The 144179-nt window shown below is 42.1% G+C and overlaps 4 protein-coding genes across 6 annotated transcripts; 1 reads left to right on the top strand and 3 right to left on the bottom strand.

Annotated features, from left to right (window-relative positions):
* Positions 1-23533: 23533 nt before the first annotated feature.
* LOC120017655 (phosphatidylinositol 3,4,5-trisphosphate 3-phosphatase and dual-specificity protein phosphatase PTEN-like) lies at positions 23534-40914 on the bottom strand. 2 transcript variants are annotated; one of them, XM_038960566.1, is made up of 10 exons: positions 39942-40911; positions 30561-30645; positions 30313-30357; positions 30170-30213; positions 29840-30078; positions 28897-29038; positions 26166-26234; positions 25464-25633; positions 24772-25050; positions 23534-24445 (listed from the first exon to the last, which is right to left on the bottom strand). In XM_038960566.1, the coding sequence occupies exons 1-10, from the start codon at positions 40018-40020 to the stop codon at positions 24260-24262; spliced, it is 1338 nt and encodes a 445-aa protein (XP_038816494.1). In that variant the 5' UTR covers positions 40021-40911; the 3' UTR covers positions 23534-24259. The 2 variants fall into 2 exon arrangements, with proteins under 2 accessions (XP_038816494.1, XP_038816495.1); XM_038960567.1 differs by lacking the exon at positions 26166-26234 and having other exon boundaries at positions 39942-40914.
* A 13223-nt stretch (positions 40915-54137) lies between these two features.
* Positions 54138-71421, bottom strand: LOC120017654 (bifunctional 3'-phosphoadenosine 5'-phosphosulfate synthase 2-like). Its single transcript, XM_038960565.1, has 12 exons — positions 71228-71421; positions 61540-61654; positions 61158-61393; positions 60847-60985; positions 60319-60437; positions 59964-60077; positions 58796-58907; positions 58346-58551; positions 58001-58136; positions 55891-56159; positions 55432-55661; positions 54138-55241 (listed from the first exon to the last, which is right to left on the bottom strand). The coding sequence occupies exons 1-12, from the start codon at positions 71255-71257 to the stop codon at positions 55100-55102; spliced, it is 1848 nt and encodes a 615-aa protein (XP_038816493.1). The 5' UTR covers positions 71258-71421; the 3' UTR covers positions 54138-55099.
* Positions 71422-73916: 2495 nt separating this feature from the next.
* LOC120017653 (multiple inositol polyphosphate phosphatase 1-like) lies at positions 73917-86862 on the bottom strand. The gene is made up of 5 exons (XM_038960564.1): positions 85776-86862; positions 83621-83815; positions 80529-80626; positions 78007-78137; positions 73917-75293 (listed from the first exon to the last, which is right to left on the bottom strand). The coding sequence occupies exons 1-5, from the start codon at positions 86356-86358 to the stop codon at positions 74915-74917; spliced, it is 1386 nt and encodes a 461-aa protein (XP_038816492.1). The 5' UTR covers positions 86359-86862; the 3' UTR covers positions 73917-74914.
* Positions 86863-98498: 11636 nt separating this feature from the next.
* On the top strand, positions 98499-143377 carry LOC120017652 (phosphatidylcholine:ceramide cholinephosphotransferase 1-like). Of its 2 annotated transcripts, none has more exons than XM_038960562.1 (6): positions 98499-98725; positions 138143-139006; positions 139342-139459; positions 140681-140834; positions 141339-141505; positions 141616-143377. In XM_038960562.1, exons 2-6 carry the CDS (start codon positions 138393-138395, stop codon positions 141790-141792), a joined length of 1230 nt encoding a protein of 409 aa, XP_038816490.1. In that variant the 5' UTR covers positions 98499-98725; positions 138143-138392; the 3' UTR covers positions 141793-143377. The 2 variants fall into 2 exon arrangements, with proteins under 2 accessions (XP_038816490.1, XP_038816491.1); XM_038960563.1 differs by lacking the exon at positions 98499-98725 and adding an exon at positions 123775-124817.
* The last annotated feature ends 802 nt before the right edge of the window (positions 143378-144179 follow it).

The following is a 144179-nucleotide window of genomic DNA, read 5'->3' as shown; positions in this document are numbered from 1 at the left end:
CCCCCCCCCCCCCCCAAAGGTGCGGACTCCGGCCGCAAAACCTGAAACCAACTGGGGAGGGTAGGGGGGTGACTAGTGTTGGTGGCGGCTCCGGTGCGGGTCTTTGCCCCCGCCCAGACCACGGGTCCGGCAATGGAGCCGGGTAGAACGCCGTGCCCGGACTGGGCATCGGCAAAGAGGAGGGCCCCGAACATGGAGCTGGGTTGTACGCCGTGCCCGGACTGGGCACCAGCGCCGAAGAAGGCTCCGGCCATGGAGCTGAGTTGACCGCCGTGCCTGGACTGGGCACCGGCGCAGAGGAAGGCTCCTGCCATGGAGCGGGACTGGACGCCGTGCCTGGACTGGACATCGGCGCAGAGGAAGGCTTCTCCCATGGAGCGGGACTGGACGCCGTGCCTGGACTGGGCACCAGCGCAGAGGAAGGCTCCGGCCATGGAGCGGGACTGGACGCTGTGCCTGGACATCGGCGCAGAGGAAGGCTCCTGCCATGGAGCGGGACTGGACGCTGTGCCTGGACTGGGCAACGGCGCAGAGGAAGGCTCCTGCCATGGAGTGGGACTGGACGCCGTGCTCGGACTGGACATTGGCGCAGAGGAAGGCTCCTGCCTGGAGCTAGAGGTTCTGGACCATGGACCGTCGCAGGAGGTTCCGGACCGTGGACCGTCTCAGGAGGTTCCGGACCGTGGACCGTCGTTGGAGGTTCCGGACTGTGAAACGTGGCCGGAAGCTCTGGACTGGGACTCGTCGCCGGAAGCTCTGGACTGGGGACCGTCGCCGGAAGCTCTGGACTGGGGACCGTCGCCGGAGGCTCTGGACTGGGGATCGTCGCCTGAAGCTCTGGACTGGGGACGCGTACTGGAGGCCTGATGCGTGGGGCCGGCACAGGTGGCACCGGACTGGTGACACGCACTTCAGGGAGAGTGCGAGGAGGATCAGGACGTACTGGGCTGTGGAGGCGCACTGGAGACCTGGTGCGTAGAGCTGGCACAGATGGTGCCGGAACGATGACACACTCCGCACGGTGAGTGCGGGGAGCTAGCACAGGACGTACTGGGCTGTGGAGGTGTACATCAGGGCGAGTACGGGGAGCAGGCACAGGACGTACCGGACTGGCGACACGTACTTCAGGGCGAGTACGGGGAGCAGGCACAGGACGTACCGGACTGGGGACACGTACTTCAGGGCGAGTATGGGGAGGAGACACAGGACGTACCGGACTGGGGACACGTACTTCAGGGCGAGTACGGGGAGCAGGCACAGGACGTACCGGACTGGGGACACATGCTTCAGGGCGAGTGCGAGGAGGAGACACAGGACGTACCGGACTGGGGAGGTGCACTGGAGGCCAGATGCGTGAAACTGGTGCAGATGACACCGGACTGGTGTCACGCTCCTCAGCACGCCCGCTCTGCAGCACTCTCATCGCCACCACCTCTCTCCGGAATCTTTCGTTGAGTTCCTCCTTCGACTCCCTGACGGTTTCTGGCTCATTCCTCGGCTCCGCCGACCACCCCGTGTGCCCCCCCCAAAAAATTTGGGCTGTCTTTTGGGCTTACTCTGTGGCCGCGAACCCCTGCGTCGTCTGTCCTCCCTTCTCTCCTTGCGTCTCCCGCCTGGGAAGGCGATCCTGTTCTGCCAGGATCTCCTCCCAAGTCCAGGATCCCTTCCCATCCAAAATCTCCTCCCAAGTCCATGATACTTTCTTCACCTGGGCACGCTGCTCGGTCCTGTTGTGGTGGGATCTTCTGTCACGATCGTTTGTAGAATTAACGGACCAAGGCGCAGCGTACGTAGAGTTCCACATGTTTATTCAGATGAAACTCACAAAAACAATAAACAGCAAACGAAACGTGCAGCAAATGCAGTGCTCACAGGCAACTAAACAAAAACAAGATCCCACAAAAACCAGTGGGGAAATGACTGCCTAAATATGATCCCCAATCAGATACAACGATAAACAGCTGCCTCTGATTGGGAACCATACCAGGCCAACATAGAAAATATTAACCTAGATAGGAACACCCCGCCCTAGTCACACCCCAACCTAACCAAAAGAGAGAATAACAAGGCTCTCTATGGTCAGGGCGTGACAATACCATGCTCAAAGTTGCTTAGGTCACTCGTTTTGCACATTCTAACGTTCTAACCATTTGTTCAGAAAGAAGGCAGACACACTTCCACACGTGCATCTGGGCATATCTACAAGATTAGCCTATATACTGTAGGGAAACAATCTTAACGCAGGAAATTAAAAACATTGTCCCATGTCCCTCAACAGTGCACATCTGCCCGCTAGATAAGTCAGAGGAGGAAAATAGATTGAATTTTCCAGCTAACTTTACTGACTGTAGGATATCTGTGTTTTCTCAAGAATAATCCTTAAAAGCATGTAATATTTATTGTAGGCCTTACTGTGACTACATGTTTATTACATGAAATTAACTTCAGATGTCAGATCAGATGTTTTACTTCTCCCTCACTCATTCTCATTCACACTCTATCCCCCTGCTCTCTTTCTCTCTCTCTCTCTCTCTCTCTCTCTCTCTCTCTCTCTCTCTCTCTCTCTCTCTCTCTCTCTCTCTCTCTCTCGACTTCTCTTGCTCACTTCTATTCACACATTAACATACACATTCACCTTCACATTCACAGAGCAGTGCAGCTCCACACCACTATACTTGACTATCCAAGAACAAAAAAACAAGGTAAATTCCTGCTTGTAGGCTTAAGAAATGCAATCAAGACTGAGAAAACAGTTAATGAAAATAATAGGAATTGAATATCTCAAATCAAGGTGAAAGACAGAGATTATAATATATTTAAGCAATAAGGGAAAGGGGGCTAAGAGCTGTTCTCACGACGCAAGGCGGAGTGCCTAGACACAGCCCTTAGCTGTGGTATATTGGCCATATATCACAAACTCCCGAGGTGCCTTATTGATATTACAAACAGGTTACCAGCGTAATTAGAGCAGTAAAAATAAATGTTTTGTCATAGCTGTGGTATACTGTCTGATATACCACGAGTGATAGCCAATCAGCATTCAGGGCTCGAACCACTCAGTTTATAATGGAGAATAACACGGTAAAAAACACACATAATTGTGAGCATAAAGAAAGCCAGTGGCTGCAAAGAGTCCTCATTTATAATTCAGAGGCGTCGTCCCAGGCAGAGATATGAGAAAGGACACGTCTGTCTGCATTACGCAAGTGTTGCCTCAACGTTGCATCATCCTCCTGGCTGTTTGGTTTTCAGACGTTTAATAGGTTCCCTGTCAGTTGTGTTGTGGCTCAGGCTCAGATAAGAGGCATTATTTGCCATTGAGTTTCTCAGCCGCCCTGTCTGGTCACATACTGTGTGTCGACATCGCGTGATAATTTTGTGTTAAAAGATATGTTTGAAGATTAGTGTTGTAAGGTTGTTGTGTGTTAGAATGTCTTTAAGTGATATTCATGCACACACACACACGAACGCACACACACGATAGATAATATGATAATAAGTCCTCTATACACTGTCATATCAACCCAACCTCCATCCCCCATACACACACGTACAGTCGTCTCACTACACAAAGGAACTGTGCATGTGTGCCGTCTTTCACATATACACACACACACACAGCTGGCTGCTGGTCTGTCTGACCTAGTTTAGTTGTGTGGACTGCTCTAATGGAGAGAGCTGGCCCTGGTGGATTATAGGGATGCAGCTGATTTGCATTTCTTCCCTGTCGCTGGCAGATGGCACCAGAGGTCGGCAGGAGAACTGGAGAGCTCCTTCTACTACAGTCTACACATCCTACGCATACTTATACTGTATATGTATAGCTAATGTATGCAGGGTCTCTGTCCACATACTACATGCACTAAACCAACACACTTACACTTACACACACACACACACACACACACACACACACACACACACACACACACACACACACACACACACACACACACACACACACAGAGAAGGAGAGAAAAGAGTTTACACCCTGTGCTCTTGCGCTATTCATGCTCAATAGGAAGGAAGTGATGAATCACACTCATTTATTTGTGGTCGCGAGCTTTTAACTGCAGGTTTTAAGCATGCCTCTCTCCCTCTCGCTCTGCCAAAATCAGAGAGGAAGTGAAAAGATATGAAAACTCAGCACATTGTTATACTAACTGTAAGTCGCTCTTGATAAGAGCGTCTGCTAAATGACTAAAAGGTCATGTAAATGTATAAATGATGTACTGTTATAGTAGATAAATGCAAATGGTGGAACACCCTGCGCACACACATAGGCATGCATGCACTAACACATGAGCACACACACACATGCAAACACACTGTGTCTTTGTAGGTGCCATCCCCAACTGGGTGGGTTGGGTTCCTATGAATACATTCTAGTTCTACAGATACATTGTTGATAGCATTCTGTCTGGCTGCATCAGCAGCAACTGCCCCGCCCTCAACCGCAAGGCTCTACAGAGGATGGTACGGATGGCCCAGTACATCCCCGGGGGCGAGCTCCCAGCCATTGAGGACATCTATACCAGGCGGTGTCTGACATCTATACCCATCCACGCTCCCATCCACATCGACGGGGCTGCAGTGGAGCAGGTAGACAGTTTCAAGTTCCTCGGTGTCCAAATCACTAAAGACTTCAAATAGTCCAAACACACGCGCACAGTCATGAAGAAAGTGCGACAGCGCCTCTTCCCCTCAAGAAGTTGAAAAAGTTTGGCATGGGCCCTCAAATCCTCTAAAAGTTCTACAGCTGTACCGTTGAGAGCATTTTGACTGGCTACAATAGCACCGCCCTCGATCGCATTGAATGGTACTAGTATTGGCCTTGTATATAGTGTACATTCTCATGTGTATTATTTTATATGATTTAGCATAATTGCATTGTTGAGGAAGAGTAAGCATTTCACTATGCTGTTTACACCTGCTGTATCATGTGCACGTGAGAAATGAACTTTGAGATAGATACAGTATGTGAGAAATGAAGCTGATTGGGGAACTGCTATAAGAAGCCATGTAGCTTTATGGATTCAATCAAGGCTATTTCTATTCTGATTACTCTTATAACAGCTACAGTATCCTGCTCAGTTAGCCCCTACAGTACAATAGTAGAGGATGTTGCTAGTTAAGGTTTATTCTTTTTGGCACAGATGTGAATTGCAAATCAAAACAAAAATGGAACCAAATGAATAGGTATTGTATACAGAGAGACGTGCTTGTAATACAACACATAGGAATATGCTAATACAAAAATGTTCTTCACAATTTGTATAGCACTTCTTTTCATTCAACTTGCACACACACACACACGCACGCACGCACGCACGCACGCACGCACGCACGCACGCACTCACACACACACACACACACACACACACACACACACACACACACACACACACACACACACACACACACACACACACACACACACACACACACACACACACACAGATGAAACATCAGGGTGTGCTCTCTCTCTCACACTTGTTTCCCAAACCACCACTAACAGCATGCTGGTTTCTCAATGTGGTCAAAGCGGATACATTTTACTGTTAAAGTGTGTCAAAAACATAAACCTTCCAATTAACTCTTATACTCAGAGTTAGTGTCTATGCTCCTGTCTGTCAGGCTGATACAATCACTACCCCACCAGGAGCTGTGCGTGGGTGAAGTCCCTGAGGAAGCAAAGACAGGGGGGAAAAGCCATATTACAACCTATGTGTTGTGATAATTGCATTGTTTGCTCTATGACCTGTTAGTTCATATCCCTTGCCAGCGTGATACAGTGCATTCGGTAAACTACTCCTTCACTTTTTCCACATTTTGTAACGTTACAGCTTTATTCTAAAATTGATTAAATACATGTTTCAATCTACATACAATACCCCATAATGACAAAGCGAAAACTGTTTTATTTTTATTTTATACAAATGTGTAATAAAAAATAATACAAAAAATACCTTACTAACATAAGTATTCAGACCCTTTGATATGAGTCTCGAAAATGAGCTCCGGTGAGCTCCTGTTTCGATTGATCATTCTTGAGATGTTTCTACAACTTGATTGGAGTCCACTTGTGGTCATTTCAATTGACTGGACATGATTTGGAAAGGCACACACCTGTCTATATAAGGTACCACAGTTGATAGTGCATGTCAGACCAAAAACCAAGCCATGAAGTCTATAGAGGTCCGAGGCAGGATTGTGTCGAGGCACAAATCTAGGGAAGGTACCAATTAATGTCTGCAGCATTGAAGGTCCCCAAGAACACAGTGGCCTCCATCATTCTTCAAATGGAAGAAGTTTGGAACCACCAAGACTCTTCCTAGAGCTGGCCGCCCGGCCAAACTGAACAATCGGAGGAGAAGGGCCTTGGTCAGGGAGGTGACCAAGAACCCGATGGTCACTCTGATGGAGATCCAGAGTTCCTCTGTGGAGATGAGAGAACCTTCCAGAAGGACAACCATCTCTGCAGCACTCCACCAATCAGGCCTTTATGGTAGAGTGGCCAGACGGAAGCCACTCCTCAGTAAAAGGCGCGACAGACCGCTTGGAGTTTCCCAAAAGGCACCTAAAGAACATTCAGACCATGAGAAACAAGATTCTCTAGTCTGATGAGACCAAGATTGAAAACTTTGTCCTGAATGCCAAGCGTCACGTCTGGAGGAAACCTGGCACCATCACTACGGTGAAGAATTGGGGTGGCAGCATCATGCTGTGGGGATGTTTTCAGTGGCAGGGACTGGAAGACTAGTCAGGATCGAGGGAAAGATGAATGGAGCAAAGTACTGAGAGATCCTTGATGAAAACCTGCTCCAGAGCTCTCAGGACCTCAGACTGGGGCGAAGGTTCACCTTCCAACAGGACAATGACCCTAAGCACACAGCCAAGACAATGCAGCAGTGGCTCTGAATGTCCTTCAGTGGCCCAGCCAGAGCCCGGACTTTAACTCGATCGAACATCTCTAGAGAGACCTGAAAATAGCTGTGCATGAGGCTCCCCATCCAACCTGACAGAGCTTGAGAGGATCTGAAGAGAAGTATGGGAGAAACTCTCCAAATACAGGTATGCCAAACTTGCAGCGTCATACCCAAGAAGAGTCGAGGCTGTAATCGCTGTCAAAGGTGCTGAGTGAAGGGTCTGAATACTTACACTACCTTTCGAAAGTTTGGGGTCACTTAGAAATGTCCTTGTTTTTTTTAAGAAAATCAATTTTTTTGTCAATTAAAATAACATCAAATTGATCAGAAATACAGTGTAGACATTGTTAATGTTGTAAATGACTATTGTGTCTGGAAACAGCTGGTTTTTAATGGAATATCTACATAGGCGTACAGAGGCCCGTTATCAGCAACCATCACTCCTGTGTTCCAATGGCATGTTGTGTTAGCTAATCCAAGTTTATCATTTTCAAAGGCTAATCGATCATTAGACAACCCTTTTGCAGTTACGTTAGCACAGCTGAAAACTGTTGTTCTGATTAAAGAAGCAATAAAACTGGTCTTCTTTAGACTAGTTGAGTATCATGAGCATCAGCATTTATGGGTTTGATAACAGGCTCAGAATGGCCAGAAACAAAGACCTTTCTTCTGAAACTCGTCAGTCTATTCTTGTTCTGAGAAATGATGGCTATTCCATGCAAGAAATTGCCAAAAAACTGAAGTAAGTGTGTGTGTGTGTGTGTGTGTGTGTGTGTGTGTGTGTGTGTGTGTGTGTGTGTGTGTGTGTGTGTGTGTGTGTGTGTGTGTGTGTGTGTGTGTGTGTGTGTGTAAGTATAAAAAAAACATGTTGAGTCACCCAGAAACACCAATGCCATCCTCCTTTCTTTCATGACTGTCATACAGTACAAGCTTTTTGTTTTTGTTGTCCTAGTAGACTACCTGGCTAAAATGCTTTTGTGGGCAATGATGAGCCTGGCCAGCTAGTTAACATTAGCCTACTACATCTAGCCTCATATTAAATTTAGGTCAAGGGCACAATGTAAGAATTTATGGTTAGATCAGAATCACCGTTATAATCATTGGCCAGTACGGATAATTAAGTAAAACCACTGCCAAATCCCTATCTCCATCCATGGCTAAAGGGACGATTTTAGCTAGCTAGCCATTGGAGGACAAGGACACAGTGAGATAGAACAATTCAAAAATGTTCTGTAAATGACTTTTGACTTGTGATTGGTGTGAAGCCAAATCCAAACTGGCTTTGAGCTCACTCAGTTTAGCTCAACGCTGATTGGCTATTATTATTTTTTATCAAGGAAAGCCAAATGCTCTCTGGCTTCCCTTGCATTCAATGCTACAGGCGGCAACAATGTCATACTCTTTTTGACCAGACAGCATCAGATATATGGCCTACACATACTGAGACAGAGGGGCGCTGTTTCGCTCGCTCGGATGCTTTCTCCGGTGAGATACATTCAGCCTCTTGCGAATTGAAGGAAAATCATGAAACACAGAGAGAAGAAAGATACATTATTTTCTTTTTTTCTTGGTCAATTTTTCGGGGAAGCTTGGCTTCCCTTGGCATCCATGAATACACTGTACCCCACAGTGTCACCCACTATCTGGGTTTGAAACCCCAGATACTGTTAAAACCAAATATCACTTATACTCCAACTCATCTTTTGTCTTACTTCCTCTCTCCCACCTTCTTTCTCTCTCTGTCCCATGTCTCACTGGACAAGTTAATGGAAGCATAACTTGGAAACATGTAGCTAGTCTCTCTCTCTTTTTCTCTCTGCCATGTCTGTGGATATCTTCTTTCATAGAAATGACCCACTACTGTCTGACTCATCAGTGTCTGGTCTGAAGTGGATTGTAGTGAACCGTTGTCATACTCAGCCCTCTTCTATCTCTCTTTTTACTAGGCTTCTGTAAACTAATTGTGTCTGTCTAGGTGGTTGATAGTTGACTTGTGGAGAGTCTGATGCTCACAGGTGAACTGAGTTAACAGGCTCATCATGACTGCCCTAGGTCTAATCGAGTGAGCTGAGCTAACTCACTTTCAGCTCCTTACTCCAACCAACAGAGCTGGTCTTGTCTATCAGAGGTCAGTGAATGGATGTAGAATCAGCTGATTAGTTCCGTCTCAGGTCTGTAATCAATATCTGTAACTGGTTTGTCTGGATTGAGGTCATTCTATAGGGATGGTAGTTCTTCAGTCAGAGTAATTCAAGCCTATGTCTATCAGTCCATGTCATTCACACAGATGTCTGGGTCATCAAACTAACCATCATCCTCTGCTTCACTGGCATTTTGGTGCTTTATTGTTGAAATGTACCGTCACATCAAATACTCAGTGTGTTATTTACTTCAAAATGTTAGGAAAACTCATCCAGAAGCGGCGCTCCTAGTGGCCAGGGACTTTAATAAATGCAGGAAAACTTACATCCATTTTACCACTTTTCTACCAGCATGTCACATGTACAACTAGTGGGAAAAAACTCTAGACCACATTCTACACACAGAGACACATACAAAGCTCTCCTCGCCCTCCATTTGGCAAATCTGACCATAATTCTTCAAGCAAAAACTAAAGCAGGAATCCTACTACACCGGCTCGGACGCTCGTTGGATGTGGCAGGGCTTGAAAACTATTACGGACTATAAAGGGAAACCAGCCGCGAGCTGTCCAGTGACGCGAGCCTACCAGATGAGCTAAATGACTTTTATGCTCGCTTCGAGGCAAGCAACACTGAAGCATGCATGAGAGCACCAGCTGTTCCGGACAACTTGTGTGATCACATTCTCCGTTGCTGATGTGAGCAAGACCTTTGCATAGGTCAACATTCACAAAGCCGCGAGGCCAGATGGATTACCAGGACGTGTACTCAAAGCATGCGCACGCAGACAAGTGTCTTCACTGATATTTTCAACCTCTCCCTGACCGAGTCTGTAACACTTACATGTTTCAAACAGACCACCATATTCCCTGCGCCCAAGAAAGCGAAGGTAACCTGCCTAAATGATTACTGCCCTGTAAGCACTCATGTCGGTAGCCATGAAGTGCTTTGAAAGGCTGGTCATGGCTCACATTAACACCATATGCCGGAAACCCTAGAACCACTCCAATTCGCATACCACCCCAACAGATCCACAGATGACGCAATCTCAATCGCCCTCCACACTGCCATTTCCCACCTGGACAAAAGGAACACCTATGTGAGAAGGCTGTTCATTGACTACAGCTCAGCATTCAACAGCATATTACCCACAAAGCTCATCACTAAGCTAACGACCCTGGGACTAAACACCTCCCTCTGCAACTGGATCCTGGGCTTCCTTTCGGGCTGTCCTCAGGTGGTAAGGGTAGGCAACAACAAGTCTGCCACGCTGATCCTCAACACTGGGGCCCCTCAGGGGTGCGTGCTTAGTCACCTCCTGTTCTCCCTATTCACCCACGACTGCGTGGCCAAGCACGACTCCAACACCATTATTAAGTTTGCTGATGATACAAACAGTGGTAGGGCTGATCACCGACAACGATGAGACAGCCTATAGGGAGGAGGTCAGAGACCTGGCAGACCTGGCACCTGGCTCCCTCAATGTGAGCAAGACAAAGGTGCTGATCGTGGACTATAGAAAAGGAGGGCTGAACAGGCCCCATTAACATCGACAGGATTGAAGTGGAGTGGGTCGAGAGTTTCAAGTTCCTTGGTGTCCACTTCACCAACAAACTATCATGGTCCAAACACACCAAGACAGTTGTGAAGTGGGCACAATAACACCTTTTCCCCCTCAGGAGACTGAAAAGATTTGGCATGGGTCCCCATATCCTCAAAAAGTTCTACAGCTGCACAATCGAGAGAAGCCTGACCAGTTTCATCACCGCCTGGTGTAGCAACTGCTCGGCATCTGACCGTAAGGCGCTACAGAGGGAAGTGAGTACGGCCCAGTATATCACTGGGGCCAAGCTTCCTGACATCCAGGACCTACAGTTGAAGTCGGAAGTTTACATACACTTAGGTTGGAGTCATTAAAACTCGTTTTTCAACCACTCCACAAATTTCTTGTTAGCAAACTATAGTTTTGGCAAGTCGGGTAGGACATCTACTTTGTGCATGACACAAGTAATTTTTCCAACAATTGTTAACAGACAGATTATTTCACTTATAATTCACTGTATCATAATTCGAGTGGGTCAGAAGTTTACACACACTAAGTTGACTGTGCCTTTAAACAGCTTGGAAAATTCCAGAAAATGAAGTCATGGCTTTAGAAGCTTCTGATAGGCTAATTGACATCCTTTGAGTCAATTGGAGGTGTACCTGTGGGTGTATTTCAAGGCCTACCTTCAAACTCAGTGCCTCTTTGCTTGACATCATGGGAAAATAAAAAGAAATCAGCCAAGACCTCAGAAAAAAATTGTAGACCTCCACAAGTCTGGTTCATCCTTGGGAATAATTTCCAAATGCCTGAAGGTACCACGTTCATCTGTACAAACAATAGTACGCAAGTATAAACACCATGGGACCACGCAGCCGTCATACCGCTCAGGAAGGAGACACGTTAATGAATGTACTTTGGTGCGAAAAGTGCAAATCAATCCCAGAACAACAGCAAAGGACCTTGTGAAGATGCTGGAGGAAACAGGTACAAAAGCATCTATATCCACAGTAAACGAGTCCTATATCGACATAACCTGAAAGGCCGCTCAGCAAGGAAGAAGCCACTGCTCCAAAACCGCCATAAAAAGCCAGACTACGGTTTGCAACTGCACTTGGGGAGCAAGGAGGCCTATAAACCTGACTTGTTACACCAGCTCTGTCAGGAGGAATGGGCCAAAAATCACGAAACTTATTGTGGGAAGCTTGTGGAAGGCTACCTGAAACGTTTGACCCAAGTTAAACAGTTTAAAGGCAATGCTACCAAATACTAATTAAGTGTATGTAAACTTCTGACCCACTGGGAATGTGATGAAAGAAATTAAAGCTGAAATAAATCACTCTACTATTATTCTGACATTTCACATTAAAATAAAGTGGTGATTCTCTAAGACAGGGAATTTTTACTAGGATTAAATGTCAGGAATTGTGAAAAACTGAGTTTAAATGTATTTGGCTAAGGTGTATGTAAACTTCCGACTTCAACTGTATATACTAGGCGGTGTCAGAGGAAGGCCCAAAAAATTGTCAAAGACTCCAGTGACCCAAGTCATAGACTGTTCTCTCTGCTCCCGCACGGCATAGCCTGGTTATTGTTATGCCATTTTATTGTTGCTATTTGTTTTTTTAGTTTTTAAAAAACTTTTATTTAGTAAATATTTTCTTAACTCTTTCTTGAACTGCATTGTTGGTTGAGGGCTTATAAATAAGCATTTCACAGTAAGGTCTACACCTTTTGTATTCGGAGCATGTGACAAATACATTTGATTTGATTTGAATGCAACATGTCCTTAGTTGTCAATTAAATTAGTGAGATTACTGGAGCTGGAATGTATTTTAGCCTGATGCTTGTGTGTGTGTGTGTGTGCTTGCGCGTGCACGTGTGTTTTCTGGTTTGCTGGCAGTAGCGGGCTCATATGAGTGTATGTGTGTGTTGGGGTTAAAAGCCCCTGTTTCTCTGGGTCTTAGTGTGGGCCATCTAGATCTGCTGCACAGTAGCTTGAGAGGCAGGCAGCTTAATCTGTAGGCTGGCTTTATGCTGCTCTCAGATTAAAGACATGATGTTTTAAACCTTTCTCATGGACACGATATGCCTTCAACTCTCTCACTGTGTCTGCGCGTATGTGTGTTTGTGTGCTTGCCTGCTTGCATGCTCGTGTGTCAGTGGATTCACACAGCTGGGTTCAAGAAAAGGACACCTTCTTCGCTATTTAAGAAGCTGGTGGGTTTAAGCATTATCTGAGACAACCCACGCATGTCCTTTTCATCTAATAATTTGCCGTCAGTGGCATGGCATAGCCACGGCGTATCGTCTCCAGTGTTTGAGGGGAAACAGCTGCTAAACCTAATCCCCCTTTCCCCCTCAGGATTCTGTCAAATCACAGGCCCTTTAAAAAGCACTGGCTGTCGTGCTGGCTACAAATGAGAGGACACATGCATACTGTCGTGTGAGTGTTATTCATAGTGCAGTATATTCTATGTATTTAGGTAATACTGCCACTCACAAGCACAGACAAATTATATTTTTATTTTCAAAGAAACACTTTTCAAAGTAACATAAGGAACATTATACAGAAACAAACATGAATAGAACATTATTGCAAATAAACATGAATAAATGATAACAGAGAAGGAAATAGGAAGAGGGGGAGGAAAGAGGGAGGATTATACCAGCTCTGACTTCAGAGTAAGAGTCAGGTAGAATGGGACATGTTCCAGTAAAGACTGATAAATGTGGAGTCTTTATTCCGAGGCCAACACAACTGAGGAGAGAGACGCTTTTTACCACTACACTCCTCTGAGGCAAGCACAACATAATGGAAGTTCCTGTATGTGCGTGTGTTCTGTGAATATGGAGACTATTTGTGTGTGAACAATTTATACTGTAATTGTTTACTGTTTATGGACATGTGCATTGTACAGCACAGTATAATGTCAACAATTACAGTACAGCACAGCCCTCAACCGCAAGGCTCTCCAGAGGGTGGTGCGGTCTGCACAATGCATCACCAGGGGCAAACTACCTGCCCTCCAGGACACCTTCAGCACCCGATGTCACAGGAAAGACAAAAAGATCATCAAGAACATCAACCACCCGAGCCACTGCCTGTTCACCCCGCTACCATCCAGGAGACAAGGTCAGTACAGGTGCATCAAAGCTTGGATATAGAGACTAAAAAACAGCTTCTATCTCAAAGCCATCACTAACACAGAGAGGCTACTACCGACATACAGACTCAAATCATTAGCCACTTTAATAAATGGATCACTAGTCAGTTTTAAAAATGCCACTTTAATAATGTTTATATATCTTACATTACTCATCTCATATGTATATCTTGTATTTTATACCATCTATTGCATCTTGCCTATGCTGCTTGGCCATCGCTCATCCATATATTTGTATGTACATATTCTTATTCCATCCCTTTACATTTGTGTGTATTAGGTAGTTGTTGTGAAATTGTTAGATTACTTGTTGGATATTACTGCACTGTCGGAACTAGAAGCACAAGCATTTCACTACACACGCATTAACATCTGCTAACCATGTGTATGTGACCAATAAAATTTGATTTGATTTGTATGCAATGGACCCTAGACACAAGTGCACTCTTCCGAGAATACATTTTGGGGAATGGGTGGTCATGCGCTAGTGTTTGGTGAGTGTTGGGGAGGGGGTTAGTTGTGGTGACAGCGGTAACTATTTCCATGTGATTGTCACATGCATAGGACTATATTCAAACACACACACACACACACACACACACACACACACACACACACACACACACACACACACACACACACACACACACACACACACACACACACACACACACACACACACACACACAGTAACACAGACATTAACTAACTAAATTATCACAAAATGTTGAATAGATTAAACAGCGTCATAAAAAAAGCATTGGAACTATGGTTTAAACAATACATTAATGAAAGGAAAAGGCCCAACATCCTGAGAAGTTGTCAGACTTTCTTTAGGGTTAACAGGGAGGGTGGAGGGGCCTCTCGAGTGGCGCAGCGGTCTAAGACACTGCTTAACAGTACCCGAGTCATCACTACAGACCCGGTTTCAATCCCAGGCTGTGTCACAGCCGGCCGTGACTGGGAAACCCATGAGGCGGTGCACATTTGGCCCAGCGTCGTCCGGGTTAGGGGAGGGTTTGGCCGGCCCGGGAATTCCTTGTCCCATCGTGCTCTAGCGACTCCTTGTGGCGGGCCGGGAAGCTGCAAACTGACTAGCGTCGCCGGCCGGACGGTGTTTCCTCCGACACATTGGTGCAGCTGGCTTCCGGGTTAAGTGACAGTGTGTCGAGAAGCAGTGGCAGGGTCATGTTTCGGAGGGAGTTGCAGCGATGTACCAAAACTGTACCAATTGGGGAGAAAAAGGGGTAAAAGTTAAAACTTATTTTTTTTAAATAAACTCAAATAAGGGAGGGGGTGGGCTGGGAATGTGATACATCACCACAGATTTCTAAGGGAAGCAACCAATTTTAGGGTAAGTTCTAATGCCAATTTGTGACCGGGTGAGAACATCTCTCACCCGGCGGTATATTAGTTAATAGACTAATAAGAAAGAGAATATCAAACCTCTCTGCCAATAACAGCTAGTTTTCAGTTTTCCCCTCCCCACTCCTAGACAGTCCTATCAAAATCATTTTTGTGTTATTTTCTAAGAAGCTATTTTTGTTTGTTTTAATTTCAAATGGTAAAAAAAGAATCACAGTAAGGTCATTAATTGTTACCGAGAATTGGACCTTTAAGCTCCCATTCATTATCTATAGTTCCTCTTTGATATCTGGGAGTCAGATCTATTACAGAAAAGCTCAATCTGTAGTACATCATTTATCTCTCACCCAGTTTCGATTTTAGCATGTACAGTTGAAGTCTGAAGTTTAAGGTTGGAGTCATTAAAACTCGTTTTTCAACCACTCCACAAATGTCTTGTTAACAAACTATAGTTTTGGCAAGTCAGTTAGGACATCTACTTTGTGCATGACACAAATAATTTTTTCCAATAATTGTTTATAGACAGATTATTTCACTTATAATTCACTCTATCACAATTCCAGTGGGTCAGAAGTTTACATACACTAAGTTGACTTTGCCTTTAAAATGCTTGGAAAATTCCAGAAAATTATGTCATGGCTTTAGAAGCTTCTGATAGGCAAATTGACATCCTTTGAGTCAATTGGATGTGTACCTGTGGATGTATTTCAAGGCCTACCTTCAAACTCAGTGCCTCTTTGCTTGATATCATGGGAAAATCCAAAAAATCAGCCAAGATATCAGAAAAGAATTGTAGACCACCACAGGTCTGGTTCATCCTTGGGAGCAATTTCCAAATGCCTGAAGGTACCACGTTCATCTGTACAAACAATAGTGCGCAAGTATAAACACCATGGGGCCACGCAGCCGTCATACCGCTCAGGAAGGAGATGCATTCTATCTCCTAGAGATTAATGTACTTTGGTGCGAAAAGTGCAAATCAATCCCAGAACAACAGCAAAGGACCTTGTGAAGATGCTGGAGGAAACAGGTACAAAAGCATCTATATCCACAGTAAACGAGTCCTATATCGACCTAACCTGAAAGGCCGCTCAGCAAGGAAGAAGCCACTGCTCCAAAACCGCCATAAAAAAGCCAGACTACGGTTTGCAACTGCACATGAGGACAAAGATCGTACTTTTTGGAGAAATGTCCTCTGGTCTGATGAATCAAAAATAGAACTGTTTGGCCATAATGACCATCGTTATGTTTGGAGTATAAAGGGGGAGGCTTGCAAGCTGGAGAACACCATCCCAACTGTGAAGCACAGGGGTGGCAGCATCATGTTGTGGGGGTGCTTTGCTGCAGGAGGGACTGGTGCACTTCACAAAATAGATGGCATCATGAGGAGGTAAAATGTTTTCATATATATTTTTTTTTTAGGTCACTGTCTGTTCAATGGTTTTCTTTGGGATATTGGATTTCTAATCACCCTGTTTTCAGTTCCTACCGCTTCCACTGGATGTCACCAGTCTTTGGAAATAGGTTGAGGTTATTCCTTTGTGCAATGAAGAAGTAAGGCCATCTGGAAACAGTGTAATGTCATGTGTACTGTTTGAGAGTTGCGCAAGACTAGAAAAGTAGCGTTAGTTTGTTGATCTCCTGTATTGAAAACAGATAGACCCGTCTTCAATTTGATCGAATATTAACGTTTACAAATACCTTAAGTCGTATTACAAAAGAAGTTTGAAATGTTTTGGCAAAGTTTAGATGTAATTTTTGAGATATTTTGTAGTGACGTTGCGCAAATTGGAAGCAGTTTTTTTCTGGATCAAACGCGCCAAATAAATTGAGAATTTGGATATATATGGACGGAATTAATCGAACAAAAGGACCATTTGTGATGTTTATGGGACATATTGGAGTGCCAACAAAAGAATCTCGTCAAAGGTAAGGCATGATTTATATTTTATTTCTGCGTTTTGTGTCGTGCCTGCAGGGTTGAAATATGCTACACTCTCTTTGTTTACTGTTGTGCTATCATCAGATAATAGCATCTTATGCTTTCGCCGAAAATCCTTTTTGAAATCTGACATGTTGGCTGGATTCACAACGAGTGTAGCTTTAATTTGGTATCTTACATGTGTGATTTAATGAAAGTTTGATTTTATATCATTTTTTTGAATTTGGCGCTCTACATTTTCCCTGGCTATTGGCCAAGTGGGACGCTACCGTCCCACATATCCCAGAGAGCTAAATGGGTCTTCCAAATGGACAATGACCCCAAGCATACTTCCAAAGTTGTGGCAAAATGGCTTAAGGACAACAAAGTCAAGGTATTGGAGTGGCCATCACAAAGCCCTGACCTCAATCCTATAGACAATTTGTGGGCAGAACTGAAAAAGCGTGTGCGAGCAAGGAGGCCTGTAAACCTGACTCAGTTACACCAGCTCTGTCAGGAGGAATGGGCCAGAATTCACCCAACTTATTGTGGGAAGCTTGTGGAAGGCTACCTGAAACGTTTGACGCAAGTTAAAGAGTTTAAAGGCAATGCTACCAAATACTAATTAAGTGTATGTAAACTTCTGACCCACTGGGAATGTGATGAAAGAAATAAAAGCTGAAATAAATCACTCTACTATTATTCTGACATTTCACATTCTTAAAATAAAGTGGTGATCCTAACTGACCTAAGACAGGGAAATTTTTAATTTTTTGGCTAAGGTGTATGTAAACTTCCGACTTCAACTGTAAATCTTGGTGGAGCAAACAAACAAAAAATATGGGATGCATGCCAGCAAAGCCACTACACAACACAACACTAACCAATACATGAATTGCATTATAATGGTGACAAACGGTGCCCACAAACTATTAGGGTCAACATAAAGCTGTACCAACAGCAGAGTCCCAACTCCTTACCACTGCTACACCTGCCTATCAGCGGAGCCTTGTCTGGCCGCGAAACAGTTAATTCAGCCTCATTTAGTGCCTTTAAAAAAACATAGCTGATATGGCTGACTTGCTTAAACAAATGGGGTTTCTACTGACAATTGAGATGTAACTATGGCATAAGGGGACGACAAGCGAGTAATCCGTAATTTCGATTAAGAAATTAATGAGCGAGCTAGGACGGACGTAGACAGTATAACTATTTGTTCAGCACTTTTGAAATTGACAGTAACAGAATTCAGAGCATGGGCCATTCTTGCAGTGTTCTCCCTGTACACCAAGTCAGAACTGTAGGATAAATAAAGGGGGCATATAAGCAGACAATGAAAGCTCTTACAATATTCAATGATTACATTTCTCTAAAACAGGTTATTGGCTACATGTGCACCACCAGTCAGAACAGTAGGCGAAATTAAGAAGGAAATTATTTGGGGTAGGCACATGGCCTACTAACAGCTTACTACACAACATACACTTAGTATTACTTTCATAGCTACAGTATACATACAGTGGTTCTTTCTTTAAAAGTTGTGGCGTACTGCAGCACAGCTTGTGGGGTGCAGCAGAATTCTATGGCACGTCATTTAATTGTCAGCCATTGTTGCCAGAAAGACGCAATTTACCACAATCTGCATAAGCTCAAAACATTTAAAGGAAGAACCACTGTATCTCCCTGGCATATTACATCATTTATGCAGCAGCATACAATACATTTTTGGACTCACATTGTTGTGCTTTGCTCACTTGAACAGGAAGCTGGCGCTGCGGTCCTTCGTGGGCAAATTTTGTCATCAAACTTTGTCATCAAAGTCTGGCATTCTCTGGATTTAATGTGCTTTCAAGACAACTGGGAACTCTGAAAAAAACAATGTTGAATCATGATGACGTCAGTGATCTTCAGGTCGTAGCTCTAGAAAAAGGCCCGAGTTCCGGATTTACAATTCCGAGTTGGATGACTGTTCAAAACGTATTTTCCCAGTCGGAGTTACCAGTTTTCTTGTCTTCCGAGTTAACAGTTGTTTTGAGCATTGACAACATGGCCAATGTTGAATGTTTATCATTTTAAGCTTGGAAAAGAGACCCTTAATCCCAGACTTGGGACCACACAGCCACTCCACTGAATAGCAGATTGCTTTGCAATGCTTGCAGTTAGCCACTGATTCCTTCCCAACCACTCATTGTTGAATTAGCGATTTCCAACTTGTTGTGTAATGTTTATGTCCAATGGCCGATGAGCACCGATACGTTTTATTAATAATTTCTCTTCATTATTTATCTTCATATGACAATAATTAAAAAGGATTTGATTCATGATGAGGACTTGATTCATGATGATGACTGCTAGCTAAGATTTTGAAAGTCCAATCAAAGCTAAGGTAGATCTAATGTGATATGACGTCATTTTATCTGTGGCCAATGACCTTGAGCCTTCTTGGATGGGCACTTCTAATGTAACTCTATGGCAGCATCCAAGAGGCTTACATTTTCGAGCTCTACCCTTAGACTTGGCGGTGACGTAGTGTCCCCATGAGTGACAGAACACTGAGCCAATCACGGTGAAACTAGAGAACATTACCAACACCTACATTCCATAATTTCCGCTGGCTGCCCCACCACCACAGAAAGCACTGAGCTAGGCTGAAACACCTGCATTTTGAAGCTGCCTTACTCAATAACGCAAAAAAAGAGACCATGTTTGTATGCGGGTTTATCAACTCTTCAGAAAACTGATATGTGACACGTATTAATGCCAAAATAACATTCAAAACAGGCAAAAACAGCATTCACCTGCCCTGAATGACGGGTCGCCACTGCTCTCACCTTTTCTCTCGTCATTCATTCATTCATTCATTCATTCATTCATCATATGACAAGTCAGTGAAGTAGCTAAATGGCTAATTTTGCATAACAAAACAACTATTTATTTGAAGCTCTTAGCCTCTCTTTATGAAGAACACTCAAAGAGAGGAGAGTGATATTCCACAGATGTTTCTGCCATTTATTATTTTGAGGATCTCTTCGGCTGCAATAACCCTCATCAGCTACTACAATAAACTACTAAAGGGGAAAAAAGCATTGAGGTACTTTACATGTGTGTATGGACCATATGTGTGGGTGTGAGCAATAAACAATATGCTTGTGTGTCTGTGTGTGCATGGAGGGGTGTGAAATGTGTTAGACTAAATGTATGTGAATTACTGTGCTCGCAGAATGATTGAGCGTTTATGTGTGTTTCCAATATGATACTGTAAGTGTGTGTAGGTGTAGTGTACGTGTTTTTTCCACAGGCTGTCAGAGTCATGCCGCTAAGTCTTTGGTAACTTACAGAGCCTGTGTTTTTTTAAGCTTTTGTTTAATTTCGACTTCCTGTTTTATTCTTGGCCTAATCCAAGCGCAACACAGCTGTGCAGCCAGGCAGAGAGAGCTGGGGGAGGGTTGCCAGATCCTGCTGTGCTGAGCCAGGCAGAGAGCTGGGGGAGGGTTGCCAGGTCCTTCTGTGCTGAGCCATACTTTGCAACTGCTCCCAGCAGATGGGAGGGGAGAAAAGGGTTGTCAGATTGGGCTTATCTCAGATTTTTTTAGGCCAAATTGACCCCCATTTGATCATAGTGTTTAAATCTATATATTTGATGTAAGCTCTACCCCTCCCATTCTTTTAGAGATACAGTGCTGTGAATGTAAGATGGTGAAGCCAGAGAGATATAACGGTAAAGAAATACCATGAAAAACCCAGTATATTAGGGGAAGTCTTTCTCTTGGGGGATCGCTGTTCACTATACCATCAAGCTGCGTATGTATTTTATTTATCTATATATCACTGCGATGAAGGCATAATTAAAACCATGTGGGTTGCCAGCTTGAGCTGGATTCTTTCAGAGGCCAGTGTATTTAGCTTCAGTCTTTATTTGTTCAGAGAGTGCTGAGGCATCTCTCTTCTGGTCTCTCCCAACCCAACCCAGCACATTCATTATTAATCTAACATACCAGGGACTTTCTTTCTCTCTCCATCGCTCTAGCCAATTACAGTAATGCCCCACCGACTGCTGCCAGACTCATTCGCTGACGAGCTGCGTCTTTGATGTCCATCAACATGAGGCGACCGGGGGAGCGACTCTTAATAGAGCAGAGGGGGAGATTATGTGACTGACTGCCCCTGGGATGGGAACACTTTTTTTGTACTTTATTATCGGAGGACCAGGGACCTTGCTTTAGCCAGGGTCCTGCCTCTCTGTGCCTCCTATCACAGGGACATGGTACTTAATCCTGTTACTCTTTCATTTGAGGAGCCACTGAAGGGTGGGGAGCGCAGCAAGCTGCTTTACCCAGGCAGCTCTCGCTCTCTCTCTCTCTCCAGGGCTGCATCTCAATTATCAGGAAGTAATGCGGAGTTGGCTATCCTTCAGCTGCTGGGATGGAGAAGACCTGGACAAACAGACAGACAGCCCACTGGCATGATACTGATAGCTGGGTATGAAATCAACTGGTTAAAGTTGAGAAACTTGGTATGCCGCACGCAATGTAAATCGATTTGCGCCCCTGCATGAAATGAAAGTCAACTGTGCCTGGGTTTTTGATCTAGTTGTGGTAATGGATAGATGCTGTTCAGACTAGGGCCGGGATTCATTCTGATCCGCGTTACATCCTCCTTACAGCGCGATTGACATTTAAAGGGATTTTCTGATTAATCCAACATATGCAGCATTTACCATGAATGTGGTCTCCAGGAATGCAGGCACATTGCCTTTAAAGGGCCAATGCAGCCGTTTTTATCTCAATATCAATATTTCTGGGTAACAATTAAGCACATTACTATGATTGTTTTAATTAAAATGGTCAAAAAGAAACAAAAATAGCTTCTTAGCAAAGAGCAATTTCTCAAGGACGATTTTTGCTAGAACTGTCTGGGAGTGGTCTGAGTGGGGAGGGGAAAACGGAAAACTAGATTTTATTGGCAGAACGGTTTGGAACCTTTTCTGGTCTATTAACTAATATCACCAGGCAGGCAAAAACTCCATCCCACCAAAACCAATATTTTACAACTTCATAGTGTGGAGATACACTGAACAAAAATATAAACGCAACATATAAAGTGTTGGTTCAATGTTTCATGAACTCAAATAAAAGATCACAGAAATGTTCAATACACTCAAAAAGCGTATTTCTTTTAAATGTATTTACATCCATGTCAGTGAGCATTTATGCTTTGCCAAGTTAATCTATCCACCTGACAGGTGTGGCATATCAATAAGCATGATCATTAAATAGGTGCACCTTGTGCTGGGGATAATAAAAAGGCCACTCTAAAATGTGCAGTTTTTACACATCACAATGCCACAAATGTCTCAAGTTGAGGGAGCATGCAATTGGCATGCTGACTGCAGGAATGTCCACCAGAGCTGTTGCCAGAAATTGAATGTTCATTTCACTACCATAAGCCGTCTCCAACGTCGTTTTAGAGAATTTGGCAGTACATCCAACTGCCTCACAACCGCAGACCAAGTGTATGGCGTCGTGTGGGCGAGCAGTTTGCTGATGTTAACGTTGTGAACAGAGTGCCCCATGATGGCGGTGTGATTATGGTATGGGCAGGCATAAACTACGGACAACGAACACAATTGCATTTTATCAATGGTAATTTAACTGCAGATACCCTGACATCCTGAGGCCCATTGTCGTGCCATTCATCCGCCACCATCACCTCATGTTTCAGCATGCTAATGCACGGCCCCATGTTGCAAGGATCTGTACACAATTCCTAGAAGCTTAAAATGTCCCAGTTCTTCCATGGCCTGTATACTCACCAGACATGTCACCCTTTGAGCATATTTGGGATGCTCTGTATCGAAGTGTACAACAGCGTGTTCCAGTTCCCGGCAATATCCAGTAACTTCGGATGTGGGAGTGGGACAACATTCTACAGGCAACAGCCTGATCAACTATGAGAAGGAAATGTGTTGCGGTGCATGAGGCAAATGGTGGTCACACACCAGATACTAATTGGTTTTCTGATCCACGCCCCTACCTTTTTTATTTAAGGTATCTGTGACCAACAGATGCATACATTATCTGTACTCCCAGTCATGTGAAATCCTTAGATTAGGGCCTAATGATTTAAAACAAAAAAAAAGTCCTTATATGAACTGTAACAGCTTTGAAATGTATGCATGTTGCGTTTTTATACCCCCCCTCTCCACACACAGTGCAGATGGGGTGAAATCACCTAAATCATAAAACATCATGAACTTCCATGATGCAATTCACTCCAGACACCAGGAAGTCCTTTATGACAAATGATCCACAGGGTAACCCTGAGATCTTAAAAAACATTGGAAAGCTTGTGTCTAAGAAAAGATGACATTGCATACATTTATTAGGGATGGGTGCTAAATTCCAATACATGCATACCGCCACGGTTCTTTAAATGTATATAAAGTGTTGACATTCCAAACACTTGTCTCCCTGCTGTTTTGTGTATTATATTTTTTTATTTATTTTAGGATTAAAAAAAACGGACAATTACATGGGATGCCTTGTTCTGCATAATTTAAACAGTACGGAAAGGAATGGCAATGCTTTAGACATCACAGACTCATAACCCAGCCCCGCCCCCAACCCACTGCCTGCATGCAGCTTCCACTGCACAAAGGCCAAAGGTCATCATCGTGTGAGACAGCTTGCAAAGAGCACGAGAAGCATTCACAGTAAAGGAGGATGAGGGAAGAGGTGTGGTGAAGGGGGTAGAAGAGAAGAGGGAGGGAGAGAGAGAAGACGGGAAAATAAACAAAGTGACTGCAGCACTGGCCTTGGTTTCGACAGGAGAAGGAGCAGCATAGTCCTCCTGATTGTTACTCTTTTCCATTGTCTATGACACAAAAAAGTTTGTTTACATATGTATGTATGTGTATATATAAACATTACAGCTACAGCACCTTCCCCCAACAACGTCAATACCTCACGCATGGTACACGGCCGTGCCAAAGAAAAGAGTCCTAAAAACAATATACTGGTCAGAATATTATTTTTTTCTTTTAAAATTGGCATTTGACATGATGCTCTGCTGCCGTTTTGGGGGAAGCAGGGGAACAAAGGTTCTTCTTTTGAGTTCATATTCAAGTTTGCTCCTTTTTTTCTCTGGTGTACATATCTTTTTCTTCGTGTTCCTATAAAAAAAAAAGTAAGAGTTCACACTTTCGTGATCTGCGTGTGCTGCTCCTCATCAAAAGGTTCGTTTTCCGGATCAGAGTCAGTGGTGTCGGAATATCGATAATGGTCTGGCTCGTTGTCACTAACGTCCGGTGTGACAGATGTCGAAGTGCTCGCCTCAGAATTCGAAGAATCTTCCACGGTTTTCGTGAAATACAACTTCACCTAAAGGAGCGAGATAGGGAGAGAAAGGGGAAGCCATAATATCAGAACAAGGAACCTTGTCAAACAATAGAATTCAGCACTGCCGCCATTGAAAACCAACGTTTCAATTTCATCAGGATTCTAATAGCGCAAAGATCAATTGAGAGATTTACACAACAGATTTGTAGTACTTTCCTCATATTATTAATTGGCCCAGCGTCGCCCGGGTTAGGGTTTGGCCGGGGTAGGTCGTCATTGTAAATAAGACTTTGTTCTTAACTGACTTGCCTAGTTAAATAAAGGTTAAATAAAAGATTCCATTACAACCATTAGTTTAAATGGCTCACCTTGAAATTAGGTGAGAAGTAGCGGTTAGCTTTGTCTTTGTTGGCCTTGTCCAGGTCATTCTTGGTGAGCGCGAGGATGAGGTAGTCCCTGTCGCTGTCCCTGCCGCTGTCCCTGCGTTCGGCACTCTGCGGGGCCTGGGGAGGGGTGCCGATCGTGGACTGGTTCTGAACCCCGTCCACATCGTTCACCACCACCGACCCGTTCTCCACCTTCTCCATGCTCTCCTCCGGTGGCCCGGGGATGAAGAAGGTGTTAACCCAGAAGTGGAACATCTTATCCTGGATAGTGGAGAGGGAGAGGTACTGACTAACTGTAATGGAGTATGTCTGACGATCATTGTGGTTATAGTTACCATGCTAATGCCGGCTTAGAAAAGCTACAAATTTACAGTACATAAGTGTGAAAATCCTTATCAGTTATTTATAGTAACATGATTCAATACATTTTCAGGTAAGCTAGCCAATTATAACGTCAGAGTGCCGTTTAACGTCATTATGATTATCATGTATGATACTATAAGGGACTCACTTAAAACACCTTTTATGATAAAATACCAGGTAAACATTGGAGTGACACTGCAATTATGACAGTAACTACAATGGGGCAGCAATAGAAAACCCCATAACAGCTGAAGCCAAGGAAACCCAGGTGGAAATTAGAGACACTCATGTGACAGGCGGAACTAACCAACCTTCTTCATCATCATTTTGTTTTGCTTGTGAAAGAACTCCACTTTGATGTCTCCACACACGGGCAGCGGCTGGGGAAACTCAAATAGCATGTGCTTTTCTTCCCTCCGCGTGTGAGCCGGGTTGGATGTGTGGATCTTGACTTTAAGTTGATACACCACAAACTGAGGATCTAAAAGGGGTGAGTGTTTCAGAGACAGGGGGCAGAGATATGGAGAGAGGTTGCAATGAAGGGTAATGGCGGTAGAGAGAACCAGACAAGACAGGATACAAGTCTTAGTAGTCTTGGAGTTACTGCCATGATAGTTACAAAAGCAACCCCTAGTTGGGACTTCTCTAAAACCGTGTTTTCCAATATAGGAGGAGAGAAGGAAAGAACCAGACCACAAAGGAGAGGGGGAAATAACCAGACCACAAATAGCACCCAAAAAGAACCAGAACGAAAGACATGGGACCCCATTCTGATGACTGTTGTGCTTTCTTCTATAACAATAGCATTACATTTGTGAGAGTTTGAAACTTCTCATAAGGGGGTGGTTGGTTGGTCTTTGTATGCCTCCACATTGCAATGATGTTTTAATGCTACAACTCCTTCTTCAAGCCTTCACTAGAATAAGTTCTACCTTTCTAGTTCTTGTTGGAACTGGTGCCAAATGAACAGTATATGAGGGAAGGACATCAAAACGGATGAAAGGCTCATTTACCCCAATGCCAATTCCCTTTCTTGAAGCCCAGAGGGATCGGCTCGCTCCTGTTTTTAACGGTACTGTCCCCTTAGAGAGAGAGAAGGAGATTAACTCACAGCCTGGCTGGGCTGGCAGGCTGGGCCTTCAGAACACAGCAGGAACACTTCTAACGGTACAGATATATGCTAGGATATCAATTATATACATACATAGCCACATATCTAAAAACAATGCTTTCAAATGGAGATATCAAATTAAATCTAGTCAACAAGACTTGGGACACATGGTGCAATACATTAATAATTCACAGGAAAAAGAACATGTGGGAACTTCAGACTGTAGATATTCCAAGAACATCTCAATTGACCACTATAAATCCCAATGGCAGAAACCTGCATCTAGCCTATTTAATTCTTAACAATGTGTGATAATGTATTCACCAATGAGAACCGTCTTATATGCTAGTCCATTGAAAAAGGCACGTTCTCTCCAAATGAGCTTCTTACCCAATACACTAGTGATGTGCGGGTTGACTCATAACCCACAGGGCCCGCTGTGCGGGTGGGTTTAGGGTCATCAAATATTGTGTGGATGAAGGGCAGGTGGGTGGCGGGAGGGTTAAATAAAGAGAAAATGCATAACAAATACATAAATGTATGTAATGTGCAATTTATATCTATAGTCTACATTGAGGTTTTCTTAAATTATTTTTTATCTGGAATTAGTGCGTAGCCTAAGCCTAGGCTTTAGGGCCTAACACTGTAGCGTGCCAAATACACGCCAATTGCCAAATGCTTTTGGGAACTTGGGCAGAAAAGGTTCATGTCAATCGACTGAGGCAAAAAAGGATAATGTTAGAGTTTAATTCAATAAGAGAAAAGCTGTGAAATGGAGAGTTGAAAATAAATTAAACGGAGGGCCAGAACAGTAGTCTAATGTTTGGGAAAGATTTGCTGAAGTGGTAGGAGAGGATGATAGCAGTGCCGTCCGGCTATGTTGTGTGTGATGATTGTGAACCTCTATATAAATTTGACAGTCACAAGACAGGGACATCAAAATGGCACATCAAGGTAACTGTACTGTTCAGATGGGTTAAATGGAATAGTAGCCTAACTGAAATACGGAAAGATGTTTAGGGACCGGGAGGTTATAGACTGTAGCTCTATAACCTCGCTCATAGCCTGATATAATATTAACAGGAGTGGAGAAATAGGATTTATTTATTTTAGCATCTTGAGAGAATGGATGCGGACCATCTGTAAATGTGCTGTTTTTATCAGCATCATAAAAGCTGATAGTATTTCAACCACAAATTATGCATCCAAGCCGACCCCCCCTCCCCCCCCAAAAAAATGTGTTGGGTAATTTTAACAGATTTAAATTTCCTTAAAACCAGTCAAACCAATGTCATTAGGAAATGTTGTACTGTTGTACTTATTCTTATAATTTTTTTTAGTTATTGCATTTTCTCCCCGGTACCTAAACATCGTTGTAGAGAAGCAGAGATGAAAGAGGAAACAGAAAGCAAACTTTACCGATGCCAACTAGATTGAATCATTCATTCTATCGATTTATGACATTTTGTTGAGAAAGGGTTTATTTAGTCTAAGGGAAACAAGTAATAACAGAAGAGAAGCTGTATGTATCTATTTATGGACAAGTTGACTAACAAATAGCCTACCAAAATGTCGGAAATTACAAGCCGAAACTTGGGCCTATCTAAAAAGACCTCTTCAAAAAATTGTTGCGCCATCTGACGGTACAGCGCATTTTCTATATTTGCGGGTTAGGGTCGAGTGCAGGCCTCAGATTTGGGGAGGTGAACAAACAGCTGATCTGCACATCACTAAAATACACCTCAGTATTTAGCCAATACTTTAAAATGAGTGCGAACAAGTAACATGATGTTTTCTATCTAGGTCTTTGCAAATAGAGAACGTCAAACTCAGAATAGGGCCCTCTCTAGGGAGTGTTAAGATGGAAAGAGAAGGGTGAGTTCAGAGCAGTTGAGCACATTCAGATGCTAGGTTAGAGCATCACAGATAATCCAAGGAGGAAAAAAGTGCATTTTTGTGCAACAGTGAAATATTGAGAAAAAACAAGAAGATAATCTGTGACTCAGGCACATTAAACCAGAAATCCACATTTCATATGACCAAAATGGAAAGATATTCAAATCATTGTTTCACAGATAAATTCAGCCAAGCAAATTACATGCAGTAGATGTACATGCATAGTCATTCACATTCCATTAGATGAAAAACATAGATCACTACATCTCTTGATTAAAGATCATAGGTGAAAATGTCTACTTGAGCTAGGAGTTGAAGTCTTTGTCTTTCTGAAAATCCCTGGACAACAATAAACGCAGTTATTATATTTGCTATCTGTAAGAGGTCATTGGTGAATTGTTATTTACACATACTGAATTCATCCTCTGAACTACAGAGCAAAACATGTCACAATTTGGATAAAGCAGGTAGAAGCCAGCCTTGCTGAACGCAGCTGAGAATAGTGTCATCCATGTTCTCTTTCTCATCAATATCTAGCCATCTTTCTTAAAGAGTACAAGCAACTGATCAAGAGCTTTGTTGGCTTCAATGTAAAGTACATAATATGACTCTATGCTCTCACTACACAAGTTGACCTGCACCATTCTCTACTACCGTGGGTGGCCGTATACACACCATTTAAAGAGCTACATGCCTACGCCCTGAGTCGGAGGTCAAGTTAAACATGAGTGACTCACTGCAGGTGCCTCCACTGAACATTGGTAGCGTCTCAAACACCATTTTGTGGAAGAGGAGAGCCACAGGCTTGTAGTCCAGCTTGTTTTTCAGCAGGTGGCTATAGTAGTACACATAGCGCCGTTGGCTTGGGATCGTCACTCCCTGAAAAGGAAAGACAACAAAAACAGTCAATGCTAGGGAAGAACCTCAATTTAATAAATACCACAAAGAATAAGATATACAGATTGTGAAAAATATGTCTTGGAAATCCTGTGTGGCTCAGTTGGTAGAGCATGGCGCTTGCAAGTACAAAAAAGTATGAAAATGTTTGCACTCACTACTGTAAATCGCTCTGGATAAGAGTGTCTGCTAAATGACTAAAATGTCAATGTAAAAATTTGATCACTGCAGGTCTATGACAAAACAGAAGATCTAGGCCTAGTCTGCGTTTATAAAATATCTCACACCGAGTACTAGCGTCTAGTGTCTACTAGGGATGGGCACGGTTAATCGAATATCCGAACGGACGTTATTATTTGATTTACTTGTGTTAATTTTTTGTGATTTCTTTTTTTTAGGCTAATTTTGAAAAAGAAAATAATAATTGACATTGGTTTGCTATTTTCCCCACTTGGAATAACAACTACAGGCGCACACCTAACAGAGTTCCCACAACAACTGACCCAGATCAATGTAAAACATTCATCAGAAAACCTTTTTGTAACAGAATCAGTTCTATCATGACAAAAATTGGACTTCTCCGTCACTGTTGCTTTCAGCCAAAAAACAAGCAGAGAAAAAAAACAGCCTGTCCACAGTTCTCCGCCATGTGCATTTGCGTCGTTCTGATAGATCACTATCCGGATATCCGAACAAATAATAAAATGTCATATTATTCGAATAGTTAAATAATGTAAAATGCCCATCCCTAGTCTCCACCCCTGGCAAGTCACTGTCACTGACCTTCTTGTCCCTTGTCCGCACTTCCCCGTAGAAGTCGAGTGCCTCCTGGGCGTCCTGGAACTTGCCACGGTGCAGGAGGTAGGCGCAGATCATCACCCCGGTGCGGCCTTTCCCTGCCTTGCAGTGGATGGCCGCCACATGATTGTCATCCTCGCTCAGCCACTGGTCGAGGTCTTCACAGAACGGCTTGATGAGCTCTAGCTGAGGCGGGTTGTGGTCTTCAAAGGGGTATTGTGCAACTGGCGGATGGAGAGAGTTAGAGCGAAATATAAAGACTAAGTTTCCTTTAAGCAACCTGGCTCTAAAAACATTTTGTTTGTGACGGCGTACCTCTGCAGTTAAATTTGGCAGCATCGTAGTGTCGTTCTGCACAACTGAAATAGGAAGGATATTCAGTCAGCGGTCATGAAGGAGCAATTAATTTGTAAACAAAACATTGATATTAGCATTTAAGTGTTTAGCGGTATACTTACAGATTGTAAATCTTATAATGGCTTTTATGTTTCGAGTCAAGAAACCTGTTGAGGTAAAAGGTAGTTACATTCAAAACAATTCCGCAACTACAGAATTTGACAACATAATGCATCTAATGAGAATGGAAAACACCTCAGGATACTTTATCAACTTGGATTGTTTTGTCTAATGTTGGTCAAAAACCACATTCCACACGCATTGATTTCACAGTCCTCACCAGTTGAGGTCATGAGTGGCTGTTACTCACCGTACAACCTCGTCTATATTGTTTCTGTACACTCCTTCGAGTCGCTCTGCAGGAAAGCCCATAGCAATGATGTTTGGATAGATATCTGTGGTCACCATTGGGTCAAGGACACATACATAGAAGAAAATCCTATATACAGTGCATTTGGAAAGTTTTCAGAAACCTTTCCGTTTTCCAATTTTTTTTATGTTACAGCCTTATTATGAAATGTATCAACAATTTTTTTCCCTCATCAATCTACACACAGTACCCCATAATGACAAAGCAAAAACTGGTTTAGACATTTTTGCAAATTTATTACAAATAAAAAACAAATACCTTATTTACATAAGCATTCAGACCCTTTGCTATGAAACTCGAAATTGAGCTCAAGTGCATCTTGTTTCCATTGATCATCCTTGAGATGTTTCTACAACTTGATTAGAGTCCACCTGTGGTAAATTCAATTGATTGGACATGATTTGGATAGGATCAGATCTGTCTATATAAGGTCCCACAGTTGACGGTGCATCTCAGTGCAAAAACCAAGCCATGAAGTCGAAGGAAATGTCCGTAGAGCTCAGAGACAGGATTGTGTTAAGGCACAGATCTGGGGAAGAGTACCAAAACATTTCTGCAGCACTGCATCTCAGTGCAAGAGGCGTCACTGCAGTCCCTGGTTCGAATCCAGGCTACATCACATCCGGCCGTGATTGGGAGTCCCATAGGGCAGCGCACAATTGGCCCAGCGTCGTCCGGGTTTGGCTGTGGTAGGCCGTCATTGTAAATAAGAATTTATTCTTAACTGACTTGCCTAGTTAAAGGTTAAATAAAAAATAACAAAAATGCTGTGGGGGTGTTTATCAGCGGCAGGGAGACTAGTGAAGATCGAGGGATAGATGAACCGAGAAAAGTACAGAGATCCTTGATAAAATCCAGAGCGCTCAGGACCTCAGACTGGGGCAAAGGTTCACCTTCCATCAGGACAACAACCCTAAACACACAGCCAAGACAAGGCAGGAGTGGCTTCAAGACAAGTCTCTGAATGTCCCTGAGTGGCCCGGACTTGAACCCGATCGAACATCTCTGGAGAGACCTGAAAATAACTGTGCAGCTACGTTCCCCATCCAACCTGACAGAGCTTGAGAGGATCTGCAGAGAAGAATGGGAGAAACTCCCCAAATACAGGTGTGCCAAGCTTGTAGCGTCATACCCAAGAAGACTCAAGTCTGTAATTGCTGCCAAAGGTGCTTCAACAAAGTAAATTATCTGAATACTTATGTAAATGTAATATTTCAGTTTACTAATGTTTATTTATTTTATTATAAATTTGATCCAAAAAAATATAAACGCCTGTTTTTGCTTTGTCATTATTGGGTATTGTGTGTAGATTGATGAGTAGAAAAAAAATATTTAATCCATTTGAGAATAAGGCTGTAACAAAATGTGGGGAAAGTCAAAGGGTCTGAATACTTTTGGAATGCACTGTACTGTATATATATATACAACACCAAAACCTCGAGCTCACAACGTAATCCTATCACAAAAGGTCTGAGGAAAGATCATCATGACGTTTGTATCACCATGTGGGTGTCATTGTGCAGTAATGAACAGAAAGGGAAAGTACAGTGCTGGGCAGAAGGGTTGTGATCAGTAGAATAACAGATGGTGTTGGCTGTGTGAGGGCGAGAGAAGAGGCCGAGAGGACCGGAGCACTCCTAATCAAGCGGGGCCCACATGTGGGTGCACTAGGAGAATTTACACAGCTTGACCTGCATGTATTTATAGAGCCCTAGTTATATTGAGATCGTCGCAGATGTTGGGCTTAATTTTCCTTCAGCCCCAGCCGAATCACATGGAATATTTAACAGATCAAATGTAAGAGTAATGAGGACCCTGCCTTGACGGACAAGAAAAGTATCTTGTTGGGATAAATGGCAATTGGTTATGGGGTTCATGGGGAGGAACAGTGGAGCAGTGAAACACGCTGATGAGGTGACTTCAGCGACGAACATGGCTCCAGGGTGGTTACATTTTGCCACCCTTTGACTTGAATTGTCAAGTTTAATATTTAATTGGTCACATCGGCGGCTAAAATCATGACTTGGTCAAACTAGCATAAAGCAGAGTTTCCCAATGTCAGTCCTGGCCATGGTCCTGCCCCCCCCCCCTTGGTGCACGTTTTGTTTTTTGCCTAGCACTACATAGCAGATTCAAATAATCAAAGATTGATGAGTTGACTATTTGAATCAGCTGTGAAGTGCTAGGGTAAAACCAAAACGTGCACCCAGGGGGGTCCCAGGACAGGGTTCTCAGCTTTCTGTATTACATTTATTTCTCAACTCTCAATATTGACTGTCTGAGTGCCGTTTTTTTAACAAAAGTATCTGGTAGGCTATGGGCTTTGAGATATGCGGAACAGGGGAGCACGCATCTGCCATTTGCAGTGATTACATAGGCCTAGACATCATTGGGAATGATACAAAGTTATTACATTTGCTGTTAGATTAACCAATTACATGGCTTACTAGCAACATATTATATTCCTCAACCTAGCTAATGCATTTGGAGTTTCCACTTCCTCAGTTGGCAAATGAACCCTAAAGGAATTAGCCTATTTGTAGCCACACAAAATACGTATGCAAATTAATTGAACTAAAGACATCACAATTCTGGATCCCTATTTTTAGAGTAAAATATAGCAACAGGCTAATTGTAACCCCAAAATTCATTACAATCACTGGTTTAGGCTGCACATCAAAATATCGTGAATAATACCATCTCAATAGCACTGTGTATGACTTAAGATGATTGCAAAAACGTTTCTATTGACCAACAATTTTGGTGCGACCAAATCATGGGCTGGTGCAACCAACTGAAAAACGGGAGGGAAAGTTAGTCTGGAGCCCTGCTAAACCCACACACTCATTAAGTGCAAATGAAGCTGTTACTTTCAGCTGCATATTGAACATTTTATAGTGCATCTGAGTTTTTTTTGAAAGATACTTTAAACTACTAAACTAATTTCTGTCTCTGGAGGACAAATGTCAACCATATTATGTGTGATCATGTCCATATCAACTTCAATGTCATATCTCAAAACATTATTGAATTGATTGCACATCATCTCAACTCCTACCTGTAACTGACATTCTGAAGCCTGTCTGCCTACATAAGCCGTGGGATTTTGCACTTTAACCACTGACGAAAGGTCACCCTTTTGTACGTTTCCTGTGTCATCGTGTCAGAAATAGAACGGCTGAACAGCTCTAATTTAATATGTCTGTTTTTTTCTAGCAGGTCTAGTAGGTCTCCAAGATTTGACACACCACTGATAACTCTGGTGAGAAAGGTGAAGACTTGACTCCCTTCAACTGCCTCTAATTTCTGCATAATGCATGCACACAAACACACAGTACAATGGCAGTATCTGTGGATGTGATGAACACATTTGCCAAGATCCAATGTAACTTGACCAAAATTTGAATGAAACTAGCAAGAATATGATGCCCTATGTCAGATAGGCGTAGTATCTACCAAATTCCAGCTATGGCATTAAAATTCAAGAGGAACACAATACATTGCATTAATTCAATAAAACACAGCAACGATTTTATTATAGTATTTGCATAATGCCAAGCTACTTGCCTGTGGCCTTCAGCATATGAGCCTTTCTATTACATAGAGGAACATAATCATTTCCATTAATGCCTCAAAGACCTAATTAGGAACCAAATGCAGGCCGTTCTATACCACATAATGGGCTACAACCTCCACCTCTGCCTTTGGTCCTACTGGCAAAATCATTCCACTCAGACTATTTTAAGTGTTTTTAAAAAGCTCCAGAGCTCCTAGGGGAGCTACAGCCCAGGGGGCTCGGCATTCTGCAGCTGGGAGGAAACGCACATACAGGACGCCCGACGGAAGCTCCTCTAAAAACCGGACATTTCAGGAACGCCTTTTCTCTCTGGCGTTTTCAGCTGTCCTGCCACAGCTCTGTGCTCTAGCTAACTCCATGGCTGGGCAACAGAAAAAAAAGAGAGTAGAGGGGGAGAGAGTTGAAAAGAGAAAATGAGAGGAGCAGGCAGAGAGCGAATGATATGGGAAGGGTGGGTAAGAGTAGAGGAGAGAATGTGGGGAAGAGAGCAGGAAAGAAAGTGCTATGGAAAGGTGGTTGGTTAGACAGATGGGGACTCAGGCAGCAATGCTGATACAAGATCACTGGTGCTCTATTATAAGGATTATTCCCAGAACCCTGATACTGCATTATAGGGATATAAACGGTTAACTGTTAATCGGTTAGCTGCCGAAAACACATTTGACCAGTCATGCTTATCGGGCTTTATGTTCATTTGCATAATTTAGTGGAATTAAATTGGCGCGTGTGTATTTCTGTTAGTCGTCATGCATCTTATTTATTATCCAGGCTGTATCACATCCGGTTGTGATTGGGAGTCCCATGGGGCGGCGCACAATTGGCCCAGCGTCATCTGGGTTTAGCCCGGGGTAGGCCGTCATTGTAAATAAGAATTTGTTCTTAACTGACTTGCCTAGTTAAATAAAAGGTTAAATTATTTATCACACATGCACAGCATACAGAGCCTAGTTTGAGGAGCGGAATGGCCCATCACCTGTCAGACAACACGAGAGCAGACCCTTTAAAAAAGCTGGTATTGGAATTAAACATGCTTTTATAAACCCAGTCATTGTGCAACAAATAATTCTAAATGCAATGGCGTGTTAACTGTTTTGATGGCCACAATTAAAAAGAGCTACTATTAATATATCTCAATCTCAACTCTTAATTCAAGTGCGCCTCCTATTCGCATGCATAGGCTATAGTCAACGGTAGGCAGGCTATCAGCTCGTCACCCACCACATTGCAATGTGAGTTTAAGGCAGTATAATTGCTTGAAACCTGAACATTTTACTTAACTTTAAATAACGTGGAATGTCTTACCTTGCTTCAAATTAGCCTAGCCAAAATACAACCATAGAAACATGGATGCAATTATTTTATAAATATTTCCTCATGCCATTAAGCAGCATTTCTCTCCTGTTCTATTGGTTTTCATAACTTTCTTTCGTTGTCCAGAAGCCAAAGGCACAATCATAGTCATATTAGCAACCCATCCTAGTTATTGCTATTAGATTCTCCCTCTTTCTAAGTTTCTAATGGAGATGTTCATCTACGTCACAAATGGAACCGCTCGCATTAGGTGCGTTGCTTAGAACTGTGTTCACGCAAATTGCATTTTGGCAAATGTATTAAAAATAAAGTATTATTACCTGCTTCACTACAGCTGTTGAACGTTCAATAATAGCCTTTTGACTGTAAAACGGAGGGCTTGCTATTGTTGCAAATGTTCATTTAGCTCGTAATGAAATATGTCAGTTCCTTGTATGCATGCATAGTCTTTTCTGTTGGTCACGTTATTTTCCTGTTTGGATGTTATTTTTTATAGTTTGACTGGTTAACCGAAATGTCCATCCCTACTGCATTACATAACTGCAAAGAGCTCATATTGTTTTAAGACACCATGCCAAATCTGATTTAAAAAAGTTTGCGTCCAAAAGTGCCTGAATTTAGATCAGCAGAGAGGGGACTCACACTGACTGGCTGTTGCTCATCAACAGAGGAATTACTGGGGTTGAATGACACACCCCTCTCGCTCCCTCGCGTCTATCTCACAAGCAGAAAACCCCACAGAAACGGACAAATCTGATATCAATATCTCAATAACACCATCTTTACACGATTAGCCTGTTATCCATTAATCTGTGGTTTCTTCTACTGAATGGGTGCAGGGAATAAACTGAGTTGAATTTACATAAACACCTTTCTCCAGTGAGTGGTGTCCATTCAAAACAGAATAGTGGCATTTGACACTTTCAATGTGGGGTATGCTTAATGCTCAGACAGTGACCAGTTTTCCTATTAGTCACATGTAAGTATCAATTTTAAAACAAGATAGAAAAGTAAAGCAAGAGACCCCCTTAACCCGTGCCGCAACTTACATCAATATGGTCTCTACATTATAATACTGTATAGCCTGCCACAACCAGTGGATTCAAACAGACTGTGGGACAAGTCGTTTTGATTTGCTCAGGTCCACAAGTAACTGAACAAATGCCTCACTAAACTGTCACAGGTATTGCCATTAGGGTGAACACCTTCCTACCACACCATAGATAAAAAGGGACTATACAGGCCATTACAGTCCCTAGATTTTTTGCAAAGTGCACAAAAACCTGCTCCAAATAAACATTGTGCACATAATCCATGTCAGAGAAAACTATACAATTAACACAATCCCTGTGTCCACTCTTCCCACTATCTCTCCCCCAAACCCATACAGTGCACTCCCTTAAACTTGTCTTCAATATCAGGGCCAGGTATGAGATGTGCTGCAGCAAGGGACTACCATTCTCACCACCAGCATAATATGGGTTAACAAAATCAGTATAGGCCTAGATCACAAATGTCACTTGACAGAATACATGAAGATGTTCTGAAGTTAACCTCAATAAATTAACAATATCCAATCATGCAGATTCCATTTGGACTTTATTAGCATTAGATCTTCTCAATTTAAGAATTTTCAGGAAGTGGTGCATCAGTGTGAATGTTATTTGTAAAAAGTATATAGTGATTCATTGAAAAGCTAGACATCGAAAATTGGCATATTGAATTAATAATTTGCATACAGATAACATGAACTGAATTGAGGCTCTTTCGGCATTAGCAAGTTTTCAAATGTTTTTTATCCAAGGTTGCCAGATATGTTCCCTATACCCTAAGGGAACCTAATTTAGATCACGTTTGACAGCTAGCTAGCAGCACATGCTGCATGATTGCCAAATTCATGAGACCATATTTAGTTTCTCGATCTGGTTAACAGTGCTTTTCGAAAGGTGCATTGCACCGTCTTAAACATTCAAATCGATTGCTTCCCAACATGTCCAATGATTAAATCTGTGATACATTGGCCTTTGGGCCAACATCCCAGAACTGTCAGGCTGCGTTTACACAAGCAGCCAAATTCAGATATATTGCCCATAATTGGGTAAAAGATCAGAATTGGGCAGCTTATGTAAATGCAGACTCTGTGTTCGCAAACCAAGTTTGCGGTTGATTAGCTGGCCAATAGGTTAGATAGTTTGCTAGGTAGCTAGAATTATGCCTCATGTCATCTATATTTCATCTAAGAGAAGAAAACATTGTTACAGCAGCCAACCAGCTTCCCTGCACTGTCAAATAAGTCAAGTTTTACTGTAGCAAGCAAACCAAATGTTAGTTTACATTACGGAAGGTTGGCTAACATCAGTGGTGGAAAAGGCACTCAATTGTCATACTTGAGTCATTTTCTATCAAAGATATCATTACTTTTACTCGAGTAAAAGTGAAAGTCACCCAGTGAAATAATACTTGAGTAAAAGTCTAAAAGTATTTGATTTTAAATATACTTAAGTATCAAAAGCTAATGTAATTACTAAAATATACTTAAGTATTGAAAGTAAAAGTATAAATAATTTCAAATTCCCTATATTAAACAAACTAGATGGCACAATTCTTGTTTTTTAATTTAGGGATTACAAGGGGCACACTCCAACACCTAGACATAATTTACAAAAGAAGCAGTGTTTAGTGAGTCTGCCAGATCAGAGGCAATAGGGATGACCAGGGATGTTCTCTTGATAAGTGCATGAATTGTACTATTTACCTGTCCTGCTAGCCATTCAAAATGTAAGAAGTACTTTTGGGTGTCAGGGAAATTGTATGGAGTAAAAAAAGGATATTATTTTCTTTAGGAATGTACTGAGGTAAAAGTTGTCAAAAATATAAATAGTAAAGTATAGATATCACCAAAAACTACTTATGTAGTACTTTCAAGTATTTTTACACAAGTGCTTTACACCACTGGCTAACATTAGCTATCTAATAGCAAAGTAGTCATGTCTATAAGGACAATTTGTAGCCAACAAAGTTGAGTAATAATGACTGGCTGCTAACCTGAACCTAGCTAGCAAGCTAAATTGGTCAAATAATGTGTTGGCTAACGTTACTCGTAACACAATTTACAATGCCTTCAGAAAGTATTTATACTCCTTGACTTCTTCCACATTTTGCTGTGTTACAGCCCGAATTCAAAATGTATCAAATGTATTTTTTTCTTTACACAATACCCCATAATGACAAAGTGAAAACATGTTTTTAGAAATGTTTGCAAACGTATTGAAAACAAAATACAGAAATCTAATTTACATAAGTATTCACACTCACTCAATACATGTTAGCATCACCTTTGGCAGCGATTAGTCGTGTCTTTCTGGGTACATTTCTAAGAGCTTTGCACACCTGGATTGTACAATATTTGCACATTCGTTTAAAAATTCTTCAAGCTGTCAAATTGGTTGTTGATCATTGCTAGACATCCATTTTCAAGTCTTGCCAAAGATTTAAGCCGATTTACATCAAAACTAACTAGGCCACTCAGGAACATTCAACGTTGTCTTGGTAATCAACTCCAATGTACAGTTGGCCTTGCGTTTTTGGTTATTCTGCTGAAAGGTGAATTTGTCTCCCGGTGTCTGTTGAGAAGCAGACAACCAGGTTTTCCTCTAGGATTTTGCCTGTGCTAATGTGTTGTGTTTGCCCCAAACGTAACACTTTGTATTCAGGACAGTTCATTTCTTTGCCACATTTTTGGGATATTTAACATTGCTTTTATATTTGTACCCATCTACCAAAAGATGTCCTTCTTCGCAAGGCATTGTAAAACCTCCCTGGCCTTTGTGGTGGAATCTTTTGGAAATTCACTGGGTGACTGAGTGACTTACAGATAATTGTATGTGTGGGGTACAGCGATGAGGTTGTTATAAAAAACGTGTGCACACAGAGGGAGTCCTTGCAACTTATGCAAACGTTTACTCCTGAACTTATTTAGGCTTGCCATAACAAACGGGGTTGAATACTTATTGACTCAGACAGTTCAGCTTTTCAGTTTTTATTAATTTGTAAACATAATTCCACTTTGACATGGGGTATTTGTGTGTAGGCCAGTGACAATCACAATGCAATACATTTTAAATTCAAGCTGTAACAAAATGTTGAAAAAGTCGGGGGCTGTGAATACTTTGAAGGCACTGTACCTGATAATGACAACTAACTAGCTAGTTACTGGATGTCATACATACTTCCTTCAGACATTTCTGCGTGCTCATTTGACAGATCCACCATATTTCAAACATGCTTTCCGGCTTGTCAAAAACAGCCAGTTACCTTAACTAGCTAACGTTAGCTAGCAAGCAATCATCGCTATTGAATTGATACAATATGCATACTCACGTGACTAGTTTACTGTATGATAAACTAACGTTAGTTATTTAAGAAAAGGATACACGTTAAATCCAAGTCGAACCCATCCTCCTGGTATCTCCTTTTGTTCCGGCTGACCATTAATTTTATCTTCGCAGCCATTGTAGTTAACTTAGTGACAGGAGTCTATTTATGAAAAATTATGAAAAAGTATGGTTGCTTTCGCTTGATTTGCCTCTCGATCGCCCTTTGCGCTTTTGATTTTGCAGCTCCTTTCTCGCAATGACAAGCTAGCAAAGCTAGCAGTGGTAGTCGTTGTGAGTAGGATTAACTAGCTAGCTAGAATGTCTTCTCTGGATCATAAAGGCGGGCCTTGCTCTGCTCCTCCACGCAGGCCCAACTTTCCCAATCCTGGAATTTGTTTTCAAATCCCCCCTGAAAAACACATACAATTCTCCTCCCGCCTAACCGTATGGTATAAGAGACGGTCCGAACCTCTTGATCTACAGTAGCCGCCGTGATTGACCGGACAGCGAGGAGAGAAAACTCTCCGGCGCTCGAATTTGAAGACTAACGTTACTCTCGGAAAGGACAGCAACAGTATCCACTCGTAGCTAACGGTAGCAAGCTACAGTATAGTAACTAACTAGCTAACGTTACCCCTTTTTTTTTTTTTTTTATCCAAAAACCTCCTAGCGAATCAACATCGTCGTGAATTGTTTGCTAAAATACACCGGAAAAAGTGACAGGCTCCACCGTGCATTTATATTGTCTATACAGGGATCAAATATGTGCACAGATTCGTTTGACAGATAGCTATGTCCCGGGGATCATCTTTTCGCGTTTCTCTCCAGCTGAATTCTCAAGCTTCCATCATGGCTTCCAACGGAGGAAAAAATGTAGAGCAGGCTAGGTTTTTAAAATAAATATCCTACCGCGGCAAATATATAGTTCTAGGTCGAAATCAAAAACACTTTCTTCCTATCAAATAAATCATTGTTGATTCTCAGAATAGCTATTTATTTGCATAAGTTTTATATCCTAGTCAGTGTATTGTCAATTTACGTTTTTTGTAGTCGGCTAGTTCTTTTGTTGGCAGCGGAAGGACACAATCAGAGCGCATGCAAGTCTCTGTCAATGTGATCACGTGTTTTTTGTAATTAGGGAAGTTTCCAACATAATGTCACTTTTTTCGGTTTAAATTGGGTTATGCTATTTCAGTGTGACTGACAAGCATATATGTTCATGTCATCATATAAAACAATTGAGAGAAGTCAGATACACCATTTTAGTATATTATTTCTAATGTCCTAGTTTTCCTTATTGAATGTATCCATGGGGTCCATTAATTGATTCTGAGACAACCAATTACCTCTGTGTGTGTGTGTGTGTGTGTGTGTGTGTGTGTGTGTGTGTGTGTGTGTGTGTGTGTGTGTGTGTGTGTGTGTGTGTGTGTGTGTGTGTGTGTGAGAGAGAGAGAGAGAGACAAGGGTGGGGTGTAGAAGTGGGGGTGTCTGTCAAACATTCCTTAGACACAAAACACACCAAACATGATCTGTAAAATTCAAAGGCTCAGACCAACTCTCCCTGCCTGAAGCTTGGGATGAACGGCCATTTGTTTGTAGTAAAACACTTCTGACGGCTAGGACTTAAGGGGAAACATCCACTTCCACTCGGTGTCATGAAAAGACCAGTACAGTGCAACTTTTTTTTCCCAAGACATGTTGTCACTCACCATGTGTCTTGATTTGACTGGATCAAATGGAACATACTGTTTTGTTGTTGATGACTCATATTTGATGTTTCTACTTTTTAGACAGGGTTTGGTACACATTTTGGTGACCTAGAAAAAAATGGTGCCTATGAATTGAAGCATCTCCTCTTCTGAGATGTCTTCTGCCCAGGCATACGTTTCATATGTCGCATACCGCCCCAACAGATCCACAGATGGCGCAATCTCTATTGCACTCCACATTGCCCATTTCCACCTGGACAAGATGAACACCTACACTCCATAGTCCTTGCCGATGACGAGCATATCCATAACATGATGCAGCCACCACCATGCTTGAAAATATAAAGAGTGGTATTCAATGATGTTGTGTTTGATTTGCCCCAAGCATAATGCTTTGTGTTTAGGACAAAAAGTTAATTTCTTCGCCACACTTTTTGCAGTATTACTTTAGTGCCTCATTGCAAACAGTCAAGATGTTTTGGAATATTTTTATTCTGTAAAGACTTCCATCTTTTGACTCTGTCATTTAGTATTGTGGAGTAACAACAATGTTGTTGATCCATACTCAGTTTTCTCCTATCATAGCCATTCAACTCTGTAACTGTTTTTAAATCACCGTTAACCTCATGGTGAAATCCGTGAGCGGTTTCCTTCCTCTCCGGCAACTGAGGAAGGACGTCTGTATCTTTGTAGCAACTGGGTGTATTGATACACTCTCCGAAACGTAATTAATAACATCACCATGCTCAAAGGGATATTCAGTGTCTGCTTTTTTTTTTTTACCCATCTACCAATAGGTGCCCTTCTTTGCGAGGCATGGAAAACCTTGTTAAGTACATTTTTTACTCATGAATGTATTTAGGCTTGCCATAACGAATGGGCTCAAGACATGTCAGCTTTACATTTTTTATTCATTTGTAAAAATTCAGAAAACAAAATTTCACTTTGACATTGTGGGATATTGTGTGTAGATCAGTGGCACAACATCTTAATTTAATCAATTTTAAATTCAGGCTGTAATGTGGAAAAAGTAAAGGGGTGTGAATACTTTCTGAAGGCCACTGTATGGGAGAATGCTGTTCATTGACTACAGCTCAATGTTCAACTCCATAGTGCCCTCAAAACCTCATCACCAAGCTAAGGACCTTGGGAGTGAACACATCCCTCTGCAACTGGATCCTTGACTTCCTGATGGGCCGCCCCCAGGTGGTAAGCGTAGGCATCAACACATCCGCCATGCTGACACTCAACATGGGGGCCCTCAGGGGTGCATGCTTAGTCCCCACCTGTACTTCCTGTTCACCCACGACTGCGTGGCCGCGCACGACTCCAACACCATTAAGTTTGCCGATGACACAACAGTGTAGCGACTTATCACCGACTACGAGACAGCCTATAGGGAGGAGGTCAGAGACCTGGCAGTGTGGTGCCAGGACAACAACCTCTCTCTCAACATCAGTAAGAAAAAGGAGCTGATTGTGGACTACAGGGAACAGAAAACCGAGCACGCCCCCATTCACATCGACGGGGCTGTAGTGGAGTGGGTCGAGAGCTTCAAGTTCCTCAGTGTCCACATCACTAAGGATCTATCATGGTCCACACTCACCAACATAGTCGTGAAGAGGGTACAACAATACCTTCTTCCCCCTCAGGAGGCTGAACAGATTTGTCAAGAGCCCTCAGATCCAATTTTTTTTTTTTACAGCTGCACCGTTGAGAGCATCTTGACTGGTTGATCACCGCTTGGTATGGCAACTGCTTGCCATCCAACCGCAAGGCGCTACAGAGGGTAGTGTGTACGGCCCAGTATATCACTGGGGCCAAGCTCCCTGTCATCGAGGACCTCTATACCAGGCGGTGTCAGAGGAAGGTCCAAAGAATTGTCAAAGACTCCAGCCACCCAAGTCATAGACTGCTACTGCACGGCAAGCGGTACCGATGCACCAAGTCTGGAACAAATAAGACCCTGAACAGTTTCTACCAACAAGCCATAAGACTGCAAAATAGTTCACCAAATAGCTACCCGGACTATAACCAAATAGGCTCCCGAGTTTGAGCTCGGTTTTATCATAACTGGCCGTGATCGGGAGTCCCCATGGGGCGACGCACAATTGGCCCAGCATCGTCTGGGTTAGGGAAAGGTTTGGCCGCGGTAAGTCCTCATTGTAAAATAAGAATTTGTTCCTAACTGACTTGCCAAGTTACTTTTTGCACTAACTTTTTTGACTCATGACATACGCTGCTGCTACTGATGACTATCTGTCACTTTGCTCCTAGTTATATGTACATATCTACCTCAATTACCTTGTTCCCCTGAACATCAACTCGGTACTGTTAGTCCATGTATATAGCCAAGATATCATTACTTATTGTGTATTTATTACCACTTTTCTATTATATCTTTATTTTCTTTCCTGTTGCTTACGAACCATGTGACAAATACAATTAGGTTTGATTTGATTGTTAGGTTGTTAGCTAAAGTTAGCTAAACTTTGTAGTGGCTGTTTAAAGAAAACTGAACCATGGATTACAGTTTCTCCTGGCCGATAAGACTACTTTAAGGGTGAGGAAACATCTAACATCAGTTGTATAATAGTAACCTACGCCTTTAAGATTTGGTACCTGATGTGAAATTAATTTACAGAATTAGATGGCAGTGTGTATTTTCGGATATATATTTGTCCCCCAGAGATGTGGGTAAGGAACAATGATTCACACAAAAATCTCTAGTATTTGGGAATACATGGTGTCACAACTGTCATGATGTGCCCTGGGGTGTCACGTTCTGACCATAGTTCTTGTGTGTTTTGCTTGTTTTAGTGTTGGTCAGGACGTGAGCTGGGTGGGCATTCTATGTTGTGTGTCTAGTTTGTCTGTTTCTATGTTTGGCCTAATATGGTTCTCAATCAGAGGCAGGTGTTTTGTGTTGTCTCTGATTGGGAATCATATATAGGTGGCTTGTTTTGTGTTGGGGTTTGTGGGTGGTTGTTGCCTGTCTCTGTGTTTTCTCTGCACCAGATAGGGCTGTTTCGGTTTGCCACGTTTGTTATTTTGTTAGTTGTAAGTGTTCACAGTTGCGTCTTGTTTATTAAAGTCATGTTGAACACGAGCTACGCTGCGTCTTGGTCCGATCCCTGCTACACCTCCTCTTCAGACGAAGAGGAGGAAGGCTGCCGTTACAGAACCACCCACCAATCTCGGACCAAGCAGCGTGGCTACGGGCAGCAGCAGCAGCAGCAGCGGCCCATAACACAGGACTCCTGGACATGGGAGGAAATTCTGGAGGGTAAAGGACCCTGGGCTAAGGTTGGAGAATATCGCCGCTCTCGTGAAGAGCTGGAGGCAGCTAAAGCCGAGGAGCGGTGGTATGAGGAGGCAGCACGGAAGCGTGGCTGGAGGCCCGAGAAGAAACCCCAAAAATGTATTGGGGGGGGGGATAAAGGGGAGTGTGGCGAAGTCAGGTAGGAGACCTGCGCCAACTTCCCGGGCTTACCGTGGAAAGCGAGAGTACGGGCAGACACCGTGTTGTGCGGAAGAGCGCACGGTGTCTCCTGTACGTATGCATAGCCCGGTGCGGTACATCCCAGCTCCACGTATCGGCCGGGCTAGATTGAGCATTGAGCCAGGTGTCATGAAGCAACATATCTGGTCTCCAGTATGTCTCCTCGGGCCGGTGTACATGGCACCAGCCTTACGCATGGTGTCCCCGGTTCGCCAGCACAGCCCAGTGCGGGCTATTCCTCCTCCCCGCACTGGTCGGGCTACGGGGATCATTCGACCAGGAAAGGTTGGGCAGGCTCGGTGCTTAAGAGCTCCTGTACGCTTTCACGGTCCGGTATATCCGGCGCCACCTCCTCGCTCTAGCCCAGTAACACCAGTGCCTACACCACGCACCAGGCTTCCTGTGCGTCTCCAGAACTCTGTTCCTCCTCCACGGACTCTCCCTGTGGTGCGTGTCTCCAGCTCGGTGCCACCAGTTCCGGCACCACGCACCAAGCCTCCTGTGCGTCTCCAGAGCCCTGTACGCACTGTTCCTTCTCCCCGCACTCGCCCTGAGGTGCGTGCCCTCAGCCCGGTACCACCAGTGCCGGTACCACGCACCAGGTGTATAGTGCGTCTCGAGAGTCCAGTGTGCCCTGTTCCTGCTCCCCGCACTAGCCTTGAGGTGCGTGTCTACAAACCGGTACCAACAGTTCCGGCAACACGCACCAGGCCTACTGTGCGCCTCAGCAGGTCTGAGCTGCCTGCCTATCCAGCGCCGTCTGAGCTGCCTGCCTGCCCAGCGCCATCTGAGCCGTCCGTCTGCCCAGCGCCATCTGAGCCGTCCGTCTGCCCAGCGCCATCTGAGCCATCCGTCTGCCCAGCGCCATCTGAGCCGCCCGTCTGTCCCGAGCCGTCAGAGCCGCCCGTCTGTCCCGAGCCATTAGAGCCGTCCGTCAGTCAGGAGCCGCTAGAGCCGTCCGTCAGTCAGGAGCCGCTAGAGCCGTCCGTCAGTCAGGAGCTGCCAGAGCCGCCAGCCAGTCAGGAGCTGCCAGAGCCGCCAGCCAGTCAGGAGCTGCCAGAGCCGCCAGCCAGTCAGGAGCTGCCAGAGCCGCCAGCCAGTCAGGAGCTGCCAGAGCCGCCAGCCAGTCAGGAGCTGCCAGAGCCGCCAGTCAGTCAGGAGCTGCCAGAGCCGCCCGCCAGTCATGAGCTGCCTTCCAGTCATGAGCTGCCTTCCAGTCATGAGCTGCCCTCCAACCATGAGCTGCCCTCCAGTCATGAGCTGCCCTCCAGTCATGAGCTGCCTTCCAGTCATGAGCTGCCTTCCAGTCATGAGCTGCCCTCCAGTCATGAGCTGCCCTCCAGTCAGGAGCTGCCCTCCAGTCAGGAGCTACCTCTCTGTCCTGAGCTACCTCTCTGTCCTGAGCTACCTCTCTGTCCTAAGCTACCTCTCGGTTCGGAGCTGTCTCCTCAGTCTGATGGGGCCCTTGGTGAGGGTTCCTAGGCCAAGGTCGGCGGCGAGGGTCGCCACTCAAAGGACGCTAAGGAGGGGGACAAAGACAATGGTGGAGTGGTGTCCTCGTCCAGCGCCGGAGCCGCCACCGCGGACAGATGCCCACCCAGACCCTCCCCTAGAGTTTTAGGGGGTGCGTTCGGAGTCCGCACCTCAGGAGGGGGGTACTGTCACGTTCTGACCATAGTTCTTGTGTGTTTTGCTTGTTTTAGTGTTGGTCAGGACGTGAGCTGGGTGGGCATTCTATGTTGTGTGTCTAGTTTGTCTGTTTCTATGTTTGGCCTAATATGGTTCTCAATCAGAGGCAGGTGTTTTGTGTTGTCTCTGATTGGGAATCATATATAGGTGGCTTGTTTTGTGTTGGGGTTTGTGGGGGGTTGTTTCCTGTCTCTGTGTTTTCTCTGCACCAGATAGGGCTGTTTCGGTTTGCCACGTTTGTTATTTTGTTAGTTGTAAGTGTTCACAGTTGCATCTTGTTTATTAAAGTCATGTTGAACACGAGCTACGCTGCGTCTTGGTCCGATCCCTTCTACACCTCCTCTTCAGACGAAGAGGAGGAAGGCTGCCGTTACATGGGGAAAGAATCATAGCCCCCCCTCTCCCTCTCTCTCTCTCTCTCTCTCTCTCTCTCTCTCTCTCTCCACAGTTTTATGACTTTATGACAGGTCATAAATACCTGGTAGAAACTGCCATGCACTATTGAGAGATTCTAAAAGAACAAAGAACCTCTCTTGGCCAAACTGCTAATCCCCAAAATGGGAGAATTAAACAATATTTATACTTTTGAGAATGTGAGAATGGTCCGTGGACACTTAGGGGACAGTTATGACGAGTGTGTTTCATTTGGTGATCTCATGAGGGACAGGAAACACACAACCGTATCTCTTAAAGTGTACATTTCCCAGCTGTCAGGTTTACATCTAAGTATTGTGAAACGTATGTGATTAAACATGAAACTATTTGTGAAAAGATGTAATGTGATGAACCTTTTGTCAATAGGGGGGCGCTATTTTCACTTTGTAAAAACTCGTGCCCAAATTCAACTGCCTCGTACTCTATTCTTGCTCGTACAATATGCATATTATTGTTACTATTGGATAGAAAACACTCTCAAGCTTCTAAAACCGTTTGAATTATATCTGTGAGTAAAACAGAACTCATTTTGCAGCAAACTTCCTGACAGGAAGTGAAAAATCTGAAATCGAGGCTCTGTTCCAGGGCCTTCCTATTAATTTGCTTGAAATCTATGGATATACATGCACTTCATACGCCTTCCACTAGATGTCAACAGGCAGTGGGAGGTGGAATGGGGTGTCTAGCTTGATCTGAGGTCGAACAAGAGCTCTTGGAATGACGTGACCCCAATTTCCTTTGTCTAGCAAGGCGCGGGAAGGACATCGACATTTGCTTCTGAAAAGCGTTCGGTATAGACGTCTAATAACTCCGGCTTTTGATTTTATTTGATACATGTGATAATATCATCGTAAAGTATGTTTTTTCAATATAGTTTTATCAGATTATTGAACGTTTATCGAGAGTTTTGGCGTTTTCCGTTCTCTGCGTTTGGTGAAGATGGACATCTTCGCGCCACTTGGCTAGCTAAGGTTGCTAATTCGACAGGCGAAGAGGACATTCTAAAACCAAACAACGATTTATTCTGGACAAAGGACTCCTTGTACAAGATTCTGATGGAAGCTCAGCAAAAGTAGGAACCATTTATGATGTTATTTCGTATTTCTGTGGAAAATGTTTAGTTCTATTTTCGCCCTCATTGCAGGCGCTGTCTCGCTATAACGTAAGCTGTATGTCGTACTAAAGTTATTTTTAAAAATCTAACATGGCGATTGCATTAAGAACTAGTGTATCTTTCATTTGCTGTACATGTCACGGTTTTCTAAAGTTGAACCCAGAAGCAGACCAGGACAAGGAGAGTAAGACGAAGGTGAGTATTTATTTACAAGTTTGAATGTAGTGATAGAAAAATCCAAGTGACGGAGCGGGCAGCGGAGGTGAGTTGATGGGATTGAATAGGCAGATCCAATGAAGTAACTGAAGTCACCGACGACCAGGTAGGGATGAGATGAGTGTTCCGGGTGAATGACTGTAGACAGAAAAAACGGAGGTGAGTTCAAGGCAAGCAAAACGTACAAAACAACAAAACAAACTCTATCAAACTGGAGGCTGATACACTGGCACAACATACTGTTCATGGCTAACGATCCGGCAGGGAATGGATGTCAGGTCAGTGCTTATGAAGTGGAGGGGTGATGATCAGGACCAGGTGTGCAGATAGCGGATTGGAAACAGATGCGGTAAATCAGAGATCTCCCAACCAGCTACGTCGCCCGGCAACCAGACAGGGTGCGTTCCAGGACACCGGAAAAAACACTCCAGGACAGAACACAGGCAAAAACAGACTCAGGAAGCGGGATTCGTGACAGTACAACATGTATTTTTTAGTAAAGTTTATGATGAGTTCTTTGATTAGATTAGGTGACTGTCCAAAATATCTCCGGATAATTTTGTGCAGTTTGGCTACGTATTCACATTGTAAAACCACGATTTGTACCGCTAAATATGCACATTTTCGAACAAAACATATATGTATTGTGTAACATGATGTTATAGGACTGTCATCTGATGAAGTTTGTCAAGGTTAGTGAATAATTGTATATATTTTGCTGTTTTTTTACGATCGCTACCTTTGCGGTGAATGAATGCGGTTGTGTGGTTGGCTATTGTGGTAAGCTAATATAATGCTATATTGTGTTTTCGCTGTAAAACACTTAAAAAATCTGAAATATTGGCTGGATTCACAAGATGTTTATCTTTCATTTGCTGTACACCATGTATTTTTCATAAATGTTTTATGATGAGTATTTAGGTATTTCACGTTGCTCTCTGTAATTATTCCGGCTGCTTTGGTGATATTTTTGATGGTAGCTGCAATGTAAAACTATGATTTATACCTCAAATATGCACATTTCCGAACAAAACATAGATTTATTGTATAACATGTTATAAGACTGTCATCTGATGAAGTTGTTTCTTGGTTAGTGACTAATTATATCTCTATTTGGTCGGTTTTGTGATAGCTACCTATGCGGTAAATTTTTTTTGAAAATATGCGGTTGAGTCTTTTGCTATTGTGGTTAGCTAATAGAAATACATATTGTGTTTTCGCTGTAAAACATTTTAAAAATCGGAAATGATGGCTGGATTCACAAGATGTGTATCTTTCATTTGGTGTCTTGGACTTGTGATTTCATGATATTTATATGCTGGTATTTACTTGTGGCGCTATGCTAGGCTATGCTAGTCAGCTTTTTTTACTGATGAGGATGCTCCCGGATCCGGGATGGTGACCAAGTAGAAGTTAACCTTCTAAATGAGAGTATGGGTTTTTCATATGAAGTTAACCAAATCAATGGCTACGCCCACGTGAGCATAGACATTACGTAGGCATCATGGAATCACCCTTTTCTGCTGAAATGGATAACACCCCTGATGAAATTCACACCAGACCACGCAAATCCCGGTGTAAGCTAAGGTTGCAAATGGTTGAATTTCTAAGACTAGAAAACATGCAGCTGATGCGACATGTTGAAATAGTTAGAAATAGAAATAGGCACTACAACTCTACCAAAGGACAAGACCATACCACGTGGAGCATTGGCTAAACGGCTGGAAATGGTTAAACTCTGAGACTATCAATCACTACAGAATAAGAGCAAATCTTAGACGTAAAATTACTAGTCTGCAGCTAGTTATTACGTAAGTCTACAATGAGAATACCGACAACCACCGAAGCAACTATTCTATCAGAACATTTCCGAATGATACTCTGAAGTATCCATTCTAAGCACCTACAATCACAAAAGACATTGTGACTTCTGGGAAAGTTAACCAGAGACTCTGATGAACCCTACAGGACGATTGAGGATTCCAACAGAGAAGACCACAACGACATACGGGCGTAAATATATATACATTGCAATTATTCTCGAATGAGCGGCCATTCATGTGCAAAGGATTAGCATTGCAATTACTATAATTATAGACTGTGTGTAGTCAATCCATTTTGTTTTTCCCGCTCTTTCTCAGTACCTAACCCTTTCCTTTGTCAACCAAGCCGTCATATCGGCTTAGCCCTCTAGGGACTTTCATTGTTGTAACCAATATCTACAGTTTGTTTGTAATGTATTTCTGAGATTATTTAGTTAGTTAGTAAATAAATAATTAAGCAAATTTGTATATTGCTGAATCATTATGGAAACTAGGGTTCGTGCAGATAACCAAGAATTTTACGACGTTCAGATGAGACTGATAGAAGGTAAAGAATAATTAAAGACTGATTGATGACTGAAATGTAAGAGATCTCTAAGAGTTCATTCAGAAGACGGAACTCCTTAAATAAACTTCTCCGTGGTGCCCCATGTTATTAATCTGTTTGATCTATGCATAGTATATATATATTTTTAGTTTATTTAGTAAATATTTTCTGAACTCAATTTTCTGAGCTGCGTTGTTGGTTAAGGGCTTGTAAGTAAGCATTTCACAGTAAGGTTGTATTCTGCGTAAGTTTTGTGATCCCGGTGTGAGTAGGACCAGGGAGACACTGACACATGCTTTCACATGGAAATGGAGAAACATGTCAGCACCATTGTTAGTTGATAAGTTTAGGACTACTGTTTGATGTTATTACTACTGTTTCATGTTGTTGAGAACTGATGATCCTTTGACATCTGTCATTCCTTTATTACTGTTTTCTAACTCTGTAACAGCTGATGTTTTTAACTTTATTTTTAACTTTTGGATTTCCTCCTGGTTTCTAGAACCATTTGTTGATAAAACAGCAGTGTTATCTGATTAGGATAAAAGGGCCTGTTTAGAGAAGGCTAGTTAGTTTCTCTGCTTCTGTGTTAGATGATTAATGTTGGTGTTACACTATAACTGAAACAATGGCTGATCAACCATCCAGGTAATTAAACAGAATATTTCAAAAATAGAGGAACATTCCAAACCCTTCTGGCTTGTGAACAAATCCCTGTAACACGGCATGTAGTCTACAGTACTGTATTGCCTTCAAACTCAACTCTGGACCTTGATGCCAATTCCACTGCATTCTTTAATTGTTCCACTCTATTCAGGGACTTATTTGGACCTGGAACACTAGGTGTGGGCAATTAATTATCAGGTAGAACAGAAAACCAGCAGGGTAAGAGTTGAATATCTGTCAAGGTATGCGTGAAGGGCTGTAGGAAGTCAGGTGCAGGAGAGCAGATATTTGATAGCAAAACTTATTTTGTGTTTTTGCGAACCAAAAACACACGGCACAAACGAACACAAAATACAAATACGGGTTGAACATAACCCAGCGCAACCAGCCTAACGTGCGCATACATGTAAACAGATAAACAATACCACACAAAGACATGGGGGAAACAGAGGGTTAAATACACAACACATGATGAGGGAAATGAGAACCAGGTGTGTGGGAAAACGAGACAAAAAAAAAGGAAAATGAAAAAAGGATCAGCGATGGCTAGAAGACCGTCGACGTCGACCACCGAACACTGCCCGAACAAGGAGAGGCATCGACTTCGGAAGAAGTCGTGACAATATCCCTGGTATATAGGATTTTAAACGCCAAACCTCTAGTTCATTAGGCAACACTGGCCCTGGAATGACTCAGGCACTTCATAATTTTGATTTAACCAACCTGGAAGACCAGGTGTGTTGAATTTAGGCAATCACTGTAATGATCAATTACCTCAGTTGGTCAGGTGTGGTGCCTAGTTGGAACAAAATCCTGCAGTACCTGCAGCACTCCAGGAACAGGGTTGCCCACCCCTGCTCTAGTCATTGCTGACAGCTGGGCGGGATGTGGCGTTCGCCAAAATCCAATATTACCTAAGAAAAAAAGTATGTTTTTCTGGCACTGGCCCTGTCTATTAAAAGGGAGCCTGTTGATCTACATGGGAGAACACTTATCTCATAGCAACACAAGCCCTTACAGCAGCTTAACGCCAAGCATAATTAATCACTGCCTCAAGAACATTGGACCATCTCTATGAGTCTCTGGTGATTTTAAATGTGTTCAATTAATCTATTAGGTTAATTTAGTTAACTCATTCACTCAGTATTAAATCAGTTTATTCAGTTTATTGACTTTGCTGTATATAATAAGAATTCATAATGCATTTAGGATGTAAAAGAGGGTCCATAAAACCATTGCTTGTCATTGGAATTGATTAATCAGTTTATGATACTAATATGTATTTTTCTGAGTTCTTTAGCCCACTTAATCCCCACTGGGCACACACTGGTTGAATCAATGTTGTTTCAGTGAAATTACGTTGAACCAACGTGGTATAGATGTTGAATTGACATCTGTGCCCAGTGAGTCATGTTCTCATTTGCTGTTATGGATCATAAATGTGGACATGATGTTACATCAAATGTGAACCGCCTCACTGAAGAAAATGTGATTCATAACACATATAAATATAAGCAAGAAACGGATTACCTGGGTGCACGGGCCCATAGTATGATGACTGAGACAGTTACAAATGCACAAATATCATACAATGCTAACCTCTCACCATTACAATAACAGGGGAGGTTAGCATTTTTGGGGGAGCGGTATGATATTTGCAACTTTCTCACTCATTATTCACGATTCATTCAGGATTATCCGTAATCATGATAGCATCCACATTAATGTAGAAGTGTTTAGAAACATATTATGTTCTTATTTACGATAAAAGTGACTCCAAAATTAAACAATACATTATTTACCATTCCTTTCTATTGGGCACAAAATAATCTGAAACACAACCAAAAGAAACAGCAAATGCATCCAACAGATTTGTAGTCACAAGTGTGATGCAGTCATTGCGTACCATGAATATGGGACCACATACTTAACTTTTAACTAATTTAATACAAATAAGTGAAAATGTCCCAATACTTCTGGTCCCCTAAAATTGGGGGACTATGTACAAAAAGGGCTGTAATTTCTAAACAGTTCACCCGATATGGATGAAAATACCCTGAAATTAAAGCTGACAGTCGGCACTTTAACATTATAGTCATTGTGTCACTTGAAATCCAAAGTGCTGGAGTACATAGCCAAAACAAAAACGTGTCACTGTCCCAATACTTTTATAGCTCACTGCATGTGGTCTCTACATGTGATAGACAGGTACTCCTATCAGCATACCCCAATAAGCCAATATGACATTTTACATCCCCATAAGCATTGTCAATGTTACATTTGGTCCCACCAATTATTTTTAAGGCACCTCCAAGAGTCAATATGCAATTCAAATCACAAAACTTTATAAAATCCATAATGTAAAATGTTTAACTATTTGCAGTACAATCTCCTGCCAGCAGAGAGCAGTGTTGCAGTTTCAGTCTTGTACTCAGCAGAGATGCAGGCTCTAATAATCCAAACGTCAGTACCAACCTTTCATCTTTATCTGATTGACTAACACCTTGTAAATAAAATCAAATTGTATCTGAAATTAGGAAATACAAATTAAGTGATTTTGATGAGAAGAAAATATTTATTTAAAATCTTGTCTGATACATTCATGTATGGACATATACATTGTTTATACACTATTCCATTTGAGACAGTTTTCTGGTTTGATGCAATAAATACAGTTTTAATGATTTTTTCTATAAAATGTCATTCTTCACACAATTTCTCCACTGACATTTTGAATCTTCACATATACTTTACAGTTGGCTTACATCTTTCATACAAGAGTTATTGATGATCATAACGCTATTTATGGTTCTTCATATCAAACTTCTTAGAAACATGAAGGGACATTTTATACAGTACAGTAGTTAAACAGTGTTTACATTCTGAAGAAAAGGCACTTATGTTTGGAAGATGAAAAGCTTTGTTTGAAAATACAAGAAAAATAAATCTGATAACAATGATAAATCAATCATCTGGAATAGAAATAGGTAGGTAGTAAAATGTTAAAATTTAATTAAATATCACCTGCAACTTATTTACTGCATCATCATAAATGGCACGTCTTTAAATATCCAAAAATGCTTTTGGGAGGTAAAGCTATCAATAACTTCCTGTATAATGATCTCACAAAATAAGAAGAGTGGGGGACATTTTAAAATCATGGAATACATGTTAGTCTCTAAAGATTAAATATATTTCATATATGTATACATTTTCTTTAAATATAATGATTTACAGATACATAGACAAAAATAGGAATGTTTTCACTGCTTAAACCCAACCACTAGCTCCTCTGACATCACATAGGTTTTCCTTCAATGAAGATAGGCACACAACTCCAATCCTCCAGGACTGCTTTGGTCTCACTTGATTTCAGTCATTAATGGATTCCTTACTCACTGAATCATCTACTGGGATAATGAAATGAAACGTATAACTTACACATAACAACATCAAACTAGAACATTCCTTGAGGACTAGAGCTGTTGCCCTTCTAAGAGCTCTGGTCTTTGGGTTACTGGTCCTTCTGTATGGAGCTGTAGTACTCAGTCAGGACCTTCCAGGCCTTAGGGGCCATGAAGCCGTCTGGGGGGTTATCCCCGCACCGCGCCAGCTTTCTCATCCTGGTGCCAGAGATGAACTCAAACTCAGCGTGTCTGGGAAAGGCAGAGGAGGGGAAGCGAGATAGATGGAGATGAGAGATAAAGAGAGAGACAGAAGGAAAATGATCAGCAGTGTCCGCTTTTGAAGATTCTTTGACAAACATTTCCCACCACAGGCCCTGTATAAAATCATCTGTAAATATGCATTACAAAAGCCATAATCAATCTTTAACATTCAGCTCACCGGTCCTTGTCGTAGAAATCCATGGCACTCTTGGTCTTGTTGTAGGCGGCCACTCTGAAGGGGATGATCTCTACAGAGGTGAGGCCGGGGGCCATGGTGAGGACCTTACCCCCATGGGTGGGCTCATAAATGTCCTGCTTGGTCTCGGGATGGGGCATGCCCGCAGGGTCACGACCCACAATGTAGAAGTTAGCTCCGGCGATCATCCGCGCCCTGCAGTGCCACTGGACCTGAGGGAAAAACAAATGTATGCTCACACATAAGCACACACATTATGGTCTTAAATATGTTAACCTTAGTGCTGGACTAACACAATAGGGTATTCACAGCCCTACAGTGACATCATCTGCCTAGCCCAATGGGGGTTTACTTACTGTAACTGACTAAATACTGCATCATATCCCCTGCTAAACACACAAAAACTATGAATGTGTTGATGGCTGTGTTGTTGACCCATACCTCAGTGGGTCCAGCGTACATCATGGGGGATGGGAAAATAGCCACTATGGTGCTGGTGGGGTCCAGTACCCCCTCCTCCAGTACTGCAGCGTGCTGTTTCATGCGCCAGTCCAGGGGCACGTCGTCGTCTTTGGTCCAGCCCCCCAGCGGGTGCAGCAAGAGGACGGGTCGCTTGTAGCCCCGCTCCAGGAGACGGCGCTTGGTGTCCTGCATCAACAGGGCGTGGCCATTGTGGACCGGATTCCGCAGTTGGAAGGCGAAGATGGCATCTGGTGGTCATAGAGAATAGGAGAGAGATAAGGAATTAACTTCAGTGAGGACTTTCTTACAAGTGGTTGGTAGGGGGTTGGTAACAAGAGGACAAATCAAACATAATTTGCATTCAGTTCATCATTTGCATCCTGTGGTCTCATTGTGTAACTGTATAAGTGAACATAACGTCATGTTGGAGCCCATAAATTTTTTTTTTTTGTATGTACTTTGCATGCCTTTTGGTATCCACATAACTTGTGGATAAATTAATGATCACTGGTCAAAAACAGTCAACACCATTGTCAGTGCAGATATCATAGGGGGTGAAAATGTACACACAACAGTTGACTCATGACAAAACAGTCCTCAATGTCTCACACAGAGGAATATGTCTCCATCTAGTGCAAACAAGAAATTCTACCATGCACATATAAACATATTGTTTTTTCTTCAGAAGCACTTGACAAAGGACCAGATGCGCATGGTCAATTTTACCATGCTACTTTTTGCACCTGGTCCTTTGTCAAATGTTTCTGAAAAGAATATGTTTCTGTAGCTAGACATAAACCTTAAATTTATTTAGACTTAATATTTAACCCTTTACAATCGTGGGAATTGGCCTATATGGATATGGCTAAATTCAATGTTTTTTTACAGAAGAAATATGAAAAGCATATGCATAACCACTGTAGCAATTGAAAAATAACAGTTTGGAGATTATGGGACATTATTAGACCAAAGGTGAGGACACAACTGTTCACCTGACACATGACTGAATCCAAACATTACACTGTTCATTGTATGTGCATTTTACATTTACTGTACGTTTCGTGGCATTTGTTGATAATGAAAACTAAAAATACTCTGGATATATTCATGAACATGATAAAAATATTCCTGGAAAATATGGGGTAGGTGCAACATAAGACAAAACAATTAAAAGGGTTTGAGTGAGAGAACTAACTAGTGTCTTCAAGTGGCCATACACCTCTCCAAAGTGTGCACAGTTCCTAATTAATTCCAATGCACTTTTATAACTCAAAGAACAGACTTTAACTATAAAGTTTTTTTTTGAGCTCGCCTAGCTCTGCCATTGAGGGACTAGAGCAAGCACACTTGTAGTTGTTTTCTTTTGTTGTTTAAGCAATCGAAAAACTGTCCATTAGAAATTGCAATTTGGGACAAGTGGGCATCATTTGAAAGCCTGTTCTATTGCCAGCATGACTAGCTAAGTTACAAAATACGATATTACAGTGTTAGGCTTTCACAATGCAATTCAGGGAAACAGATCATCATTTTGGTGCACATAGAAAGGAGGAATTTTCTTCACAATAAACAACAACCTAGGGTGTGACACCATGTCATCTTGTAACTGTACATCAAACACAGTGATCATAAACGTTGACACTGTATATGACATGAGATTTATGATATGGAAATCTGAAGGGCATGGGTGTTTGGCTTGCTTGTATGACATCAAAGCGGTATTTATTATAATCCTCAACGTCTCATCTTTGAAAATACATAGAGTCCTCTTATTTACCGCTTTTTCGAAAAGTGTTCAAAAGTTGCCCAATTAGCGGGAAGGATAGGGGCAACTACTTGTTGCATGAAGTGCTCAAGTTCAGAACAGCTGTCAGTCAAAGCCCATACAGCGCGGTGAAGAGCCTGAGCTCTGACGTCATGTATAGCATGTTACTGTACAGCCACTGGGTTCCAATTTAGACGTTTATCAGTGCCAAATCTGCCATTTTCAACCTGTATACAGATACGAGTGTGAAGGCCAACTCAAATGTATATTTTGTTTAATATGCCATGTACTGTATAGTTGTACTGCCTTTAGAGAAACTCTTTTAACCTGCTTTCATTTCTTTAAACTTCTGCTTGAGCTCCCGTGGAGTAAAGCGGTACTGGTCCAGCCCATCGTTCCATCTGATTCGCTCCAGCACCTCCAGGTCGCCACCCACCAGCCAATCACCTCCCTCCATCACCATCTGTAAAAAGTGGTGGATGTTGTAGAGATATGAATGACATAATATCAAGATATTACACGTGATGGATATGTTCAAGTGCATCTTCATTCAACTCCATTATAGCTTGGAATTGGATGCACAAGAGTGTGCACAGAGTGTTGCTTTAACACAACAAAGGACATCTATGTTTGCTAAACAACTATGAATGAACGTGTGTGGTTGGTTATAACCTTAATGTAGGGGTGCTGGGGGCAGGTGGTACCCCACTGACGGGCACAGCGCTCCTCTTTGCGGTGTTCGTAGAACTCTGGTTGTCTTAGAATGGCCACGAGGGTTCCCTGGAACTCCAGAGCTACCGCCGCACAGCCGTCCAGCCTCTGCTTGGTTTCCGTGGTAACAGGCAGGACGATGGGAATAGACTGGTTGATGGTTCCATCTGAACCAGGGAACGATAAATGTGTGTGATGATAGGGCCTGGAGTTTGTGCTAACCATGTGAACCTACCAAGGGAAACTTAGGGCCCTGGTTATTCGCTATAGTCACATGGTCAGGATAACAATTAGAAACAACCTTATATAATATCCATCCACTGTCACTCGCTCCATTATGAAGAGGGGAGAATAAGAATTAGCTGAGTAATGTTACGATGTATTATAAGGGTGTGTGTGTGTGGTTCTTACCGTCGAGGAGGTTGCCGAAATGCTGCACTTGGAGGAACTCCCTCTCCCTCATGAAGCCCTTCAGTGGGGTGGCCCAGCCTTCAGCCAGCACCTGCACCCACTGGAGGTCCAACTAAACAGGACAGACCGGGGGTAATATACATCAAACTGGTAGGGATTTAACTTACTGACTGTTAACAATATCCCTTAACAGCTGATATTTTAGAGATATTGGATGCTATCAGGGGTGGCAGAGTCCACACGAAACCATGCTGAATGAAAAACAGCTCATGAGGAAACAGAGATAGTAAAGTAAGATTTTTCATCAAACCAATTTCATGTGATATACTGTACCTCCATGCTTCATGGTGGTATCATAAAGTTTTAGTTTCCAAGTGCACATATTATTACAGTTTTACTACAATACAGTAAGTAGCGTTGTACTAACAACTCCACTTATTACATTTACATTTAAGTCATTTAGCAGACGCTCTTATCCAGAGCGACTTACAAATTGGTGCATTCACCTTATGATATCCAGTGGAACAACCACTTTACAATAGTGCATCTAACTCTTTTAAGGGGGGGGGGGTTAGAAGGATTACTTTATCCTATCCTAGGTATTCCTTAAAGAGGTGGGGTTTCAGGTGTCTCCGGAAGGTGGTGATTGACTCCGCTGACCTGGCGTCGTGAGGGAGTTTGTTCCACCATTGGGGTGCCAGAGCAGCGAACAGTTTTGACTGGGCTGAGCGGGAACTGTACTTCCTCAGAGGTAGGGAGGCGAGCAGGCCAGAGGTGGATGGACGCAGTGCCCTTGTTTGGGTGTAGGGCCTGATCAGAGCCCTACACCCAAGTATTTTATGATACTTATCAGGATACTAGGGTTTACCTATCACAGTAATTCAACCATAAGTCATATCACATACAATGCAAATACTGTAGCTGCATATTTTCTATGTTTGATTTGAATTGATTTTCAAACCTTGGCAATCAGCCCAATCGATTAGAACATATAGTACAATCGATTAGAACATATAGTACAATCGATTAGAACATATAGTACAATCCAAAAGAGAGAGATCTAGAGGCAATTGTGAGCACAGCCTGCCATCCAGTCAAATATTTACATATGGTCATTTGGGTCGTCATAAAAAATATATGGATTAGTAGTGGAGAGGTGTGTTGTTACCTTGGTGATGCTGATTGTGGGAAGTGTGATAGCATCGACCTGAACCAGCTTCAGCTTGTTCTCCGGAACAAAGAGTTCATTCACCTCCTCTGTGATTCCACTTGGAACAATACTCTGAACAATTACAGAAAGAGGACAATGTCATGTAAAGATACCATGACAGCTGCTTTGTATGCATAAGCAGTTATCACTTTAGTTGTTTTTTTCAAGCCCTTATGATGCGTTTTTTTGGTTTTGTCTTTATATGTTTGTTATAAGCTAGGTTTGGTGTCATTTCCATTACATACGCTTAACTTATTTTCTAGTTTAGCGCTAGATGAGCGGGTAAAAAAGGTGAGCTGTCTGTCATGTTCACCTGCTCTCTAAGCAGGTCCACAACCTGCCGGATGCACTCGTTAACGGTGATCTCTCCTGTTTTCAGCACCAACTCCGGAGCCTCGGGCTGCTCGTAGTCTGCATCGATCCCAGTGAAGCCTGAGAACACAGGTAGATCAGTTATTAGTACAACGTTGGGGCAGCAGGTAGCCTACTGGTTAGAGAGTTGGGCCTGTAACCGAAAGGTTGCTCGATCGAATTCCCGAGCTGACAAGGTAAAAATCTGTCGTTCTGCCCCTGAACAAGGCAGTTATTAACCCACTGTACCCCGGTAGGCCGTCATTGTAAATAAGAATTTGTTCTTAACTGACTTGCCTAGTTAAATAAAGGTTAAATTAAAACGTAAAAAAATCCATTAGAATTCCTTTTCAAAAAAGATGTTTGATTGACTCTTTCGGATAGAAATGGAGCACATAGAGGGAATAGTTATGTTCTTTCCTTTATAATGAAGAAGTTACATTTCGATATATGGATACCAAAATGTAAACAAAGGACCAAAAGTGTGTACCTTTGATCTCTCCAGCACGGGCTTTCTTGTAGAGGCCCTTCACATCGCGACTCTCACACACCTCTAGAGGAGCGTTGATGAACACCTCAAAGAAGGGTAACCCAGCACTCTCAAGGATCTTCCTCGCATCATCACGGTCCTTTAGACAAAAGAGGAGAGGGAACAGGATTGTCAGAATGCTGTCTTGTCAATCGTAACACACAGTATACTTGATATACGGCATCCATTTGCACCAGAACACTCTACACAAGTCAATACCACCAATACCAACAGAATTGGGTAGACAAACACTCCCAAGAATGACCCCTGACCTTGGTGTAAGGAGAGATGAAGCTGGTGATGCAGACGAGGCCAGCGTCTGCGAACAACTTGGCCACCTCAGCAATACGTCTGATGTTCTCCTCACGGTCAGTGGCTGTGAAGCCCAGGTTCTTGTTGAGGCCATGGCGGATGTTGTCCCCATCCAGTGAGTAGCAGGGGATGCCGTGGGACACCAGATACTCCTCCAGGGCAAAGGCTATGGTGGTCTTCCCAGCACCAGACAAACCTGGCGGTGGACACATGGAGAATGTACAGGTGAGATTAGCCAATGCTCAACAGTATCATTATCACTAAAGTCACTAGAAGCACTACTGTAATAGCAACATGTAATAGTGACAATCCATTGAGTATTGGCTATGGTGAGCGGTTTACCTGTGAGCCAGACGGTGCAACCCCTGAAGCCTCCTCTGGTGCCCACCACCTGACCTCTCTTGCTCCGGGTCACATGGTGGGCCTGAAACACTACATTGGTGGATCTGTTCAAATCCTGAAATTAAAGCAGAAGAAGACATGATAGGAAATTAGTGACTTGTGCTGACGAGTAATGATCTAGTCTAAGTTGTTTCTCTTTAATTTGCACTGAATTATAAAATACCCATGTGAGCAAAGCTCATCAGCTTCTGATGTCGCTCTCAGGATTTAAACAAATATTTAATGACATCACCCTTTGGACACCTCCCCAGTCCCATGTCCCACAGGTTATGACATCAATGTGGTCTCTGGCTCAAAGATGATGCACACCCACATTTTGCTCTCAAAAGCATATTTAGTAAAACTTCAACTTTTCAGGGTAAGAAGATGCAGAATTTTACCGTATCTCCCGTCTTTCACAAACATTCTCATTTACATTTGACTAACTACAGTAGGCTACATACAAATGCTGAAAGAATGTGGAATATTCTCTGAGGCAGTTGGAGATTAAATACAGTAACACAGTAAGGAATGAGTCCTTGTGTTTAGCCATTCGCTTTGCTCAGTTCCTGTGTGATATTATCTTGTCCATATGCATCTCACTTCTTTTCTCCCATTGGTCCACATGTGGTATCTCATGCCAAACATACCATAATCCATTTAATTTAGTTCAGGTTTGATACGGACCATGCCTCCTGAACTACATCTATTTTTTTCTGCAGGACTAGACATTCCAACGGCAGACTAGATTAATTATAACGTTTTTGTTATGGTTGCCTTGCACTAAATTACATGATTTTGCTTAAGGCCTAGTAAGTCTGTCTTTGCTTGAATGAATTAGAATTACCTTTACTCACCAAATTAATTTGCATGGACAGGAATTTTACTTGGTGAAATGGTGCTGCCACAATAAACTGAACATACAGACAGAAGATAAACAGGATATACAGACCAGATATGTAGAAAGCTTTGCCATTCAAGTGGGTTATACCAACCCATCACACTCTACTAAATTATTTCTAGGGGGAGTTTAAATACGCCAGGGGCTTATTCAAATGTTCACATCATTCAGAGTGTTACAGAGAGGGATATATTTTGTAGAAAAGACATGATTCTTCATTCAACCTGATAGAAAGTTAGGTCTGGTTTATAAAAAACACATTTCTACGTGAACCGTTGCAAATGTGACTTGGTGAATAGGCCCCTTCAGAGTGAGTCCGACTGAGACAGTCTCTGGCTGGGTAGACACGGCAGTGGTGACGGGATGCTGGCTGGCTCCAGGGAATGAAGGGAACAGGACCAGACAATGTGGCCAGTGTGCTGCCTGCAGCCCAGCGATGATGTGGCATCCTTCCCTCTCACTCTCCCTCTATGCCCCCCTCCCCTCTTGTGCCCCACCACCTTTCCTACCAATGCCTACTCCCCATAAAACTTTCCCAGCCCTTCCACTACCCCACCCAGTGTAGGTTACGCACACAACCTCCTGTTATTAACCGTAGCAGAGTCCCCACACACACACCACAGACAGAGAGCCTTGTATAAACAGAGGGCACTCTCTCTGCACTCTCGCCCACCATCTCCTACCAAATACCACACCACACCGGCCGGCCGACAGCCTCCACACACAGAGGTATGTTTCTGTCAGGGTTGTGGAGAGAACTCCAGGTACATACAGTACAGTCTTTCAGGTGGATAGAAGCGAGGGCAACATTTTTGCAGATTTTCCATGACTCTAGTACCTACATCACTGGTAACCTATACGTGCCTTCAGAAACGATTTATTCCCCTTGACTTATTAAAAGTTTTGTTGTTACAGGCTGAATTCCAAATGGAATAAATATATTAAATATCTACACACAATACCCCATAATGACAAAGTGAACCAAATGTTTTTATCGAATTTATTGAAAATTAAATACAGAAATATCGAATTTCAAATAAATTCAAATGTTATTAGTCACATGCGCCGAATACAACAGGCGTAGTAGACCTTACAGTGAAATGCTTACTTACGAGCCCCAAACCAACAATGCAGTTAAAAAAATATGGATAAGAATAAGAAATAAAAGTAACAAGTAATTAAAGAGCAGCAGTAAAATAACAATAGCGAGACTATATACAGGGGGGTACCGGTACAGAGTCAATGTGCGGGGGCACCGGTTAGTTGAGGTAATATGTACATGTAGGTAGAGTTATTAAAGTGACTATGCATAGATGATAACAACAGAGAGTAGCGGTGGTGTAAAAGAGGGGGGGAGCAATGCAAATAGTCTGGGTAGCTATTTGATTATATGTTCAGGAGTCTTATGGCTTGGGGGTAGAAGCTGTTTAGAAGCCTCTTGGACCTAGACTTGGTGCTCCGGTACCGCTTGCCGTGCGGTAGCAGAGAGAACAGTCTATGACTACGGTGGCTGGAGTCTTTGACAATTTGTAGGGCATTCCTCTAACACCGCCTGGTATAGAGGTCCTGGATGGCAGGAAGCTTGGGCAAGGTGATGTACTGGGCCGTTCGCACTACCCTCTGTAGTGCCTTGCGGTCGGAGGCCGAGCAGTTGCCATACCAGGCAGTGATGCAACCAGTCAGGATACTCTCGATGGTGGAGCTGTAGAACCTTTTGAGGATCTGAGGATCCATGCCAAATCTTTTCAGTCTCCTGAGGGGGAATAGATTTTGTCATGCCCTCTTCATGACTGTCTTGGTGTGCTTGGACCATGTTAGTTTGTTGGTGATGTGGACACCAAGGAACTTGAAGCTCTCAACCTGCTCCACTGCAGCCCCGTCGATGAGAATGGGGGCGTGCTCGGTCCTCTTCTTCCTGTAGTCCACAATCATCTCCTTTGTCTTGATCACGTTGAAGGAGAGGTTGTTGTCCTGGCACCACACGGCCAGTTCTCTGACCTCCTCCCTATAGGCTGTCTCGTCGTTGTCGGTGATCAGGCCTACCACTGTTGTGTCATCGGAAACTTAATGATGGTGTTGGTGTTAATTTTTTATCCTGAAAAACTCCCCAGTCCTTAACGATTACAAGTATACCCCTAACATGATGTAGCCACCACTATGCTTGAAAATATGGAGACTGGAACTCAGTAATGTGTTGTATTGGATTTGACACCAACATAACACTTTGTATTCAAGACAAAAAGTGAATTGCTTTGGCACATCTTTTGCAGTATTACTTTAGTGCCTTGTTGCAGACAGGATGTATGTTTTGGAATATTTTTTATTCTGTACAGGCTTTTTTTCCCACTCTATCTTAGTATTGTGGAGTAACTACAATGTTGTAGATCCATCCCCAGTTTTCTCCTATCACAGCCATTAAACTCTGTAACTGTTTTAAAGTCACCATTGGCCTCATGGTGAAATCCCTGAGCGGTTTCCTTCCTCTCCGGCAATTGAGTTAGGAAAGATGTCTGTATCTTTGACGTGACTGGGTGTATTCATACACCATTCAAAGTGTAATTAATAACTTCACCATGCTCAAAGGGATATTCAATGTCTGCGTTTTTTTAACCTATCTACCAATAGGTGCCCTTCTTCATGAGACACTGGAAAACATCCTTGGTCTTTGTGGTTGAATATGTGTTTCAAATTCACTGCTTGACTGAGGGACCTTACAGATAATTGTATGTGTGGGGTACAGAGATGAGGTAGTCATTCAAAAATCATGCTCAACACTATACCGAGTGCACACCGAGTGAGTCCATGTAACTTATCATGTGACTTGTTAAGAACATTTTTACTCCTGAATTTATTTAGGCTTGCCATAACAAAGGGGTTGAATATTTAGACATTTCAGCTTCACATTTTTTATTAATTTGTAAACATTTCAAAAACATTAATCCACTTTGACATTATGGAGTATTGTATATGTAGATAAGTGACCAAAAATATAAATTTAATACATTTTACATTCAGGCTATAACACAAATTGTGGAAAAGGTCAAAGGGTGTAAAAACTTTCTGAAGGCACTGTAATCAATTTTTCATTTACATGCAGAGAAATGCTACACAGTTGTCCATGTTTCAAAATTCCTTCTGCTTATGCTTCTGTCGTGTCATTTTGGCGAACCTATCAATGGCAAACAAACTTCTTACAGTGTAATTATTACAATAGTGACACATCACTGACTGCATTATGCAAATTCAACTTGTGAAACACGCGCCATTTTTAAAGGTGATACATCTTAATTAGATGCATTTCCCCATCATCATCCACCCTCTCATGCACACACACACATATAGTGGGTGGAAAAAACAAACAGTACCGTTCATCAAACCCCGGCAGACACCCAAGACCACTTAGCCTTACTTTCAGCCCTGCCTCTCCACCCTCTTCTTCTGTCACTTCAGCAGCCCCAACCTCACTGATCCAATCACATCTCATGCTGTGCAATTCAATCTACTTCTATCACTGTTCTCTCCATCAATCTATCCATAATTCATTGTTTCTGTCCCTTTGCTGTAATTCTTACTCAACTTTCACTACTTCTTCTACCTTTCTTTGCCTATTTGCCTCTTCCTCCCTCCCTCTCTGTCACTATCACAAACACACTCAGCTCAATCTGTCTGTCTGTTTCTCTCTGTCACTATCACACACTCAGCTCAATCTGTCTGTCTGTTTCTCTCTGTCACTATCACACACAGCTCAATCTGTCTGTCTGTTTCTCTCTGTCACTATCACACACTCAGCTCAATCTGTCTGTCTGTTTCTCTCTGTCACTATCACACACTCAGCTCAATCTGTCTGTCTGTTTCTCTCTGTCACTATCACATACTCAGCTCAATCTGTCTGTCTGTTTCTCTCTGTCACTATCACACACTCAGCTCAATCTGTCTGTCTGTTTCTCTCTGTCACTATCACACACTCAGCTCAATCTGTCTGTCTGCTTCTCTCTGTCACTATCACACACTCAGCTCAATCTGTCTGTCTGTTTCTCTCTGTCACTATCACACACTCAGCTCAATCTGTCTGTCTGTTTCTCTCTGTCACTATCACACACTCAGCTCAATCTGTCTGTCTGTTTCTCTCTGTCACTATCACACACTCAGCTCAATATATCTGTCTGTTTCTCTCTGTCACTATCACACACTCAGCTCAATCTGTCTGTCTGTTTCTCTCTGTCACTATCACACACTCAGCTCAATCTGTCTGTCTGTTTCTCTCTATCACTATCACACACTCATCTCAATCTGTCTGTCTGTTTCTCTCTGTCAATATCACACACTCAGCTCAATCTGTCTGTCTGTTTCTCTCTGTCACTATCACACACTCAGCTCAATCTGTCTGTCTGTTTCTCCCTGTCACTATCACACACTCAGCTCAATCTGTCTGTCTGTTTCTCTCTATCACTATCACACACTCAGCTCAATCTGTCTGTCTGTGTCTCTCTGTCACTATCACACACTCAGCTCAATCTGTCTGTCTGTTTCTCTCTGTCACTATCACAAACACACTCAGCTCAATCTGTCTGTCTGTTTCTCTCTCTCTTTCATTCTCCGTAGTATAATACATTCATCTTTTTCACTCTGCTTCCTTCTCATTTCCTTCCCCTCTTATTCCGTCTGCGTTTCTAACTCTCCCTCTCTCATTGCCTCTGTATTACCATTGCCCCTTCCAGCATACGATGGATGAGTGGTTCTTGTAAGGCCAACTCCAGAAACATCCTAGTTTAAATTCCATTTTCTATATCGATACTGTGCAGTAAAACATGTGACATAGGTTCTGTTGGAATAGCCTATAGGAGGTGATAAACAAAATGGTCCCTACTGCCTTTATCATCATACTTAATCTGTAGAACAAAATAAACAGTTGTGCTTACTCTTGGAAACATTTCCTATTCCCACACTCTAACTGCATAGTTATACAGTCTCCATACAGAGTGGAGTGGAAATCTGACAAAGTAAGCCTACAGTACTAGGTGTATCAAAATATTGAGAAAACAATGACTTGAGTGACATTCTTTATATTTTGTCTACAGGTTGGTTATGAAAAAACATGTAGGGTATTGGTCTATTTGTTGATAAACATCAGTTCCTTACATGTGTTTGGTACAAATGTTTCCCCATACAGGTCAAGTTAAGACTGTGTGAGCGGTACAGTGTGTGTGAGCGGTACATGATAATTGTGTGAGCGGTACATGATAATATAAGATACCTGTGCAAAACCACATGCTAAGTATTGGAACCAGCACCTTATCAACTTGCTGCTTTCCACACTCTTCCAACTTATACTGTGCTAACATATTGTCCACGTATAGTACTGGGCTAACTCATTGTAAGTAAACCTGTTTAGAAACTATGCAGACTAAAGTGAGCTACATTTCACTGTAACAAAGCATTTGTGGCATTAGCTGGTTTACTGTCTACGCCGATTGTTTTCTGCCACACAAACCTTGTCAGTTCCTTAGCAGCACAGAAGTAGCCTGTATCAGCTACACAAGATTAAAAATGAACTTCCTACTTATAAAGGCTTCATAAATGCTTATAGCACCACTTAGATACTTCACAAATCAAATTAATCAAAGCCATTACATGAACAGTGGCTTTGTCAAATGTGGCATAAACCTGTGCCACCCTTTATAAGGCTATGGTGTAACATTTGCTTATAAATGATTAGTGATTAGTAAATGATTCGTTTTTTGCACTATTGGTTAGTGCCTGTAAGTAAGCATTTCACTGTAAGGTCTACACCAGTTGTATTCGGCACACGTGACAAATAAACTTTGATTTGAAGCATATTGTAGCGATTTCGGGGGGTAGGGGCCCCAACAAGGTCTCGAACCACGGTCTGAACCTCTTCATGAGGTTGCTATTGTAGGTGTTGGGTTAAGGTCACTACATTACCCCCTTCCTTTGGGAGAGTGTGTCCCCATGCTTTTCTTTACCAAGTCCCGCACGTGTACATGCCTCCCCCATGGCCTCATGGGCTCAATCCCAATTCTGACACCAACGTAGCGAATTCAGGGGGGTAGCCCCAACCGGTACTCAAACCCTTGTCAAGTGACAGTCAAGCTAACACCTTAAACGTTACGCCAAGAGGTCCAAAAGTCTTGATGATCGAGGTCACTAGGTATTGGTTTAAGGTTGTTATATTTAAGTAATAGTGCCAGAGAAGTTTGGAGGATATATTGGCACGGGTGTTTAGGGCATTATCACTTTTATACAACAGGTTACCAACATATTCAAATAATGATTTACATATTTTGATTAAAAACGTTATTTTGATTAATTTATTCATACTATTTCATCCTTCCACAAGATATAGTCCCGACACAAATCTAGGGTTGCTACCCAAGCCGGCTGGTCATTCGTTCTATTGGTTCGGTTGCCAGAGATACGCAACCCAGTTGTTTAGTCTTTTTGTTCTGTATCTATGGACAGTCGTTCGTTCTAAATGTTTCATTGCCATACTGGCTGGCAACGCTCTTATCCCTTGCTTGCTAGCTAGCCAACTACAGCTAACTTACAGTCAAACAGTGCAGCCAGAATAACAGCAAAGTAGCTACATTTGCGTTTGTTTAATTTGTTTTCTAGAGACATTAATTTGGATACATCCATAACAACGAGCTAATGATGCGCGATTTCGACTGGCGTAGAAAATGTGCTCTCTCGTCAGGACACTTGTTCAGAGGACCTAGCCAACAACACAGCTAACACATTCACTTCAAACCTAAGTTAGAAAGACAGCAAACTAGCTGTACTTTGTTTAGTTTTACCTGTTAACTATTGATAGTACTTTGTATATATCCGTACAAATGATGCTGATTCATGATTTTCGACTGGCTGAGAAAAGCTGCCTGCCTGTCTGTCTCATCCCAACTACCGACATGTTCATTACTATGGGACATCTGGAGATCTAATTTAAATATTGAAACAATGTTGCAAATGTTGGAGAGACAGACAGCAAGGTTTATACAAATATCTGCTGTTGAAAACTAAATGTTAGTCTAAAAGAAATGTGAAATAATGTCTAGCTGCTTTTAATAGTGGAGAGCAAGTTTATAAAGTGCCTGGCTGGGTTGATGAGAGTAAATAGGCATTTTAACGTCATAGATTTAGCCGATGGTAACTTGTGGAATAGACACCGGCTGAAATGCGGTTTTAACCAATCAGCATTCAGGATAAGACACACCTGTTAAGCAATAAGGCACAAAGGGGTGTGGTATATGGCCAATATACCACGACCAAGGGCTGTTCTTACGCATGATGCATCACAGAGTGCCTGGTTACAGCCCTTAGCTGTGGTATATTGGCCAAATACCACAAACCCCTGGGGAGCCTTATTGCTAATATAAAGTGGTTACCAATGTAATTAGAGCAGTAAAAATAAACGTTTTGTCATACCCGTGGTATACAGTCTGATTTACCACGGCTGTCAGCCAATCAGCATTTTCGAGCTCTGAATGCTGATAGCCGTGGTATATCAGACTGTATATCACGGGTATGACAAAACACTTATTTTTACTGCTCTAATTACAGGCCTTATTGCTTAAATAGACTAGGTATTACAAAGGATTTATGAAGGCTTCAGTTATGGTTCATTCTAAGTGGGACATACAATTAATTAAATGACGAGTCATTAATGACCATTAGGCTACTTCTCAACAACAACAAAAATTATATACCATTTAACCTATATGCAGTGGTGTAAAGTACTTATGTACTTTAAAGTACTACTTAAGTAGTTTTCTTGGGTATCTTTATTTTACTATTTATATTTTTGACAACTTTTACTTTACTACATTCCCCCCCAAAATATATGTACTTTTTACTGACACCCATACATTTTTCCTGACACCCAAAAGTACTCGTTACATATTGAATGCTTAGCAGGACAGAAAATGGTCCAATTCACACACTTATCAAGAGAACATCCCTGGTCATCCCTACTGCCTCTGATCTGGTAACTCACTAAACACAAACGCTTTGTTTTTAAATTATGTCAGTGTTAGTGTGCACCTGGTTATCCGTAAAAAAAAAAAATGTTTAATGGTACCGTGTGGTTCGCTTAATAATATAAGGAATGTACTTTTGATACTTACATACATTTTAGCAATTACATTTACTTTTGATACTTAAGTATATTTAAAACCAAATACTTTTACTCAAGTACTACTTTACTGGGTGACTTTCTCTTTTACTTGAGTCATTTTCTATTAGGGTATCTTTACTTTTACTCAAGTATGACAGTTGGGCATTTTTTCCACCAATGCTTATGTCAAATCAAATCAGTCCAATTTCCTACCAGTGTGAAAACTTGAAAGTAGCCTACTTCACCTTCAACAGTGACAGCGCTGATCGTATCAGACTTCTAACCATTGTTTGATGAAGTAGGTTGGTAAACAAACATGTCTAGCACTTTATCCACATAATTGCTATTATGTAACTTATCAGTTAAAGGTTTTAATTAGAATGAGGCTATAACGTTTGTTAGTTAACGAAATACACGTATAAAGGTCACCCAAAGCGCACTATACAGGAATTATTTTATAAATGCATTGAGGCTACACTATTTCTAGCCTAGGCAGCTCTAGTACTCTGGGCTGCGTGGGCTACAACATTTCTATACATGCTTATGCAATTAGACAACTTTCAAAATCTATTTTATATTTGAATATGATGTTTCAAATAAGTGTATGTATATCTTACCGTCTGCTGCTTTTTGACACCCAACATCATGCACTAGGCTAAGGTTAACCCCAATGGACTGTTGACCCGGAGAGTATAAGCTCCAATAACCGGTAGGAATGTGTCGCCTCGCTCGAGTTACTTGACAACTTTGACGATAGTCATCTAAGAACAAGGGCTGTTGAAAGACCTCAAGACACGTAGCATTCCACTGGCCCAGCCTCCAATCCTCCTCCAGGGTTCAGAAATCTGCATATTCCTGAATGCCAACCAATGTATCGAGATTACGACAGTGCGGGGTTGAGCTTCGGAACTGGTGAATTTACATAGGGTTAAATTGCAAGTAGAAGTCAACCAGACTATTTTTATGTAGTGTTTTTATAAAGATTGAGGGCAAACCAACTAAAGAACAATGTCACAACAGTAAAACTTTGCCCTGATGTCTGACTGAAAATGAAATACATTTTAATAAATTGAAATGTAAAGAATTTGGCATTTATTTTGCTACATTTTATTTTATTTATTTTTTAAATTTCACCTTTATTTAACCAGGTAGGCTAGTTGAGAACAAGTTCTCATTTGCAACTGCGACCTGGCCAAGATAAAGCATAGCAGTGTGAACAGACAACAACACAGAGTTACACATGGAGTAAACAAGTCAATAACATAGTAGGAAAAGAAAAAAAAGAGAATCTATATACAATGTGTGCAAAAGGCATGAGGAGGTAGGCAATAAATAGGCCATAGGAGCGAATAATTACAATTTAGCAGATTAACACTGGGGTGATAAATCATCAGATGATCATGTGCAAGTAGAGATACTGGTGTGCAAAAGAGCAGAAAAGTAAATAAATAAAAACAGTATGGGGATGAGGTAGGTAAATTGGGTGGGCTATATACCGATGGACTATGTACAGCTGCAGCGATCGGTTAGCTGCTCAGATAGCAGATGTTTAAAGTTGTTGAGGGAGATAAAAGTCTCCAACTTCAGAGATTTTTGCAATTCGTTCCAGTCGTAGGCAGCAGAGAACTGGAAGGAAAGGCGGCCAAATGAGGTTTTGGCTTTAGGGATGATCAGTGAGATACACCTGCTGGAGCGCGTGCTACGGGTGGGTGTTGCCATCGTGACCAGTGAACTGAGATAAGGCGGCGCTTTACCTAGCATAGCCTTGTAGATGACCTGGAGCCAGTGGGTCTGACGACGAACATGTAGCGAGGGCCAGCCGACTAGAGCATACAGGTCGCAGTGGTGGGTGGTATAAGGTGCTTTAGTAACAAAACAGATGGCACTGTGATAGACTGCATCCAGTTTGCTGAGTAGAGTATTGGAAGCTATTTTGTAGATGACATCGCCGAAGTCGAGGATCGGTAGGATAGTCAGTTTTACTAGGGTAAGTTTGGCGGCGTGAGTGAAGGAGGCTTTGTTGCGAAATAGAAAGCCGACTCTAGATTTGATTTTGGATTGGAGATGTTTGATATGAGTCTGGAAGGAGAGTTTGCAGTCTAGCCAGACACCTAGGTACTTATAGATGTCCACATATTCTAGGTCGGAACCATCCAGGGTGGTGATGCTAGTCTGGCGTGCGGGTGCAGGCAGCGACCGGTTGAAAAGCATGCTTTGGTTTTACTAGCGTTTAAGAGCAGTTGGAGGCCACGGAAGGAGTGTTGTATGGCATTGAAGCTCGTTTGGAGGTTAGATAGCACAGTGTCCAAGGAAGGGCCAGAAGTATACAGAATGGTGTCGTCTGCGTAGAGGTGGATCAGGGAATCGCCCGCAGCAAGAGCAACATCATTGATATATACAGAGAAAAGAGTCGGCCCGAGAATTGAACCCTGTGGTACCCCCATAGAGACTGCCAGAGGACCGGACAACATGCCCTCCGATTTGACACACTGAACTCTGTCTGCGAAGTAGTTGGTGAACCAGGCAAGTCAGTCATTAGAAAAACCGAGGCTACTGAGTCTGCCGATAAGAATATGGTGATTGACAGAGTCGAAAGCCTTGGCCAGGTCGATGAAGACGGCTGCACAGTACTGTCTTTTATCGATGGCGGTTATGATATCGTTTAGTACCTTGAGCGTGGCTGAGGTGCACCCGTGACCGGCTCGGAAACCGGATTGCACAGCGGAGAAGGTACGGTGGGATTCGAGATGGTCAGTGATCTGTTTGTTGACTTGGCTTTCGAAGACCTTAGATAGGCAGGGCAGGATGGATATAGGTCTGTAACAGTTTGGGTCCAGGGTGTCTCCCCCTTTTAGAGGGGGATGACCGCGGCAGCTTTCCAATCCTTGGGGATCTCAGATGATACGAAGGAGAGGTTGAACAGGCTGGTAATAGGGGGTGCGACAATGGCGGCGGACAGTTTCAGAAATAGAGGGTCCAGATTGTCAAGCCCAGCTGATTTGTATGGGTCCAGGTTTTGCAGCTCTTTCAGAACATCTACTATCTGGATTTGGGTAAAGGAGAAGCTGGGGAGGCTTGGGCGAGTAGCAGCGCGGGGGGGGGGGTGGCGGAGCTGTTGGCCAAGGTTGGAGTAGCCAGGGGGAAGGCATGGCCAGCCGTTGAGAAATGCTTGTTGAAGTCTTCGATTATCACGGATTTATCGGTGGTGACCGTGTTACCTAGCCTCAGTGCAGTGGGCAGGACAACCATTCACAATTCACCTTTCACACTTCCAATTCAAAAGTTTCAACAAAATAAACTAGCCAGTGTAGTTCAAATTATACTTTAATTATACTTTATACTTGAATAATAATCAAGTTATACAGTATTAGAACAATTAGTAGGCCTAACTTCTGTAATATCTAGCAGCAGGACATTATATACGCTACATAGTCATTGTCCAGAAAACACAATTCTGGCCTATACCTCCACAATAGGTGTACGAAATATGGTAGTATCTCCACTTCATAAAAAAAAAAAAAATCATTCACAATGACTACACCTATGCGTTCTTCTCAGGTCTACACAAGTACATGGAGGATAGGTGTTGTTTCTGGCGAGGGGCAGTGTATCACCTACTATGTACAGTAACTGTCATTTTTGGTCATAAGCTGTATCCCGTTTGATTTGACGGATTCTAGTAATACTTCTGTATTGGTAGCAGTGGCAAGCTTACATTAAAGTCACAGCACTTTTGGTGGATTGATCTCAACACAGGAGGTTGGTGGCACCTTCATTTTGGAGGACGGGCTCGTGGTAATGGCTGGAGTGGAATAGTATCAAATACATCAAACAGACAGTTTCCATGTGTTTAATGCCATTCCATGCGCTCCATTCCAGCCATTATGAGCAGTCCTCCCCTTAGCAGCCTCCACTGGATCTCAATTGGTAAATTTGTTCCGATTAATCTGTTTTGTGTTGTTGTGGCCTTGAACAGAGTGAATCATAATTCCATTCCAACATTGCGCATATACACAGAAATTTCACACTCAATCAAATTATCTAGCCATAGGAGTAAAGTGGCGCTCTACCACAGCAGCTCACCACATTGGTCTGACCATATCTATAATATTATAGCAACTATTGTTTTATTATTTGTGTATTTGAGGCATTCTACTGCCCTGTTGGAGCGAGTAACATAAGCATTTCACTGCACCTGCTATAACACTTGCAAATCTGTGTATGCAACCAATAAACTTTGATTTGAATACACATCAGAGACACACTTTACTGATGAATGACACCTGTTGATAGTGTTGACTCCCTCATTTGGATGGGAACAGTTGGCACTCCTTCTCAAAGTCGCAGCCCTGGAGCAGTTCCCCGTAGTGGTCTCTGACATCCTGGTAGAGCGGGGCTTCCTCCTCTCCCTGGTTGGTAGCCAGGCCTGGGAAGGCCAGGGGCCTCTCGTTGAGCAGTGCCTGCAGACGGAGGTTCCCACTGCAGTCATACAGCACAAGGACCAGGTTGGCAGCGTAGGGCATCATGCGGCTGGTGCGGAAGGCACGCTGGCCCTGGGTGACATAGTTGTTGGAGGTCAGGGGCACGCTGTCCTTGAAGAAGCCAAGCAGGGTCAGCAGAGGCAGGAGAGTGTCAGCGTGGCCCACTTGGATGGTCGCTGCTTCTGTGACATTACTGCCACATCTGAGGGACAGAATGGGACATGTATACTTCAGGAGGGTAATTATTTATTTGCGTCAGAAGAATGTGGTATGTAAGTGAACAAGAACTTGCTTGACCAGAGGCAGTGAATTGCAAAACACTAGTTGTCATACACTAGTCTACATATACTCAAGGGGGTGTCAGTTGAGAACAGTTTTGAACGATTTGTATTTATGTATGGAATGCAGGAGTGGACCGCATGGTTTTAGAAAACATGTTGACCCTGCATGTTGCCCTGTACTAAATGCAAGCTTTTCCCTTTGCCGATGTGGTCATCATTTCATGGAGTCTGAAGGAAGAAACCACATGGAAAAAGTGGTGAGCAAGTTAGGTCCAAAAAACTGATTTTCATTAAGTCAAATGAATTTATTAAACCTAACATGAAAGTGCATCCTTGTAGCTGTGTGGGCTAATATAGTCCAAATGTTTGCCTTGGAGTAAGTTGAGCCAATGTCTAGGGTAAGTTGAGCCAATGGCCACCATACCCTATTCAAATGATGATTGCATTCTCAGTTTTATGCATTCAAACATTAGTATGCATTAGTATTTTTACAATGTGTCATGCATATGAACAAAATCTGTATGGTTACAGAGCAGACATTGTGCCCCGTGTATACAAACGTAAAACAAGCAGGGGTCTAACGCCCCTTGAGGTTCTTGAGAGAGCAGCCAAGGAAGTGAGAGAAGGGAAGAAGTCCATTCGAGCAGCAGCAATGGATGATTTTTTTATTTAGTGACACTGAAGAGTTAATAAAAAAAGAAACAAACAGACATGTACCTGTACGACAGGCTATGATAGATTAGCAGAGACACACAAGGTTTTATCTGATGATGGAGTCTGAGCTTGCTAAAAATTTCAAGAATTTCACGGACCAGTTTCATGGGCTTAGTAACCTCAAATGCAGAGATCTTGCCTACGAATTGGCATATCGAAACAAAATCCCTGTCCCAGACAACTGGTATGGAAATGGAAGGGTAAGCGATATTGAACAGCGATCTACATCGAAATGTAGACATACATTTAAGATATACAATATACCACAGCCCCATTCTATGACCTACTACCACCATCGCCCACTGTCACAGGATACACGCACCCACTTACCCCAAGGCGGCTCAATCTACCCTGGCCTATGCTCAATGTACCCCATACCCGGGGTAAGTTGTTCCAAGAGAACACTTTTTTTTGGACAAACTATGTTTTACAAACTGTTATGTTTATAATCATTTTTTATTATTTCCAAGGATACACAACATCCTGAAATATGTGTAGATATCGGTTAGAAAGAGTACTATATTTCCCTTCACATAGTAAGGCGGAATGTAAAAAAGGGCTCCATTTACCCCACTCTACCCTACAGTGTTCCACTGACTGACAAGAAACCTTGAGATTATGTGGCAGGTACATAAATTCACTTTATTTGAAAAATCAAATCAAATCAATTCTCCTCTTACCTTTACAACAGAGGAGTACCACAACTCACAGATTCATATTCTTATGAGTTCTATGATCAGATGTGCTGCTACATGCTGTAACATTCTGTAACAGAAACATGTCACCACACCCACACGTGTGGGTGTGGTGCGTGAACCACAAAATACAATTTCGTCACAGTCCAAGGAAAAGGCACACACACACACCCACACAACAGGATCCTGACCAGACAAAAAGGTCTGCAAACTTCTATGATGAGCTGCTATGGATGGGTAATTGTATTACTCATTTTAACCCTATAATGAGTATTGAATAATGTGGGATGTGGATTGCCCATAATCGTACCCATATGTATGCGCTTTGGTTAAACTTCTCTCAGTATCATGTATACATCACTGACAGTTTGAGGACTTGGCTAAACTAGGATGTATAACAGGACACAGGGTGCAAACGAGAAGGGTCATGTGTCATATTCTATTGACACGTTTACAGGTTATTTTCTAACAGTATTTCTAACAGTTGCAATAGATACTGTACCGGGCCGTTGTTTGTATAATATTACAGTTTAGTCCTAATCGGTTTTGGAAGTATCCCTTAAAAACGACAGTTCACTCCAAAATCAAAGTTTGTCAGATCTTTCAGACCTCAAGTACCATACCACTTGAATTTTTGGTCCATTGCGAAACATACATTTGTCTTTTCGCGGTCTTGTTTTTCCCCAACAACCCAGACATAACCCAGACACAACCCAGACACTCACACGAGGCTGGAAGCAGCACAGGGTCAGCCACAGAGCAGCATCCTTGAGCAGGTTAGGGGATAAGTGCTTTGCTCAAGGGTACAACAACACAAAGGCAACCTCAAGGCTTCCGCAGCCCCAGGCAAAGTGGTCTTGCATTGAGATACGTCCACTTCCCAGACATCTGTTGAGTAGAATGGAATCAATGGAAACGATAAGCACTATAATTTCCAGATTTTATTCTGTGCTTATTTGTTTCCATTCATGTGGGATATAAATACACAGACCAACACAACCAATGGCGTGGGACAACAATTCATGTTTACATTACACAACATTTCGGGTTTGTAAACGTCTGACAAACTTTGATTTTGGAGTGTCCTGTCCTTTTAAACACATATAGCCTAACATTCTTTTTTAACGTTAGTTACATTTTTACCCAAAGGCCATCCACTTTTAATCCCTTTGCTATACTGGTGAATGACATGAAGCCTGACACGTGAGGCTAACCAGTCCCTCACCTGATCTCATTGGCCGCTCTATCCAGACGGCTGAATACATCATGAAAGAGGATGCAGCTCGACTTGCTGTTGATGTCATGACCATAACTCCTTTTCCAGAACTGCTTCAGGTCATTTGCATATTCCAAAACCTGTTTGTGAGGGAAATGCTGTGTAAGTATACCATGGGATTAGATGGTGTAGGCTTTGTGTGGATACCACGTTAGATAGTTTCCATATACATTAACCTGTTAGTGGGGTAATTGCTGTATAAGTACAGTGCATTCGGAAAGACCTGGACTTTTCCCACATTTTGTTACGTTACAGCCTTATTCTAAAATGGATTCAATTGTTTTTTTCATCAATCTAAACACAATACCCCATAATGACAAAACAAAAAAGGGTTTTTAGAAATGTTTGCAAATTTATTACAAAAAAGAAACTGAAATATCACATTTACAAAAGCATTCAGATCCTTTACTCAGTACTTTGTTGAAGCACCTTTGGCAGCGATTAAAGCCTGGAGTCTTCTTGGGTATAACACTACAAGCTTGGCAGACCTGTTTTTGGGGAGTTTCTCCCATTCTTCTCTGCAGATCCTCTCAAGCTCTGTCAGGTTGGATGGGGAGCATCGCTGCACAGCTATTTTTAGGTTTCTTTTTTATTGAACTAGGCAAGTCAGTTAAGAACAAATTCTTATTTACAATGACGACCTACCCCGGCCAAACCCTATCCCAGACAACGCTGGGCCAATTGTGTGCCTCCCTATGCGACTCCCAATCACGTCCGGTTGTGATACAGCCTGGAATCGAACCAGGGTCTGTAGTGATGCCTCTAGCACTGAGATGCAGTGCCTTAGAACGCTGCGCCACTCGCAAGATGTTCGATAGGGTTCAAGCCCGGACTCTGGCTGGGCAACTCAAGGACATTTAGAGACTTGTCCCGAAGCAACTCCTGCGTTGTCTTGGCTGTGTCCTTAGGGTCGTTGTCCTGTTGGAAGGTGAATCTTCGCTCAGTCTGAGGTCCTGAGCGCTCTGCAGCAGGTTTTCATCAAGGATCTCTCTGTACTTTGCTCCGTTCATCTTTCCCTTGATCCAGACTAGTCTCCCAGTTCCTGCCGCTGAAAAACATCCCCACAGCATGGTGCTGCTACCGCCATGCTTCACCGTAGGGATGGTACCAGGTTTCCTCCAGATGTGACACTTGGCATTCAGGCCAAATAGTTCATTCTTGGTTTCATCAGACCAGAGAATCTTGTTTCTCATGGTCTGAGAGTCTTTAGGTGCCTTTTGGAAAACTCCACACAGGCTGTCATGTGCCTTTTACTGAGGAGTGGCTTCTGTCTGGCCACTCTACTATAAAGGCCTGATTGGTGGAGTGCTGCAGACATGGTTGTCCTTCTGGAAGGTTCTTCCATCTCCAAAGAGGAACTCTGGAGCTCTGTCAGAGTGACCATCGGGTTCTTGGTGACCTCCCTGACCAAGGCGCATCTCCCCCGATTGCTCAGTTTGGCCGGGCGGCAAGCTCTAGGAAGAGTCTTGATGGTTCCAAACTTCTTCCATTTAAGAATGATGGAGGCCACAGTGTTCTTGGGGACCTTCAATGCTGTAGAAATCTTTTGGTACCCTTCCCCAGATCTGTGCCACGACGCAATCCTGTCTCGGAGCTCTACGGACAATTCCTTTAACCTCATCGCTTTGACATGCACTGTCAACTGTGGGACCTTATATAGACAGGTGTGTGCCTTTCCAAATAATGTTCAATCAATTGAATTTACTACAGGTAAATCAAGTTGTAGAAACATCTCAAGGATGATAAATGGAAACAGGATGCACCTGAGCTCAATTTCGAGTCTCATAGCAAAGGGTCTGAATGCTAACGTAAATGTGATATTTCATTAAAAAAAATATATATATAAATTTGCAAATGTCTGAAAAACCTTTTTTGCTTTGTCATTATAGGGTATTGTGTTTTGATTGATGAGAGGAAAAAAACATATTTTAGAATAAGGCTGTAACGTAACAAAATGTGGAAAAAGTCAAGGGGTCTGAATACTTTCCGAATGCACTGTATACCATGGTATGTAGGGTAGGCTTTGTATGAATACTTCGGTGAGTGATGCCCTCAGACAATCTCTCATTGTGTAGAGTCGTGGTAGGATTTCCCCTAGGCCACCTGAGAGCTGGGCCAACTTACCTTATAACACAGGATACACCCACATAGCCCAGCTTCTTATTGACTGAATGTAAGACATCTATTCATACTGTAGATTAGGTGAGGATATTGTAAATAATACATTAATCATGTTTTAGATTAATGTCCTATCAGCAAAAACACTTCACATAAAAAGGTCAATGGATTACTAGTTAGGCTAGATGCATCTAATTCATCTCTCCAATATTGATGAACTTCAATGTTTTTGATCACTGCTTAAAAAAATAGAGTTCCCCATAAATAATAAATGGCTCCATTTTCACTTGAACTGGTCAATACTCTGCAATGACGTAAAATGATTACTACTGCAGGGAATACAGTTGACGTACCAGTGCATCTGCCTCATCAAAGAGTTGACACCAGGGGGAGTTGATGGTTTTGATGGCCAACTCGTAAGCACACAGGTAAAATGCAGCCTCAGCCATGTCTACAGGGGAAAAGTAATGGCAAAGTGATCACAGGAGCCATTACATTTTAGTCATTTAGCAGACACTTATCCAGATCGACTTATTGCACAATTAGGGTTAAAGGCCCAGTGCAGTCAAAAATGGGATTTTACTTGTGTTATATATACAAAAGTATGTGGACACCCCATTCAAATTAGTGGATTTGGCTATTTCAGCCACACCCGTTGGCCACACAAGCTCACAGAATGTGAATCGCCCAACATCAGACCGATGTGACCGACCTCACTAATACTCATGGCTGAATGAAAGCAAGTCCCCATAGCAATGTTCCAACTTTAGTGGAAAGCCTTCCCAGAAGAGTGGAGGCTGTTATAGCAGCAAAGGGGGACCAACTCCATATTAATGCCCATAATTATGGAATGAGATGTTCGACGAGCAGGTGTCCACATACCTTTGTGAAAATGAAAATGATTGACACCAACCATACCGATCACATATCGCAGGCATTTTGCTGATATTGTTCATAACGATAATGTGAAGTATGAAACAAAATAAGTTTGCTAATATGGGTGATTGTTAATGACACAAATGATGGCTACAACCATCAAACTAGTAGTAGTAGTTTAAAGGATATATATATATTTTTTTTTAAACTGTGGTTCACATTAATGTTATAAACTTAGCGTTCTATTTATCGTTATCGGATCAATTCAGGCAATTTATCGCAATGTGTATTTTTGTCCATATCGCCCAGCTCTAATATATTTCCACACCATGAGGTTGGAATAATAAATGTGAAAATTATGATAATGCCCTTTCAGTGTAAGAGCTGCTTGAAAAGACCGCCAGAAATTTCAGCCTGTGAGTTTTGACCTGCCTGGTGACATCACCTGGCAGTAAATTAGTTAACAGACCAATAAGAAAGAGAGATCCAAACATCTCTGGCAATAATAGCTAGTTTTCCCCTCCCAACTCCGACCACTCCCTGACAGTCCTAGCTAAATTCTTGCTTGAGAAATTGTTCTTTGCTAAGAAGCATTTTCCCCCCTTTTTGACTATTTTAACTGAAAACAATTAGAGCCCGACCGATATATAGGTTCACCGATATTATCGGATAATATTGGCCTTTAATAATACCAACCTAATTGACAGAGTGAAAAGAAGGAACCCTCTATAGAATACAAATATCCTGTTTGCAACATGGCACTAAAGTAATACTGCTACAAATGTGGGAAAAAAACATTTCACTTTTTGTCCTGAGTACAATGTGTTATGTTTGGGGCAAATACAATAAAACACATTACGGAGTACCACTCTCTATATTTTCAAACATAGTGATGGCTGCATCATGTGTATGCTTGTAATCGTTAAGGACTGGGGAGTTGTCAGAATAAAAAAACAAAAAACAGAATGGAGCTATGCACAGGCAAAATCCTAGAGGAAATCCTGGTTCAGTCTGCTTTCCACAAGACACTGGGAGATGAATTCACCTTTCAGCAGGACAATAAGCTAAAACACAAGGACAAATCTACCCAGGAATTGCTTACCAAGAAGACAGTGAATGTTCCTGAGAGGCCGAGTTACAGTTTCGATTTAAATCTACGACAAGACCTGAAAATGGGTTTCTAACATTGATCAACAACCAATTTGACAGAGCTTGAAGAATTTAAAAAAGAATAATGTGCAAATATTGTACAATCCAGGTTTGCAAAACTCTTAAGACTTACCCAGAAAGACTGTAAGCTGTAATTGCTGCCAAAGGTGTGCCTACAAAGTATTGATTCAGGGGTGTGAATACTTATGTAAATTAGATATTTCTGTATTTAATTTTCAATAAATTAGCAAAAATGTCTAAAAACATGTTTTCGCTTTGTCATTGTGAAGTATAGTGTGTAGATAGGTGAGATTTTTTATTTTATTTAATCAATTTTGAATTCAGGCTGTAACACATCAAAATGTGGAATACGTCAAGGGGTATGAATACTTTCTGAGTGCACTAATCTGAAAACTTGCGGCCATTTTCATGATGTGCCATTATTGTCACAATGTATGGAATCAATATTTGAAGCAGTTATTGGACAATTGCTCTTTTGGATGGCAATGTATGAGAATTCAGTGTGGGAAAATGACACTAATTCCCCCACTGTAAAACAGTACATTGGCAGATATATCGGTATCGGTACGTTTTCCCCCCCAAAATACAGGAATCATATTGGACCCCAAAAAACATATACCTCGGTCTCTAAAAACAATCACAGTAAGGCACTTAATTGTTATCCAGAAATGATTTGATATTGAGATAAAAACGGCTCCTTTGGACCTTTAATTGCCTTGTCGACCTGGGGATTCGAACCAGCGACCTTTCGGTTACTTGCCCAACTTTCTTAACCGCTAGGCTACCTGCCGCCATTCCATGTAAAAATGTAAATAATTATTATAATTGATATAAAACAACATAAAAGTCCTGTATGGCTTAGCATTAACAACACATTTCCCACTTAGTTTTACTTTTCAAATAATAGAAACATACAGGTATTCTTATTTCAATGTCCTCACTTCTCAGATGCTCATTGATGACATTTTGACAAAACCATTCAGTTGAGGGAATTGTATATGGGAGTGCTTAACTGTTTTGTACTGTTAGTGAGAAAACAGCCCCATCTAGTGTCTAAATATCCTGTAAAATGTTTGCAATCAAGCAGATCTGAAGGAGATCCCTTCATTGTATAGAGAACATGAGCAACATCATGAGGATAGCCCTCTCAGTAATAATAGAATAGCTATAAAATATTTACTATCCACTGTAGAATAGACATTTTTGTTTCCCAACGTCCTGTGACAACTCACACACAAATGTATACATACACACACACACACACACACACACACACACACACACACACACACACACACACACACACACACACACACACACACACACACACACACACACACACACACACACACACACACACATAAATAGAGATAGAGACAGATAGGCTAGAGATGGAGACCTGATGTAATGTGGCTGTAGGGGACCAGGAGCCGGTCTGCTATCTTTTCCTGCACCCTCCTCATCTCTGCACTGGACGTGAACTTGTCCAGCTCAGCCATGGCTGACTGGTTTTTGTCGACAGTCTCCACAAACCTGGTGCAGTTGTCAAAGAACCTCATCAGTGCATCGTTCACCTCGTAGTCAATCTCTTCATCTTTGGAATCAAACATAGAAGGCACTGGTTATTCAAAGGGAGATCTTCAAAGTTTTGAAAATTCTAATAATATTAAGGTCAATGAAAGTGAATGAAAAGCACAAATGAAAAGCTAGTGACAAGTTCAGAACATTTTTTACAGCGTTATCGATAGTGTTATAACCTGCATGTTATGATACAGTAAGACATGTTGAATTGCTTATAATTTCACTTCCAAAAGACTGCAGGCCAATGCAATATCATGAAAAATGTACACTTATAACACAATATCATATCGGTATTACATTTACCTAGCGTGGGTGTTGTTTCTGCTCTCCTGCCAACTCATGCCAAACAATTTGGGGAATTGGGCTTCCATGGAACATGTTGTCCGAGGACGCAACAGTAACCAATGGGGTCGGAGCTTAGCGAAGGGTCAATTGTTTAGCTTGTCAATGACAAATAGTGTAAGCAAACACACAAACAGATCTGGGACCAGCCTAGCTGAGGAACGCTAAACTCTGTTCACTTATTCTAAGCGGTTGAGTATTGATAACTGGTCGCGTGATTTATCAGTCTACACTTGTAAAAATGTCAATTCTGAAAACGCTTACCTGTACCTACATTTGTCCTGTACAACTGTGGTCCTTCTGTGGGGTGCTGAAATTCATACTTTTAATAAAAACTTTTATCGAATACAACCACTGATTTTTCCCCCTAATTTGTGTTTCTCAACTGCAGGTGTAGCGGCCTTGAGGTACTACATACACTGAGATTAGCAGTGTACATTTTTTCCCCACAGTGTGCCATCACAGCAGCATGATTTGTGACCTGTTGCCACAAGAAAAGGTCAACCAGTGAAGAACAAACATCATTGTAAATACAACCCATATTTATACTTATTTATTTTCCCTTTGTATATCGTTACAACACTGTATATATACATAATATGACATTTGTAATGTCTTTATTCTTTTGGAACTTCTGTGAGTGTAATGTTTACTTTTCATTTTTATTGTTTATTTCACTTTTGTATATTATCTACTTCACTTGCTTTGGCAATGTTAACATATGTTTCCCATGCCAATAATGCCCATTGAATTTAATTGAATTATTTAGCGTGGATGCCACGTTCAAGACAACTGGGAACTCTGAGAAAACGTTTTGAACAGTCATCCAACTCGGAATTCCAAGTCGGAAAAGGGGGCATCTTTCTTAAATTCGGACATTCCGACCCTAAAATCAACTGACGTCATGATTTGACCTCGTTTTTCCCCCGTGTTCCCAGTTGTCTTGAAAGCACCATATGTATCGACTGCTGTTATTGATAGCAAAGATTATGGATATACTGACAAGATACCTCTCTCTACCCTAACAATGGGAGCCACAAAGCAACTCGGCGGGTTCTCTAGCTCCCGCCTGTCCCTTCTTTGGATTGGTGGATACTTCGCATTATTGTACTATTTAAAAAATATTCGATGAGGGTTGATTTCATACCATTAATATGCATAGCAATCTCGAGACAACTCCGAAATAAATTGTATAAAGTTGCCGGGATGTCACGTGTCCTTGTCAGTACACGCTTAACAACTTAAGCATTACGAAACTTTTATTCGATCATTCAAGCAAATAACCCATTCGATTTTTTGTTGACCAAATTCGACACACTGACCTCCATACAAAAACTCGCTTGGTGGGCGAAACGAAAAAAAACGCCACCTGCTGGAGGGAAACAGATATCCCGCCGACTTGGGCCACTCTCTTCCTCTCTGTTACTAGCAAATTGATCAGTTATCGATCCTCAACCCCGCCTCGATATAAGAACATAGTTGAGCTTTCCTCAAATACGACCAGGCTAACATTGACCTACTTAGTAGATATATGCCTTATGTCTTGCAAATAATAAATAAAGAGTTTTATGCAATATGCTTGCACTTTGACACGATGCTATCATACAGACATCGAGTAGGATTATATCTACCTTCTATGTCCCAGAGCTTTGCCAGTCCTCCCTGGAAAGAAAGGGTGCTGTTCACACACCTGTGCTTAGAACTGGTCATGAACTTGATGTGACCATCTTGTAGGTTCTCCTTAGATATCAATGATGGGAATAACTTGGACAACCTGACTGCCAAATGCCTGTGGTCGAGGACTCCCTTCTGAACGAGACGGCCATCCATCTCATCAGTGTACCACATCTTCCACTGCGTAATTTCACGCAACCAGCGCTCCTCTCCAGAGGCCTTCTGTACAACAAGATTGTGAAGTTCTCGCATCTTCTTGACGTTTTTCGTCGTCGGGTACCTTGAACCGTGCCGTATGATAGCGGTCAGATGAATTTCGCGACATTCTGCAGATGGAGGCTTTACAAGAGATTTGTTTACAGCGAGTATGTCATCAATGAGGTAAGGGTTCACTTCCTCATATCTTCCTTTTGTGGTGAAATATTTAGCAATCGCTGGAATATCTGGAGTGTTCAGGACATTTCCCCATAATGAACAACACGAGATGTAACTAAAGAAGAAATGCGCACTAATAACTTTCAACGGAATGGTAAGCAGCATAGTTACTTTATTTCGCCAAAAACGTATCAGACAATTCCTGCCCTCAACTCCAGGCGTGCATTACCATTCCAGTTGTGTTAAATATTAATCAGCAGGCCTATTGGTATCTTTCCCGGAGTTTTCAGGTCCATGGCCTACTATACAGAACATTTTAGGATTTCAGTCATTCAAACTATGGATGGATAATTTGGTTCTGATACATTAAAATACTTGTATGTCCAACTGGATTGTCAGAGCTCTGTCATACCCCTGGAGCTAGACCTAGGGGAAATCTATTAAAACATGTAGTTAGCAATTAAAGACATACTCCTGTACTTTGGCGACTAAGAACGTATTTTTTAAACCCCACGCTTTGGGCTGGTTGTGTAAGTAAATGTGTAGTTCATACTCGCATAATCTTTGAGCAGAATTACTGTTTTACCTCAATTAACCACGAAATCTCTAGTTTCAAGGCTACAGTTTTCTTGATTCTGTTCCGCCGGCATTTACTCTACATTTAGCCCCACATGGGCCAGCTCCCTAGTAGTTAGAGTTCTAGCCTATGAGCTTCAGCCCCTCTCAGTTTAGTGAAGGCTTGCAAGAGGCCAGTCCAGCGCTATCCAATGAGGTTGCAGGGCGGCCCCAAAGGCTCATTGGAGGGTACTATGGTGTTGAATGCTGAGCTGTAGTCAATGAACCACATTCTTACATGGGTATTCCTTTTGTCCAGATGGGATAGGGCAGTGTGATAGCGATTGCGTTGCCTGTGGAGCTGTTGGGGTGGTATGCAAACTGAAGTGGGTCTAGGGTGGCCGGTAAGGTGGAGGTGATATGATCCTTGACTAGTCTCTCAAAGCACTACATGATGACAGAAGTGAGTGCTACCAATCAATCATCTCACACAGCACCTTCCCGCTAACCATCCCCGTATGCACAAAACAAGCACAGAGCCACGCCTCATATGATTTGCAAAAATTAAATGATGACAAATACTTTACGCAATAGGTCACTGCCATAGAATTCTATGGTTACTCCCACTAAGGCCAACTTTGAGTGGTTACTGTCCCAGGCTCATATGTGCTGTTCTAACCTGCTATGTAAAGTCACTTCTGTCCGTAGCTGTATACGATCTAGGCCTTTTCTCAATTGGATTTGTTAAACTCCTGCATCCTCTCTTCTCCGTTCTCTGACGCTTCCTTTTGAAAAAGGTAAGGTAATCGAAGAGAGGGAAAATGTGCTCGTATGAAATGAGACTCCTCCAATCGCGCCTCATCAGGCAAATTACGTTTACAGGGTGGAATTCCAAAATACATTTATAAAGTCATAAAAACAAATGTAGCAAGTTGTGCTAGACATTTTCCAGATGAAAGTAGCATATCGTTTTAAATGTTCGCATGCTTTTCTCCTTTGAGAAAACAATTGCTTATACAAACAGATTTCAAAACACTTCCGCGAAAGACTCAGGTAGGATACACTTGTGCTTCCTTGCCAAAAGGAGGCTATCGACCACTTGACCACTTATCGATGAGAGGATAGAGGAGAGAGGGTGGAAGACGGACTTGCCCAAATGAGAAAAGGCCCCAGTGACAACCGAAGGAGACTTCCATAGAGTGGCGAGGGGATCAATAAACCTATCAACTTCAGCACACACTGGTGACTTTAATGATGCAATTCATGTTCACATTTAAATAATAAAACATGAAATTAAATTAAACAAATCCCCCAGTTGTTTTACAAGATGTTACAGTAAAACATTTTAATTTGGGAGGTATTTAATTTGTCAAGTTTCGAAATCAGTCACAAACAAACACACACACGTCATATCATTAAGCACACCTCTCAATTAATTTGTATGAAATTGAGCAAATTCTAAACATATATTGCGGTGCGTGTTGGGATAGCACTTCGCTCTGGAGCCTGCAGCCTTGGTCAACGTGGCTATTGGAGGGTCTAATTAGCACCTAAACCCTCAATCATTTTCACTCCCTCAGCTTTGGGACACTTGTGCATATGATGGAGGCGCGCGTGAATGTGAAAATGGAGGGCCGGAGGGAATTGGGTGATTTGGGATTCAGCCATACAATATGTTGCAACACATGTACTGTAGTAGTAGCAGCACTTGGGAGACTTTGGAGCCAAACACGCATAGCACATGCCCCTTAGATGACCCAGCTAATGGTCTGACACCAATCTCACAGGCACACAGTTGGGTATGGAGTGTTGACAGTTTTAAGAGTACAACACACTTTATTCCAATCAAGTAACAGAAAACAGCCCATTCCAGTGCATTTTGGGTATCATATTGTTAGTCTAACCATGGTTGTTAGATATCAGAGCCAACTAATTTTGGCATTAATGTTGATAAGTGGCCTCTTAAATCATGCAGACGAGCTCCGGGCCTGTCTACCCGACTGGCGCTTCTCCCTCCCTGTACCTTCGTCACTCCCTCCGCTACTGCCTTTCTGAACTGCATCAACACGTGTGTTGTGTTCTACTGCTCAGATGTTGCATGCATCAACCAAAGGTTGCGTGCCATGTCATTGACTGTGCCGTCGGGAACCAGATTGCAATAACATTATGTGGTCAGCTGATATACGTAAAAAACCTATCCAGGCGTCTTGACATGACCATCGCCATGTCAAGACCTGCCACTGTCAGAACCCTACATTTATTTTTTGTTTTTTAAAGCATCTTTGAGATTGTCTTTAATGAAAAGCACTATATATAAAATATATAAAAACATATAAAATACATCTATTATTAATTGGCCATACTCATCTTTTCTTTTAAATAAATAGTACAAATGTAAACTATTGTGATAACAAAATGATTCAGGCTACATTTTAGTAATCAAAATTAACCCACATATCAATCTTGAGCAAAAAATGTAGGATCATTTTACATTTTATCATGACAGATAACCCAGTGTTCATTGCTGGTTGGACTTCCAAATGTGCACATATTTGCCTTTACCCAGGCAGGTTACAAAACCACACCTATGTGAAGCTAGCCACAATAGTGGAATTTGAGTCTCGCCTTCAAAATAAAAGTCCATCATTAGCTAGGTTTGCATTCAATTTGCGACAGGGTTTAATGCGAATATTCTATAATCTGCATAAAATCATGTGCATTTTCACACCAGAAATGTGTTTCCATCAAACTGACTTATTGAGGATAAAAGTATGTGCGTGATGACGTAGTGCACATAAAAACAACGTTTGTGGTTAAATTCCCATGTATTGAGTGAAAAATCCAAGTTAAATGGGTTTCCATCACATGTTCAACTCTACTGATGGTTTTGTCACGAACTGTTGCATTGTATATCAAATGTGCTCACTCTGGTCTTGGCATGTGTGTTCTAGCCAACAGCTCGCTGATACAGTGCGGGTAGGCTACATACATTATGAGATTATTATTATAAAAGCATCAATCATATCACCAGAATAAGACCCTCTATATTTATTGCAAAGGAGCATCCAGCTCACCACGTGCACTTTCGCCACCCTGTGAAGTTTTTCTATTTAATCTGTAGCCTAATAAACTGCATGGTTTGCCGAGTCATAGTGGGAGGCCCAGAAAACATATTATCACGTGACTCCAAGCTTACTTCGATATGATGGTTATTTCAGCAATAAGGCCAGAGAGGGTGTGGTATAGGGCTAATATACCACGGCTAACGGCTGGTCTTATGCACGACTCAAAGCGGAGTGCCTGGATACAGCCCTAAGCCGTGGTATATTGGCCATATATCACAAACCCCCGAGAAGCCTTATTGCTATTATAAACCGGTTACCAACGTAATTAGAGCAGTAAAAATACATATTTTGGTATATGGTCTGATAAATATAGCTTTCAGCCAATCAGCTTTCAGGACTCGAACCATCCACTTTATAATAGGCTTTATAAACTGGGTGGTTCGAGCCCTGAATGCTGATTGGCTGACAGCTGTGGTATATCAGATCGTATACCACGGGTATGACAAAACATTTATTTTTGCTGCTCTAATTACATTCGTAACCAGTTTATAATAGCAATAAGGCACCTCGGGGGTTTGTGATATATATGGCCAATAAATCACAGCTACGGGCTGTGTCCAGGCACTCCGCAATGCATCGTGCATAAGAACAGCCCATAGCCATGGTATATTGACCATATACCACATCTCCTCGGGCCTTATTGCTTAATTATACCATGGCATTGTTGAATACTTCTTTCTGAGTGGCTGTAAGGGTATTCTAGAGCGTGCATTATTTCCCTATGATGCACGGTATAGTTCATTTTTACATGTTTTGTATGAGCTGCTTTTGAAAGCAAAAGTCTCATTTGAAAACAGTATTGGTATTGTTGAATTCGATTTTCATAATAGCATGCTAGGACTGGTGGTCTGGTTAGCTAAACTAGCAAGTCTGTTTGGTTACCATGGCAACTACTGTAGCTATCTAGTAAACTTGCTAGCTAGTTCAGTGGATGTTGAACACATTTCTACTGGGAAATGAACACATTTCTAGTGACGTGTTAAATTATAAAGGTATAAAAGGGATAATAAACTGGGGGCTCTATGCGTTCTCTGGAAAATAATGCAACTCCATGGGAGGTCAGTTCCACTCTGCTAGCGCGTTGTGGAACACACCTTCCATATCATTCATTAGAACGAATAGCCGGCGGGTTTAGGGTCATTAGATATTGTGTGGATGAAGGTCGGGTAGGTGGCGGAGGGGGTTGAATAAAGAGAAAATAATACCTTAAATCCATAAATGTATAATTATTTTGTAATTTATATTTATTGGCTACATGTACAGTGCATCCGGAAAGTATTCAGACCACTTCCCTTTTTCACATTTTGCTACGTTACAGCCTTATTCTGAAATTGATCAAATACATTTTTTTCCTCATCAATCTACACACAATACCCCATTATGACAAAGCAGAAAAGGGGTTTTAGAAATGTTTGCAAATGTATTAAATATAAAAAACAGATACCCTATTAACATAAGTATTCAGACCCTTTGCTATGAGACTCGAAATTGAGCTCAGGTGCATCCTGTTTCCATTGATCACCCTTGAAATGTTTTTACAACTTGATTGGAGTCCATGATTTGGAAAGGCACACACCTGTCTATATAAGGTCCCATAGTTGACAGTGCATGTCAGAACAAAAACCAAGCCATGAGGTTGAAGGAATTGTCCGTAGAGCTCAGGGACAGGATTGTGTTGAGGCACAGATCTGGGGAAGGGTAACAAAACATTTCTGCAGCATTGAAGGTCCCCAAGAACAGAGTGGCCTCCATCATTCTTAAATAGAAGACGTTTGGAACCAAACTGAGCACTCAGGGGAGAGGGGGCTTGGTCAGGGAGGTGACCAAGAAGCCAATGGTCACTCTGATGGCGCTCCAGAGTTCCTCTGTGGAGATGGCAGAACCTTCCAGAAGGACAACCATCTTTGCAGCACTCCTCCAATCAGGCCTTTATGGTAGAGCGGTCAGACGGAAGCCACTTCTCAGTAAAAGGCACATGACAGCCCACTTAGAGTTTGGCAAAAGGCACCTAAAGGGCTCTCAGACCAATGAGAAACAAGATTCTCTGGTCTGAAACCAAGATTGAACTCTGGCCTGAATGCCATGTGCCACGTCTGGAGGAAACCTGACACCATTCCTACAGTGAAGAATGGGGGTGGCAGCATCATGCGGTGGGGATGTTTTTCAGTAGCAGGGACTGGGAGACTAGTCAGGATTAAGAGAAAGATGAACGGAGCAAAGTACAGAGAAATCCTTGATGAAAACCTGCTCCAGAGTGCTTAGGACCTCAGACTGGGACAAAGGTTCACCTTCCAACAGGACAACAACCCTAAACACACAGCCAAGACAACGCAGGAGTTGCTTTGGGACAAGTCTCTGAATGTCCTTGAGTGGCCCAGCCAGAGCCTGGACTTGAACCCAATCAAACATCTCTGGAGAGACCTGAAAACCATAGTACCCTCCAAGCTCATCATTAAGCTTGGGCCCTGGGTCTGAACCCCGCCCTGTGCAACTGGGTTCTGGACTTCCTGATGGGCCGCCCGAAGGTAGGAAACAACACCTTCACTTCGCTGATCCTCAACACAGGGGCCCCACAAGGGTGAGTGCTCAGCCCCCTCCTGTACTCCCTGTTCAACCGTGACTGCGTGGCCATGCATGCCTCCAATTCAATCATCAAGTTTGCAGACGACACAACAAGTAGTAGGCCTGATTACCAACAATGACGAGACAGCCTACAGGGAGGAGATGAGTGCCCTGGGAGTGTGGGGCCAGGAAAATAACCTCTCACTCAATGTCGACTAACCAAAGGAGCTGATCGTGGACTTCAGGAAACAGCAGAGGGAGGACACCCCTATCCACATCGATGGGACTGCAGTGGAGCAGGTGGAAAGCTTCAAGTTCCTCGGCATACACATCACTGATGATCTGAAATGGTCCACTCACACAGACAGTGTGGTGAAGAAGCCGCAACAGCGCCTCTTCAACCTCAGGAGGCTGAAGAAATGTGGCTGGCACCTAAAACCCTCACAAACTTTTACAGATGCACAATTGAGAGCATCCCGTCGGGCTGTATCACCACCTGGTACGGCAACTACACCACCCGCAACCGCTGGGCTCTCCAGAGGGTGGTGCAATCTACCCAACGCATCACCCAGGGCAAACTACCTGCCCTCCAGGACACCTACAGCACCCGATGTCAGAGGAAGGCCAAAAAGATCATCAAGGACAACAACCACCTGAGCCACGACCTGTTCACCCCGCTATCATCCAGAAGGCGAGGTCAGTACAGGTGCATCAAAGCTGGGACCGAGAGACTGAAAAACAGCTTCTATATCAAGGCCATCAGACTGTTAAATAGTCAGCACTAGGTGGCTTCCACATGGTTACGTAACTCTGCACCTTAGAGGCTGCTGCCCTATATACATATCATCAAATGCTTTTGGGAATGGTCAGAAAAAGTTAGTCCTTTTTGCCTCCGTGGATCAACTATGTCGGAGTTTATTTCAATAGTAGAAAAGCTGCGAAATGGAGAGTTGAGAAGGGAGAGACAGAAAAGTGTGCCTAATGTTTAGGAAAGATTTGGTGAAGTGGTAAAAGAGGATGATAAAATGTGTGAATTGTGAGGCACTATACAAATTTGACAGTCACAAGACAGGGACTTCAGATAGGCCTATGGCACGTCAAGGGAACTGTAGCCTTCTGTTCAGATGGGTTAAATGGAAACTGAAATCTGGACACTCTCCGTAGGTTTATAACCTCTCACATAGCCTTAATATTAACTTCTGCAGAATTAAGCATTTGTTGCAGTAAAAGTATACACTAAATGTAGGCTAAATTTTGACTTGGGAACAGGAGTGGAGAAATATGATTTCTGTCTTTCAGCATCTTGAGATAATGAGTGTGCAGTTAGATACCATCTGTAGAGGTGATATCTATACTCAACAAAAATATAAATGCAACAATTTCAAGGATTTTACTGAGTTACAGTTCAAATTAGGAAATCAGTCAATTTAAATGAATTAATTTTACCCTAATCTATGGATTACACATGACAGGGCAGGGTCGCAGCCATGGGTGGGCATATGCCCACCCACTTGAGAGCCAAGCCCACCCACTGGGGAGCCAGGCCCAGCCAATCAGAATGAGTTTTTCCCCACAAAAGGGCTTTATTACAGACAGAAATATTCCTCAGTTTCATCAGCTGTCTGGTTTTTAATGGCCTTTAATTGTCCCCAGCATAAAGTGCACCTGTGTAATGATCATGCTGTTTAATCAGCTTCATGATATGCCACACCTGTCAGGTGGGTGGATTATCTTGGCAAAGGAGAATTGTTCACTAATAGGGATGTAAACAAATGTGTGCACAAAATGAGAGGATACAAGGTTTTTGTGTGTGTGGAAAGATTGATCTTTCAACACTTTACATGTTGCATTTATATTTTTGTTCAGTATATATAGGCATCATAAAGCTGATAGTATTTAAAATAGGCTACATAAAATATGCATCCAAGCCAAACTTAAATCTTATCAAAACACATTAGGTCTTTTACACAGCTTTCTATTTGCTTACAACCAGTCAAACTGATGTCATTTTGAAATTTTGCTATGAAAATCTTGCCCATTTCTTTAGAGTTATTGCATTTTCCCCTCGGTCCCTAAATGTCTTTGCTCCGCAAAAGAAGCAGAGACCACAGCAGTGGCTTGTGTTCATGAATGCCAAGGAAAGCCAGGCTTCCCCAAAAAAATTGACCCAAGAAAAAAAAATGAACGCTAGGGAAGCCAGCGATCATTTGGCCTCCATTGATAAAAAAATAAGAAAATACAGCCAATCAGCGTTGAGCTCAACTGTGAATGGTCTTGGCGCACCAAAGACAGTTTGGATATGGCTTCACTCCAATCACATCGAGAGCATATGTCACTGACAGAAACTCGTTATTTAAAAAAAAATATATATATATATATATATATATATTTTTTAAATTATGAACACAACAAATACAAAAAAAACTGAAATATACAAACAAGAGTACATAAACCTAACAGACAGGGGTATTACATATCAAGATTAATTTTCAATTTGTTAAATACTTTTATGTTGCGTATTGCTTTTTTGTTTTTACATTCACTGATCAGTTCAAAATAATATTTCAATTCTATCTTAAATAATGTGAAAAGGGGTTTGTTCTCTGCCCACCTCATTTTATGGACAAAGAATCTTCAATGAAAGATAAACAAATTAGCAATGAAAGTTAAATCAGGGTCCATATAATTTGGTTCAAAATAAAACATAATATCAGAGTCTTTCAAATTAACATTAATAGTTGTTTCTTTTAAAATAAAATCCTCTAACAGAAACTCGTTATGCATCTCATTGTGTTGTTGTCCTCCAGTGGCTAGCTAGTTAGCTAAAATTGTCCCTTTCCTAAATTAGCCATGGATGGAGATAGGGATTTTGACTTGTGGTTTAACTTAATTGTCCATACTAGGCAATGATTATAATGGCGACTCTGATCAACCATAAATTCATACATTGTGCCCCTTGGCCTGAGAGGATGGAAGTTCAATATGTAGCTAGATGTAGAAGGCTAATGTTAACTAGCTAACGTTGCCCATGAAAGGAAGTTAGCCTAGCGAGCAAGCTTTTTAGCCAGGTAGCCTAAGACAAAAAAAAAATCTGTGTAATGTATGACAGAGTGATAGACCATTTATTCAACATGAAAGAGAGGAAGATGACATTGGCGTTTCTCTACAAGTAGGGTGAGTCTCACACACACACACACACACACACACACACACACACACACACACACACACACACACAGGAATCATAACCATGGACAGCCACATCATATTTAGCTTAAGTTGATTGGACTAAATTGTTTTTGATATCTTTTAGTGGTCACTGCATTAGACTAAGCAGAGGTGATTTCATGATGTTGAAGTTGAAACGGTGCTGGAATAGTTGAGGCAGCTCCTGTTTTCTTTGCGACTTGCGGTAACTCTCTGGTTCTAAATCAATAGGCTAGTTGTTTAGTGATCCAAAAAATGTCAGAAACATTAACTTGCTTGACCATGCTGTAGGTCATGTAACTGTTTGTTACATTAAATATGCTTTGTGAACTTCACCGGACAGAGGTTGCGTTCCGGTTTTGTGATGAAACAAAGGTTTGGTTGAATTTATCCTGCCGCTGTGTCTTATTGTCTTGGCCTTAGGCCTCTAGCCTATATCACGGTCGCAAGAACAAACAACAATGCAATTATCACAACACAGGTTGTAATATGTGATTTTTTTTTCTGGCTTGGCTTCCAGTGATTTTACCCATGCACCGCTACTGGATCACAGAGAACTTCAACTTCTTTCTATCAATTTATGAAATTATTCTGGTGAGCAAGAGTTGATTTAGTCTTCAAAATATAATTACATAAGAGAAGCTGCATGTTACTAATTATAGACAAGTTGACTAACAAATAGCCTGCAAAATGTTGGAAATTATAAGCAGAAACATAACTAAATCTGCCCAAAAATCTTTCCGCAATCTGATCATAGCCTATACCGCATTTTCTATATTAGAGGGTTAGGGTTGGGTGCAGGCCTCAGCTTTTCACTTTATCACATATAAACACATCAGTCTGGTGGTTGCGGATGGGTCATTAGCAATTGGGTGCAGGTGAACAAACAGCTGACCCGCAACACCACTACCACGTAGCTATTTGGTTAACTATTTAGCAGTTTATGGCTTAGAAGTTTATGGTAGAAGCTGTTCATGGTCCTGTTGGTTCCAGACTTTGCATCTGTACCGCTTGCCGTGTGGTAGCAGAAAGAACAGTCTATGACTTGGGTGGATGGAGTATGACAATTTTAATAGCGCCCGACCATATGGGATTTTTGGATCCGATTTTAGAGCAATATATCAGATTATTTCAATTATTATAGCTGGAATGAAAACAAAATGGTGCAGCCCTACAAAGGTAGTTGAAACAGAAAGCATATTTCAAAAATTTGAGGAAAGAACATTAATGTAAGCGCCACATAACATTTAGGAGCACCAGGAAGACGAGGTTTTTGTATGGGGAAAAACTGATTCTAGTGAAAGGAAGATAAACTGCACTGATTCCAGAAAAGAAAAGTTGCCTTAGGCTCTGAAGACTGAGCTGCCTCATGCTAGCCAGCTGGAAAACAATGACGACACATTTTTCAATGTATTGGTATTTAGATATGTTTTCATAGATCGTAAAACTAGCCACTGAATTAATTGCTATATAGGGTCATTGGGACGTCCCTACCCCCCATTGAAGCGAAACGTGAATTTGGACCTGTCCCTGACTACGAAGCGCTACTTTGTAACCTGGTATTTTTTTAGTGTCTCTAGAAAGATTTAAATGACAAGAGCTTGAGGAATACCCTTCGCCAAAACCAAATATAACACACCATATTTCGCGGGCTTCACTAAAGGGCTGTAACGTTAATGTTACCTTGTAGTCTGAACGTTCAGGATGGCACTTGCTTTACATTTGGGCATAACATAATTTTTTTTGTCATGACACTTCACATAAACAGTATATGGCCAGTGCGCATGTTTTGCACTTTATAACTAAAATAGACTACAATACAGTCTGTCGTTTCCAATGGGAACAATGAGTCCTAGTGGGCAGAACAAGCAAGGAGGTGGGCAGAGCCTAGCAAGAGCTGTTCTAGCAAGCGTTTGCATAATTATTTTTCTGTGAAGTGCGCGTGTGCAATAACTCAATTCACCTTTACACTCCTAAACAACGCATTTTTTTATTTAACTTTGGCAAAAGATAAAGTCGACAAACCTTTGTCCACCTTGTTCGTAACATATTTTAGTTTTGGGAACAGAAAACTGTACTGAGTGACAAAATGTGCAGAATGTCGGCCAAAATCCATCTCGTTCCATCCTCCCCCACTGCCGGCCAATGGGCCTCCTCTCACTAACATTTCTGGTAGTGAGTGGTGGAAAGGCCAAGCGGACGCTTCAGATTTACAGTGAAATATCTGTGTCATGGTTCTATCTGTGGCTATAGTGTCCAGTTTTGCTGTAGACCGCCAAGGCAAGATAGGCTTATAACCATGCAAAGATTGCCCTCTTCAGGACAAATAATAAAATGCAACAATAAAGTCAAATTCTATGAAGAACGGCTTTTTCCCCGAGCGTTTTCTTCACATTTTATATTGGTCCTTTTCGGTAGATTAAATGCCAATAAAAATACATCCATATAAGGCTAATATCTTAGGCTCAAATTTGTAGGACCTTCCTCTGATACTGCCCGTTATAGGGGTCCTGGATGGCAGGGAGCTCTGGGGTATCAGTCTAACCTCTGTCACTGAGTAGACTGATAACCCATTTCATGAATCCACAATCCATAAGTACGTGAAATATAAGTATGCCCCCAATGCAATTCTTAAATCAATACATCCACAGTGCGATTTCAACAGATTATATTTTTCGAAGGTCAAATGAACTAATTATTGTCATTTGTTAATATTCCAAACTTGTTCAGCATTATCTAGTTCAATTATGTCATGATTCCGCTATTTGTATCCGTTTGCATCACTTTCAATGAGGAACTTTTTATTTTGAAGGCGAACCGCAAAATCCACTATTGTGGCTAGTCGTTATTGTAGCTAGCTTCACATAGGTTAAAACCACCTACCCACGAAAACAACCCCAAACCATCCCGACTAACGTTACGTTCAATGGTGTTGCATTTATATCGTCTACCCATCGGAATATAAGGGAACCTAAAACGATTTATTTTGAAATTAAGAATATTTTTTCATGTAATAATGTACGCCCGATAGCTACGCCACATTCCTCTGATAGCTACAAGTCGCCAATGTGATGTTATATGCGGTAAGTGTCAACTAGCTGACGTTACAAAGTAGCAAGTACAAGAAACCACAATTTATACATTATCGGGCTACACCATCTATCAACCATATATTTTGTATCAGTTGTTATGCTTGCAATTTGTCTCTTTATCTAGCTAGCTATTTAACTAGATTTTCTGCATTGCCTGACTAGCTAACTAACATGTTATTCGAGCTAGCTAACACCCCTGTTTAATCTCTTTAATCTGATATTGTCAGTTAGCTTGCTAGCTCGCGATGTCAAACGCACCAACCGTTCGGTCAAATGAAGAATCTGTGGCCCTTTTAGCGAATGAACTCTTTGACTAAACTGAAAGCTGTTGCTGGCTGACATTTCCATTTAATATCTGGTACCTAACAGGCTAAAGAAAGCCAGCTTGTTTTAGCAAACTATAACTTGCTATTTTTAGCTGCTTAGTCTAAGCTACACATGCAATGACTGGAGGAAATAAATGAACACCATAAACTCTGTTACACTCAGTGGGGTAAAAATACTTTAAGTACTACTAAAGTCTGTACTTCGTTATTTATATTTTTGACAACTTTTACTTAACTACACTCCTAAAGAAAAGAATGTACTTTTTACTCCATACGTTTTCCCTGACACCCAAAAGTACTTGTTACAATTTGAATGCTTAGCAGGACAGGAAAATTAACCAATTCACGCGCATATCAAGAGAACTTCCATGGTCATTCATACTGTCTCTGATCTGGTGGACTGACTAAACACAAATACTTTGTTTGTATATAATGTCTGAGTGTTGGAGTGTGCCCCTGGCTAACCGTAAATTTAAAAAAAAAACGAGAAAATGGTGCCATCTGGTTTGTTTAATATAGGAATTGACAATTGGGTACTTTTCCCACCACTGGTTACACCATACTTGATCTAGCTACCTGCAATTGTCTGTGTTGTAGTCTGGTCAATTTTACTCAGTTTGTTACCTTGCTGTGAAGGTTGAGTTAGTCTGATTTAATCAGGCTGCAATACACAATTAATTGTTATATAAGATACAGCCTGAAACTAATGCCTGCCAAATCATGTAAATGTTCCTTACAAGCCACAATGTTTTATACAATTACATTTTAACTTACTCTACCTGTTATCTGTGTGGGTTGTTCTTAAATGTCTCAACATTTGAGACAAAATATTCACTGTATTGTTTACCTGACTTTTCAGAGAGCTGGTAGGTTTTATATTGACTATTTGGTTCTACTTCATACCTTTCAGACCATCAGTATGGTTGAAAGTATGGATTATATCCCTCGTGCTCCGCACAGGTCGAGTTGGTTGCTGGATCGAATCCCTGAGCTGACAAGGTAAAAATCTGTTGTTCTGCCCCTGAACAAGGCAGTTAACCCACTGTTCCCCGGTAGGCCATCATTGTAAATAAGAATTTGTTCTTAACTGACGTGCCTAGTTAAATAAAGGGTTAGCTGCAGAGGCTGTGGCTTGAGGGTCATGAAGCTCTAGCCTAGCTAAGGCTGCACGCAGGACAGCGCGTAGTGAGGCAGAGCTTCCTTCTGACTCCGTGTGATCAGAGGCTTGGAATGACTCCTCTGACCCATCTTTAGCGTTCACTGTATGGGTAAACAACACTGGTTAGCACCTCCACCATGTTGGGCGTGTCATCACCCTGGTCACTAACGTGCCGGTTAGATGCCCGAGTGGAGAGCTGGTCATCATCACGGCTATCTGTGTCCTTTGTTGTGTCCCCCATGCTGGAGGGAGGGCTAGAGAGCCCCGACTCAGGGGGCTTGAAGGAATGCAAAAGCATTTTTAGCTTCTCTATCTCAGAAGATAAGTAATCGATCTTACGAGTGAGGCTCTTACTTTTTTTTACAGGTGAAGGGGGCGGGGGCATCAGTTTCATGGGCTTTCCCTCTTTTTGTGGCCTTGGGTGGGTCCTGGCGAACAATGCCAGACGCTGGTAAATTATCTGTGAAAACCAGGCCATCGACTCTGGCTAGCCGCGCTTCTCTCACCTTCACAGGCAGGATGGCACAGTTAATGCAGGGGTCAGAAAGGGCCTCACGCAGGTGGTCAACACCTAGGGAGGTGGGGCACAGGTCATGACCATCTTCTACTTGTAGTTGAGCCACAAGAGGATCAGCCATGCATGCCCAGCATCATTTTGATCTGGTGTTCTCTCAGCTCAGAATGTGTAGAAGAAAATTATAAAACATTTATTATGCAATACTGATTAATCAAATGAACTAGTAAAATAGTAACCAGAGACTGTATACAACAGCTACCACAATATACAGTAAGGGTAGAGAGCTACAATAATCTGGTGGGAGTTGTACAGCACCCGCAAAATAATTTTGGGTGAGCCTACTGTAGTTATGACCACAGGGCTGGAGCAGCAGAGATACAGTACCAGTCAAAAGTCTGGACACACCTACTCATTTCAGGGTTTTTCTTTATTTGTACTATTTTCTACATTGTAGAATAATAGTGAATACATCAAAACTATGAAATATCACTTATGGAATCATGTAGTAACCAAAAAAGTGTTAAACAAATCTAAATATATTTAAGATTCTTCAAAGTAGTAACCCTTTGCCTTGATGATAGCTTTGCACAATCTTGTCACCTGGAATGCGTTTCAATTATTAGGTGTGCCTATGTTTTCTTAATGCGTTGGAGCCAATCAGTGAGAAGGTAGGGGTGGTATATAGAAGATAGCCCTATTTGGTAAAATACCAAGTCCATATTATGGCAAGAACAGCTCAAATAAGCAAAGAGAAATGACAGTCCATCATTACTTTAAGACCTGAAGGTCAGTCAATACGGAAAATTGTGCAGTCGCAAAAACCATCAAGAGCTATGATGAAACTGGCTCTCAGGAGGACTGCCACAGGAAAGGAAGACCCAGAGTTACCTCTGCTGCAGAGGATAAGTTCATTGGAGTTACCAGCCTCAGAAATTGCAGCCCAATTAAATGCTTCAGAGTTCAAGTGACAGACACATATCAACATCAACTGTTCAGATGAGAGTTGCGTGAATCAGGCCTTCATGGTCGAATTGCTGCAAAGAAACCACTAAAGGACACCAATAAGAAGAAGAGACTTGTTTGGGCCAAGAAACACGAGCAATGGACATTAGACCGGTGGAAATCTGTCCTTTGGTCTGATGAGTCCAAATGTGAGATTTTTGGTTCCAACCGCCATGTGTTTGTGAGACACAGAGTAGGTGAACGGATGATCTCTGCATGTGTGATTCCCACCGTGAAGCATGGAGGAGGTGGTGTGATGGTGTGGGGGTGCTTTGCTGGTGACACTGTCTGTGATTTATTTAGGATTCAAGGCACACTTAACCTGCATGGCTACCACAGCATTCTGCAGCGATACGCCATCCCATCTGGTTTGGGCTTAGTTGGACTATCATTTGTTTTTCAACAGGACAATGACCCAACATGCCTCCAGGCTGTATAAGGGCTATTTGACCAAGAAGGAGAGTGATGGAGTGCTGCATCAGATGACCTGGCCTCCACAATCACCAGACCTCGACTCAATTGAGATAGTTTGGGATGAGTTGGACCGCGGAATGAAGGAAAAGCAGCCAACAAGTGCTCTGCATATGTGGGAACTCCTTCAAGACTGTTGGAAAAGCATTCCAGGTGAAGTTGGTTGAGAGAATGCCAAGACTGTGCAAAGCTGTCAAGGTAAGGGGTGGCTACTTTGAAGAATATAAATATATTTTCATTTGTTTAACACTTTTTTAGTTACTACATGATTCCATATGTGTTATTTCATAGTTTAGTTTTGATGTCTTAACTATTATTCTACAATGTAGAAAATAGTAAAAATGAAGAATAACCCTGGAATGAGTAGGTGTGTCCAAACTTTTGACTGGTACTATACGTTTAAACGTAGGCTTCTTTATGTGAAACACGCGTGAATGGCTGTTGTTTGGTCAACCAAGCTGACAACACAGTGGCAGCTCGGTGGAGTTGGTAAGCTAGCTGACGACACACATTGTTAGCTAGGCTGATTTTGTAAACTAGCTAGCTAGTAGCGTGCTAGTAATACCAGGGGAGAGGGATGCCTAGGGGAGGGAGGCAATCTGAATTTCACGTCTTATAGTTGGATAGGCTAACAACCTTCCTAGACGCAGTTATCTAGGGAAGTGATCTGTTCGAGTTTTAAATAGTCAAAGGACGACTGTCTTGCCCATGCCCCAATGTCCGATGACTCCAAACGGATACTGAGAATGGTCCCAGTAGTCCCCGGACTGCTCTTCGGCCCTGCGGCTAAGTGGGCCATTGAACGTAGAAAACAGCTGAGTCAGGCTACACCGCTGTGGAGCCCAGAAACCAGGCATCCGATTGTGGCAGAGGGTTAGGCCTGATGTGCGTGAACCTCACCGTTCTCACTCGGCCCAGCCCTACACACGCCTGTGGTCCTACAACCAATCCTAACACAGGTTCTCGCCAGCCCCAGACGGCGATGCAGCCGTGGTTAGCAACCCCACAAACAGGCGTAGGGACAGAAACTGAGTGGCGGGGGTCAGCCGTTGGCATCTCACTCCTCAGACCCATGGGTGGTGATGACCCTCTCACAAGGGTACAGGCTCCAGTTCTGACACCGGCCCCCACCATTCTCAGGGATCAGAATGACTTCAGTCACAGACCCTCTGAAAGCTTGCACCCTCAACAAGGAGATAGCAGGGCGCGATCACGAGTAAAAGCATCAGAACAGCAAGATGGCTTTTACTCAACCTATTTCCTGGCTCCGAAGAAAGATGGAGGGTTCCGTCCAGTTCTGCATTTAAAATGATTAAATGTTCACCTTCCAGGGCCAGGTATACCAGTTTGTGGTATTACCCTTCAAGTAGCCCTGAGCTTTCAAGCAGCCCTGAGCTTTCTCCACCTACAGGGTAGATTCTTATTTATCTCGACGACCGGCTCATCTGCACCCCCCCCTCGTGAGGGTGTGGCCAAGGGCACAGGGCTGACACTGAACCACGTCACCACACCGGGTCTTACCGTGAACAATGAAAAGAGAAACTTCATACCAAGCCAATTGGTCACCTTTGTCATGGCTCTGAACTCCTGCACTATGAGGGCATGTATAACACCTCAACACGTGGCCAGCATTCTTCTTCCTCAATAATTACAGTTTAATAAGTTGGTGAAGGTATGAATGTTCCAACAACTGATGGTCATGCTCGCGGTGGCCTCCATGGTGACACCGTAAGGCCTGCTGTCTCACTACAAGTGTGGTTCAACGACCTCTGCTTGGACCCCAACCGGAACATAAACACCAAAATACGGGTGTCAGGGGTGTGCTACTCTACTCTGCGGCCGTGGAGGAAGAGAGCCTGCCTGACTACAGGTGTACTACTTGGATCAATTCCTGGGGAGCAGTGTGGCAACAGGTCTGTATGGGGAGAGTGGTGCCCCTGCTGGTGGAAAGCGCACATCAACGTGCTGGAACTTCAGACAGTTTACCTAGCCCTGAATAACTTTCTGCCGGTTCTCAAACACAAACATGACCTGATAAGATCATACAATACATAGACAGTGTTACACATCAACCATCAAGGTGATATGAGGTCTGTAGGGTCCCTTCATGTGGCCCAACAACTCTTGATATGGGCCCTACCACATCTGGCCTCCCTACGAGCCATTCATTTCCCAGTCAAGGTGAACGAGGTGGGAAATGATTGTTGCAACAGAAACTGCCCCCGGGGAATGGAGACTTCGCCCACAAGTATTGAGGATGATATGTCAGCGGTATGGAACAGCACATGTGAACCTGTTCGCCTCAGAGCAAACTTCCCACTGCTCCCTCTGGTTCTCTCTGGCAGAGTCTAAGAGCCCCCTGGGCATAGATGCCTTAACAACACACATGGCCAGAGGGCCTACTGTATGCTTTCCTTCCAACCGCCCTGATTTTAGCAATGCTGCACAGGTTCTCTCAGGCTCAGCACAGGCTGCTGCTTGTAGCCCCCAGATAGCCGGTGAGATCCTGGTTTCCAACCCTCCTCAGTCTTCTGGAGGGAGAGCCATGGCAGCTCCCTCACAGACAGGACCTGCTCTCACAGTTGGAAGGCAGGATATGGCATCTCTGACCAGACCAACTACAGCTATGGGTGTGGCCGTTGAAGAGCTTGACCCTCTACTGATCACCCTCTGCTATTATCGAGACGTTACAGAACGCCAGAGCCCCATCGACCAGGAAGATGTATGCTGGTCGCTGGAAGCTGTTTATCGAATGGTGCTCTACCAGGGCAGAGTAACCAGTGTCCTGCTCTGTACCTGTTATACTGAGCTTCCTTCAGAAACTATTGGACTCAGGTGGCTCTGCCTCTACCTTGAAGGTGTATGCCTCAGGCATATTGGCTAACCATTTACGCATCGATGGAAAATTGTCAGGGACCCACTACCTCATCTGCTAATTCAGAGGTTAGTAGTGCTATTCCTCATGACCTTGTTGGTATGAGTCATCCGTACTTTCAACCATACTGACGAATGTAACTATGGTTCTACAAATACCTGGAAGACCATCAGTACTTTCCTGTCACTCTGAATCTTTTGGCGAGAAGATTCTCTAAGATAATGCGTGGTCTGATGTACTGTTTTATATGAAACGTGGAGGCAAGGCCTCCCACACTGTCACGTCGCCGGCGTGACATTGTTGTTATTATTACTTGACCTGATCAGAGCGCCAGGGATATAATCCATACTTTCAACCGTACCGATGGTCTTCCAGGTATTCGTAGGACCGTAGTTACATTCGTAACTTCTGTTTTCTCTCGTCAATAGCTAGTGCAACCAAGCAGGCATGTCATAAAAATGGTTAAGTGCCTTCAGAAAGTATTCATACCCTTGCTTTATTCCACATTTTGTTCTTACAGCCTGATTTCAAAATTTGATTAAATATATTTTTTTTCTCACCAATCTGCACACAATACCCTATAATGACAGTGAAAACATGTTTTTAGAAATTTCAGCTAATTTATTTAACTTTAAAAAAAATAAAAAATAAACAAACAAAAAAGGGGTTGATTGTTCTCCATCCTCCCCTGATTCAGAATCTACAATTTTATTGTCATGGCATGCTTGGTTCAATAGCTATTGGCAAGAGAACGCAAACCTAACTTTACCTGGTGCCAAAGCAACCATATACCGGCTGGGTCTCTAAAAAAACACTTTTATTCAACTTTCTGGTGTGTACATTTACATGATTTTGCAGGCATTCGTTTCAGGCTGTATATAGCAATTAATTGTGTATTACAGCCTGATTAATGAGACTAAGGTTGAGTAGGCATACTAAGGAGCTACTTTTCAGTATGAACTCACTATGCCATGTGAAAGTGTAGTGGTTGCAAAGAAACATCAACAAACAGATTTACAGCGACGTAGATACAGTTGAAGTCGGAAGTTTACATACACCTTAGCCAAATGCATTTAAACTCAGTTTTTCACAATTCCAGACATTTTAATCAGAGTAAAAGTTCCCTGTCTTAGGTTAGTTAGGAACACCACTTTATTTTAAGAATGTGAAATGTCAGAATAGTAGTAGAGATTTATTTCAGCTTTTATTTTTTTCATCACATTCCCAGTGGGTCAGAAGTTTACATACACTCAATTAGTATTTGGTAGCATTGCCTTTAAATTGTTTAACTTGGGTCAAACGTTTCGGGTAGCCTTCCACAAGCTTCCCACAATAAGTTGGGTGAATCTTGGCCCATTCCTCCTGACAGAGCTGGTGTAACTGAGTTAGGTTTGTAGGCCTCTTTGCTCGCACACGCTTTTTCAGTTCTGCCCACAAATGTTCTATAGGATTGAGGTCAGGGCTTTGTGATGGCCACTCCAATACCTTGAATTTGTTGTCCTTAAGCCATTTTGCCACAACTTTGGAAGTATGCTTGGGGTCATTGTCCATTTGGAAGACCCATTTGCGACCAAGCTTTAACTTCCTGACTGATGTCTTGAGATGTTGCTTCAATATATCCACATCATTTTCTTGCCTCATGATGCAATCTATTTTGTGAAGTGCACCAGTCCCTCCTGCAGCAAAGCACCAGCACAACATGTGGCTCCCCCCGTGCTTCACGGTAGGGATGGTGTTTTTCGGCATGCAAGCCTCCCCCTTTTTCCTCCAAACATAATGATGGTCATTATGGCCAAACGATTATATATATATATTTTTTTTCTACCAAGGATGAACCAGACTTGTGGAGGTCTACAATTTTTTATCTGAGGTCTTGGCTGATTTCTTTTGATTTCCCCATGATGTCAAGCAAAGAGGCACTGAGTTTGAAGGTAGTAGGCCTTGAAATACATCCACAGGTACACCTCCAATTGACTCAAATGATGTCAATTAGCCTATCAGCTTCTAAAGCCATGACATCATTTTCTGGAATTTTCCAAGCTGTTTAAAGGCACAGTAAACTTCTGACCCACTGGAATTGTGATACAGTGAGTTATAAGTGAAATAATCTGTCTGTAAACAATTGTTGGAAAAATGACTTGTCAGGCACGAATTAGATGTCCTAACCGACGTGCCAAACTATAGTTTGTTAACAAGAAATTTGTGGAGTGGTTGAAAAACGAGTTATAATGACTCCAACCTAAGTATGTAAACTTCCGACTTCAACTGTATATCTCACAATTCTTTGACTTGCAAGTTGTCACAGTGTTTTTTGTTTGCTCAATCTATGGTCCAGTGTAATCCTGATTTGGCCGATTCTTTTCATGGTTTGATTGTAGAGAGGACATGAGGCAAGTTCAGGCAGAGAGTGTGTGACCTGATTTACTATTAGTTACCATGAAGCTTCTCTAAATGGTCCTCCACCTTGGGGAGAGAGAAGTAAACATCAACACAGATATTTTTACACATGCTTTTGAAGAGCATATAGCAGGCCATGAATGCTGCCAGGCAACCTCTGAAGTATGAAAATAAAATCAAAAACAGAAAGCAGCCCTGAGGACTTCCAAACTGTGTGCAAATGTCCAGAGAAAGGGAGAGGCTAGAATGAAAATGTGAGGTTTGGTTTCAAAAAGGGGAAAGGGTCATGGTGCTGTTCTTGTGAAAGCACTTATTATTACCAAAGATACTTCCTACTCTGAGGGATGATAAAATGATGAATGTGTAAGGGGTCAGGGCATTATGTCAATGAACACAACAATCTTTTTATTTTATTGTTGTCAGTATGGCCAGTTCACTTTGCAAAGGAATTATCATTGCCAAGCATGTCTATGGACAAGCAGATGAGTTCAAAGCAGACAAGACAAGTCTGTGTTTGTGTGCTTGCAGAAACAACAACATTGCTGTATTTTGGATTCAAACTGAAGGCTTCTTGATTTTAGCAAACCAACATTTTCACACGCAGCTCTTTGACATAGTTTTTATATCAACTTATTTTGGGAGTTATGGCTTTGCTTACTGAAAGCCTATACATTATTTCTTATCTAGGCTATGAGGTAAATGGGACCCTTCCTACCTCAGTCTGTATGCATACTCTGAACCACATGATGGCAATGACTCTTCACTCTGTTCGTCTCCATGCATAATTAGAAACGCATGAAGTTCTACCAACACTCACATGATATGCCCAAGTTTGCCTGGCTAGCAACTGGTCTTGGAGGTCTAGTGCACTTGGATCTATGTTGAAAGAGGATATACAGTGGGGCAATAAAGTATTTAGTCAGCCACCAATTGTGCAAGTTCTCCCACTTAAAAAGATGAGAGAGGCCTGTAATTTTCATCATAGGTACACTTCAACTATGACAGACAAAATGAGAAAAAAAATTCCAGAAAATCACATTGTAGGATTTTTTATGAATTTATTTGCAAATTATGGTGGAAAATAAGTATTTGGTCAATAACAAAAGTTTATCTCAATACTTTGTTATATACCCTTTGTTGGCAATGACAGAGGTCAAACGTTTTCTGTAAGTCTTCACAAGGTTTTCACACACTGTTGCTGGTATTTTGGCCCATTCCTCCATGCAGATCTCCTCTAGAGCAGTGATGTTTTGGGGTTGTTGCTGGGCAACACAGACTTTCAACTCCCTCCAAATATTTTCTATGGGGTTGAGATCTGGAGACTGGCTAGGCCACTCCAGGACCTTGAAATGCTTCTTACGAAGCCACTCCTTCGTTGCCCGGGCGGTGTGTTTGGGATCATTGTCATGCTGAAAGACCCAGCCACGTTTCATCTTCAATGCCCTTGCTGATGGAAGGAGGTTTTCACTCAAAATCTCACGATACATGGCCCCATTCATTCTTACCTTTACACGGATCAGTCGTCCTGGTCCCTTTGCAGAAAAACAGCCCCAAAGCATGATGTTTCCACCCCCATGCTTCACAGTAGGTATGGTGTTCTTTGGATGCAACTCAGCATTCTTTGTCCTCCAAACACGACGAGTTGAGTTTTTACCAAAAAGTTATATTTTGGTTTCATCTGACCATATGACATTCTCCCAATCTTCTTCTGGATCATCCAAATGCTCTCTAGCAAACTTCAGACGGGCCTGGACATGTACTGGCTTAAGCAGGGGGACACGTCTGGCACTGCAGGATTTGAGTCCCTGGCGGCGTAGTGTGTTACTGATGGTAGGCTTTGTTACTTTGGTCCCAGCTCTCTGCAGGTCATTCACTAGGTCCCCCCGTGTGGTTCTGGGATTTTTGCTCACCGTTCTTGTGATCATTTTGACCCCATGGGGTGAGATCTTGCATGGAGCCCCAGATCGAGGGAGATTATCAGTGGTCTTGTATGTCTTCCATTTCCTAATAATTGCTCCCACAGTTGATTTCTTCAAACCAAGCTGCTTACCTATTGCAGATTCAGTCTTCCCAGCCTGGTGCAGGTCTACAATTTTGTTTCTGGTGTCCTTTGACATCTCTTTGGTCTTGGCCATAGTGGAGTTTGGAGTGTGACTGTTTGAGGTTGTGGACAGGTGTCTTTTATACTGATAACAAGTTCAAACAGGTGCCATTAATACAGGTAACGAGTGGAGGACAGAGGAGCCTCTTCAAGAAGAAGTTACAGGTCTGTGAGAGCCAGAAATATTGCTTGTTTGTAGGTGACCAAATACTTATTTTCCACCATAATTTGCAAATAAATTCATAAAAAATCCTACAATGTGATTTTCTGGATTTTTTCCCCTCATTTTGTCTGTCATAGTTGAAGTGTACCTATGATGAAAATTACAGGCATCTCTCATCTTTTTAAGTGGGAGAACTTGCACAATTGGTGGCTGACAATACTTTTGTTAACATAGCTAGAACGAGCTGTGGCTCAAAGCAGCCTCATAAACATTATCAGTCAGACATTCACGCTTGCCATACAGAGTTTAAATATCTAGCCAATAAATGTTGAATTGAAAAAACATTGCTTGTGAACGTCAGAGCTGTAATAATTTGACACTTTGTACTTGCTTTTTAAACTTCTTAGGGATAGGGGGCAGTATTTTCACGTCCGGATAAAAAGCGTGCCCAAAGTTACCCAGGCCCAGAAGCTAGGATATGCATATAATTGGTAGATTTGGATAGAAAACAATCTAAAGTTTCTAAAACTGTTCAAATAATGTCTGTGAGTTTAACAGAACTGATTTGGCAGGTGAAACCCCGAGGACAAACCATCCAGGGGGGGGAAAAATTGAGGTCATAGTATTTCCCAATTAGTTTCTATGGGAAGCCCTGTTTAATAGGAACCTGGTTGCAGTTCCTATGGCTTCCACTAGATGTCAACAGTCTTTAGAAATTGTTCGATGTTTTTATTTTGAGAAATGAAGAACTATGGCTGTTCTTTGTAAGTGTCACTCCAGGTGGACTCCCCTTCTGTTTTGGGGTGCGTGAACTGGAACGCCCTACACGTTTTTTTTTTATCCAGTATTGGAAACAGTTTATCCCGTCTTAAATTTTATCGATTATTTACGTTTTAGGATACTTGAGGTTGGATAAGGAAAGTTGTTTGAAATGTTTGGACCAAGTTTACAGGTAACTTATTAGATACTTTGTGGCCATGTTGGGTGAGTTGGAACCGGTGTATTTCTGAATCAAACATGCCAAATAAATGGACATTTTGGGGATATAAAGAAGGACAAACAAAACAAAACGACCATTCATTGTGTCACTGAGATATTTGGGATTGCAAAAAGAAGAAGAACTTCAAAGGTAAGGCATTTATTATATCGTTATTTCTGACTTGTGTCACCACCTGCCTGGTTGAAAATTATTTTCATGTGTTTGTATGCGGGGCGCTGTCCTCAGATAATCGCATGGTCTGCTTTCGCCGTAAAGCCTTTTTGAAATCTGACATTTCAGCTGGATTAACAAGAAGTTAAGCTTTATTTTGATGTATTACACTTATATTTTGGTGAATCTTGAAAATTTATATTTCTGTAGTTTGAATTTGGCGCTCTGCAACTTCACTGGATGTTGTCAAATCGATCCCGCTAAAGGGATTGGCGCGCGAAGGGATCACTAACAGGTTAACAAAAGCCAAACGCATACTAGTAGTAGTCATCGCTCCTTCTCGAGAGTCTACACATTCTGGGTGGTGCGATACAACATAATCTTGGTTTATTCTCTAGCGAGCTCTCATTGGCTATTGCTGATCACTGTTCTCAACTTTTCGTTGCACATCTCGAGCTCAAGAACTACAAGAGCATTGCAGATTTTGTGCCGATACATGTTTGAAAATATTGGCACGTCTTGGACAGCTCAAAGACTAGATCTGTAGTCAGATTGCGTCGCTGACCCGCTCACGTTAAACATGTCAGGGTCAAAATTATTGTCACCCCTGTTTTCAATACTCTAGCACCCACCCCTTGCGAGGATAACGACTCTAAAATGTCCTGGTAGCCTAGTTCATGATGCTTATGGTCAACAAAAAACTGAGGAAGATTTCACCAAAACTGTTACCAAACATTACAGCTGCACAGTTATTCTAGTGCTATTGTAAAATGTTCACTGGGAATTATTAAATGGCTTGTCCTTGTTGAATGGTTTGTTCAACTTTAAAATCAATGGTTTTTGTTTTGTAACATCAGCATAACTCCGTTACCATGGAATTGCCCTTTACTTTTTGAGACTTGACCTCTTTTTGATTCTTGGATGACTTAATTTGTTAATTTGGTTGAATGCTTTCTTTGTTTTGAAGAACTCCACAACAACAAAGACTTGCACTCAGAAAACGATTCTCACAATTTTATTTTATATTTTTATTTCACCATTATTATTATTTTTTTTTAAATAACGTTCCCAAGGTAAACGGACTATTTCTCAGGTCCAGATCGTAGAATATGCATATAATTTACAGATTAGGATAGAAAACACTCCAAAGATTCCAAAACGGTCAAAATATTGTCTGTGAGTATAACAAAACTGATTCTGCAGGCGAAAACCTGAGGAAATCTAACCCGGAAGTGATTATTATATATTTTTAAAAATCTGTGTTTCCTTGCCCGTCCTTCTTCCATTTAAAGGGGTATCAACCAGATTCCTTTTCCAATGGCTTCCTCAGGCTGTGACCAGGCTTTAGACATAGTTTCAGGCTTTTATTTTGAAAAATGAGCGAGATTTTTCAAAAGTAGTCGTGTCCTTTGATTAGTTCCTGCGCGCGAGAGGGGTAGCTCTCCATTTTCTTTCTCTCGTTTATTGAATAGGTTACGGTCCGGTTGAAATATTATCGATTATGTTTGTTAAAAACAACCTGAGGATTGATTATAAAAAAACATTTGACATGTTTCTACGAACATTACGGATACTTTTTGGAATTTTCGTTGCAAGGAACGAGGCTTTGGTTTTCTGACCATAACGCGCAACCCAAATGGCGTTTTTTTGTTATAAAAGTAATATTTATCGAACAAAAAGAACATTTATTGTGTAACTGGCAGTCTCGTGAGTGCAAACATCCGAAGATTATCAAAGGTAAGCGATTAATTTTATTGCTTTTCTGACTTACATGACCATGCTAATTTGGGGCTAGCTGTTCTAGCATTGATTGATACACTCACAAAAGCTTGGATTTCTTTCGCTGTAAAGCATATTTTCAAAATCTGACACGATAGGTGGATTAACAACAAGCTAAGCTGATTTTTGGTATATTTCACTTGTGATTGCATGATTATAAATATTTTTAGTAATATTTTGCGCCCTGCAATTCAGCGGTTGTTTAGGAAAATGATCCCGCTAAAGGGATCCGTAGCGCAGAGAAGTTAACCAGGTAGGCCAGTTGAGAACAAGTTCTCATTTACAACTGCGACCTGGCCAAGATAAAGCAAAGCAGTGCGACAACAACAGAGTTACACATAAACAAATGTACAGTCAATAACATAAAATAAAACATCTATGTACAGTGTGTGCAAATGTAGGGAGGTAGGCAATAAATAGCACCTAGAGGTGAAAATAAGGACAATTTAGCATTAATACTGGAGTGATAGATGTGCAGATGATGATGAGCAAGTAGAGATACTGTGGTGCAAAAGAGCAAGAGGGTAAGTAATGATATGGGGATGAGGTAGTCGGGTGTGCTATTTACAGATTGGCTGTGTACAGTGTAGAGGTCAACCGATTATGATTTTTCAACGCCGATACCGATTATTGGAGGACAAAAAAAGCAGATACCGATTTAATTGGCCGATTTTAATAAAAAATAAAAAAATGTATTTATATATATATATATATATATATATATATATATATCATACACACACACACACACACATTTTTGTAATAATGACAATTGCAACAATACTGAATGAACAATGAACACTTTTATTTTAACTTAATATAATACATAAATAAAATCAATTTAGTCTCAAATAACATGAACATATGTTAAAACAAACCACCAGCTTTCATGGGTCTTCAATATTCCCAGTGAAGAAGTTTTAGGTTGTAGTGCAGAAAGCAGAGCTTGTCTGTCTGCTCCTCCGTGAAACACAGACCTTATTTGAAGTAGATCAAGACATTCTCGGGCAGCGATCGGTTGAAGAGCATGCACTTAGTTTTACTAGCATTTAAAAGCAGTTGGAGGCCACGGAAGGAGTGTTGTATGGCGTTGAAGCTCGTTTGGAGGTTTGTGTCTAAGTGTCCAAAAAAGGGCCAGATGTATACAGAATGGTGTCATCTGCGTAGAGGTGGATCAGAGAATCACCAGCAGCAAGAGCGACATCATTGATATATACAGAGAAAAGAGTCGGCCCGAGAATTGAACCCTGTGGCACCCCCATAGAATGCCAGAGGTCCGGACAACAGGCCCTCTGATTTGATACACTGAACTCTGTCTGAGAAGTAGTTGGTGAACCAGGCGAGGCAGTCATTTGAGAAGCCAAGGCTATTGAGTCTGACGATAAGAATGCAGTGATTGACAGAGTCGAAAGCCTTGGCCAGGTCGATGAAGACTGCTGCACAGTACTGTCTTTTATCGATGGTGGTTATGATATCGTTTAGGACCTTGTGCCTAGCTGAGGTGCACGCATCGGAAACCAGATTGCATGGTGGAGAAGGTACGGTGGGATTCGAAATGGTCGGTGATCTGTTAATTAACTTGGCTTTCAAAGATTTTAGAAAGGCAGGGCAGGATGGATATAGGTCTATAACAGTTTGGGTCTACAGTTGTGGCCAAAAGTTTTAAGAATGACACAAATATTAATTTTCACAAAGTGCTGCCTCAGTTTGTATGATGGCAATTTGCATATACTCCAGACTGTTATGAAGAGTGATCAGATCCTGTGTGGCTCAGTAGGTAGAGGTCCCGTGTGGCTCAGTAGGTCCCGTGTGGCTCAGTTGGTAGAGCATGGCACTTGCAACGCCAGGGTTGTGGGTTCGATTCCCACGGGGGACCAGTACAAAAAAAGTATGAATGTATGTACTTGTAAGTCGCTCTGGATAAGAGCGTCTGCTAAATGACTTAAATGTAAATGTAAATGTAATCAGATGAATTGCAATTAATTGCAAAGTCCCTCTTTGCCTTGAAAATGAACTGAATCCCTCAAAAACATTTCCACTGCATTTCAGCCTTGCCACAAAAGGACCAGCTGACATCATGTCAGTGATTCTCTCGTTAACACAGGTGTGAGTGTTGACGAGGAGGCTGGAGATCACTCTGTTATGCTGATTGAGTTCGAATAACAGACTGGAAGCTTCGAAAGCTTCCTCTGTCATCCATGGTTACCTGCAAGGAAACACATGCCATCATCATTGCTTTGCACAAAAAGGGCTTCACAGGCAAGGATATTGCTGTCAGTAAGATTGCACCTAAATCAACCATTTATCAGATCATCAAGAACTTCAAGAAGAGCGGTTCAATTGTTGTGAAGAAGGCTTCAGGGCGCCCAAGAAAGTCCAGCAAGCGCCAGGACCGTCTCCTAAAGTTGATTCAGCTGCGGGATCGGGGCACCACCAGTACAGAGCTTGCTCAGGAATGGAAGCAGGTAGGTGCGAGTGCATCTGCACACACAGCAAGGCGAAGATTTTTGGAGGATGGCCTGGTGTCAAGAAGGGCAGCAAAGAAGCCACTTCTCTCCAGGAAAAACATCAGGGCCAGACTGATATTCTGCAAAAGCTACAGGGATTGGACTGCTGAGAACTGGGGTAAAGAAGTTTTCTCGGATGAATCCCCTTTCCGATTGTTTGGGGCTTCCGGAAAAAAGCTTGTCCGGAGAAGACAAGGTGAGCGCTACCATCAGTCCTGTGTCATGCCAACAGTAAAGCATCCTGAGACCATTCATGTGTGGGATTGCTGACGAACAATGCCTTTTCCAGCATGATGGAGCACCTTGCCATAAGGCAAAAGTGATAACTAAGTGGCTCGGAGAACAAAACATCGATGTTTTGGGTCCATGGCCAGGAAACTCCCCAGACCTTAATCCCATTGAGAATTCATGGTCAATCCTCAAGAGGCGGGTGGACAAACAAAAACCCACATTCTGACGAACTCCAAGCATTGATTACGCAAGAATGGGCTGCCATCAGTCAAGATGTGTCCCAGAAATTAATTGACAGCATGCCAGGGCGGAAAAAAGAAGGGTCAACGCTGCAAATATTGACTCTTTGCATCAACTTCATGTAATTGTCACTAAAAGCCTTTGACACTTATGAAATGCTTGTAATGATACTTCAGTATTCCATAGTAACAGCAAACTTTGTGGAAAATAATATTTGTGTCATTCTCAAAACTTTTGGCCACGACTGTAGAGTGTCTCCCCCTTTTGAAGAGGGGGATGACCGTGGCAGCTTTCCAATCTTTGGGGATCTCAGACGATACGAAAGAGAGGTACAGCAATTCTCTCCTATTCCATCTAGACCTATAGCCTAATTTCATAGACACGCCAAATGTTTATCACCTGGAGAATGCTCAATGCAGTCCAAATTGCCCCCCCCTCTTCATTATGAGGCTTCACCAAGAATGATCTATTAAAATGATAAGATAGTCGAGTGACCACACTAGCAATAGAAATACAAGTCCTCAAAGATGGAAGGCAGGCGGGAGGATCAGGTGGAACCATTCTAGCCAATGAGAGGGCAGATACATGTGTGAACAACAGGCACAACTCTGAAATTAAGTCATTTTTCTTTGTTGCTGAAATGCCACGTGTCTAACTTAGATCAGTGCATTCATAACAACCTAACCATTTTGTGTGTGTTTGTGAGTTAGTTATGTTCTTATTTTGCTGAGTAAATAACACTAGAGAAGCTTAACCAAGTTTATTTCTTCCCAAAGGGTCGTTACAGCTGCAATTCAGACAAAGAAATGGCTTCCCCCGTGGTGGTATTCATACCCCACTTTGAGTGGAGTCTCCTCCTTCTCTCTCAACATTGCATCATTCTTGCTAAGTGGGGAACTAAGTGATATTAGCCTTCAACGGTTTCTCCCCTTATCAGTACTGTCACATGCAATTGTTTTCCCTGCACTCCGCCACTCCGAAGCTTCTTCATGGCACCCCTCATGTCTCTAATGTTATTAATGTTCCTATACTTCTGAGTATAGCAATGTTCCAAGTTTACCCCAGAATCCAACAATATATACACAGTACCAGTCAAAAGTGTGGACACCTACTCATTCCAGGGTTTTTCTTTATTTTTACTATTTTCTACATTTGTAGAATAATAGTGAAGACATCAAAACTATGAAATAACACATGGAATCATGTAGTAACCAAAGAAGTTATAAACAAATCAAAATATATTTGAGAGTCTTCAAAGTATCCACCCTTTGCCTTGATGACAGCTTTGCACACTCTTGGCATGTACAAATTACCTCGTCTAACATGTACCCCCACGCATTGCCTCGGTACCGATACCCCCTGTATATAGACTCATTATTGGTATTTTATTGTAACTTTTTATTTATTTTTACTTTGGTTTATTTTGTAAAACTCTATTTTCTTAACTGCATTGTTGGTTAAGGGCTTGTAAGTAAGCATTTCACAGTAAGGTCAACACCTGTTGTATTCGGCGCATGTGACAAATAACATTTGCTTTGATACTCTGCTCTCCTCCTCCCTACTTTTTGAAGAGGGGGGAACCCCTTGTGACTTTTTGAAACCAGACTTGTTTCACCTTTGTTCGCATTCCATTCTTTGCTGGGTCCAGTGGCAAACCGTGACTATTGCACCTAGGCCTTTAGTGGGGGGGGGAAAATCTTCCAAAACTTCAACCTGAAAAATAACAAACATCACGTAAAGGTAGACTCAGCGTGAAGCGAACCCATGCATGTGTGCAGATACTGTGTGAGAGCGAAGTCTTGCATCTCGCTCATTTCAATGTCTATGGTGCTACTTGTGGCAATGTAATTTTGCTGAGTCTATCTTTAATGCACAAGACATATCTAGCTTTAATGTAGGAGTAGCAATGCTTTTTGATGAAATCATGAATTAATCAAACAGGCCTCGCATCAGGCTGTCACTCACAAGCCCAGCATGGAATCATGCCATAAGCAACAACTGCTTAAACAACCTGTGGTAGCCTGTCACTGTCACCAATAGCAATGACAACAACAGTGACACATCAAAGGTGACAGGCTCGTGGTGCTGAAAGGACACCGACCGTGATCTGCGCACTCTGTGTAGGATAACTATTTTTGTAAAACACATAGAGAGCAGTCAAACACAGCATACTGATAAAAGCCACCCATTTAAAATAAGCCAGTAGGCCCCCAATAACAAAAACATAAAAAATGTAAGCATTTCCAAATCGAAATGTACAACTATTACTTCCCATTGCAAACATATTTTGAACACGTTCCGTACACAAATGTTTCACACGCGTTATTTTCAAAGAGATAGCTAACAGCTGCAAAAACAGTGGGCTGCAAATCACCAAATCATGATAATTTGATACTTGTTGAAAGTTAATCTTGAAGGGTGTTAACAAATTAGCAAAAGCATCCTCTTTGATAACACTTGTGGCTGCAGCTGCTATACACTACAACAAAAGGTAGCTAGAGACCAGGATTATTCAGTATTTTCTTGCCCAGGGACGGTGTAAATGAGATATCTATTTAATCCATTTTAAATTCAGGCTGTAACTCCACAAAATGTGGAAAGAGTCAGGGAGTGTGAATACTTTCTGAAGATACTGTTTTTAGTAAACATATTAACATGCACCATTAAATGAATGTATTCAATGAAACAGGCCCCTATGTTGGAAAACAGGAAACAACTACTGCATGTGTAAATTGCTTTGGAATAATGTTGCTCTTGACTCGGTTTCAATTGAAAAGTGTAATTTGCCTACCCTAGGTGTTTCCACATACTCACTTCCTCCATATTAATACTGTTCTTCAATCTCTTATCATCTGTCTAGGTCAACATAGTCTTTTTGTCTTTAGGTTTTGTGCGTATGCTGTACTATACTGTAAAACAGGTTTTTATCCTGTCGTGTGTGTGTGTGGGTGTGTGTGTGGACCTGACATGGTCATAATTTAATCATGAATTCACAGGTGGGTTCCTCATTAACGGGTGGCACCTGCGAGCATTTGTTATTGTGCTGTTAAGCTCTGCTCTTCAGAGTATTCAAGGCAAACAGACTCATTAGAGGTGTATTCACTAGGAACAAAATGGAAGCAAATGGAACGAAACTGGGAGGGACCTAGCTGAATTTGTCCAATAGAAACCGTAGTTTCCGCTGCAAACTGTTTTCCTTCTGTGCAAAATGTGTTGCTACAGTACGCAACTAATGAGTACACTCCATGTCTCATCCTGACCAGGTGACAGTATTCATGTACAAATGTGTTGTGGTAATTATTTGCCTGATAGGCTTTATTACAGGCTTATCACTGCTGATGCATAGCTTTGTTCTGTGTTGATCACTGGTACTTGGTTGAGAACCTAATCGGTTTACATAGATGGGTTAGCTGACAACCTCACAATGTTCATGCTTCAGTGGTGCAGAAGCCCGTGAGATGTTGTGATTCTGGATAGCCAGTTAGCTACCAACAATGACAAGAAACTGCCATGTGGGGAATCGTAAGTGACTCTTTCAACTAGTTTCATTTTGTTCTTTATACCATGTCTGGTTTTGAGGTGTTTTGACGAATTTCATGTCAATGAAATGCTTATGCTAATATGGCAAAAATTATCTAGCTAGCTAACCAACAACTGTAACAATGTATTTCAGACAACAAGTGCTCATTGTGCAAATGTATTTGTTTTCAATAAATATTGGAGATGAAATATACACTGAACAAAAATATAAACGCAACATGCAATAATTTCAAAGATTTTACTGAGTTACAGTTCATATAAGGAAATCAGTCAATTTAAATAAATTCAGTAGGCCGTAATCTATGGATTTCACATGACTGGGAATACAGATACGCATCTGTTGGTCTGAGATACCTTTTTAAAAAAAGTAGGCGCATGGATCAGAAAACCATTCAGTATCTAGTGTGACCACCATTTGCCTCATGCAGCGCAACACATCTCCTTCACATAGAGTTGATCAGGCTGTTGATAGTGTCCTGTGGAATGTTGTCTCACTCCTCTTCATTGTCTGTGTGAAGTTGCTGGATATTGGCGGGAACTGGAACGCGCTGTTGTACATGTCGATCCAGAGCATCCCACATCATCAATGGGTGACATGTCTGGTGAGTATGCAGGCCATGGAAGAACTGGGACATTTTCAGCTTCCAGGAATTGTTTACCGATCCTTGCGACATGGGGCTGTGCATTATCATGCTGAAACATGAGGTGATAGCGGCAGACGAATGGCACGACAATGGGCCTCAGGATCTCGTCACGGTATTTTTCTGCATTCAAATAGCTATCAATGAAATGCAATTGTGTTCATTGTTCGTAGCCTATGCCTGCCCATACCATAACTCCACCTCCACCATGGGGCACTCTGTTCCCAACGTTGACATTAGCAAACCACGACGACCTACCATCTGCCCGGTACAGTTGAAACTGGGATTCATTTGTGAAGAGCACACTTCTCCAGCGTGCCATGCAAGTGGCCATCGAAGGTGAGCATTTGTCTACTGAAGTCGTTTACGATGCCGATCTGCTGTCAGGTCAAGACCCTGGTGAGGACGACGAGCATGCAGATGAGCTTCCCAGAGACTGTTTCTGACAGTTTGTGCAGATATTCTTTGGTTGTGCAAACCCACAGTTTCATCAAGACGATCCCGCAGGCGAAGAAGCCTGCGGGAGATCCTGGGCTGGCGTGGTTACACATGGTGTGCGGTTGTGAGGCTAGTTGGACATACTGCCAAATTCTCTAAAATGACGTTGGTAGAGAAATGAACATTCCATTCTCTGGCAACAGCTCTGGTGGACATTCCTGCAGTCAGCATGCCAATTGCACGCTTCCTCAACTTGAGACATCTGTGGCATTTTAGAGTGACCTTTTATTGTCCACAGCACAAGGTGCACCTGTGTCATGATCATGCTGTTTTATCAGCTTCTTGATATGCCAAACCTGTCAGGTGGATGGATTGTCTTGGAAAAGGAGAAATGCTCATTAACAGGGATGTAAAGAAATTCAAGAGATCTACGCTTTTTGTGCATATGGAACATTTCTGGAATCTTTTATTTCAGCTCGTGAAACATGGGACCAAAATCTTCCATGTTGCCTTTTTTATATTATTATTCAGTGTAATTTACATGTTGTCAACAATCTAGGCCAACCCTGTGTGTTTCCCCATAGTTCCACACGTGTTAGGTTGGTTGTTAGGAAACAAAACCATCTATACCATCTACTATTTGGGATTTTAGTCCTTGGCTTTCACCAAGGGATAGCAGCTGAATTTTCCATATAGCGTCAAGCCATACATTTATCTCCATGTGCCAATGAGTTGGCTATGATTAGTGATTGGGGGGAAAATCGATAGTTACATATCGGAATATTATTTTTTACATTGTATTGTTTTCACAATCGCAATATTATTTTTGCTCTAGTTGGCTGTATCTGCACCAAGACTCCAGTATTTTTCCTTCATAGCTCGTTCTACATCTTTTTATAGGGAGCCAATTTGTTTTCAGCACTTATAACCATGTCTGAACATAACTCGTTTTCTCATGCCTCTCTTGTCCCTTTGCAGCAGACATGTTTGAGCAATTTGTTTGGAACATCGAATTGCAATAAAATCACAGTATCGAATCGCAATACATAGAATTGTGAGAATCGCAATACACACCGTATCGGCACCTAAGTATCGTCATGATATCGTATCGTAAGGTCCTTGGCAATTCCCAGCCCTAGCTAAGATGTGACCATCCAGCCGCTAATTGCTCTTTCAAGTTAAGCTACTACTGAAAGAAAAAATACTGTAGCAGAGACTGTTTTATAGATTCTGTCTCACGTCTACCATCGCTGGGGGAAATATGTTTATAGATCGTATTTGGGTGAAGGGAAGTTGTAGGCTATTCAATACATTTGACAGTCAGATTTGCATGAAACCAAACAAACAGGGTCAAGGGTTGGTATTTTCCTCGAATCTTATCTCTTTAGTGGTGAGTTCTGAGCCTGTTTATCTGCCAAGATTGAAGGTGTGATATTCCTCTGTGACATCAGCAAATACTCTTTCCCAGAGGCCAGCTTGTTACCTCTGCTATCTGTAATCAGACACCATGACACAACACACAGATTCGTGACTTGCTTTTCCGAACCCACTGTCTTCAACTATTAAGCCTGGCAGATTGATTAAAGCACTGACGGTTCCTCCATCACTGCTTTCTGATCTCATTAGGCCATTACATCATTCATTATCTCATGTGGAAATTTCAAAAGGTTGAAGATGAACACTTCAATGTCAGTGTCCAGAGATGTTTTTTTCCTGGTACTGAGGAAGGTTGAACTGAAGTCAAGGAGAGAGAGAAATCACATGGAAAAGACCCCTGTTGATAGGGCTGGAAGCTGTTAAAAAACAGTGGAAAATTGGCCAATTCAACTGTCGCAAGCTGTGCTTGTGGAAGATGGTTAGTTAATACCACAACAGAGAAATGCTAACTAACACTAAAAGTATTGCTCCAATGAACTGTTCTAAATTTGATGCTGGCTTCTAACTTGAGGAAAAAGCTTTTACTAACTAAAACTACTCTAGTCTTTTGGCAAACTGACCTTAGACTGGCAAATTGTACCTCTAAAAGGTCACTGTACTCTCAGTTATCTTAGTGGATTCATTACTTCCTACAGAAAGCCAAAAGACACGTGCATTGTTTTCAGAATCCTGTAATTGACCTTAATTGCTAATTTCCCCTCAGAAACAGGATAAATGCAATCATACAGCAGATCGATTGCTCTGCAGTGGATGCAGATATGATTTGATTGCTTATTCTCATTTGTATTGAAAACCTCAGATTATTTGACTGTATATGGGTTGTCATCTATCTTGTTTGAGTTTGTCATGAAAGAAGGAAGCTTACATATTTTAACAACTTACTATTTTGCAGCCAAGATGGAAACCTGTCCAGTGTTCCCTTTCCTACAAAGTAGGCTATTTTATTTCCTAGAAGACTAAAAAGCTATACCCCTATCAGGCCCGTATAGTATGAATTGTAGAAACTTTCATATATCCTCTTCTTTGAAGGCTTGGTCTTTTCATGTATTCTATTGTGAAATTCTGACAATTGAGGGTTTGCTGAAAGATTACAGAGAGACCTTATTGCACGTCTTAGTCACTGTTCCCATACATCTTGCTTGTAGACTAGCCTACATGCCTGAGACTAACTCAATGACTTTCCTGGCTACTGAATGCTATGTAGAACTTAGATCATGAGGCTACAGTACCAATATTTCAAATGTTAATCTAATTTTGATTGATCAACTGCACATACTGTACAGAAACAATAGAAACAGTTCATGCAGGTTACTGCAAACATTTTTGAATGTTAATTTAGCGTAATATTGAATGAGGTACATTGGAATTAATGTAGGAGGCGCTAATGATGTGAGCCTCAACCACTTGTCAAATAAGTGACAGTGTGGTTGATTCATCGACGTGTGAAAATGCTGTCAGTGTCAGAGTTTCCAACAAGTATGTCTAAAAGTTTGTTTTAAGAGGTGTCCTGACCATACAGCATTTAAAGAATCTGGACGTACTGTAGGCCAAAATATTTAGCCAACAGTATTGTAAACCTCTCAGTAAAGTGAAACCTGCATTGCTGATGCTAAGAATGTAATCTCTAAACTCCTACTCATTCCCAGCATCTCCTCTGCCAATCAAGTTGTCCAAAAATGTAACCGATCCCCAACATAGGCCGCTTTAGCTGGTTGCTCTAGCTCCACAGTACTGGAGAACCTTCACGTAAAAAAATCCTGAACAAAGAGACTTTGTCTCTGCTTCTATAAGTAGCTTCTGTGTTCTATGAGACTGCAGGTGTTGTCTAAAGCCTTCAAGGCAGTTTCACACACAGGCCTACTACTACAAACGAGTAGGCCTATACCAAAATAGAATTGGGAAAACAGTCTATTATAGTAATATGAAAATATTCCGACACATCAGAACACTCAACCTCATGAAAGGCCTCAGGAAGCCTAGTTCATGTTTGCTATAACAAGTATTATGTGTGTGTGTGTGTGTGTGTGTGTGTGTGTGTGTGTGTGTGTGTGTGTGTGTCTGAACTTTCTCTACCCAACAGTGTTAAACTGCAGCTGCTTGCTGTTAATTTTCACCCTGGTATCGCCAACTTGCCAAGCATGGGTAAAATGCATTCTATACGGCTTTGTGGGGCAGGTAGTAGGCTAGGTGATACAGGTGAGAGAATAGTGTGTTTATTCACCATTGTTCTCAGAAGGTAACGTTCTGTAATGGAAGATTACTGTTTCAAATAAAGCATTGTCCCAGAAAAGCGAAAACACCCAGAGGGAAGGAGGAGGGGAAAGCAAACAAAAGGTTGGCCTGAATATGTTTCCATGACTGGAATGTCATTTTGACATACTTGTAATGTTGGTTGTGGTGGCTTATGTTGATTCAACATGTTCAAACAAATATACTTTAGGCATAGACAGAGGAAACATGGTACGCTCACTGTTGAAATGTGCTCTATATGCAAACAGACTGTCTATATAATGTATCTATATGGCACAAATAAGCCTAGCTTATTGGTTCAAGTTTAGTTACCTGAGTAACATTTTAAATTCCTTCCTTTGTGTATTTGAGTTGTGGGGATAAATCTGTGTGGCCTAGGTGAGACGTTAAAACAATTAGTTCTATAACAGGAGCTGACCCGTTTTCAAATCCCCATGAGCCCTCCCCAGTGTGTTTTCTACTATGTGTATCCAGCTCCCTGCGCTGTGTTTACTGTGCACTTTTTCTGATTCTGGATGCCTGTGTTTCCACCACTTGACAGTGTGGCCTTTCAACAACAAAAAATGAAATTTTCCAATGATATCCATTGTGCTTAAAGGATGAATAAGGTAAATGGATGGAGATCAGATCTTTTTTTGTTTTGCGGACACACGCTAGCCCAGAATGGGTGGGGTTCAGGGACTCCGTTCAAGCCAGAGAGCGATAGATAAAGAGACCAAGAGGGAAGGAGGAGGAGTCTGAGAAAGAGAGAGCCTTGTTCAGAGGAACCTCTGCAGAGCTGTTCTTTCTCTCTCAGAGCCACATGTGCCTTGTAATTAGAGCAGGTGAAGAATGAAGAGGAGGCACAGGGGAGATAGGGGTAAGTCCTATGGCACAGGTGTTTATGCTTACATAATTATTTATATCTCCGACCGGGAGCTTTGGAACCTGGAGGAATGAATGTAACTCTAAAACATTCCAACCAATGTTATTATAGTTTATAGATTTTTCCTTGAAATTCAGTTTAGTTTTAGTTAGGTTTAAGATCTGATTTACTCGTTTTTTGTGTTAGGGACCGAAAGTAGCCTGTGTGTGAAATGTTAGAAGACATTTGTGTTTAGATTTTTGGGGATGTAAGTTTTTGCCACTGTGGGGCAGTAATACACAAGTTGATGGGTCAGGTCAGAGGTTAGGTTATTTTTCAAGGGGGGCTGAACGCACCGATTCCACGTGTTTTTCTGCTTCTCATGAAGAAAAATTATATTTGGGTCTTGGAGGTGTGGTTTGATGTGGGTGTGTTATGTTCGCTATATATCGTACCCTGGCAATTAATGTTTGTCCCTCCTTGAGTCACCACATCCACAACATAGCCAATACCACTTCCTCAAAATAGTCAGAATTAATCTAAGATAAACCAATAAATCTGTAATTTATTTTGATGTTTTGCATTGGACTTGTTAGTCGCACAATTTTACATCTAGCTAAGGTGTTTGGTGCAGTATTTCTGAAGTAAAAAGACGTGCATGGTTAACCTAGTCAGTGCACTGCAGACAGTATTGAGTCCGCTTCTGCTGTCTGTGCTTAGAACTGATTTCTGAGAACATGTCATCAACTTTATCAGCAAGCTGTCGACCTATTGTAAATAAAGCACAAGCAACACGCTGTTTCAGTGCCCAAAATCACTAGCTAGCTAGCTAAGTTCCATCTATGTTTGTCAATGAAACTACCTAGTAGTTGCTAGCAGGCACATTGAGCAGGTCGATCAATATATAATATATGTCTATGCGACAATGAGAGAGAATGAGGAAGTGGATAGAATGATATGATTATCAGTCAAATTAACAAATGTATAAAATATTGATTACTATGTACGGTGCCTTCAAAGTATTCATACCCCTAGACTTATTCCACATTTTGTTGTTACATCCTGGAACCAAACATCTAAAATTTAGACTTGTCAGACCAAAAGACATCTTTCCACCGGTCTAATGTCCATTGCTTGTGTTTCTTGGCCCAAGCAAGTCTCTTCTTATTATTGTTGTCCTTTAGTAGTGGTTTCTTTGCAGTAATTTGACCATGAAGGCCTGATTCACACAGTCTCCTCTGAACAGTTTATTTATTTATATGAAGCATTTATTTGGACTGCAATTTCTGAGGCTGGTAACTCTAATGCAGCAGAGGTAACTCTGGGTCTTCCTTTCCTGTGGCGGTCCTCTTGAGAGCCAGTTGCATCATAGCGTTTGGTTTTTGCGACTGCACTTGAAGAAACTTTAAAAGTTCTTGGCATTTTTCGGATTGACTGACCTTCATGTCTTAAAGTAATGATGGACTGTCATTTTCGTTTTGCTTATTTGAGCTGTTCTTGCCATAATATGGACTTGATATTTTACCAAATAGGGTTGTCTTTTGTATACCACCCCTACCTTGTCACAACACAACTGATTTGCTCAAACGCATTAAGAAGGAAAGATATTCCACAAATTAACTTTTAACAAGGCACACCTTTTCTTTGAAATGCATTCCAGGTGACTACCTCATGACGCTGACATACCTTTGACTGGTTGTGTGTGTGTGTGCTTTTTTTTGTACAGTGTACTGTTAATTTGTCAAAGATAAGTCTCTGTGTAGTTTTAGTTTTTCAAACGGGTTTGTGAATAGTTTTATTTCAGTTTACGAACGTCTTTCATTAGTAGTTTCAGTTTACTATAACCTTGCTTCCAACAACATGTTTGTCAGTGAGACTGTCTCGTTTCTTTGTCAACCAGAGTCTGAGGAAAGTTTATATTGACAACAATCTGTAGCTCTATATTTTTGCTGTGTCTATTTGGCCTGAATTGGTTAGTCTCTTCCCTGAAACATACGCTTTAGCATTGTGAATGAGTCACTCTGCTACTGGCGCCCTGAAAGGTTAAACTCTGGTCACAGACACAGCCTTTTGCTTTTCTGCCTCGTTAGTTACTCAGGGGTGTAAAGAACTTACGTAAAAATACTTGAAAGTACTTCTTAAGTCGTTTTTTGGGGTATCTGTACTTTACTATTTATATTTTTGACAACTTTTACTTCACTACATTCCTAAAGACAATGATGTACTTTTTGCTCCATACATTTTCCCTGACACCCAAAAGTACTTGTTACATTTTGAATGCTTAGCTGGACATGAAAATCGTCCAAGAAAACATCCCGTGTCGTTCCCTACTGCCTATGATCTGTCAGACTCCCTAAACACAAATGCTTCGTTTGTAAATTATGTGTTGGAGTGTGCCCCTGGCTATCCGTAAATAAAATAAAATGCAAAATTGTGCTGTCTGGCTTGTGTTAATATAAGCAATTTTGAAATATTTTATACTTAAGTATATTTAAAACCAAATACTTTTAGACTTTTACTCGGGTAGTATTTTACTGGGTGACTTTCACTTTTACTTGAGTAATTTTCTGTTAAGGTATCTTTACTTTCACTCAAGTATGACAATTGGGTACTTTTTCCACCATTGTCGTTACTCTTCCATTCCACGGCCAAACCTCGAAGGGAAGAATTTAAAGCATGAAGCAGTATGGTTGGACTATGTATCATTGATGCGTTTCCACTTGTCCTTGTTTCATTTTGTGATCCAAGTATTTTTTTCCACCATCAGAAATGTCCGTGTTCTGTCATGTAGTTTGGTTTCTGGCCACTAGTTTTATTTATGAGGGGCTGTAGGCCTAAAAACATCCTTGATTTTAGATTTTAAAAAGCTCACGTTATTTCCATATATATAATGTATCTAGGGCCGGGACAATACCAGCATCACGATACTTGTTAGTATTGTGGCAAGGAAACAAAACATGAAGCCCTGAAGTTGGAAACCAAATATATTGTCATCCAGAGTCATATTTATTTATTTTCCATGCTATAGCACACACCATTTTACATACAGCATGTTTTTAAAGGACCAAAGAGTTTCGTCTGCTTCGTGTTTTCATGGAAAAAATATACTAGAATCGTCACAACCCTAGTTGTATCTGCCATGACTTTTCATTATTGTCTGTAAGCGTGCACACAAAGCTGTGTCAGATGGTTGAGTAAGAATATACATGATTCTTCTAACACAGTTTGGTGTTCACTGTTTGTATGAGTCGGGCAGCAGGTGCTGTTATTTAGGCTGTTGCGTCACTGTGAATGCCGAGTATCAGCTACAACCCTATTAAGTAAACAGATTTACACAGCCCTATGAGCAGTTCAGTTACTTTGTGCTACATATTTTTTACAATTTAGTAATTTAGCAGACACTCTTATCCAGAGCGACTTACTGTAGTGAGTGCATACATTTTCCTCAGTGGGAATCAAACTCGCAACCCTGGCAGTGCAAGCGCCCTGCTATAATACCAACAGAGCTACACGGGACTATTAGATTGCTGATGTTTTGCAAGCTGTTGGAGTGATGAAATTACGGTTTCCTTTATGCCTCTCCTGCAGCTATGTATAACTGTAGACATGGCATATCAACTCGCCATTGGAATTACAGTGGCATGAAGTACTCCTGAATCTTCAAAGTCAACTGTCGAGTTATTTTCCAACTCATTGTTCACTACACAATGTGTTGTTTTTAAGATTTCTGTGTTCATTGCTCCTGTGATACTTCCGTTAGGAAGTTGGTTGAACAGCAGTAAACTGACCACCACTACCTGTAAACATACTCTCTCTCCGTAGACAGTAAATTGCAAAATAAACTTTGTCCAGTTGGTCAATGCAGTGCTTGTGTAAACATTGTGGGAAGTTGTCTGTGTATTCACTCATCATGACGATGCTAGGCCTTGCCTTATAACAGGTAGGTAGCCTAGTGGTTAGAGCGTTGGACTTGTAACCGAAAGGTTGCAAGATCAAATCCCTGAGCTGACAAGGTAAAAATCTGTCGCTCTGCCCCTGAACAAGGCAGTTAACCCACTGTTCCTAGGCTGTCATTGAAAATAAGAATTTGTTCTTAACTGACTTGCCTAGTTAAATAAAGGTTCAAAAAAATACTCATAAAGCACACAATGCTTTATTTGTCTCTCATTACGGAACGTTACCTTCCGAGAACAATGGTGAATAAAATGCGTGAACACCATTCTCTCACCTGTATCACTTGGTCTACTACCTGGCCCACAAACCCACATAGAATGAACTATGCAAATATTTACTCAACATGGTTGGCCAGTAGACCGCATGCAGCTGCAGTTGAACACCGTTGGGTAGAGAGTTCACAGACACATGGTGAAGTTAGAAAGCACATGAGTATCATAGTAGAAGGACATGAATGCAGCGTATTTTCTCTGGTCGCACAGAAAAGCAGTTCATGCGGGTGTTCTCATGGTTTCCATAGACCAGTCTAGGGGGGGCATCCTTACTGCAACAAATGGTTAAGGGGAACTAAACAATTTTTTTTGAAGTTGGTGAGATTCTTTTAACCTGTGTGAAATGTTTCTGAAAGTGCTTTAGCCAGTGATTTTATTTATTCATATATATATTTTTTAACCCATGCAAACTCGTAACTAGTTATTCCTTTGTTCAGGCGAAGGTTCGCTTTGCTCATCCTCACATTTAAGGCTGCCTTACACCATGTTTTAGTATGCTTCCCCTCAGGTCCATTACATCCAGTGGTGGAATAAGTACCCAATTGTCATACTTGAGTAAAAGTAAAGATACCTTTTTTTTAATAGAAAATAACTAAAGTAAAAGTGAGTCACCCAGTAAAATACTAGAGTAAAAGTATTTGGTTTTTGATATACTTAAGTATCAAAAGGAAATGTAATTGCTAAAATATACTTAAGTATTGAAAGTAAAAGTATAAATCATTTCAAATTCCCTATATTAAACACCTTTTTTAACTACGGATAACCTGGGGCACACTCCAACACATACATAATTTACAAACAAAGAATTTGTGTTTAGTTCGCAGTAGGGATGACCAGGGATGTTCTCTTGATACGTGTGTGAATTGGAGCATTTTCCTGTCATGCTAGCCATTAAAAATGTAACGAGTACATTTGAGTGTCAGGGAAAATATTTGGAGTTGAAAGTACATAATTGTCTTTAGGAATGTAGTGAACTAAATGTTGTCAAAAATATAAGTAAAGTTAAGTACAGATACCCCCAAAAACTAAAGTATTTTTACTTAAGTACTTTACACCACTGATTACAGCTCTTGTCCCCATGCAGTGCCATTAATTTGAAATTTGGTTATCCTTTCACAATGGATGGCAGAAATGTCAAGTTTTGTATCACTAGATTTGATTTATTACCTGATTTAAGGGTATACTGTGCATCTTTCATACGGTCTGGATGCCTTATATGGAATACTGTACAACAAAAGGAGTCTGTATTGAAGAATGCCCATGTCAGGGGAGATACCTATTTAGGCAATCCCTAGCTGCTGGGCTGCTCAGTCCTGCCCCTGGGGGTCTGACGTACTGTTGTCACTATGGCCTTGCTCTAACACACCTGAAACCAATAATGAATGTTTAACTAAGATCCTAAAGCTGAGTGGAGTGGGGTGTGTTGGGTTGGGGCGCTGGACCCCTAGGGGCAGGATGGGACGATCCAGCTATATTGTGTGCAAGTAAAAATAGCTCTACAGTACTATTAGGCCTGTGATATGAATGACATTGTCCTCTGTAATTATTGGGACAGTGAAGAATTGTTTCTTCTTTTGGTGCTATACTCCAAAAGTTTGGATTTGAAATCAAACAAGGACTATGAGGTTAAAGTTGGTCCCACATTCATAGCACGCAATAACTACATCAAGCTTGTGACTCTACACATTTGTTGGATGTATTTGCTGTTTGTTTTGGTTGTGTTTCAGATTATTTTGTGCCCAATAGAAATGAATGGTAAATAATGTTTTGTGTTTTGAATCACTTTTATCGTAAATAATAATATAATATGTTTCCAAACACTTCTACATTAATGTGGATGCTACCATGATTACGGATCATCCTGAATGAATCGTGAATAATGATGAGTGAGAAAGTTACAGATGCACTAATATCATACCCACCATTACAAGGGTGGGAGGTGTATGCCTTATGATTAACGAGTCGTGGTGTGATCATAAAAACATACAGGAACTCAAGTCCTTTTGTTCACCTGACCTAGAATTCCTTACAATGAAATGCTGACCGCATTATCTACCAAGAGAATTCTCTTCGATTATAATCAGTCGTGTACACCCCCCCCCCCCCCCCCCCCCCAAGCAGACACCTCGACGGCCCTGAAAGAACTTCATTGGACTCAATGTAAACTGGAAACCACATATCCTGAGGCTACATTTATTGTAGCTGGGGATTTTAACAAGGCTAATCTGAAAACAAGGCTCCCTAAATTTTTATCTGAAAAATGTTGGTTCATTGTTACTCTAACTTCTGCAACGCATACAAAGGCCCCCCCCCTCCGTCCTTTCGGCAAATCTGACCACGACTCCATTTTGTTGCTCCCAACCTTTAGACTTGTACGAAAACAGGAAACGCCCGTGCACAGGTCTGTTCAACGCTGGTCCGACCAATCTGAATCCACGTTTCAAGATTGCTTCGATCACGTGGACTGGGATATGTTCCAGATAGCGTCAAACAATAACATTAATGTATACGCGGATTCGGTGAGCGAGTTTATTAGCAAGTGCATCGGTGATGTTGTACCCACGGCAACAATTAAAACCTTCCCTAACCAGAAACCGTGGATTGATGGCAGCATTCGCGCAAAACTGAAAGCGCGAACCACTGCTTTTTAATCAGGGCAAGGCGACCGGAAACGTGACCGATTACAAACAGTGTAGCTATTCCCTCCGCAAGGCAATCAAACAAGCTAAGCGTCAGTATAGAGACAAAGTAGAGTCGCAATTCAACGGCTCAGACACGAGGTATGTGGCAGGGTCTACAGTCAATCACGGACTCCAAAAAGAAAACCAGCCCCGTCGCGGACCCAGATGTCTTGCTCCCAGACAAACTAAACAACTTCTTTGCTCGCCTTGAGGACAATGAGGACAATAACTCTGTGTTGTTGTCTGTTCACACTGCTATGCTTTATCTTGGCCAGGTCACAGTTGTAAATGAGAACTTGTTCTCAACTAGCCTACCTGGTTAAATAAAGGTGGGGGAAAAAAAAAATGCAGTGCCACCGACACGACCCGCTACCAAAACCTACGGACTCTCCTTCACCGCAGCCAATGTACGTAAAACATTTAAATGCGTTGCACTCACTTCCGTCATCATGAAGTGCTTTGAGAGACTAGTCAAGGACCATATCACCTCCACCCTACCTGACACCCTAGACCCACTCCAATTTTCTTACCGCCCCAATAGGTCCACAGACGATGCAATCACACTGCACACTGCCCTAACCCATCTGGACAAGAGGAATACCTATGTAAGAATGCTGTTCATCGACTGCAGCTCAGCATTTAACACCATAGTACCCTCCAAACCCATCATTAAACTCGAGGCCCTGGGTCTCGACCCCGCCCTGTGCAACTGGGTCCTGGACTTTCTGACGGGCCGCCCCCAGGTGGTGAGGGTAGGTAACAACATCTCCACCCCGCTGATCCTCAACACTGGGGCCCCACAAGGGTGCGTTCTCAACCCTCTCCTCTACTCCCTGTTCACCCATGACTGCGTGGCCATGCACTCCAACTCAATCATCAAGTTTGCAGACGACACTACAGTGGTAGGCTTGATTACCAACAACGACGAGACGGCCTACAGGGAGGAGGTGAGGGCCCTCGGAGTGTGGTGTCAGGAAAATAACCTAACACTCAACGTCAACAAAACGAAGGAGATGATCGTGGACTTCAGGAAACAGCAGAGGGAGAACCCCCCCCTATCCACATCGACGGGACAGTAGTGGAGAAGGTGGAAAGTTTTATGTTCCTCGGCGTACACATCACGGACAACCTGAAATGGTCCACCCACACAGACAGCGTGGTGAAGAAAGCAAGGCGCAACAGCGCCAGAAAGCATCACCGGGGGCAAACTACCTGCCCTCCAGGACACCTACACCACCAGATGTCACAGGAAGGCCAAAAAGATCATCAAGGACAACAACCACCCGAGCCACTGCCTGTTCACCCCGCTATCATCCAGAAGGCGAGGCCAGTACAGGTGCATCAAAACTGGGACCAAGAGACAGAAGCTGTTTTTCAGTCTCAAGGCCATCAGACTGTTAAACAGCCGTCACTGACATTGAGTGGCTGCTGCCAACATACTGACTCAAATCTCTAGCCACTTTAACAATAAAAAATTGGATGTAATAAGTGTATCACTAGTCACTTTAAACAATGCCACTTTATATAATGTTTACATACCCTACATTACTCATCTCATATGTATATTCTGTACTAGAGGTCGACCGATTAATCGGAATGGCCGATTTAATTAGGGCCGATTTCAAGTTTTCATAACTATCGGAAATCGGTATTTTTGGGCGCCGATTTGTCTTTTTTTTATTATCATTTTTTTATTATAATTTAAAAAATATATATATATATTTTTAATACCTTTATTTAACTAGGCAAGTCAGTTAAGAACACATTCTTATTTTCAATGACGGCCTAGGAACGGTGGGTTAACTGCCTTGTTCAGGGGCAGAACGACAGATTTTCACCTTGTCAGCTCGGGGGATCCAATCTTGCAACCTTACAGTTAACTAGTCCAAAGCAATAACGACCTGCCTCTCTCTCGTTGCACTCCACAAGGAGACTGCCTGTTACGCGAATGCAGTAAGCCAAGGTAAGTTGCTAGCTAGCATTAAACTTATCTTATAAAAAACAATCAATCATAACCACTAGTTAACTACACATGGTTGATGATATTACTAGATATTATCTAGCGTGTCCTGCGTTGCATATAATCTGACTGAGCATACAAGTATCTAAGTATCTGACTGAGCGGTGGTAGGCAGAAGCAGGCGCTTAAACATTCATTCAAACAGCACTTTCGTGCGTTTTGCCAGCAGCTCTTCGTTGTGCGTCAAGCATTGCACTGTTTATGACTTCAAGCCTATCAACTCCCAAGATGAGGCTGGTGTAACCGAAGTGAAATGGCTAGCTAGTTAGCGCGCGCTTCAATAGCGTTTCAAACGTCACTCGCTCTGAGCCTTCTAGTAGTTGTTCCCCTTGCTCTGCATGGGTAACGCTGCTTCGATGGTGGCTGTTGTCCATTGCGTTGCTGGTTCGAGCCCAGGGAGGAGCGAGGAGAGGGACGGAAGCTATACTGTTACACTTGTAATACTAAAGTGCCTATTAAGAACATCCAATAGTCAAAGGTTAATGAAATACAAATGGTATAGAGGGAAATAGTCCTATAATTCCTATAATAACTACAACCTAAAACTTCTTACCTGGGAATATTGAAGACTCATGTTAAAAGGAACCACCACCTTTCATATGTTCTCCTCATGTTCTGAGCAAGGAACTGAAACGTTAGCTTTCTTACATAGCACATATTGCACTTTTACTTTCTTCTCCACACTTTGTTTTTGCATTATTTAAACCAAATTGAACATGTTTCATTATTTACTTGAGGCTAAATTGATTTTATTGATGTATTATATTAAGTTAAAATAAGTGTTCATTTAGTATTGTTGTAATTGTCATTATTACAAATACCGATTTAAATCGGCAGATTTTTTAAAAATGTATCGGCTTTTTTGGTCCTCCAATAATCGGTATCGGCGTTGAAAAATCATAATCGGTCGACCTCTATTCTGTACTCTATAGCATCTACTGCATCTTGCCTATGCCGTTCGACCATCGCTCATCCATATATTTATATGTACATAGTCTTATTCATTCCTTTACACATGTGTGTATAAGATAGTTGTGGAATTGTTAGATTACTTGTTAGATATTACTGCATGGTCAGAACTAGAAGCACAAGCATTTCGCTACACTTGCATTAACATCTGCTAACCATGTGTATGTGACCAATAAAATTTGATTTGATTTGAATAACAGGGGTGGTTAGAATTTTTTTTTGGGGGGTATTGATATTTGTGCGTCAAACTTTCTCACTCATCATTATTCAGGATTATCCATAATCATGGTAGCGTCCACATTCATGTAGAAGTGTTTAGAAACATTATATTCTTATTTACAATAAAAGTGACCCCAAAAGGGTCATATTAGATTGTGTAGAAATGCAGGAAATTCTTTAGATGCCCAAAACATTCTGAGGGAGGACCCCCAGACCATGCACCAGGTTGTCCCTCCACTTCTAAAACCAAAGTTGTACCCCCGAGTTGAATACATTTGTGGTTTTCCCCTCGGGAGCATGGTTAAATTCTGCTGTGGAATTATAACACTGGCTGCCCTGTAAGATAATTCAAGGAGCAAAGGTCCACTGCACGCAGCTGACTCGGTGATGGCAAATCTCTAATCTCTCTCTCTCTCTCTCACACACACACACACACACTCCACCTCTGTGGGTTACCCTTTCCCCTACTTCACTCCTGTCGTGAGTTGCCTCTCACACTGAGTCAAAACAGGCTACAGCCAGCCATTACACAGAGCATTTTATAGCTGTTCAAATCTGTCATTCATCGTGGTGGGCTAACCTGTTGTTATGGACATGTTGGAATGTTAAAATAAGTTGTACTTTTTGCTCATCAGTCTCATCAGAGTTGAAGCCTTGCCAGTTGTATTCATGAAAGCAGGCAGCTGGTGCCTATAGGCCTGTATCCCAGTCTGTAGGGCGGTTGGCTGAGGTAAGGGTTGAATGGTTCTGTTGGCTGCTTGCCCTGTGACTGGGGTGGGGCCCAGGCTGAACAGAGTACTGCTGAGCACTGACCCTCAGCCTGGATGATTTATGAGTTCCTCCCTGAGCCTCCAGAAACACAGCCTTGGCCTCCAGCTGAACCATGGACTCCCTGAAACATAAGCAGGGACACCCTGTGTCCATTGCTGTCAACACCGTTTATAAACACACGCCAGCCAGCAGATGTGGATTGTTGCAGTTTACACTACAGTGGATAAAGTGAGCTGTTGCTGTTGTGCTTTAAGTTAAAGCAATAGAGGCATACCGTTGAGTGGTGGTTACTACAGCTGGAAAAACAGGAAACCGAGAGTAGTGGGGTAATATTTACAATATGTGCATATTGTGCATACCTCACATGTGACCCGTAATAAGACTGCAATGAATATGTTAACAAAGTCTATTAAATAACCAAGCAATATTAATGTAGAAGTGTTTGGGGCGGCAGGTAGCCTAGTGGTTAGAGCGTTGGGCCAGTAACCGAAAGGTTGCTGGATCAAATCCTCGAGCTGACAAGGTCAAAATCTGTTATTCTGCCCCTGAACAAGGCACTGTTCCTAGGCCGTCATTGTAATTAAGAATTTGTTCTTAACGGACTTACCTAGTTAATTTTTATTTTATTTAACCTTTATTTATCTAACTCAATAAATATTATTTAGCAATATGCAAGAGTCTATTAGTAAAAGTAATAGAAAGGTCTGAGAATTTAATACCATTGTAAAATGAACAATACATTATACAAGGCATAAAGCTTAAGTTACAAAGCATTAACAAGCATTTCAAGGCCTTATTCTGGGCATGATCACAGAGGGAGAAAGAGAAGTCATAGCCTTAAAGGCCAGGCTCCAAGAATCCCAGGGGCGGAGAGCAAAAGAAAGAGGGTATATCTCACCAGCGCAGGTCAGGATCAAAGGGAGGGCGACGATGCATCTGAGAACCCTTTTTATAACAGTTGTTTGGATTCAAAATCTGAGTTGTTGACCAACAGCATTACTGTTGAGTTAACCTCCAATCAGATATCAGACCTACAGGATGTAAAGACAACAGAACCTCTGCTACCCAGTGAGACAGAATGGGGGTGACACCATGCCCAAACCGGATGCGCGGGTGCGTCCGCCATCGTGCGCAAATTGATTTTGTCCCCCCACACCAAACGCGATCACGACACGCAGGTTGAAATATCAAAACAAACTCTTAACCAATTATATTATTTCAGGTTGAAAAGCATTAAACGTTTATGGCAATTTAGCTAGCTAGCTTGCTGTTGCTAGCTAATTTGTCCTGGGATATAAACGTTGAGTTATTTTATCCGAAATGCACAAGGTCCTCTACTCTGACAATTAATCCACACATAAAACGGTCAACCAAATCTTTCTAGTCATCTCTCCTCATTCCAGGCTTTTTCTTCATTGAACTTTATATGGCAATTGGCATCTAACTTTCATAATAAGGTGTATTATCCCGACCGACCTCAGTTTATCTTTCAATCACCCACGTGGGTATAACCAATGAGGAGATGGCACTTGGGTATATGCTTCTATAAACCAATGAGGAGATGGGATAGACAGGACTTGCACCGCGTTCAGCGTCACAAATAGAACTGACTTCTTCTATTTTAGCACTTGGCAACGCAGACGCTCGTTGGCGCAATGATTGAATAACATGTATTTGTAGGTTTATTTTGCGCGAGCGGTGTGGTCAGCATGTTAGAGGGAGAATGCAGGATTCCTAAAACAACACAAAGGAAATCCTTGCATACAGGTGATAAGAATCACTTTGGGGGCTGGGTCGCCCAACAGTAGCAATCATATTGCTTGGTCTGTAATTTGTTCAGTGGTTTTGGTGGTAACTGTCTAAAAGATGACTGACTTGGGTTAGTTTTAGGGGATACTGAAGCAAGTCCTGTCACTTCTGCTTATCAAAGTCTTTGATATATCAATATACTGTATCAAACTGTAGGGAGATTCCTAACCAGCAATATTGACCTTTTTTTTAGGGCTGTAATATACAGAATGTTGACAGTTTACAATGGGATCTCAATGTCATTGTCTGTTGTGGTTATACTGGTTTACTGGTAAATGGCTGTCAGGTACAATCATAGATATTTCTCAGTGGCTTGGTACATAAAAAGGCTAAAGCCACACAGGATGTGTGTCCTCTGAAAGGCGTTTCTACTGTAGAGGTCAAAGACGGAAACGTGCTTCTATTGGGTTGTTCCTATGAGTGTTGCTGTCGTAAAAATAGCTTTTGAATGATGTGTGTAATTGATAGCATGTGTTCATCTGAAGGAAATAGAGCTTAACTGGTTTCAGTGTTGATTTCAGTGAGCTACCTGTGGTACTAAAGGCCATGTTACAAGCTAATTATCCTTTTCTATAATTCAACGATTGGTCACTGTCTGCTCTAGGTTGAATCTCAAGTCTCAACCCTTTTTCTCTCCTTTCCCAGGAAAGAGGCATACGGGAACCCCATTGAAGTAATGAGGTGAAGAAGCACAAAGCAGGCTAAAGCAGCTGGCTACTAGCTACCTTCCATACTCTGCTAAGTCTGAGACTGGGTCCTCCGGGTGTCCCCATCCAATGCTCCTGAAACGCCATGAGCCACAGCTGGGGAGGATTTACTACTCCATAGACTGCCATATCTCCTGCAGCCTTTCCCTCTCTGTCCTGGCCCCGTCCCCCCTTCCCCATTGGCGGTGATGAAGAAGGTGGGGCAGTGGTCGGCGGAGGAGGTGTCCCATTGGCTGAGCGAGGAGGGGATGCAGGAGTACGGCGACTCCCTCCAGCAGGCGGACGGCCCCGCCCTGCTGCGGCTCACCCCGGATGACTTCCTGACCCCGCCCCTCTCACTGGTCTCCTCAGACACCGGGCGGCAGCTCTTGGAACGTCTGGAGACCCTACGGATCGAGCACCACATTGAGGAGCACCAAAAAAACGGCCACGCCAATGGCCATGGGAGGCTGCCCAACGGCACTGCCAAGCCCCTGCGGAAAGGCTCGCTGGGGCTGAATGGCTTCCGGAAGGAGATGGTCCAAATCCCCATCCCCATGTTGGAGGCTGAACGCTCTGGGTTCCCCCAGGAGTGGGGCAAGACAGGCGTAGCGTTCCTCTACGCAGTCTGCTGCTTTGTCACTACCACTGTGGTCATCTCGGTGGTCCATGAGAGGGTGCCGGCCAAGGAGCATAACCCACCGCTGCCCGATAAGTTCTTTGACATTTTTGACCGGGTGGAGTGGGCCTTCTCTATCTGCGAGATCAATGGCATGCTGCTGGTGAGTCTGTGGCTGCTGCAGTGGACCCTGCTCAAGTACAGGTGAGACAACAGTAGTGTGTGTGATAAGAGTAGACCACGGGGCAGTGTTTACCTGTTTAAATTGTAACCTTCAACTTTGAACTTATTTTTCTGGGATACCCAATGGCTACATTACAGGCTGACTAAATTGCAAACGTCTGCCAGATCTCACCACGCCTGGATATGCGTTTAACATATCAGCTAACCACATCATATGATATAGCAATCTGATGCTCGACTTGGCAGTCAATGACGTGGCATGCAACCATAGGTTGCTGCAATGCAACGTCTGCAATGTAGTCAGCCTGGAATGTGAACGTAGATAACTAACCAATAATCTGTATCTCTGTGTCCAGATCAATAATCATCCGTCGGTTCTTCTTCATTGTGGGTACCCTCTACCTGTACAGATGTGTCACCATGTACATAACCACTCTGCCTGTTCCAGGGATGCACTTCCAATGCTCTCCAAAGGTTTGTTTCCTTACAAATCCAAGCAACAGTAGGCTGTCAGTTGCGAACACTCACTGTGACCTACCAGCGCCCACATCTATTTCCATCAATGATGTGTCATTGCTGCTATAGTATTCTGATTCTCTGGGCTATTCTTGCATATAAACATTACAGTTGGATCTTAAAAACAACACCCCCTAAAGACAAACTCAACAGAAAGAGATCTAGACCTTGTTTTCAGTTTAATGCCCCCAGTCCTCTTCACGGGACATTGATCACATGAAAAAGATAAAAACGATTATGTTGCATGTGTACAACTTAAAATAGCAATTTTTTAAACTGCTTGAGTGCTCATCAGGCATGAGTTTCCTTTCATTGTTTTCACTTCTCACATCCTAACCCTGTGACTAAAGAGCCAGATGAGGTCAAGTTATACTGAGGTAGCATGTGGTTTAAGTGTGACTCATCTTAATACTATATAGTTCTCTATTGAAACTCTTTTGAAGTATCGAAGAATGGAAGTCACAAAATGGTAGCTCCTCCCACCACAGAACAAAGCGGTGGGTGGGAGTTCAGTGTATAGAAACTTTCCCATTCCCTCTGTTGCCCAAGGCCATTGGGAGGGATGTGTATTGTTCCCTCGTTCCGCCCTCCAACTTTCCTCCCCTCCTCTACTCTATTCCCCTCCCAGCAACAAATGAAGGTCTTTTTATGTACTGTCATGCCCTGGGCCTGGTTTCCTGTTCTAAACCTCTATCTGAATTGGGACAAGCTGTCCTCCATCACAGAGACCATTTATGAAGTGGCTTCCTCTCTCTGTGTGTGTGTGTGTGTGTGTGTGTGCGTGCGTGCGTGCGTGCGTGCGTGCGTGCGTGCGTGCTTAGTTATGTGTGTGTGTGCGTGCACATTCTTATTTGTGTGTACATGTTTATTTGTGCGTGTGTGTGCATGTGTTTATTTGTGTGGGTCTGTGCACAATAGACATTTACTTGTGTGCACATACCTGTGTGTGTGTATACTACACTGTGTGTACATAGAACATGTGTGCATGCAATGTAGTGTTGGTTGAGTCACATGCTGTACCTGATCCACAAAGTTTGTCTTCTGTGTTCCCTATTTGAGTTAAAATGTAGCATACATAATGGAGAACAAAAAAGTTGAGGGACATGTGACTAGCTGACTGGACATTGTTGAATGATTGACATGTCAAATTGACACATAACGGTATGTGTGTCGTTGCAGCTATTTGGGAACTGGGAGGTTCAGATGAGGAGGATCATAAAGCTGATCGCCGGCGGAGGCCTGTCAATCACCGGCTCCCACACCATGTGTGGAGACTACCTGTACAGCGGCCATACAGTCATTCTAACGCTATCATATCTCTTTATCAAAGAGTGTAAGTATTACATAGGTTAGCGTTAGCATGGTTGTGTCTATCTCTTTATCAAAGGGTAAAAGTAGGCTACAGGTTTACCGTCATGCTAACACCATCACTTTACTCTATCATTATAAGCTTAGCACTTCTGTCCTTTCACCTTTTCTCTGTTCTCTTCTCTTTCACAATCTGAGATTACCAGTTGGCTGTTTTCCACTGCTCATACAAAAGGTTTTAGAATTGCAGTAAAGGTTTACCCAAGCAATAGAGAGATAAGCCGACTTCTTGTGTAAATTCTGTGTTAACAGTGGTGTCACATGATGTTGAACTGTACTGTTGTGACGTTAGCCATGTCTTTTATGCTGCAGTGACATCTAGTGGATGGTTGTGGAAGTCTGGTTTGAAAGACTACATAGTTTGTTCCAAAGCAATGTGTTAGGTAAATGCATTTCATTGTTGATTATTGAAACAAAATAATGTCTCTGTATATTCCATTAACCCTTCCCTGTCTCTCTCTGTTGTCAGATTCCCCTAAGAGGTTTTGGTGGTACCACTGGTTCTGCTGGACTCTGAGTGCAGTAGGCATCTTCTGCATCCTGCTGGCCCATGACCACTATACTGTGGACGTGGTGGTGGCTTATTTCATCACAACACGTCTCTTCTGGTGGTACCACACCATGGCCAACCAGCAGGTGGGGAGCCAACACGCCGGTCTCCATTATCTGATGTTAAATGTAGCTTATTTTAGCTTAAGTGGCATTATTCTACTTGTATTTATTTTCTCTGTTGTGTTTTCATTCAGGCGCTGAAAGAGACGTCCCAGAGTAACCCATTCTCCAGAGTCTGGTGGTTTCGACTGTTCCAGTACTTTGAGGGAAACGTCAAGGGCATTGTCCCTCGAAATTATCAGCTGCCGTGTTCATGGCGATCGTCTCCGTGGAGCCATGGGGTAAAGTACAGCAAAGTGGACACCCAGTGACCCAGGTCACAAGAGGGGTGGGAGCTGAGCGAGAGACCTCCTGAAGTTGTGATCATCTGAAGGAGAGGGTGTCGTGTTGCCAAGCCAGTGCTGTTCCCTTGACTTGTTGGGCTCATATTAGAAAAATCCCAGTTCTGGCTAGCACTGTGACCATAGTCTTACTTTAGCACTACAAATAATTGTATTTTGGGAAAGGTTTTTGAAAACTTAGCACACTACTTTGATCATGTATTTTTTGCTTGGGACACTGCAATGTTTCGTTGTCTACAGCAGATCTGGTTAATATTTAAATATTACATTTCAATTATTTTTGTTTTTTTGTTTTGACCATGGCTGTAACAAGTAGTTTAGACTCTTTTTCTCTGCAAATAATTTGAGAAATTCTGGTCCGATAAGGTCTACCAAGTGCAAATCATGTCACTGAAATGTTTATTTGATAACCAAAATGCCATATGTTGTCTGGGGGAGTTTTAGATGCAAAACATTTTTTTATTTTTTAACAAATTACTTTTTTGTCAACTACAACGTGGCAATGGTGCAAAAAAAAAAGTTTTTTTCTAACAATTGCAACTTTATTTTTCAAAACAAATAATGTCCCCAAAAATATTTTTAGATTTTTACCTTTTTCAAGATTGAATGGTGAAAGCAGAAGAATCTGTGGTATTTAGAATTGTTCCAGTGCCTTCCTTAGCTTGATTGGACTATGTGTCTGTGTTCCTATGCCTCGCGCGTGTCTGTCTGACTGCCCACAAGGTCAGCATGAAGCGGTTCCAAATGATCGTTCAAGTCCTGTTCGCATGAATGTAAGAATAATAATGCCAGCCTTATATGGTAATTAGTCTTCCCAAAACCAAAAACAGTGAGACGAGTGAAATGTCCTGTCAATTTATTTATGTTTTCATATATAATATTTTTTTCCATAGCAGGTGATGTTATAGCAGTTAATGAAGGACCGTTAAGTTGTTTGGTCATGTCCTAATCATTTACTTAGCCAGTCTTGACCGTGTTCTAATCTTGTTCCAATCCTATTCTAACCATGTCCTTGCAAGATGGTCCCAGAGGGTTTTCAGTCCTCTAACATGTCATTAAGACTTTTAAAGCTGATTGACTTGCTAATAATCTTGTATCAAAGGTTAGTTGCTAACTTTGAAAGAATGATGAAAACCAGGAAACCCTCTGGACCTCAAGGACTGTACTGGAGTTGTGCAGCACACCTACAAGTCTTTGTAAGAGATACTGAATCCCTATTTCGTCAAACAGTGTTCTCGATACAGACCCAGAAAATACATCTTACTGGCTGTTGTAGACTTGGCCAATAGAGCAGTGTGTTCCTGAATGCAGCCTCCCAGATTGTCTTACTGATAAATAAGGCCGGAAGGACACCAGTATCACAATATTTTTTCCATTGCAAAATGAAAACCCGAAGCAGGTTAACTCTTTGATCCTTTTAAAAACCTACTGTATGTTAAATATCGTTTGCTATAGCTCCCGAGTGGCGCAGCGGTCTAAGGCACTGCATCTCAGTGCTAGAGGCGTCACTACAGACACCCTGGTTCGAATCCAGGCTGTATCACAACCGGCCGTGATTGAGAGTACCATAGGGCGGCGCACAATTGGCCCAGCGTCGTCTGTGTTTGGCTGGTGTAGGCCGTCATTGTAAATAAGAATTTGTTCATAACTGACCTGCCTAGTTAAATAAAGGTTAAATAAATAAATAAATAGCTTGGAAAAATAATTAAATGTGACTATAGATGACATCATAATGATGTTTGTTTCTGACATTAGAACTGTTTTCCTAAAGAAGTTAATCCCGCTTCGTGCTTTGTTTCCCTGCCACGATAATGACGAGTATCTTGATACTGGTATCGTCCTGGCCCTACTGATAAAGACAAGCTTCTTGTGATTATTTGTCTGTCTTATTGACATACATGTTGATCTTAATGCAGTTCAGTGATGATATGCCATCTTTGAACTTTGTCAAATGTATAGGGCTTTTCAATGTTGTCTTGTTTAAAAACAGAAGTTTGAGGCAAAGTGTATTGGTACTGTCCTGAATTACATTGGCTGGCAAGTTTGCAATGCCAAAAATACTTTATTCACAACTACCTACTAAAGAAGATGACAAATTGTACAAAGCCAATGGGGTTATCAAGTGGGCGAGGGGGCCAAATGCACAGTACTGGGGATCTAATGTATGGACAAATCCACACCAGACAACGTACTGATTACCATGAATGTGAAAATGGTCTCTAATGATCCTCGATACACTTGTGCATTAAAATGATTTGTGTTACCATTCCAACAGCACATGTTTTCTCCTGAAGTAGAGCTGGTTCGAGTAAGAAATGACCTCAGTTCAGCTGTCTGACTGGAGAGACTGAACTGAT

The sequence above is a fragment of the Salvelinus namaycush genome, chromosome 22 (assembly GCF_016432855.1).
Source record: "Salvelinus namaycush isolate Seneca chromosome 22, SaNama_1.0, whole genome shotgun sequence".
Taxonomy (NCBI): domain Eukaryota; kingdom Metazoa; phylum Chordata; class Actinopteri; order Salmoniformes; family Salmonidae; genus Salvelinus; species Salvelinus namaycush.
This window is presented reverse-complemented; position numbering and strand designations above follow the sequence as displayed.

Bases quoted from the DNA above. Each gene is read 5' to 3' on its own strand.
- LOC120017655 (XM_038960566.1), bottom strand. From the start codon at position 40,020: ATGGCTGCGAAGATAAAATTAATGGTCAGCCGGAACAAAAGGAGATAC. The intron at 30,214-30,312 runs GTAAGTATACCG...TTCCTATTTCAG, and splicing joins CATTATAAGATTTACAATCT to TTGTGCAGAACGACACTACG. The intron at 25,051-25,463 runs GTTGGTTAGTTC...TCCACTATCCAG, and splicing joins ACAAAATGATGATGAAGAAG to GATAAGATGTTCCACTTCTG.
- LOC120017654 (XM_038960565.1), bottom strand. From the start codon at position 71,257: ATGATGTTGGGTGTCAAAAAGCAGCAGACG. The intron at 60,438-60,846 runs GTACACACTTTT...CTGTGTTCTCAG, and splicing joins CCGTGCTGGAGAGATCAAAG to GCTTCACTGGGATCGATGCA. The intron at 58,552-58,795 runs GTAAGAACCACA...TCCCTGGTTCAG, and splicing joins TTTCGGCAACCTCCTCGACG to ATGGAACCATCAACCAGTCT.
- LOC120017653 (XM_038960564.1), bottom strand. From the start codon at position 86,358: ATGCTGCTTACCATTCCGTTGAAAGTTATTAGTGCGCATTTCTTCTTT. The intron at 83,816-85,775 runs GTAGATATAATC...TTGATTCCAAAG, and splicing joins AAAGCTCTGGGACATAGAAG to ATGAAGAGATTGACTACGAG. The intron at 78,138-80,528 runs GTACGTCAACTG...CCTCACAAACAG, and splicing joins TTGATGAGGCAGATGCACTG to GTTTTGGAATATGCAAATGA.
- LOC120017652 (XM_038960562.1), top strand. From the start codon at position 138,393: ATGAAGAAGGTGGGGCAGTGGTCGGCGGAGGAGGTGTCCCATTGGCTG. The intron at 139,007-139,341 runs GTGAGACAACAG...CTCTGTGTCCAG, and splicing joins TGGACCCTGCTCAAGTACAG to ATCAATAATCATCCGTCGGT. The intron at 140,835-141,338 runs GTAAGTATTACA...CTCTGTTGTCAG, and splicing joins ATATCTCTTTATCAAAGAGT to ATTCCCCTAAGAGGTTTTGG.